We start from the raw sequence: 119,923 nt of genomic DNA on the forward strand, positions 1-119,923 counted from the left end.
ATTTCGAAGCAGAGTTCAAAACGCCCCCTCCATCCCTCTTGTGCTACAGATTACTCCCCGAACATGATGTGGCCTCACCGGTCTCACAGCTTATTACTCACTACAAACTGAATTCTCGATGGTTTCCTTTGTCCAGCCCAAGTAAAGAACTCTGATGCAACCAAAAAAAGAACAACTAAATCACCCCATCACCTCTGCCACTCAATTTGGGTTATTAAAAAGCCTTGACTTAGTGGGTTAGGGATCACTAGCACACCCAGAATTACTCGCAGAGAGGAGCACAATGATGATTTGTACACCCCTGGTGTGTGGCAGGGGCAGCGATGCAGAACAGCAGCCACAGCACGGCCCCAAAATCAGACACTGCGGGAGCAAAGCGAGGGCCAAAACGTGCCCAGTGAATCATCCACTACAAGTTGGTTCAACCAGTCTGGAGCACCCCACACAAAAGCAAGGAGAACCCAGGACTGTGTCATCCCAGGCAAAGGAGTGGGGGGAAAAAAGGGAGAGAAACGTGCTGGGCAGGAGGGATGACTCTTCGATGTGGCCCTGGGGATGAGCTCGGAAAGGTGGCAAGTCCCAGCTTGCTCCCTCCTGCCAGAAACTCCCATTCCTGCCTCCCCTCCCACGCCCTGTGCTCCTGACGTGACCTTCCTCCCGGCTCAGCCACCGAGCAGCCGCTCCCAGGCAGGTCCCCCCGGGGAGCAGAGGTGCAGGGAATGAAGTGAATGAGACTGGGGAACGAGAAGGGCTCCAAGGGCTCGGGACTTGCCAAACTGAAGCATCCCTCAGAAGGGATGGGAGGAAAATCAACCTTCCCACAGTCCATGGGCTGCTCCTGGGGCATAGCAAATCCATGTGGCTCCAACTAACTTCATTTCATGCCTTGACCTGGGGCAGGGTCAGCGCTCGCCAAAGGTGAGGATGAAAAAGATGTAATTTAAAAATAAAGAGTAGTCCTCTCCAGAACATCCTAGCCTGGCTGGTGCTCACCGGGCCCAGAGCAGGCACAGTGGTTCCAGCCTGCCCAGCACCCCTGCCCAGGCAAAACCGGCTTTGGCACCAGCTCTGGGTGCCAGAACACGCCCAGCTGGCTGGGAAGGGCTCCCTGGGACAGTGGCACCAAGGGAAAACTGCAGCCTCAGGAACACTCACACACCGAGTCTGTTTTCTTGTGCTGCTTCAATGCTTTAAGTGAGAGCCATCGAGATTTAAACCTAAATTAAGATTTAAGATAAACAGCAGGAACAAACCCATTTGGCCCAGCTCCTTCCTCTTCAGCAGTCTTGCAATCCGTACCAGGCAAGCAGAGCCCAACCATTTCTGGTTATGGTGTCTGTTCTAAAGCAACTGATCTAAACTTTTTTCTACCAGCTTCAGTGAAACAGGCAAATTTGGCTCTGTTGTTCCAGAACACCCTGTGCCATCTGCAGATAATTCTCTACACAGAGAGAATGTGCCCTGACAAAAAGAGTTAAACAACCCAATAGCTTCGTGTAATACATAATTTATCACTCAGAGTAACCGTAAGAAAAGCACATTTAAAATATGTGGTGTTTGACTGTGGTTAACCCTGAAATTAGGGGCTTTCTTTTCCTGATTACTGCACTCCTCTTTTTGAAGTACAGCTAGCCCCAAAGCCGAGCTCAACTCTGCTGCTTTAAACCCAGCTCCTAATGCCTGTTCCTCACACAGCCTTCAGCACAAAACAGGTCCTGCACCTGTACCTGGGCCAGCAAAGGCAACACCTGCCATGGAGAAGAGGAGTTAAAAACACTTTGTAAAACGCTGCCTCCTTGTTAACCCAAGCCCTCACTCCTGGTTTGGTGTCTTGCACCACCCCGAGCAGCAGAATAATTTACCAACATATAAACAGAGGGCTTAGGGGCAGCTGCACCACATAAACAGTCACGGTGGGGCTCTGAAGTTTCTATCAGGATATGGGATATAAAGCTGGGTGAAAAACTGATTTTTCGGTTTGCTGGCAATCCTGAAAAAAGTTTCAAAAGAAAAAGAAATTCATTTGGGGTTGACTGAAACAAATGTTTCGCTTTGACTTCTCAGCCCCTCTTAACCAAAGTTAGCTCCGAAGATCATTCCAAATGAAAAGTTGCTTCTAAGAGGAAAATCTCAGAGCCTTTTATTCAGAAAAGGGCGAAACAAAATAGGTTTGTTTATTTTCTAGCTAGAAAAAAAAAAAAAGTGTGGCAAATCACAACAACTCATTTTTATTTTGCCAAGATTTGCCTTTTTTTTCCTCAAGATTTTACCCAGCTTCAGCACAACCAATTTACACATACAATAATTTAAAGAGAGACACTAGTAATCCTGATGGAATACAAGTTTGTTTTGTTTTTAAAAAAAACCCAAACAAAACAAACAACAACACTGCACAAATGTCCTGAAACTGAAACCCAACAGAAAGTAAGCTCAAAACCACTAAGCTTTTCTTGGCTCGGCTAGAGAATCTTATTAAGTCTCTGAATCACGGAGCCACAGATTTGGGATGTTGTGAAAATTAAATTAGTCTTACTTATTATTAGCAAGGCAAGAAAGGAACCAGGAGATTAGGATGCAGCAAGTGCTATTGTGAGCCAACTTTTCAGCATGTTTCTGCCTTTCTCCTGTAAACCCACAATTGGCGGCGCCCGTCCTGCTCCGTGGTGTTTTTAATCTCGAGATGCAGGTTCCTGACTCTCCACTCAACCTAATGCAAATCCAGGATTTAATGCCATGCCACAGTGAGATTCTCATTTCAGTTCCTGCCTTGCTCCATTTGAAGCCTCTGCTTGCCTGTGCTCTGTAGGTGCATCTTACCCTATAGCTGCAAATGTAAGATCCAGGGCAACCAGGAGTTAAACCTTGGGATAGAGGAGAAAAGGCACAAAGGCACCCATCCATACGGACTTCCAGAGAGTCCAAGTGGGACGGCCTCACCCCTCTCCTGTTTTGTCTTTTTTTCTTGGGAGTTCAATACTGGAGTTTGCTGGCTCCGATGCCTTGGGGGACAGAGGCTGGCCAGCTGGGACAGGAACACTGCCCTACACTATGGGACCACAGACAGAGATGGGATTTATCCAGATTTATCCACGCTTTCATCCAGAATACTTCACATGAATTGCTTCACATGCCAGGGAGGAAGTGGGAGCGAGGAAGCACCTTGTTTTTTCTAACTGCTGCACTTTTAAATTAAGCCAGGCTGTAGCACAGCTCGCCTTCGTAATTCACGGCTTCCAGACATCCCACCACACTCCTCAGCGGAAAGGAAGCAAAGAGCAGATATTCCAAATGTGTCACCCAAGCCTGGGTTTTAAACAGTAGAAAACAAAATAAAACTGGTTTTCATATGTCATAAAGAGACAAAGACAGGTAGTGACAGTTTGCTGGAAATGGTTTTAACAGATCACAACTGAAAGTGGCTTTAAACCCAGAGAAATCCTTGGAAGGTAAAAAAACCCCATCCAAAGAAGAATTTGGACCATCTCAAATCACTGCTACACTATGAAACCATAGCCTTCCTGAGGGCAAACTCCAAAGCAATATTTAATGAGCCAATACTTCCATTTATCATCAGCTCATTTGAATACCAGAGTCCCTACACAATAAATCAAACCTGCCTGCAGTGTTATTATTATTGTTTTGTTTAAATAGCTCCTTTAATCCCCAAACAGCTGGCTACCAGCACAGCAGGGCTAGGGGTGAGCAGCTGGGCAGCACAGCACCTCTGGTCCCTCAGGCCACTGGCTTCCAGCAGGTGAGGTGTGAAGGGCTGTCCTGCTTTTCCAGCCTCAGCTCTCCCAGGAAACAGCACTCACATCAGGGAGGAACCAGCTGTCTCCAACCCTGCTCCGAGCAAAAAGGAGCTGCAAACCTCCACGGTGGATGTGGCTTTTAGCCCTGCACACTTGGAGTGGGAGGCAAGGGAATTCCAGCACCGATTCACAGCTCCAGTTACCACTTCTGTCCTTCAGCCAAAGACAGCAGCTTGTCATCCCTTCCCCCTCCAGGTTACAGCACCCCACAAAACATGCAGGCTTTGTAGAGGGGCTTCCCAGCCTGCCTTAAACAATGAGCAAGGTTGGTTCTGTGCCGAAGAGCACGGAGAGCTGGAGTTCCTGCACCCAGGACCTCTGCAGTCCCTGGCCACCTCCCTGGAAGAGACAAGCTGCAGGGAGCTCCCGACACACACATTCCTGTCTCTTGCACTTACTCCTGGTTTTGCATCTCCTGTGGTGCACCAGATAAACATCCCCTTGCTCCAAATCTCCCCTCACAGCCTTTTGGGAGCAGAGCTTTTCCGTTGTCAGAGGTCTCTAGCCCAAGGCAAGCACATGCAGCGTACCATGATGGATCAGAGCCCAGAGACTCACTTATTCCTTAGAAAACTGCAGGCCCTCAGACTACCAGAGACCCCACACCACCAGGTGAAACCCACAGAAGATGGGATGTGGTGCCACTGGTTCTCCTTCCAGCAGAGGACAAAGAGCTGGGGTTTTGTAAGCACCCTGATCACCACTGCAGCACCAAAGATGAGCAGCTCCCATGTGCACTGTGCTCATGAGACACATCTGTACCAGCCCAAACAGCATCCAGTACCTCTCAGAACAATTCCAGCTGCAGGAAATGTCTCCCTGTATCAATCACTGCGTGTGTGTATAATCATATATAACTGTGTATGATAATTGTTCAAAATCAGCTCCTCACAGCAAACTCTGGACAGGGAAAATGGTCTGGGAAGCATTAATTACACAAAAAGCAAATGCAAATCCCTATTATTTGACACTTAAGTTGAAGTGTTTTGCTAGAGAGTGCAGCCTTGAGTTCATCAGCCCCTTCTGTGACCAGCTCCAAACAGGCACCAAACAATCACTCTGTGACTGTAGCATCTTTCCTGACCCTGGCATCTCTCTCTGCAGGGAAAAGACACCTGTAACTCTGCGGCTGCACTTCTGCAGCTCCAACTGCAGGAGAGCCTTAAAACTAACTTTTGTGAGTTATTTAGTTTCCCACATGCGAGTCTGTTTTGCAGGAGAAGAGCAAGGCCTACCTCTGTCTCGCCTTCCTCTTTTCCAGGGGCGGGTCCATTTTTGGGGAGCTCACAGCAGCAGTGGGGTCTGCAGCGCTCTGTCAGGCAGGAGGGAAAAGCAAGCCCTGTTGAAAGTGGAGCACCATCTCCCTTGTGGTCCTGCCATCGTTCCCTTGCCCGCCTCCCCCTGTTTGGGTTGCTGAGAAGAAACCAGAGCCTATTATCAGGCCGGCTGCTTTGTCAGGTGCTCCTTTGATGTAAATTCAGCCACGATAAGATGTGCTGATGGCAGCAAACAGCCAGAGAGAACCGAACGTGCCCTGCACGGCGACCTGCAGGGATTACAGTGATCTGGGGCTGTAGACAAATCACGGAGATTAAATGTGAACGAGCTGAGAAGTCTTGGGAGAAGCACCCAGGGAGGCAAAAATAAGCAATGCAGACAGAAAATAGATAAACAAGGCAGACCAAGGATTGACTAGACCCTACTAATGCATAAATCAAAGTCTTTCCCCACCTCTTGATGCTTTAGCTTTACCACAAGGCTCCTGCTCCACTTGCTGCTGGGCAGCCAGCTGAGAGAAACCCTTCGTGCACCTTTGCTGTATTCTGCCTGTCACAGTTGTCACTGCAGAACCAACTCAGCCCTTACAGGAGAGAAAAAAAACAGGCTTCCCCACCCACCCCTTTCTTTTATACTTTTTTCTTTTTCAAAAATTTGTGGAGAGCTGCTGACACAAGTTCCTTGAAATCAGAACTGTTCTGCTAATCCCAGTGTCTGCAGAGGCCCCTTCTGCTTCCATCCTGTAAATTCAAGGAAAGCCTACCTGGAGCTAAGGGCACTCCAGGTAGCTGACTTCCAGCAGCTGCCTTCTGCAAGGGTAGAGGACCAGGAGGCCTGCAAGGCCAGAAAAATCCCATGCCCACATCTAAGTTGAAGCAATCCCATGGCCATGCAGCTTTCCTTCCTGCAAATCTGTCCCTGCCTGCAGCTCAGCTGCATTTTGCAAGGTTTCTTGAAAATTTGGAGAGTGGGGCTCTGCTTTTGAAGGTGGAAACATTTAATTTGGGGCAGTATAGCACACCATTGCATTACTTCATGCTTTCATTTTTTAACTGTTGCTAGTGGCGATGTTCTGTCCCTGCAACCTCTCAGATTTGAGGACCACTACTGATTTACGGACCACTCAGCAGTGTGCCAGGTGACAGATGGTATTAAGACACCCAGATTCAGGGGGAAAACCAAAGAGCACCAGAGAAAAGTACTTTTTTCACTGATCAACCTTTCTGCAGCTAAAGGAGGCCTGATGCCTTTATTACAGGCACACACCTTTGGAATCCCAGTTGCAGACAGCATTTTCTGTATCCATCAAAAAGAGAAGTTCTCTAGCAACAACACCAGAAGAACTGCCAAATTCCTCCAGCAAACACCATAAAATCCCCCTTGCCACTGCACACCATGGCTCTTCTCACCAGGGCAGCCACACTGTGTTCACACTTGGAAACACAAGGGTGAATTGTCAACCCTGCTGACCAGAAGCGGCAGAGCAAGATGTCAGTGAGGCAGATTTCTGCACACCAGGCCTATTATTTGCTAATGAGATTTCAGTTGTGATCCTCCTGACTCAAAACACACTCCAGAGATCAGAACACTCAGAAATTTGTTGACAGCAAGTCCTGGACTCTCTCCCCTCATGCTGCGGTGCCAGGCTGGCCTGGGCAGTGCTGCACCTCACCAGGTATCTCCCTGCACCCACTCCCAGTGTCAGGGGTAAGTGGCTTTCACAAGGAGATGGAAATTCAAACTGCACATTTCAGCAGTGTCCTGAGCCAGGTTAACCTCCACAGTGCCACCACGGTCCTCCCGTGCACTGCAGGAACCAAACACAGGGAACAGGAGGAGCCTGTGCCAGCTGCAATGGTCCTACAAGCTGGAAAGGACCAACCTTCCTACCTGGTCAGTCCTGGACTGGGGAGAATTGGCTCAGGCCACCTCTGGAATGAAAGAACAGCTTTCCTAAGGACTGAGATCATACTGCCAGCTTGCTAAGGAGCTGCATTAATTGGAAACCTAAAGGACAGCTGTTTGTTCCTCCCTTTCCACCCTGCTTCCTCCTTCCCAGCCAAAGGAGAGGGCAAGCTGCCAGAGGAGACTTCATCTAGGTGGCCAAAGATAGAGACAAAGGGAGAGGACATCCCTTCAAAATGGAAAAGGGGGAGAAAATTGTACCCTTAAGTGCACAAAGCAGCCATACAACAGCTCCTTTTGCCATTGTCAGAGGGAGGCAGCTCAGTCCAAGGGACAGTGGAGTAACCTGCAAGAGTTTGAACAGCTGCAGAACACCCGTCGCCAGCTGCACGTTGATTCTTAACTCGCTTCAGCATTAACTAAGTGACAAAAGGCTTTAGTGCTCCTAATGAAAACACAGTCCCTGCACCAGTAAAATAACACAGCCTTGGAAAAAAACCCTTTTGGTAGCAGAATTCATGTGCAAACAGGTTTCAGGTCCAAGTTGTTGAGATCGGGACAAAATGTTTGATGATACTTGGGGCTGGAGACAGAGGGGAAAGAGAGGATTTGAAAGCATTAGGGGGACGATTCATGACTGCTTTTGATTTGTTTCCAAAATGTCCATGTTTTCTATTTGTGTTAAGGCTCCCTGTAGTTCAGAAGCCAAAATGTGATCCAAAAAGGCCTTATGGATCCTGAACCAGCCTTTGCATTTTTGAAAGTGCCTGTTAGGTACTTTCCACTCTGCTCTGAATTCCTGTGGAAGCTGCTCCCACATCTTTCTCCAAGACTGTTGTGAGCAACTGAAGGGCTTTAGGGAGAGATTCAGCAAATCTTGTCACCTTGTCTTCTGTAAACTCCTTGGACTGGTGAGCATAAAGGAGTAAGAAAAACCCAAACCAGCAGTCCAGCTACTCATGGAGTGTCTGCACACAGCTGGCAGTGTTCACTTGTTGTTCTTTGTGGACAGTCTCCTCACACACCTCTTTTCCTCAGCTGAAGAAGACCTGAAAAACCAGCTCCAACCACAGCAAAAATTACAATACAGACAGTATCACAGCTCTGCAGACCCGACTGACAGCCCAAGGGGACACTAGAATATAGACATTAGACAGAGACAGTTCTGCCATGACCACACACATGTCCTCTGCATGTCCCACTGTACCTCAATCTGCTCCTCTGACCACAGAGCTGTCCACTGGCTTTGGAAAGGCACGTTGGGACAAAGTTGTGTGGCAGGAGCAGCAGGACTGCCCTCCTTTCCTGTGTCACTGTGTGGTCTCTCAAGCAATAGGAGAGACCCTTACTAGCTGTTCTTGGCCCTATTTATACCAATAAGCTGCAGCTGATGATTAGAAATGTGGAACTAGCACGGAAGAAGCCAATTTGTCTGCTCCTTTTACTACTGCAGTTGGAGTCTGTGACAGACAAACTCCCCAAAGTGGCACAAGGTGCCGCATCCATGCCACCAAAAGTGCTTGGGGTGGGATGGGCTTTTTCCCCCAAGAAACAAGTCCAAAGGGTTTACCCCTGTGCAGAGCCAGCCCAGCTGTGACAGCATGGCTCACGAGGATGGAGCTGAACACCACAGAGGTCTTTGGGGTTCGTACCGTGGTGAGGTCTGGGGTGCTCACTGCATCACGGCACGAGACCACAGCTCCCTGAGGTACCCTGCACAACTCCTTTTCCTATGAGGTATCCTGCTGAGCAGCTGGAGGCCAGGCAACACAATAAGGTTTGATCCAAAGAACTTGCTTTTCTCCCCATGTGCAATGCCTCCTGAAGACCAGCTCAGGCAAGACAACACTTCCTGCTGTTTATAAGATGAAGACAGTCCTGAAAACTACACCTGGCCCTCAGCGAACTGCCCTCACTGCAGTTCTGTGCTGAGGGAAATGAACACCGAGTGTTTTATCACTTAAAGAGTCAAAACCAACCAAGACACGTTTCATTGGAAAAGCGAAAACAAAAGCACAGAGAACGCTGCTGAGCTGAACCTGCACCTCAGCTTCCCCCTCCCTCCCCAATTAACTTCATTGCTTTAAATAAGGAAGGCAAGGCTCACACCATGACAACAATCCCAGCAGAAAACCTACTTGTATCCCGAGCGGGTTTGCTTGCTGGACCTGGTGTGAACCATGCAAACGCAAGGACCTGCCCACGCAGGAGCACCAACAAACCCTGATGAGCAAGGATCACTCACAGCAGCTCCACTGACAGTAGGGGTAGCAAATGTCACCCTGGGCACACAACCAGTGAGGGCACAGGTGACAGCCCAGCAGAATCCCATAGGGAATACAGCCCAACCTGATGCCTCACATCAGTTTATTGCACACATATTCTAAACACACAAAACTATGCCAAAAGGATCATTAAGCATATGGAAAACCATGCCAGAAGAATCATTAAGGCTGTTTAGGCAAACATTAAAAAATATGTACAATACCTTAATTTGACTCTCCTTTGAATTATTTGTTTTCCACAGGACCCCAGTGTCTTTTAGTTCAATGAGAAGTTTGGTTTTTTTTTTTGCCCCTTTGTTGCTGCAGAAGTAGCCCCAAGCCTTACTTGAGGCACACAATCCAACTGCTGTATGGTGTACAGCACTAGGAACCCCTGCAGGTATGTGCCAGGTCAGCAGGGTCCTGACACAATCAGCGGATCTGCAGCAGATGACTCAGAGACCCTAAACTAGGAAAATACTTTTCTTTGGTGACCACGTAGTGAATCCAGACATGAGACAGTCAGAATTCCCCTCTGCCTTTGAGATGTGTGTGAGACCTGTGCCAGATGAGTCCTTCTCAGCTATTGCTGACACAGAGCAGGATGGCATTTCAAAGAGTCGATCTTCACAACCCATCTGTAACACAGGGTTAACAACATATATTACATTTTTAAGTACAGGTTGACAAGGTGAAAACAAGAGGTCCATCAGTTTTGGATGCATCACACGTGCACCTGACCCCCAGTGCCACAGAGCCACGACTGAGTATCAAACAAGCAAAGCTCCTAAATGCTTAAGCTACATCCCAGAGAAATTAGCATTACTGCACATCCCAATCAGGCAACTCATGCTGTGCACCAAATGACAGAAGTGCACAAGTGACCTGCAAAAAAAGCTGGCATGGCCAGCTGCTCCCAGCCAGGAGAGCATCACACTCCCCTGTGCCTTCTCAGCAATTTCCACATAAGGCCACCCCATCCCCTTCTACTGCAGGAAGCAGGGGCCCTTCAGAGAAGAGCTTCACTGCACTACGCTGATTCAGAGAATAAATCTGCACAGGACATGAGGCAAGGATCAGGCGAAAACAGGAGGATATGTAAGCAACAACTATCACATTGCAGACACACGACAGGACTGAAGCTGCAGTTCCAAATCCGTGGCACAGCTTTGCTTTGGAGGATTTGATTTTATACCTACAGCCTGGAATTATAATGTACCTCCTTATCTAAAAATAATTCTTCAAAAAGGCCTTCTAACATCTGGACTTGTATCGATGCTAAGACAGGCACCAGCAGCTGCATTTAAACCCCTTAGTCTGCAACCCAGCTCTCTACCAACAATAATTGACAGCAATAGCAGGGCTGCGGCGATGCAGCTCCCACTCACCCCACGGCTGTGACACATTTCCTCTGCAGAACAGCGACTCAGACCCTTGGGTCTCCGAGGCTCAGTTCCAGATTTTGGAGAAAAGCAGCCAGTGGGCACAGTGTGTGCACCTGTAATCCAGCCCAGGCTTTCCCTTCTCTCCAAATGCTCCTGCTCCTCATCCTTGTATCCCACTTTCTCTACCACCTGCTCTTCCTACAGCTATCCCAGCTGCCTATACTCTGAATCCTGCTTCACCTTCTTATTTCCCCTACTCAGAGCTTCTGCTGAGCTCTTGCTTTGTGTTTTCTTCCAGCTCCTCCTCCCCTTGTTTTCAGTCCTCTGAATTTGAATGTGTTGTTTCTTCCCATCTCCTTTCACGTTCCAGGCTCCCTGGAGGGAGCAGATTAGGTGCTTGCTGCCTTTAGTGCCTGTGCTCTTTGGCAGAGGCCGGAAGACAAAAAACTTCTGATTTTGTAGCAGACGCTCCTAGCAGGTACTATGCAATTATTAGATGACATACGCTTTTAAAAATTATATTCAAGTGTATTTTGCAACTATCCTGTATTTTCAAGATGCTCTGAAATTTAGAAGATAAATATGCAGAGTTGCAGAACTGGCACAAAATGTAAATGGTTGGACCAAGGGTGATGCATCTTACATGCACTGAGCTAAGTCTCCCTCACATCCTATAAAGCCCACCAGATATTCAGCTCAAGTGCAGCAGTCCAGCAACAAAACTTTCCACACAACAATTTCATTACCAGGCAAAATTCTGTACAACTCAACGTGACAAAGAGTTAACTTCAGTACCCACTCAATGCATTTAAGGACATGTACACACATTATTTGCAAGCTTTACTTTTGGCATCTCAAAATGAATTTGCTGAGCTAATGATATTCTGAGAAGGTGTCAACATTCCAGGTGCTGTGGGCAGTCCAGCACTGCCAGCACCTGCAGCAGGTGGTGGGGCTCTGGGTAAGGCAGAGCTGAACCCCCAAGTCTCACAGCACAGTCTTTCAGATAACACAAGCAGAGCCCAACCCTTCTTAGCAGTCACTCAGGAGCCTGCAGCTCCCTTCACAGTGGGATCTTTGGATTTTGCTTCATGGCCATGTGCCAACTCAGGGAATTGCATCTGAACCAGGTGTCCTCCGCTGCTTGTGCTGGACGGGCACATAAGCACTTGCTCCTCAATGGCACCAGTTCTGGGGTGAAAGTGATGCACCCTGACATGTCTGGTGACAATGCACAGCAACCCAAATGTGCACAAAGTATCTGTTGCCATCCTGCCCATAAGCCTATTGGCAAGATTAAACTAGACAAGGCATGTTGTGTCACTGGGAACAGCACGGAAGGACAACCCCGATGCAGCCGAATCTGTTAGCCAAAACTTTCTGCATATGAACAAAGCTGCCTGTACAAGACAGGAGAGAGGCAAGAGGATCCTGTCTGTCCATCCCACCATCAGCAACAAAAAAGGAGGCTTAAGCAAGGAGACAAAAAGCAGTGCTGTGTTTTAAGGCAGGCAGCATCCACCTCAAAAGGCTGAACTTCGATTGTAAGCTTTATGTCTTTCAGCAGTGTGAAGGTCTGTGGGATGCAGAAAGAACATAAACACCCCATAAACACACTCAGGTTTCACAAAGTTTCAGATTGGTACATCAGTCACAATAGAAATCTCCTTTTTCCCCTCCCCCATCCACGGTAGGCCACCAGAACTGCACTCGGAGACTGGAAGACAAATGGGCAGCTGCCTCTGGAGGCAATTGTGAGGAGACTAAAGATCAACTTGCAGCTGGCATTTCCACCCCCACCTCTCCTTAATACTTCAGTCCACTCGCTGCCAGACAAGGATCATGAGTCAGCTCCTAAACATATTCTCCCTGAAACAATAGCTATAGCTCTGTGCTGCAGCTATCCCACTGCTCCAGCTCCAAGGGACACGCCACAGTCACGGAAACAAAGGCACCAATTTTAACCTACAGCAGCCCAACACCAGAACTGAATGATATAATAAGCATGTACTAAAGAATACTATGCTAAACCTGGGAGATTAGCAAAGCTAATTTCAACATGTAACAGGCATGAAGTCAGTGCTGTAATGAAAACCTGCAGAAACAGCAAACAGACGTGGTTTTGGGGCTACACGGTAAAGCAGATGGCTTTTGCTTAAACCTTTTCTGCTACAACAGGGTGCAGTTTGATACCACATCACTGTACACTGCAATACTAATTAGAGGGCAAAGGAGACAATTTAGCATTTACAAATTAACTTTATCACAGCCATAGAAGCTGCTCTCTCAATTCTGAGCAGCCACCACTCACTGAAACTCCTGTATTCACAAAGATGGAACCCCAGCACTTGTCTCCCAAAGACATTTCAAGAAGTAAAAAGCTTCCTTTTGCAAGGACAACCTTTCAGCTTACCTAGCTAATGGCATCAAACTCAGGCTTTTCTGACCCAAGTGCTGTCAGACAATAAAGAACTCAAAGAATAGATAAAAAAACACACTAGAGATTTCTCAGAACTAGATGTTAAGTGATGAACTGGTGGTAACGACTGAGCACTTAAAGAGCTGTGCACATAGTAAAGGCATGGAAGAGTCTATGTCCATGCACCATCAAGAAATAGCAGCACCCAGAACATGCCTTACCTGCAGCCAGTCCACTGAGACCCTCTGATGATATGTTGCTCACAGAGCTACAGCGCAAGCTAACATGAGAGGAGACTTCAGTGACTGCTATGTTTCTTTTTTTTCTGTAGCTAAGAAATCAGCAAACCCAGTTGTCCTTTCTCGCCTCACCATAGCTGGTGTTGCTTACAGCTGAGTATTGCCAATTGCTTTGAAGAAGTCTCTAACCCCAAATATCATGAGCCACATTGCCCTGCAAGCCAGAAAGGAAACTGGAGACAGAAGTAAAAGACTGACTCCCAGAGACAGGAGGACTGAAGGAAAGTCCGCAAGACCCTGCCAGGAGTGGTTTGTGGGACTGAGCAACACAAATTAGAAGGTCTTACTGCTAACACAGTGAGCACATCAATTTTACCACCAACAGCAAGGTGAGGAATGCACACATTCTGTAAAAAAAGAGAGCAGGCTATATACATATGTATCTTTTAAATTATTTTATTTTGTGTAAGCTAAAAGGAAATTTACACACTTAAATCTCAAAAGACCTTGGGCATGCATATTGACCTTTTTAGAGGTTCTTCGACATAGCTCTCTTTTTTCCATAGGAATTTCCCCAGACATTTACAACCCATAGTTTTTTACTGTATATACAGCCTAAAACCATAGCAATCTATGATTATGTCATTTTACACTGTGCAAAATCAAACAGGAATAGTGGTACAACAGAACATAAAAATTTTTAACAGGTAAATTTCATTGTAAGACATTCATATTGTTTTGGTCCTTCTTTTCCAAATCAAACTGATTAAAAGCAGACAATCTTCTAATGATCAAAAAAAAAAAAAAAAAAAATCAAGTGTTTAGACAGTAATCCATAACTGGAACAAGAAGTTACTGACAGTATACCTTTCAAAAGGCCATACAGTGACAGAGCCATACTATTGAAGTTCAAGAACATAAAAACTGATCAGCCAACCAATCAAACAGGGGGAGGGGATGGGGGAAAAGAAAAGGAAAAACACATCTTAAGCTTGTTAAAACACAAAAGAAATTACTGGGTTTTAAAGAAACAATAACTGAAAAACCCACAAAAGGGACAACATAACCTTTTGATTTTTTTTTCCAGCAAGAAGTATTTTAATGTATGCAGGAAAGAAAAAGTTGCTCAATGCAATCAGAAAGTCTTAAGGGGGAGCTTCACAGATTGTGAAGATCAAAGTTTTCATTATGTGTTGATAGGATTTTTTTTTTTTTAACTTTTAAAAGTTTTTTAAGAAGGACACCACCAGTGTATTTCACAAAGACATAAATGTATACAGCCCAGCACAACAAAAAGAATAGATCTTCAAAAAGATTTACCCCCAATTATTTACATTTTTCTCTAATATAAATTTAGGACTCCAGTATGTAAATAAATATACATTACTATGTATACCTTTCTAGTGCTGCTTACCAACAAATCATCTGAACTTGATATTTTTTTAATTAAAGCAAGATTGCTTTTTACGACCCGCAGAGGGAAGAAAAAAAAAATCAATAGAAAACGTCCAATTCACATCACTTTAGTCTACCTTTTCTTGGCAGCTTGTTGAAGGTGTTAATGTGGCTGGGAACATCAACACCTTGGCATGCATGAAAGTTAAGTCAGGAAGGCTAGAAATCACCTTGGCAGCCTCTTCACTAAGATGTTCTTCCTTTTTAGGCTTCCTGTTGGAAAGAAAAGAACAAAGTGCATTAATCCAGTACCTGATATCCCTGGGATCACTGAAAGAATCACTGATTGAAGCAATGTTCTGTCAGCTTGTCTCCCACTGACAGGCACTTCTGTAAGCTACTTGAAGGTAGTCTAATGTTATAATACCTACCTGCCTACCAATAATGTGTTAACAGAGAGAGTCAGCAAAATGTTCCTGTGTATATTGTTGCAATAAGGAAAAGTCCTATTCAAATGGTAATTTTTACAGATTTTTTTTCTTTTTTTTAGCAGCTTCAAGAGTCAAGAGACTCACTTGAAGAGACAACCATGCCCATATTCTAGAGATAAAACAGTAGGAGCATTAGTTCTAAAGTACCTAAATCTGCTACAATCTTCAAAAATAAAATGGAAAAGATCTTAAAAGGACATTAAGAAACTCCTATGTTACTTCTCAAGAATTTAAAAATAAAAACACACTTATGCTGTGTTTTCAACATGATTGTTCTCAGACTGCACATCATGCTACTCTACATTGTGATCCCAAAATCTTTTTTCCCTTCAGGATTCAACAGTAGCAAAAGGTGCCTCACAAATAAGCGTATCTACTCAGTTTGAAGTGCAGGAGTATGAGTAGCCATGATACATTCAGCAGTTTGGGAATCACTAGGGTTTACTTTGCCTTTTGCATTATTCACAAGAATTACTGAGCACAAATGAATAAAGAAGTCTGAATCCCATGTCGCTTGGTTCTCACTATTATGCAAAACCTCACACTTCCCAAGTAAAATGAAGCCTGGCTCAGACTGCTATAGACCCCCCCTCCTTTGCCCAAGCATCCATACTTTACACACATCTGGCTTATCTTTGAAGAACACTGCTTACTACTAGAAATACTCAGTTTTCCATCAAACATTATTCCAGTTTCAAAAAGGCACCTGCTAAATCCTGTAATGATATAAGAAATTCCAACTGAATAAGCTCCCTCACGTTTGGGGGAAAAAAGCTGAGACAAAAGGCTTGAACCAAAGAAACTGCTTTCCCTAGAACACTTCAGAAATTTCCTTTCTGTATCTGGTCTTATAGATAAACTTTAAACCTAGCCCATGAGAGGGCAATGTCCACTCCAATCATGAAGCAGCATGTACTTATACTTTTTGTCAACCCCCATGAGGATTGTTTCCTCAGCTGAGCAGAGACCAGTGGAAAGCAAAGGGCTACATGTTTGCTTTCACAGCAGCCTCAGAATTCCTTAGCTAGAAGAAAAAAAGAGCTGGAGTCAAACGCATCCTTGACATCTGATGATAGTGTTGACCATCGTCACTGATCATTGTGCTGACACTGAACTATCACTTTTGTTTGCTACCTGAAATCTCCACTCGATGGAAGTTCTCTAGATGAGGCAGTCTAAACACTAAATCTGACTTACCTTCACAGAATAGCAGTATTTTTTTTTCTCTGCTGCAGTGGAATTTCACGAGCTACTGACTAGGCAGATTACCAAATTCTAGAGGATAAACAAAGCTGTGTGCTGGATTTACTGAAGGAAGAAGCAGAGAGCCAATATGTGCCTCCTCTAACAACTTCACAGTCAGCTCTGTTTGCACTCAAAGGACTATCTCTGAGCTGTTGAAATGTGGTTCTCACCCACCACTGTGTTATCAGTATCTGGTGCCACTATTAATAATCACTTACCACAAGCCCCTTAAAGGTACAAACTCCTGGTGATCAAGGACTTAGAGCTAACAAAGGAGTGTTTGACAGAGGAAGCCAAAGGAAGAGGGCTGCCTTGGAGATGTTCCTGTAATTGTTCATCAGGCGAGATGGAGCTCACACACTCCTTGCTATTTATATTTCTCTTCCTCCTCTGCTCAGCTGCAGCATGCTGAGAAGTGGCACTGCCGGGTCCCAGACGCAGCGCTGCGCTGTATTCCATGGTCACGTGCAGAACTTTTACCACAGGACAGTGCCACCACTCCTGCTGTACCAGCTGCTCTCACTGCACATCAGGCACACCAGCGAGCCCAGTCAGGTGTCCATCTCGCCCAGTTACCAAATGCTCCCCTTCTGGCTGGAGGCCCTTTGCAATAATTTATCTACTCCAAAGCAACGTAAAAAGTATCTCTAAAGCAGGACAAGCTAACACACTAACACAGCAACCACTGCTTAACTATGACCAAGACAGAGCTACAGATACAATCACTTGGTAATGAGACTCAAACCCCTTTTTGAAATCATCTCAGTGCAGAAAGGGGTGAGATGGCCAAAATTCTCCATGGAGAGAGGCAGGTTCCTCTGCATTACAATAAAACTAGACACTGCAAGTACCCTTTCTGGGTAACAATCAATGCTTTTGCTAGCAAATATCACCAGGGCAACCCTGAAGAATTACTCACTAACTCCCTAATTTTAAAAGACAAAGTAACATCATCACTGCAGACAGGTTTTACCCTTAAAACTTAGCAAACTGCCTCCTAACTGTGATGTCCTTTAATAGAGGCAAGAGAAATAACTATGCATTAATTTCAGGCACATCTTTTGCTGAAGATGTTCCTGTTGCCAAGAGCTTCTTTTGCTGAGCCCTGATGAGTGGAGGAGAGCCTTGCAGAGCTTCTCCTGCTCATGCTGTCCTCATTTCTGGGTACCATGGCTTAAAGAACAGACACCTGAGTGAGCAGACTGTCAGTGGCAGCTGTACTACTCATGTCTGCTTTGGAATCAGACCTTCTGATTACAAAACCATGAAAGGACCCATCCCTGGATCAAAACAAGGTCTCTGCCTCATTCAGGTTTCAAAATAATCCTCTACAGCACACTTTGTCCCCATCCATCTCTTCTCTTACACTAGGTTACATTCCTCCCAAGAAGGAGGACAGGAGGGATACCCCTACCCAAGCATTTGTACCAGCTCCTCTACCCCTGGGCACCACATTTCAAAGGCATGTTAACACTAAGCCACAAGAAACGAACCAGACTGACAGGCAGGAAAGGTGTTGGAGGAAAATTTAACAAGAAAGAGGGAATGCTTTGTCCATCCATCACTTGAATGTCACTGCTCTGTTTTGCATTCCAACCCCTTCCTGCAGCATTCAAGTCTTTCAGGGCTTCAGTCACCTCTCATGTTTGCAAAGGGTTTTGTGGATAGCATCAGCAAGGCCAGGCTTTATCAGCAACAATGAGCTGATTAGAGAAATGCACTTTAAAAACACTCTATAATTAAGAGTTAGCCTGCTCCATCCAACACCATTCCCAAGGAGTATTTCCAGTTTAAATGAAGGTTTCAGCCATTTCTTGGAAAGGTATCAGTGCTCTGCTTTCCTTCAAAAAGACAGCAGATAAACTTTTGATCTCTGCCAATTCTATGGAACGAGGCAAGGCTGGAGACTCTGGAATGCTGGATCCCTGACCTTCAACACTTACTGCTGCCGTCAAGGCTTCAGGCTTAAGCTGAGGGGGAAGTTTCCCCTCCTCTCCCAATACTTTCCTGCTGAGAAACCGACTTTCTGGTTCAAGAGGTGGCTTTGCAACCAAAGACAGGGCTATTTTAGACAAAGATGATTCTTCACGTGGCATCCCACAGCTGAACAAATGTATTTTCACTCTAAACTTTACCCTAAAGCTCCTGAGTTCAACCAAGTTACAGACACGGGATAGCCTCAGCACAACTGAAGCTGCCATCAAAGTGATCTTAATCCATTGTTTTTGTCTTCCTCAGTCAGTTATCATGGATGTCTAATAGTCCACATTTCCAGGCTGGTGCATGAACCTTTTCCTCATTGACCTGGCTGTACCCAGATACTCCTATTTTAAAGTCTCCAGTTCACTACAAAAGAATTTAAAAAATTGAAAAGAAAAACAAATTTATTACAAAAAGCTAACATTGTGCCACATTATTTGGCATATTGCTGAGGCTATACCTTTTTATTTCTCAGAAGGTTTCTAGCTTGAAAAAACAGACTGCTTTTCTTTTGGAGAGCATGAAGTCAAGCAGAGAAAGCACTTGATATTTTTTTAAAATTCAGAGTTGATAAAAACACACAAAATGTATTAAACAGTGAACACAGCTAATCCATGTGTGCGTCTGAACTTAGCCTCCAAGCCTGAGGTCCCCAGCCTGATATACTGCTACATCACAGATCTAGAACCAATTCCTGTTGGTAAGCAGTGCTCTCCAGGACAGAGGAAGAGCTCTGACATCTGGGTTAAGAGCTTTAAGAGCACAAGCAAGAGCTTTCAAGTGCATTGTGAAAGCACTGGAAAAAACCCCAAACTCCTCATATCAAAAAAGCAACAATACAGAAAAATGAGGGTCAACATTCATTTACTTCCCTGCTCCTTTGAAAACAAAAAGCTAAGACATCTTAAAGCAAGGTACAAATCTATGAGTGCAGGTACAATAAAGATACATTGGGAGTTTGCATGTCCCACTGTGGTTACTTTAAAATTAGGTTTAGAACATAATACAAAAATATTTCAACTGTAACTATGTTTTCTAATTAATGAAAGTCAGACTTCCACTACAATATCTCCAGGAAGAGTACGTGCACTCCATGGACAGAAAAAGGGAATCCAAAAGACCCAAAACTCAGCATCGAAGTGGGGAGTTCCCTCTACTGGTTCTCCCTTGAAATTTCATGGCTTGTTGATTTCGTGTTCACTTTCAAAGTTATCACTGCAGGAAAACTAGGAAGGTAGTTTTCTCAGTAAAAGAGCATGTTTTAAAAGAACTCTTGTAAATTACAAATTAGTCATTTTAAGCCAGCTAAGTCCCACCATTACTGTGCCTCCTCCTAAGGGCTGTTGCATGAAAACACATCTGGTTTTAGAGTGCTGACTAAAGCCCAAAGCTCACTTGGGAGTGAAGATGTTACCATCTACTTGTTGCACGTTGAGGCACACACTTCCAAAACCCCAATGTTTTACTTGGTAAAGATCCTTCAGCATTTATTTTAATGGACACAGACATTAATTATGTTAAGATAGTCCAGGATCCTACTGCTAAGATACACATTAAAAAAATAAACCCAAAGAATACAAGCTTATAAATGGAGACACTATTCTGTAGCCATTCAACAGGCCAGACTTCAAGAAAGCCATTTGATGCCTAAAGCCTTTCTAGAGATGCTACCTATTAAAAAAGCACAAAACTGCTTCACCTGTGCTCCACTAGAGCAGAAAGGACATCCTAAACCAACTACACACTCAATCCTTAACCTGCGACAGCAAAATTAAACTGATGTTTGGTCACCGAAGTTTTGACAGGTGTTAGAAATATTTGTGAAGGGACAAATAGAGTCATAATTATTAGTCTGTTATCATTTTACTTGCGGAACATTCTGTATTTATAAATTACACAGAGCCAAAGGAGAGTCTTCTGTCTCAGTCCTAAGTAACTGAGCTGATTCAGTTTACCCTGCTATTCTTAGGAACCAGCTCTGGTGCTAAGAAATTTGCTTCCTCCAGTTCAGTTTGGCTCTAGCTTTTCACCTTAGGTCCTGGTGATCCTCTTCCTTCAGCTCATAAACACTTTTCCATCTTATTTTAGAGTTCTACAATAATTTGAAATAAGAACTACAGTACAATGAACTTCAGATTTAAAATTTAAAGCCTTTTGACCATTCAGGAACTTCTGCCCTAAAACTGCACACGCTCACACCTCACATTTCACACCACCCTTAGAAGACAAATGTGCAATGAAGAGACTTTACCTTGTGGACGTGCTTGCCTTCTCCACTGTGGACATGAGCCTTGCAAATGCATCAGTCACTCTGTTGCTTGTGTTGGAAGTTTCCAGTTTTGAGGTTGTCAATTCATACAACTCAGGATCCACACCTTATAGTATAAAATAATAATCAGTGATGGTTGGAGGCACGTAGTCATAATTAGCCACAGACCAACTTGCTAGAGACTGTTTTCTGTAAACATCTGAATCATTTATAATTTCAAGATACATGAAGAGAACATGACAGAACATGTTTGCATTTCTGAAGCATCATCCTCTCTCCCCATCCTTTTTCAGCAGCTTTTTCAGTTGTAGTACAAAACACACATCTTGGATCAAGTCTGGCATACAAGGTCTCAGTCTATGAGTAAACGAAACCAATTTGATTGACTTTTTAGAGTGAAACCTCCATAAAAATGTCAGCTGTGTCAAAATGGATTGTTTCAATTACTTCAACTCAACTGCCTGTACTAAAAGAACACTGCATGTTAACAGGGACCAACTCTTCACCTAGAGATTACAAACAACACTGGCATGCAATAGAGTGCATTTAGTATCTGGCTTTTCACTAGGGGTCGTGTTGAAATTTGAAGTGAGGAAAAGCAGCTTTTATGAAACACAGAAGTGGAATGGCATTAAAAATATGCACAGCCCTACCAAAACTTTTAGTGTGTGCTCCCTTTTCACCTTCCAAGTATTTCTAAAGCATTAAGTATCTGAATGTTTCAGCCTTGAATTCCTAGCTTCAGGTATCTGAAATCAGATGCTGAATTTTGACATCCCATTTGTCGCAAATGGATTTCAGATTTTAGCAGCAGAGGTCATTCTGAAAACAGTGCAAACAATGGAAACCTGTATGCAAAAAATACATATGCATGAGTTAAATTCTACCTGTTTAGTACCAAGCATCACATCTCAGTAGGAAGCAGCTCTAGGATTTTTACATATTACATACTATTCCTTAAAAAAAAAAAATTCTCTAGGAAGTAGAATTATCAAAATAAATCATGAGGAAAGACTGTTACAGCAAATTTTGTTGCATTTTAAATTGCTGATACTTCCCTAGCTACAGTTTCAGATATTTTATGCTCCATGGATTCCATGAAGTGTGCATATATATGTGCCATTCACAAGGCATTTCTCAAAGACAGCACAGAATTTTTGTACATAAGCACTGTGTTTATTTACAGACACCTGTGTGCTAAACAGGTTGTGCCAGTTGGTGTGGACAACACCAAAGCATTTAATCCTACTGCAGAACAAACACTGCAAATACTGGGACCTGATGGTCCCATGCAGCTCCCTAATACAAAAGCAGCATTGATTAATGTTTGCTGGTGATTGTATCCAGCTTACAAGGATCAAGATGCTTTTAGAAGTGATCCTGAAACACCAAAAGATTACTAAAAATAAATGCCAGTGCCTATTGTCCTGCCTTTACCACCAGTAACTGCAGCACTGTGTGTGCTAATGGATGATGTTAATCATCCTCAAACCTGCTTTGCAGGAGCTCTCCCCAAGCAGTGTCTTGACCATTTATGCTTTTGGCACAAGTTAATTCTTCTTTTATTGTGAGGAAACTAAGCTGACCGAAATGTAAAATAAAGAAAATCATCAGGTTAAGCTGCAGGAGGTGCAAGATTTGTTCCATAAAATATGAGCTGATTAGAGATTAATCAACTGTCCTTTTAACATATATTTTTTTTAAAGTCTGGACTTTCACAATTGATTTGACCAGTTCCATGCAAAATATCAAAATATGTACTGTCCTGAGACCAGTATACCAAGACTTCTAGAAATGTCAGATGTTTACAGAAGTTAGAAATAGGAAAAATCCCAAATATTCCATAAAATATCCACTTTCAATCAGGGAGAGGAAGCCTTGAAGAAATACATTTTGACTTGCAGAAGCCTGTGAAATCCCATTAAGGTACACATTGGAAAGCTAATTGAAGGAAGGAGCCCTTTGACATGCAACTCTGCAACAAACATTAAATGCAACCTTGTAAGTTACATCATTTAGGTATTCCCATTTACAGTCCTGTATTGGGATGTCACTGCTCAATTTACTGTTCTTTAGGCACCTCTTACTCAGCTACATTTATGTTAAGCTATTAACATGAAAAATAAAACAATACAGTAAATCTGCGGGAACATACTAGAAATGAGTAACTCCCTGTTCATAATGTGGAATGAAAATTTTTATTAAAAAGTTATTTTGGGTACTGATGAAATCAGACTGAGAAGACTCCAGTGTCAATCTATAGCAAGTAAAATAAGTCTCCAAAGAAAGAATAAACTTCTACTGATAAAAGTTTCTTCTTTAAGCAAAAAAAAAATCTAGCAATTTGTCTTTCAATTATTTTATGTATTTTTTAAGAGTTGCATATTCTCCATTTTATTCAGATGATGATAGAATATTTAAGGAAAGCACTGCAAAACCTTAATGAGATATTGAAGGAAAGTTAGCCAACCAAACCCCACACAAAGCTCCTAAACACACACACAAACACACGAGCTGCAAGCCATGAAACAAATGACTTTCCCAGAAACAAGTCAGTAGGGAAAAAAAACCCAAAGCCAAAACAAAATAAAGAAAGAAACAATAGGGAAAAGAAAGGGGGGGTGGGGGGAGGGAAGCATTATAGGGCATACCAGAAAAGGTGATAATACCTGTAACTTGATGAAGCAACAACATAAAAAATAAAATGCAATAAAAGACTAACAGAGTATTCCTTCAGTAACCCCTTCCAGTGTGCACACCTTCTGCACAAGCAGTAAGACATGTACCCAACTACACAAGCAGTAATATATGTACTGGGCACTGGTGACTTGTGTCAGTTGACTTGCACACACTTACAAAGAATCTGTAGGACTCAAAGCACCTTGACTTTGCTAGCTGTCACTTCCATGACAAATCTGCCCTCTTTCATCTGATAATGGTATTTCTCAAGGGTGGAATAAAAAGTCATTTAGATTGCCATGCCGTGAAATTGCTTTCAGTGATTAGATTTTAAAACTAAAAAAGCGTGTTTCTAAAAACAAAAAATACCATAATAATTATAATCACTTATTTGAAATGTGGGAGGACCCCAAACATCTTATGAACCAATTTTAAAGATTAAAATCACTAAGAGGAAAAATATCTTTCCTATGAAAGAAATTGATTATCATGGCTTCAGGCACTGTATGGAAAGAGTACTTGCCTTAGCAACTTAACCTATGTACTGGAACAAATTCCCAAATTGTTCCCTGAAATTCCTGCAGAAATTTATTCAACGTGTAGGTTTTCACAAGCTTGTGCAAAATACTCAGAGCATGTAAAAACCACGTGACAAATGAATTTAATTACTTTCAAGCATTATTCAATGAGAGTGGTGTTTTCATCTTCTTTTTAAGGGAGTAAGTTGCAGATAAAGTGCTTTGGCTTCAAAATTAACATTCATGAACTTCTAATATCCCACAAACATGCAACTATCCTTCTTTTCTATCAAAAAGGCTGTTAAAACACTTCTTTCACTTTATTATTAGTAGTAGTAGTCCACGACCTCCTGGGCTGTGATACATCAAGCTCCATAAGTTTATATTCACATGTGGCTTCCAAATATCATCATAATCCTGTAATTTGGAGGCACTCAGAGAAGAGAGCAAGCCTCATATTTTAGCAATTGCCACATCTACACCATTTTTCAAATTTCCTTAAGTGCTTAGAAGAGTTAACTTCTGGAATTTCTCATTTGAAACAAGTGTTTTAACATCTTATTTGCAAGAGCATAGAAGACACTCATTCCTTCAGCAGGTGACAAAATACAGAGCTGACAGTACCTTTTAAATACTTCGTACTCGATACAAAACATCAGAAAACAGAACACAGATTAAAGGAAAAACGCAGTAGAGAGACATTTTAGAGAAACGCAATGTAAAACTTCTCCTTGTTTGTAGGAAAGTCAAGTGATGTGCTCATGCTTTTAGTAAGTCGTTATATTCTTACAGTTGTGGTTTTAACACTCTGCTGACCTGGGATTGTGGTGGTGCTGCTAGAGCTACTGTCATCCACGGGCCCAAAGAAATCAAGGTTCAGAAGAGTGGAACCTCCACTAGCTTGAAATTCAGTGACCGTGTTGGTAGGCAGCCATATAGAAGGTAAGCCAAGGGAGGGGTTTATGTGTAAAAAGGGGTAAGACACACACTTGAACATGCAAGTTATAATTAGTACTCAGTACGCAATTTAAAAAGTCGACATGAAAACAATGCTTACAGTATTAGTTTGTACCTTCTAAAATGTTAACAACTTAATTCAGTGCACATTTCCTCATGTACAATGTAGCAAGGAAATCAACACTAGTAACTTTAAAATAGAAATATTTATTTCAATCTAAAAATGAAAGAGAACCAGCACGACCCAGAGAGAGAGATGTGACCAGTTAAAGGGAAACAATATATAGGTCAATTGATAGTTAAAATATAATGGGCTTTTCCTCCCCTCACTGAAATTGAAAGCCATTCTTTCATTAGGAAAATTCTTCATTAGCAGATCCTCAAATAGCAAAGAACAAAAAGAAAAAAAAACATTCAAAATTTTATTTAGCAGCTTTAAGCTATTAATTATCATTATCTTAAAGCAGCGTGATCACTGCGTAACAAATGCCACTCATATGTTCAGTTCCTCACTGGTAAATTATACTGTTCCCCTTTAGTACTAAAACAGAAATCAAACCAAGATACATTTTAAAGTTGTTTGTTAAAAAGAAAGCATGATGATTGACTGAAGTAGTAAGACACCAGACAACAGCAAAAGGGTCCATCCAGGCTTTCCTTCAGCACCATGATATTGCTATCCAAACTCTTACACCCCACACGTTCTGCAACAACACAGTGTGGCAACACCTGTGCAGTAAGAGATGCACTTTATCTGAGCCTGCCTTTGAACTTGTCTGTCATCAGTCAGTTGCTGTAAGCAGGCCCCTTGTAAAGGAGTTTTTTGATAGGTTTCTAGTCTGTCAATCAAACAAGTTTCCAGAACTTGTTTTATTTCCTTTGCATGCACTTACATTTCTGACACTGGAGGCAGTGGCACAACTTACTTTGCTATTAAAATAGACATAGGCGAAGGGTTTTTTAGGTGATAACTATATACATTTACAGATACAAATGAGTTCGTAGCTACCTCTTTAATATATTAGCTGTAATTAGCTCTTAAGTGTAAGCAAAAGTGATAATGAATGAAGTCACATTTTTGAAATATAAAATTATCTTTAAATCTGAAAACTTTCAGCTCAGGAAGTGTATATTTTGCCAACAGTTTGTGGTTAAAATATTGTGCTTTGAAGTAGCCACTATACACAAGTTTGTCATTCAGAGGATGTCTAAAGAGATAGCTGACTGGTGAAAAATACTTTAAAGAAATAAAACTCATCAACCTACAACGCTCATTTGTTTAGAGTTCCATTATAATCTGCAGTTATACATAATGAAGCGTTAATATTGCCACTGTGTCACTAGCATATGGCAGTAATCTAAAATAATACTTAACTTAGTATTTTTCAAACTATGTAATACTTCACACAGGGGCACTGTTAATCAGAAAGAAAGCCTGAATTTCCAAAGTTAGGAGTAAGAAATAAGTATTATATATATTTTTATATATGTGTGTGTGTATATATTTTAAAAAAATAATCAGCAGATAGATGTTTGTCTGAACTTTGTAGCTTTCTTATCTCTAGCTCTGGTGCTAGAGGCTCTACGGAGAGACGTACCATCTAAAGGGTTAGTAAGGCCACTGCTACTCCAGTCAAACTGGACAGGTGGTAGAGATTCCTAGAGTTGAAAAGTCAGAAATCAGATTTTATAGTCAGTTCAGGTTACAACAATGCAAAGCAGTTCAAACAACAGATTCTTTAGTGTCTAAACACTAAAAAAGACAACTAAATGACCAAGCCCCAACTTTTGGGAGGTGTGTATTTTCATAATATGCAGTAGAGATTCAAAGTAGATCTGTTCTACCACAGGAAATCCATTAAATTCTGAACAGCACAGACTAGGCAATTTCTAATTCAAACAGGATTTGCAAATTAACTAAAACATATGAATTGAATAACAAACCTTAAGGCATTGTTGAAAATGAAACTACTACTTTCACGGAAGATGAGGCACTTATCATAAAAAAGTTATGTATACACAATTACAGGGCAAATTTAGAACAGTGAAAGCTATCTGTACATCCATGCTTTGTCTCGATCATATACGTTATTTATAATCAAACAATCCATTGTTCTTTTCTCTTAAGAAACATAATCGCCATATGTGAGGGACAAACTATCAACACCCTCTCCACTCCACCCCCTTTAAAAATAAAAGTCCGGTGACTTATTATCCTTTCACAGTTAACTCATCCTGATCTATATACAAACCATTGGCAGCAGTGCTTGAACAAGAGGAGTATGGAAACATTGACTCCTTCTGGGAGCCCATCCTTGCCTTTTGATTTCCCCTTGTTAAGCCTTTTGGACACAAGCAAGCAGCAGGGACCATGCTCTAAGGGAAGGTGTGCTCAGGTGCAGTGTAACTTGCAAGCACTGTCCTCCTGTACTCTCAGGACACAAACTGATGGGACAGCAGCAGAAATGTCTGAAAGAAGCTGAACCTTTCTACTTCTGTGCAGTACACTCTGCTCTCTCCCCAGTGAAGTCAACTGTTGTGAAGCACTGGGAAAGGATGTGCCCTCAACTTCTAACAAAACAATCACAGTATGGAAGACAAGCAATGGACGTTCTCAGCAACATTTTTCAAAATGCATCAGTACTTGTTAAACTTCCAGGGGCTGAGCCATATCTTCTCTTTGTTTTTGTAGAAAATCAGCCTTCATTTTTTAAATTTAAAATAACTTCCAACCATCTGACACTGAAGAAAAACGCAGATTCACTACTCGAGACTGTAGCAACCTGAGCTACACCTCTGTAGCACAATTAAGCTCACTGTAAAAGGCTTTTCCTCAGTGCTAGATGTTTACAGGAAGCAAAACAAAGGGAGCTGGAGATTTCTGTATTTACTTATAGGAAAGATTTTTCTAAGTAAGACATTTACTGTACATTTTTAGTACTGAGCACAGCTTGAAAAGTATTCTCTCCACGGAGGTTAAGAAGCTGATTCTTCACTTTTTACTTTGCTTTGGGAATGATATTACTAGTATTGAAATGATTTGCATGTAGATATAATGTCAGCGGTGTGGAAGCTCCACCTGATAAAGTAATGATCACTATCATCAGTAGCTTGTTTAAACTTTGTCACATGTAAAATATATTAACATTAAAAGGAATTTGTTGGAAAGAAAAGGGTAGTGAGTATGACAATTTAGTAGCTTTCTGCCCTGAGCAAAATGAACTCAAATTGAAACAAAGTGGCTTCCTACCAACTCTCTTACTGAGGAGAACACCCACTACATTTTGTTTCAAAGGCCTGAGTCAGGACTGATGAGTGTGACAGAGCTGTATGGAAAAAGTGGCACCAATGGCTTTCTAAGTGTTTGCCTTTAATGATGGCTTGACTCTCAGATTTAACAAGGAAAGGACAAAGGATGTGAGGAATTCTTCCTAAAATAGGAAAAAACGAGTCTGACTCCAAATCGGTAAGAATATACCAAGTATGTTAGTCTGCTCTGTGGGATGAGGCCACTCTGCTGACTTCAACTACTTTGCAAAAGAGAGGGTAAGTAAAGCAGTCCTCACCTATACAGGACGCTGGCAAGCCCCAGTCTATACAATAGCAAACAAAGTGAAAGGAGAAGGCAGAGGAAAAAGCAAATTAAACAGAAAGATTTCTGTTTCTAATTACCTCAGCCCTAAGAAAACTACACTGGGACACCTGAACACAGGTATTGAAACCTCAGCCAATGGGAACATACCCCGCAAATGGGAATATAATGTTTAGCCTTTCTGGAATTGTGAGCTTGTTAGACTACTGCAATTATTATTTTATTAATATGCTTTCAGGTAAAGTGCCCAATCTAGGAGAGTACTGAGAAATGGAGCACACTGCTTTCACTCCTCGAGGCCTCCATCTTAGATTACAGGACACAGTACAGAAATGAAAAAGCATACTCAGCTGTCAGAGTACTACTCTGAATGTTAAGGAAGTAAGAAAGAGGAAATTAAAATGCCTGCTGGTTTTACTGCATCATATTTCACTTTGATACGAGCAAGAGATGTTTTCACACAGTAATTTTAGAATGTATTATGTAAGAGCTCTTATAATCCAAAAGAGTAAAACGTAAATGTTTGTGTCTGTGCCAATAATTACCCAAGGAAAATGAAACAAAATAAAAAAACAAGGAAGCATTTTGCTGTCTTAAAGCTGGGAGAAAAGAATAAAAGGACTTGTAATACAAATATAATGTCAATATTTAGATGGATCCCACAAACGAGCATCATAAACATTCCAGCAAAAGCTTTACATGTAAGTAATTCATACATTTCATTGTGTGTATTCATTGGCAAAATTATATCAGTTCTGAAAACTGCTCTTTTCAGATAACCCCTTTACACAGATGTCACATCTGACAGAACAGCAAGTTCTGTAGCATCTCTTACCTGCAAATCTTTCTCTCTTACTCTGTCAACAAAGCTACACACTCTCACACTCTTGGATCTTTCTCACATGTATAACTGGAGAGCAGTTCCTGATGGAGCTTTTGGCTGGTGGCCAATAATATGGTAGTTTGCATCTGTCACTGTTAGAAGTCCTGATGGTCTCTTATGTAATTAAAAGTGTTTTTAGAGACTGTCACCCCATGGGGTTTAATTAAGGTTCAGTCCTTAATAGCCAGCAAGTGTAAGATGTATATTTCTATTATAACCTGATCCCTAATTCAGTGTCTTACATGCAAGCAGATGTGTTGTAATGGGCACCTGCAGAAAAGAATCACTAATAATTTTCTTCCAGAAAGGTCTGGATCACTGCAGATTTTTATTCCAATATAAAACTTATTAAGTAAAACTAGGCAGGTAACCCTACCAAAGAAACATAGTCCCAAATGGAGAGAAGAGAATGCTTTGAAGCAATAGCAGAAGATCAGAAATATCTGGACAACTTTTTTCAAAAAATCCAAAGAGAAAGCAGGTAAATAAACTTTAAAACATTAACCAGAAAACAGTATCAAACCAAGAGAAAGCACTCATCATTAAGTCCAGACAGCAATCCTTTAGACAAACACTGGAATGTATTTTGCATGCACTGCCTGAAGACTTGGCTGTGATGTAGAAGCCCACTAGAGCAGTATAAAAATGAAGAGAAAGGCACCTGTCTCAGGTCTAACAATCAAAGGGTACCTATTTCACCAGCCACTCATTACACCTGATGTGCCTTGACAGAGCCTTTACTTCAGCCCTGTGAAGTCTTTGAGATACCATGCTTGGATCAAGGCAACAGTAATCAGGGGATTATTTCATATTCTGTTTACTGCCTTATAGTCATGAGCACAGAGGAACAGAGAAATAAACCCCTCAATTGTCAAGATAAACAACAGATCAAAGAAGAATTTAGATGCTACCTTCAAATATAAAAGAGAATGACTCTACAAAAATCATATTTACACAATAAACTAATGTGACAAACCAGTCAGTAACTTGCTTGAGAACTCAATTTCAAAACCCTTGTTCTTACAGCTTAAATGGCTCAGATGGAAATTTGTCTACTCTATTTCCACAGCCTAACTCAGTGAGACCCTCTGCAGGGAATGAGGGCAAAACATTCAGAGTTTATATCATAACTAGGAAGAAACATTGCAGTTCATTTGCTGCTTTTTACCTCATTCTATTAGTTCTAAAGTTCTCCATTTTAAATCTCTGCATGCTTTTGTCTGTTTGCCTACAACAAAAACATTTATGAGGCATTTCTCTGTTTCTACAAATGTTCTTTTCACTTTTGCCTAATCAGTCTTTCTTCCAAAGTCTTATTCCCTTAGCAGGAAGTCCCACGCACACGTGCACAGACACTGATCTGCATACAAGTGCCATAAATGCCAGCCTTCGAACAGAGGAGAACTTTTCCTTGAGCAAAAAACACGAATCTATCAACCAGAGCCTCTCCTTCCAATAAGAATGTCAATATTCTGAAGTCTGAATATAGGGATAAATCATCATTCTGAAAATGGAGGCATTTAGAAGTTTAACTAAATAATTACACATTAACCAGGTACACTTAGGAGATACTTGAATTGTTGCAACTAAATTACTTGCATTTAGAATAAGAAGTTTCAGAGTCCACTAAAACTGCCTGTATTTCCACTGACTATTTAACAATGTTTGTAGCATAGCTCCTAATGAAATGTTTGGGCACATCATCTTATTACCACTACAATCTGGAATATTCCTAAAGAGCCATTTGCACAATGTGACATGAAGCTGGATTTTCCCGAAAGCAAACAGAAGCCACCAATCATTGACAGAAGATGAGGCCGAGAAAGAAAGGAGATCTCTGAGGTGGAGAACTGATCTTTCACTCCCTGAAACTTTTGGAATGTCATCTAACTGTGGCCTCCTAGAGCTCTGAATGGTTACAGTCTCTAACCCATCTCTTCCCCGAAAGCTTATTTTAGTATTTGTTTGTTACCTTTTCTTATATCCAGTTTAGCTGCTCAGTTCCACTACACATGAGGAGCAGCACAGGAAGCACCAAACACGTACCGCTGTGCAAACAATGCCAGCTCTGAGCCTACTGACAAACTGCTACTCAACAATTTAAAATAATTCTCCTCTGCTACAAGCATGTCGTACATAGAGCTCTGCACTGTGCCAGAGCAAGGACTGCAAGAACATCACTATAGTCACAAGCATCTACTGTTAAGGTTAGGTGTAGCCCAAGAACAAGTCTTTCTGGAATGCCTTCAGTCAGAAGTCACGAGCATATCAGGTAACTGGAGATGCTGGGTGGATTAAACAAGACCTGCACTAAAGAGGGACACAGCTGAGTCTCTGAATATGTACTGAGCATCACTGTAATGACACTGAAAATGAAGTATCTCTGCATATCCCATTAGCTTGTTGACAACCACGCACATTGCAACATGCATGGCATTTAAGTGCTCTTCTAATATCATCACATCAAAACAACAACAACAAAGAATTTGTGAAATTCAAAAGCTCACTCCTAAACTCCCCAGAATTCATTTTGTATCAGACTTTAAAGACAGAGAAGCCAGCAAAGCAACTCTGTGTAACTGATAATTCAATAAAATCTGGCACAAAGGGCCAAGAGAATTCATACAGTCAGGCACGTATGCTTGTAATGACCACACCCAAAATCCCTCTCCAGGCAGCTGAGCTGCTTTTCATGACACTCTGAAGAAGTAAGAAAGGGTAAAAGGAAATGAACATGAACAGTATAAATGTAAATAGGGTAATTCAGAAAATCAAGTGTGAACCAACACATAGAACAACCTCCAACAATAAGCTCCAGAACAAGCAAAGACAAAGAACCTTAGCCAGAGGTCAGATGAGTCTAACATTACATATAAAATTTGTCTAACTGCCCAGTGCCTTTGAGAGCAAACTGAGGTGTAACAGTAAGGATCATCAGGACTCTGAAATGCTGGCCACCAGCTGCCACAGCCTTACCACAGGGACTCCCTTCCAGTCACACACGAAAAACAGATCCAAGAGCAGGACTTCAGTCTGACACAAGCAACACCTGCCTTTTACATACAGGTGTCTTTGAATACACCACCTAGATATTTTAAATATAAAGGAAGAGACAAGGCATCCCATTATTCCCTCATTCTTTCTTTTCCTCTCCTCACCCTTCTCTCTCTGTTTTTTACCTGGAACTGATCAGATGCACATGTGTTCATCTCTGGTGATACAGGAGGTGTCTGTCCTATTGAAGCTATTTTTTCTGCTGCAGATATTGGTTTCAAAGGCTCCTTGGTAGGTTCTAACATACCCTGAATAAACAAATAAATAATCTAAATTAAAAAAAAAAAATCACTTGCACACACAGACACATGCATTTACAGACATTTCAAGGGCTGAAGATGCTGAAAACTAGAATACACTACTAGGTAGCACTACCCTCAAATAAAGGCTTGGGGGGTAACCATGTATCTCTGGGACACTTTCACTGTGTCGAGAGGGGCAGGAGTGGATGGAGCAGGGGAAAATCCTCCTGGGTCCCTAGGCCTAGGAAACATTTTAGAGACAGTAACAGAAACCCAAGTGTTGAGCTAGAGCTTGCTTTCAACTTTCAGTTATGTAATTTAAGCTGGAGAAAACAGTCACTTGATAAGGTGATGTTTTCTCCTCCCAATTGTGTGTAGACTATTCCAGAAATATCAAATGACCCATCACAAAAGTACATGTGCATTCATTCCATTTCAACAATTCAGTAATCCAGAAGAAACAAAATAAATTAGCAGTTTTCAGAATGATACCAAGAATGATAATTACTGAGATGGAAATAAGTGCATTAAGAAGCATTAAGAAAATAATTACATTCACATTTTTAATTTTAAGCAAACAGTTCAAGCATAGATAGGATTATGAAAAATGTCTGAAATGTGATCTTGAAGAAAATTGAGGGTGAGAAGATCTACAGAAAACCCAAAGTTTGCATTGAGACATGCCAATGACTCGAGAACTATGAGAAACCCCCAAATAAACACACAGGATGTGCAACTAGAGCATTTTAAACCACTTTCAGGAAGTCACTTGCCAAGATCAGCTGTCCCACAAATGTTTCTGCACCATATTAGGTGAGCTTTGAATTTACCCACCAGTTAAATCAATTCTTTTGGACAGCAGAGAAACACAGAAAGCAATGTGGCAACAGAGAACAACAATCCACTTAACTCCTACTATCACTGCTATCCAGCTTATTGTGTGCAAAAGTATTTATCTCCTAAATTTTTTATATAATCAGCAACAACAACAAACTTGCAAAAAACTAACTGCATGTGTTGCAAACATAGTCCTGCTCACAAACAGGACGAAAACAGCAATTGCTCTGAATTGTTTTAACTATCTGTATTTCAATACCATGTGTGCATCCAAAGAAGTACATGAGCAGACCTTGATGCATGAGAAAACTGTAGAAGTTGCACATTACGAAATTAAATCAGCCTAATATAAACCAAAGAAAACCATTTCTTTACTATTCCATTTGCAGATGATCATATGAAAACATAGGTGCTTTTGTATGTGCTTATATATACATGTGCACCATTTTTTGAGGAAAAAAAGAACACTTATTTTGTTCAGACCAGCAAAAATCACAAACCTTACCTTCTCACTATTTTTACTAAGTACTTCTTTTACTTAAAATCAAGTATCTGCTTGCACACATAATGAAAATTGTTTGGTAATTCTTTTCTAGATTTCTACTGATGCTTAAGCCGTAACTGTACTTACAAAAATATCTTTCTGCACCCTTGGTGTTTAATGTAATTTATTTCATTATATGATGTTGTTGGAACTATAACAAAAAAAGATACTAAAAAGGCTTACCAGTCCTGCTGCATACATGGGTACTATAACAGGCTGCTTCTTGTTGCCTGTAAAGAGCTGATAAAACAACAACAACAAAGAATTTACTTAAGAGTTTGTGTGTCAGTGATGGAAATGGTTTCCAATGCTACATAACTTGCATAAGGTTAGTATCACAGAATAAATACTATGTTAATTACAACACAATGGCTAAAAACTAATGTGACTTCTATATTAATAAGGCTTATAAAAGGTTGCCAGGTGGTCTGTCAAGAACAGCCATGTTCTGTCCAGCTATGCAATTAGGAGACAGGCATTCACACAAAACACTTCCACCTGATTCTACATTTAAAGCAGCTTCGTTACTTAGAAAGCCAGTTTTACTGAGAGACTCACAATATTTCTTGTGTCGATTCCCAAGGAGCACAAAAGCTTTTTGTTGCTGTGGGAGCCACCCCACTGGTATCTCAGTCCATATGCATCATGGATGTCCTGCAGCTCTGTCCACACGTCCATCAGTTCCCTGCACAACCCATCATAAATCAAGTTATCATTCAGAAAAACAGCTTAGCAGCCTTGAATATTCATTCTGTTTTATAATGCAAGTGACTTATTATACATTCCAATTAAACTTATGACCAAGCACAATACCCAGGGGCACTAAAACTGCACAGTGTACTCAGAACAATTATAGTTCAGACTTCTCACTGGAAAATGATGTCCACAGCAGACAGGGCAAAGCCTGCTTAGACTTCATCATCACATGAATAAATGCAGTAATTTATAGCAAGTGTAACTAATAAGACATATTCTGGTTAATTCAGAGACATCATTGAAAAGAAGATGATAGGCTACTGAGTTGCTAAGTGAAGTACTCCTGGCATATGTAGTCACTGAAAACAAGCATTCTGCTAGAGAGCTGATTTTCAATTGACAGCTTCTCAAAATGCTTGAAGCAAACACCTCACTTTGAATTACTGCTCTATGGGGTTCAAGTTCATTTTGAGTTTGTTGCATTGTGGTTTCTTACCCAGAACTTCCTAAACTCTCCTCAGCTGTTATTTGCTTTTTGTTATTTGCTTCCAACAAATGATTCAAGGAACTTATTTCTTCTTCAATTTCAGCAACAGGCATGGAAGGAAAACAGACTTCAAATATTCGTTCCAGACGACTTAGCAACGTTGTCTACACCAAAGAGAAAATAATTATGTCAAGTTCTGCTAACTGCTTTAAAGATAAGTCCAATATTACAGCAAGATGGAAAACAACTTACAGCTAATACAAGGTTTCACTTACCACAAAATATTAACTGTCAGATGACCATAAGATTCTTTAAACACCCAATACAGGCTTCTAGCTACTAAGAAACAGTAAGGATCTTGCCCTCTGCAAAGTGACTTCTTACGGAAGAGTTCAAAGCCACTCTGTTAGAAATTAGTAGAAAATGAATGCAACAAGATCTATGCTATATAAGGATAATGTCTCAGCAATATGAACAGCACATATTGGAACTAATGGTTTCCAGACATTTTAATTCCAAAGCAGGAACTGGGCCTTGGCAGATAAATCTAACATGAAAACCAAAACAAAACCCAAACAACCTCTTGCCCTGACAAAAACAACAAAAAAATCACCCCCCCCCTTTTTTTTGACAAGCATAGTGTGCTTTCTTCTTTTTAAGTTCTTCCCTTATGTTTCTCCTTTCTCTTCTGTATTTCCATATAGACAGGATTTCAACTTCTTGTACCTCTATTAACTAGTCTCAGACATCAGATGTACCACTGATATGGAATTTTTTTCCCAGTTCAACCCATTAAAAACAGGTAAGCATCAAACTTTTAATATTTGTTAAAATATCAATTGCAAGGTATGCTCATAAAAATGAGATTAAAGCCTTTTCTCATTTTTTCCAGGAACACCTGAATCTCTTTTCTTGCTACGGAAAGGAGGCACAAGCCTGGCATTAAGTGCAGCACTCCTATCTTCCTAGTTTAGTGTTCCTCAGCAACCACTTTCCCAGTGCTCTGCTGCAACACACACAGGGCAGCATCCAGCAGCTCCAGCACCTGCTTTTCTACTGGGGAAATGGAAAAGAAACAGAGTAGGCGGAAATCCCAGGAGCATCCCACGGTGTGTGCTGTTTTAGCTGTGCCAGCAGAGCCCTCCTGTGGAGATGCAGCATATTCCAGCAACAGTGTTGAATTTACACACATAAGCCTCAAAACAGAGGGGTTTTTGTTACAAACGAGATGATCTGAAGTTCAGAAAAGCAAGGCTGTAGGAGGAAGTTACTTATTTTAGTTAGGCCAATCGATACAACTGGGACAAACCCTCATGCAGCAAAATATCTGCTTCACAATTCCAAGAGTTATCTACAATATTTCTCATTTGAATTTTTAGCTGAAAATTTGCCTTGTCTCTCATCTCAACAAAGCAGCTCACTGACCATGAACATCAGCAAACGTAACAGAGGTAAATGCCACATTATCGGTATTGGAGTTCGGATGATGAGTCGGGAACTGGGAATGAGTCTGTCCAGACTGTTCTTTTTATTCTGCCACTAACTGCAAAAAACAGGAAAATGAATTGGCTTAGAGCATCAGCTCTTCAGTTTTACTACCTGTGAAAGAAATGTCTGACTGGGACAGCCACCAGGTACAGTCATTTGCAAAACATAATGTCGAAATGTGCAAAGATCTGCATTCAGAGCATACCTGACTCACCCTTTTTTTCTTCTTTTCTTCTCCATGACCTCTCTGGTAAATTCTAACCATAATGAGCCATGTTCTACAGTACACAATTTTCCTTTTAAACATCTCTTAATGCTCAGTCATTCTGGCCATACACTAAGTTGCAATACTTGCAGGCTGTTTTGTGTTTGTTGACCAGAACTAAGACACTAACTTACATTTTTAGGAAGTAAAACGAAACAGTATTCCCGATTCTAGCCTAATGCTTCAGCTCACAAAAGCATACTCTACTTCAATTTTAAACCTTAACTTTGCCTACAATATATCACTTGCCCTTATCTTAGATCAACAGGTGATGCTTACTTCATTTCTGTAACACAACAAGAGTACATACCCCCAGGGAAAAGCAAGAGGCAGATGAATGGCATTGGATTGTGGAAACAGCAAGGCATCATGTTTCTTGAAAAGGATCAACATTTGAGAACATGCTAGTGACTAAAAATATGCTTGCTTAGGTAATGAAAGAATTAACAGAACATCTCTAAGAACCAAGCAGCATCTCAGTCAGCGTCACACTTCAAATTTGAGTTTAAGAATTGTGCTAAAATTTCAGGAACAGTTTAACTATAGCATTCTTTACACTTCCTGTCATCTTTTCTAAATTTCCAGCAATACTTAGCCCTTATTTCTATACGACAAAGAATGGTTTCCATAGCAAACCAGAGTAATTAATTCTGTGTGTGCAGATACACAAAGGGAGGAGTGCACAAACACACATCTCCCGGCAGTGGCAATGGAAACAGCTGAACTTTTTCTTCTAACTGGGGATGAAATCCTGTGGTCACAGCTTTCAGGTGTAAAGGGCATTACCAAGATCTTAAAGCTGGTGTAAATGTCCACCTCCTACAAACTTTAATCTATTGTTGCATAAATCAGACTGCAAGAAAATACTCTGTATGACCAGAAGTAAAGTCATGTCTGTCTTTCTGACGGAAAAAAAAAAGAATAAAGGGGGGCAGAAACCAAGAATTTTTATCCACTTTTCATGTGGATAAAAGTCACTAGAAGTATCTGATACCTGAGTGTTCTCCACAGCCATTTGAAAAGAATATTCTTGAAGGCTCTTACAGAAGATGTAGAAAGGCTACAGCTGCCATTAAACATTAACTGTGATTCTCCAAACACTGATAAATTCAAAGTCCTATAGTTTCTGCAAATGCATAGAAGTTTTTGGTAGATACTTAAGATATGTGGTAATCACCACCAGAACCAAACAAAATATCACAGATGTAACAGACTTTCAAATAAGCATAACCACAGGATTAGAATTTACCTCCTTGGCAATTAAACAGGGGGCAACATCATCCCTCAGAGCTGAAAGCCTAAAGTACTTGGTTTACACAATTTGTTTTTTGCTGCTTCTCCACCACAAGGCCAGAGAATCAATTAATTCCTCCAACACAGCAGTTCTTCCCTAACCACCCAGCACACCAAATCCTCCCCAGCTGCCCCCACATGAACCCAACAGTGACAGGTCACTGCCTTTCTTCAGAGCTATGAAAAGAGGAGATAACAAAACTTGCCATAAAGACAACACAGCTGAGCCCCACTACAGAAGCAGTGGACACAGGGGACACAAATGGCAGTTTTCACCATATGACTGCTGTAATGCTTCTCTGGGTGAAGTTTTGGAGAACTCTGTGTGCAAGAATGGAAAAAAAAAAAAAACAGTCTTGCAGAATTCTCTCCATGGTTCCACATGAGATCACAGATCACACGAGCTGTGGAGCAGACACAAGAGCTCATCCAGGTGAACTCCACTTCGAAGAGTGGAGTGGCATTTTGTCCTTCCACCCTCTCCCCTTTCTACTGGAGGGCATAGCCCCATTTTTTAACACAAACTCTTATTTTCCCTTAGGAAATCTCTTACATCCCACAGCATCTCTTCTCTGGCAACCTCTAGAGGTGCTTTAAGAAGGGGAGAATCAAAAACAGAGCATGCCTTCAGCCCTCCTTATCCTGCTGCCAGGAAAAGAGGCCACAGAGGAAGCAACACAAACTCTGCGCTGTTTGCATCTACCAAACACAAAACTGGAGGACCTAAGAATAAACAAAACCAGTGTAATAGTTAAATTGTTGAACATGTTTAGATATTCAAGCTTATGTGAAATGTAATAAAAGAAAAAACATATTAAAGGAGATGGAAATGAGCCTATGAAAGATCCAAGATGCTAAACATATAATTTAGGAAAGGAATAAAGCCCATATGGACACAATTGGCTTCTAGTTAAAACTCAGAAGCTGAATGAAAGCTCTGAAAAAATGACAGAACAAAGCTCAGGGGCCAAGAAAAGAAAATGATTAACCACTGAGATTTTATTTAACTTAAATCACTAACTCACTATTCTGCAGAGTGCCTAGCACAGCTTTTTATGACTATTTAAATAAAATAGAGATTAAATGAGAAACTCTCTTTGCTGGGATTTTTAACAACCAAACCGCATTTTCCAGCAACACATTTGCCTGTGAAGAGCTAAGTCGCCATATACTCTTCTACCTTCACCATGTGTGTGCATGGGATGGGTGTATTTGGGGTTTTTGGTTGGTTGGTTTTATTGGTGTTCTTGTGGTATTTTTTTTGGGGGGGGGACACACCAATCAACTTCCATGGGTCTCAAGATTTTCTGGACTCAAGCATTAAACAAAGTTAAACAGTTAACTAAAAGCACACAAGCAAACAAACAAATCACTAAGTTCTTAGTTAAATGGGGACAGTTTTTTCTTTGAAACAGTTTCTGGATTGTTCCAACTATGAATCTATTTCCTTCTCACATAGCAACAATTTGTTTCTTTGTCTGAAGCACAGGCAACACCGCCTCACAATCAACGGGAGAACAGCTCCAGGCAGAAAAACTCCTGAGTAAAGAAGACAAGTGAAGCTTACAAAGAACACTAGTTTAACTTCTTGTGTCTCAAATGTGTTGTCTCCATCCCCACTTGAAAAGCAGGTAAATACAAGTTAATGACAAATTTCTTAGACATAAAAAATTGAATTGAAGGATGCATTTTTATTAACACGAGAAATTCATAACGAAAACACTTGTCCTAAACTGAGATATGCAAGCCAGGAAGAGGATGCCACAAGACCTAAAAAACCTTCATCAACATAAAATGAGGAATCTGATTTTTTTTAACAATAATTTAAAGAATCAAGGAAGGCAATGTTAGTCCTAAATATCCCAAACTCATTTTTAAAGAGTAACTATAAAAGTTTTGAGCTCAGCTGCAAAGCAAATCTGAAAATGTAGTCGGTTGAGGAGAAAGAAAAGGTTGAGACTCTTCTGCTCCTCTTACTGCTTGATCTGAGAGTTATAAACTGCAGGGAAGTTCAGGCTAGAAATGTGAAGCTGTCTCTCTCCTTCTTGCTGGAAGCTTCACCATTCATTCTCCCTCAGCTGAAGAATACATCAAGCATTGCATCTTCCATGCAGGTGAAGTACAGTTTAACAGTTCTTTATTGTGACTACCTAAAACTCACTGACCATTTCAGTTTGTCACATTGTTATTATCTACTGCTGTTGTACTAACTTTTCAGTCAGGGTCTGAGAGGAAGTACAGCAGATGACACTTATGTGTACAAAGTGGGAAATAATTTTGTCCTGTGATATATAAATAGAAATGCTAAAAGAACCCCCTCTCAAACTATTTTCTTTTGTAAGATTCCCCTTAGCCAGTCTGTTCTGAAAAACAGCAATTAAGGACTACTTGTAATAGTCCGATTTTCACTGTTATTCAGCTGCAAATACTTAAGACTTACAACCCCCAAACCTTTCCAAAAAGATATATTTACACTGCAAATTGTTACCCAACTGCCTGAACATAATTTAGCCAATACCATTTTAATTTACCTTAGTGAACTGGGAGGCTGAAGTCTTTATGGTCATAATTACTTTTTTCCAAAAGGATGATCATTGCCCAAGACAAAGTACACTCCAAATGACAGTGATCCAGGTTTCTCTTTGTCTTGGTGCATATTTGTGGCTTAGTAACTGTGCATCGCCCACACTGATTAATCTGACAAGGCAGAGCCTGCGAGCACAGGCTCTCTAATAAGTGGAGAACCTTAAAAGCCACTTGGAGGACTGTTCACATTTTCCTTCATCCCTTTCCAGGATTTGTTAACTCTCAGCTAAATCAGGTAAGATTTGGCCTTCCAACCAAGCCCTTCTTCAGCTCCTCTTCCTCTGGAGATGCCCATGCTCCTTGCACACAGGCAGGCACAGCCGTATTCCCCACCCACACGATTACCATGGATTATTACTGCTCTTGTGCTTCACTGCTGAATCCTATATATATATTCTTAATGCAACAGAGTAACCCCCTCAGCTGACTAATGTTCAGCACTAGCTCGTGGCAAAAGCTGTGCTACAAGCCTTATATTCATCATAAACATAACTTGGTGGCACGCAATGTGATTGCATAAAAGGGACTAATGCATGTGCAGGTTTGCTCAAGACTTGTTGGATCAACCAGTTCACCCACAACAACATTCTAAAGCTGTTAATGAACACAAAGGCACATCTCTAATGCAAACTGCAGCCATACTGAAACCAAGCTTTACATCTTTTCAGCTGAAGACAGACTCTGAATGGATTAAGGTATACGTAGTATTAATATGGGTTCAGATAGCAGTCTGTGTATGCCACACACCATGCCCTTTCTCCTCTCCCCTCTACACAGAGCTGCTGAATAGAAGAGGTCAGCACGTTACAAATCCTGCACTGCAAATTGTGTGCAAAATTCAGAGAGCCTGAGACCAAAGGCAAGGAAGAAAAGACCATGATCTTTTTGCCACTACACGTCACTATATAACGTCATTTAGGGGAACTCCCCTCCCCCTAGTTTCATCCTTTATATTCTATATTTTCTAATAAAAACTGGATTAAATAGTTGAAGCAAAGCCTATTTTTTAATTAAAGATCATACCAAACCCACAATCTTTAAACAGTTTGCCCAACATACATCATACAATCAAGATTGCATTCAGAAAGCACAAAATTTTACTGCCATCTCTACACTCAAAATATACAAACTAAGAAACAGAAAGGAAAATACACAGAGACCTTTTCAATGGAAACTTGAGCTACTGATAAATAACTTTGCTTTCATGCTGCATTCTGATGGATGAAAATTGCTGTATAAATAATATCCACATTTAAACAGCAATGCTGCTGGCTAAGTATCCTTTTCAATTTTCTGCTTTTGCAAAGAATTCCATTAGGATCATTCTATTTATAAACCATTCAGGATTATTTCACTACCACATTACAGTGACTCTCCCAGTCTCACCATCACTGCTCAAGTGTATTCAGGATCTTGTAAATGATCCCAGTTCACCTTTAGCCTAAGATGAGATCTCAATTTTCCCATCTATCTCAAGTGTCTAACACATGCAGTATTTCTTCTCCATTGTACACAGCCTGCTCCCTTTGGGTTGCTACAGCAAGTGCTTTTTAGACCTGCCAGCAATACATTGATGCAAGTGATCCCCTCCTCTCTATCCTTCTTTAGGCTGGGTAATAAAAAACTTTGTTCTCTCCCCTCTCACCAGATTTATCTTGTCTGCCAGTATTTCTGCTTTTGCATCAAACAGCTGCAGAACTAAGTTTAATACATGGCAAAGAGAAGATTGGCAACTACTTTAAAATGCCGTATTTTGTGTTTTGACCGAAGTGACACTCTCTTAAATGACAGCAAGGAAGCTGATCAAAACCTGAGTTTAATTTTACTAAGATTCTGCACTCAGAGTACTGTGACTATCTACTGGCTCATGTTGACTCATTAGTTAATCTCTGTTTCTAACAGCAATTTAGCAAACTGTGGCTCAATGGATTATAAAAAGAATTACTATTTAATCTTAAAACAAGTATTTTTTTAATATAAAAAAGTTTTAATAGATCCTTCCAAAGCTTAATGCACTTACAAAATAACTCTTTTAAGAGTTAACTGAAAAAATGTAGCAATTGACATTGGAAACTATTGCAACAGAGAAAACATGTCCAGCTCAACTTCCTCTCCAGTTTATTTGTTTAAAACATTCTCTCAGCTGTACTTCCTCACTGGCAGAGGAGGGAGAACATCACTTTAGATCCAGTCACAACTGACTGCAGCATAACAAGAAGGAATGAAAAAACACTGAAGGTCTTAAAATTTGCTTTACAATCTAATCAAACTACTGTATGACTTCATGGCAGACTTTAAGGAAAGAACTTTCAATTTAACTTGACTTCTTTTGCTAAGGCAGACTTACGGAGGGAAAAATTAATTACAGAGCCTCTGAAGGTTCTGTTTTTATAAACACCTACATTCAGAAGTGTTTTCTATTGAAAACCAATCATAAAATTACAGAAACCTTTAAGTGAAAATAAATGTTTGAAACCTGCAAACTATCCTTTAATATTAATTAATTACCAGAAAAAAGGGATGATTTACTAGAATCATCTCCCCACCCCATTTCTTTCTCAGCTTCTGGACAGTCTTTTGAGTGGCAAGAGAAACAATTGAGATTAATTGCACTAATGACCTCAGTACTCTCAAATTTTATGGGTGAATAGGAAACAATAGATTCATGCTTTGAACTTAAGAAATGGACCAACACATTCAGGTGATAAGCAAGGTTTTGCACAGACACAAAAATCTGCCTGCAGGTTCACTTGGGAGCCTTTTTTTGGCTTGTGCAATCGCTTTGAGGTTTGGAGTGTTAGTCACTGCATGGAACAGCAAGCAGGAAGAGTAAGGACCTGAGGCTCACAGCTTTTAACGTGACAAGAAATCAGTGCTAAGTCCCAAAAGCTCCATTCCATTTGCTGATGCTGGCAGAGCTCCAGCTGGCACAACCTTCTGAAAAGCCATTTCACCTGTCACTGGTAGGAAATGGGAAGAGGCAGGGCTGTCACCGAGCAAGGTCCTGAAAGAAAGGACTTACCTCATTTCCTTTTATTGCCAGAGAAGATCCAAACCCTTCAGACACATATTACTACTAACACCCTTTACTGCTGGTGTTGCTGCACGCTTCAAAAAGACAGAGCATCCACTAAACTATTCATATGGAATGACATGAATAAAAAGAAGCGTTGAAGAAAATTCTAAATTGAAATTGTTGTTCTGAATTTTGTAGAAGTAATATTAAATGCTTAGTAAAAAAAAAAAGTCTATGTATGAATAGCCACAGATCTCAAAATGACTGTTAAAAAGACTTAGGAAGTAACTAATTAGGAATTAATAAATACTTAGCAACTAAAGTAGAAAACATAGGACAGGTGGTAAGAAATAAACCTATTTACTTCCCCTCTTGGAAACTTCTAATCAGAAATAGCAGCTTTAATAAATCACCAGTCCTCTATTTGTGACGTTGCTATAATGTGCAGCTGCCCACAACTAATGCCTAACAGAGACTTAATTTTAAAGAACTTTTAAAGGGTTAACTTCCCAGGAGTTTGAATACCCAACATAGAACTCCACAGCTTGTGTTTTATCATGCTGTCTGCTCTAAGTGAATTAATGCAGCTATTTACAAATCAAGTCATCATTTTTAATCAGATTTTGAAAACGTGATAGAGAATGGTGATGGAAAATTTTGGGAACCAGTAATCCCAGCTTCCAGTCAAACCACTATTTTACAAAAAGGCAACAGAGTACCTCCCCAAAAGGCAGTAAACAACGAAGCAAAAGGAAAAACTATCGCAGGCTCTGAAATGCTCATGTTGGCTTATTCCTTTGATCAATTTATGTAAAGGATCACATATAATCACCAAAACAAATTCCTACAAGTTCCAGCACACCCTGTTTGTTTGTCCGTAGGAAGTAACAGTGCTGCAAAGATCTGCGAGATCCAAGCACAGCATAATGTTTCGTATCAGCCCGTCTCACGCAGCACATCAAATCTCTCCTAAAAGGCAAACAAGGACTATTCAAATATTTGTTGTACGCAGAAGCAGGATCCAGGAAGAACTATATGCATAAGAGCAGAACAAGACTGAGGAAAACCAAGCAAACCCTTACCTGAACTGAAGGTGATAGCTCTTGGGATTGCTTACTGATAGTCCCTTGGAGAGACGCTAAAGCAACACTGTCCGTCTTGTGTAACACTGGGCCATCACTCCTGGCAGATGCATCTGTCCTATGTGACTGCCACGTCTCTTTTCTGTGATGAGATTCACCAGCCTGCTCATCTCCAAAGGCAGCCCAAGAACAGCTGTCTTTTTGTTCATCTTCAAAAGCATTCCAGTCTGTAGCCTGGTTACAGCCTGCTGAACTGAAGTCCGCAAAGTCATCCGAGTCCTGGAAAGCAACACTCTCATCTTGAGGTTTTGGCACTGAATCAAAGTCTCCAAATTCAGTATCATCACCATTTTCTACCTCAGTAGTATGCTGGAAGTCTAGTCCAGAAGTTTTACTGGTAGTATCACATTCTAAAGTGTCAGCAGCCTGATTTAGTTCAGCTTGGTCCAAACTTGCTGGCTGCTGAGAAACAGTACTCGTGTCCCTAAATTCACCAAATTCCTCGTTAGGTTCACTAATATGTGCGGACTGTTCAGAAGTTCTTTCTGAATCTAGAGCGTTTATTGATTCTTGAGCATTCCTGAAGGTGGGAGACACACTGCTGACTGAACCAAAATCACCAAACACATCATCATGTTTGTCACTGCAAGCTAGAACTTCAGTGCTACTTCCACCGTTCTTGAGATCTTCAGAATCACCCAGGTTTTCTCCTGCAGGATCACAGCTTAGGCTTTGGATTTTATCAACCTTGATGTCTGCTGCTTTTGAAGAATCCTCAGGCCTACTAAAATCTTTGCCATTCTCTAAGTGATGCTGTCTTCTCCTCCCACTGCGCTCTCCATTTTCTGTAGTGCATATTGAACTTCCAGTTGTTTGAGACGTACTAGAAATTGCAAATTCATTATCTTCCAGTGCTGAGGGACCCCGTTCACAACTAATTTCTGTAATGCAAACCTCTTCTTCACTATGAGTTACTCTGTTTATTCTGTTGTTCTCCTGAATGCCCAGTGAGTCTCTTTCATTAAGAACACTGCATATTGTAGGCCCTATTCCCTCTATATGGGCCGGGGTTTTGTTTGAGAAGGTAGCAAAATCTGCAAAATCTTCACCTGAGCTAGGCATTGAGTCCAAATTTTGCTCAGTACTAGGGGTGCTAATAGTTTTCAGTCCCTTTGAGTCACCAATACTGTCTAGATCTTCTGTTCCCTGAGGATTTACAGGGTCTGATGCTGCAAATCCGTTTGTTAGAATCTCTAGACATGGAACTTTCTCACCATTACAAGCATCTATTTGCTCATCCTGGCTCTCAACAGTTATACCAGTTCTAACCACACGAGAAGAAAAACCCTCTGATTTTCCAGTGTTGTCTCTTTGTTCCCCCCCTCTGTTTACATCTTCTAAAGCAGTACCTGAAGTTCTAAACTTAGATTTTTCTTTGATAGTACTAGTAGCTGACATATCAGAAAGTTCCTTAGGATGAGTAGGAAGCTCTGCAATGCAGTCTTTATCTTTACCATTTTTAACAGATGTGAAAGTTGCAATGCTAGCTACATTGTCAGAATAATCATGGAGTGGGATGAAATGATTTGTGGGTATAAACTCTTCCTTTGGATGACTGTAGTCTGGTGTATCAAAATCAGCAAAAGCTACGCCAGCAGTGCTCACACCAGAAAATCCTCCAAACTCATCTTCATCATCGTCATCAGCTCCATTGTCGAGTGGTGGAGGGGATGAGGAGTACATTCGAATAATGTCTGGTTCCATTGTTTGGTTCTGCTTCAACATTAATGTATTTCTGTAAGAGGGAAAAACAGAGCTATGTTAGAACTTGGCGAGCTTTTGTGTCCTTATATATTTCATTTTTACAATTTCATCCCTCATTTTTCTAAGTGTGTATACAGGTCAATATCTGTATTAGATATCAGAAAGAAACATTCCCCAAACCCATTTGTTTTACAAGTCACAAAGAATCTGCTGGGACAGTTCAAATCTCTTGTAAACTAATACATGATCAAATTGTCAGCAGACAGTGATGAAATGACTGCCTTGAGCTGTTGTGCAATACACTGACACAACTACACTCAGTTTTAACTCATCAGTTCTCTACCTCCCATGACTGGCAGCTCACAAAACTGCCAGCGACCCTGGTCCATCTTTTGCCACACTCCTTTGTGCGCTCAGCTGTGTGACAGGAGTTAAGCCTCCACTCCATGGGCTATGCCGCAACAGCCATACACATAAGGGACCTTCACCAGCATCAAAGACTTTGAAAAGTGTTTCCATAAGCTCTGAAATTGTGAAGCAGTGGAGGAAGGAACTGCTGTTAAAAACACTAGCTATGATCTGCTGCACTACTCTTTAAGTCTCTTTCTACCAGCCCATGGGTTTCTGTTTGGTTGCTCTGTTCTCTGGATTTCCTACCCACAAGCCAATACTGCCTCCTCAGCTGCTGCCACCAGCCTGCTTCTGTCTTAGGAACCAGTTGAGAAATGCCATCATGATGCCACCAGTAAAGCCTAGAGCCAAACAAACTTCATCAAAACTTATTCTCAAAAGGAGAGCTGAGCACAACCATTCATAAAATATTTAAACACACATCACTAAATCACAGGGGGAAAAGAAAAAAGCAGAAAGTATTCCCATGGCCTAGATAGAAACAGATTAAAGACTCTGCCTTAACATTGCAAACCATTACAGGAAGAAGCCAGGTAAGGATGGAAAACTTTCTTTCCTAAAGAATGATCTTGACTTTTTCAATGTTGTGTTCAATTAATGAAACAATAACTACTAGTATGTATAGATTCACAGATGTACAGATCATTGGACTACTTCATACCTTAAAATCCTTAAAAGACGGGGTTAGACCAAGCTCTCTCCATTTCACTTGACAATTGTCATGAATGACCTGTAACAGCATTAAGCCTTATCTACAGAAAAAGGGTGAAAACAACCTATACATATTAGCAAATATTTGAACTTCTAACCACCACAGTAAGTGCAGACTTTACAATACTAGTTATGAAACACAGATAAAACATGATCCTCATGTCCAGTGCCTTTTGCAAACAACTTTGCACAAGCACCTTAAGAGCAGCACACAAAGGGCAAAACAGCAACAAATGAAGCTCTGCAGTTCTTCTCAAGCACAACATACTGAGCACTTCAGCCAAACAACTCTGGATATTTGCCAGGAAACTGGCATCTTTGAGGTGACTAACATACCTACAATTTCTTTTTAGAAGGGTAGTTTGCAGGTACAAAAGTACATCATGCTTATCAGATGAAATATTCAAGTAATTTGTAACATAACACACAAACTGAAGAGAACTGCAAAGGAATTTTGTTTAGAATAATGCCTAAGTTGTCAACAAGCTCCCACATAGGCTTACTCAGCACCAGCTGCTTAACAAGGTATTTGAGAGAAGAGCTCCACTTGCTCTAAACTTCTGAACTAACCCATTAAAAGAAAAATCTGTCTGTATGGTTCACCAAAAACCATGTGTTTTAAGTATTTTCAGATTTATCAGTTTGTATAAGATGGTTTTCACCTGAGTTCTTTGAAATATCCGGTTCAGCTCTGTATTAGTAACTACACCACCTTACATCAATGGCTCTCATTTCAGCAAGAAATGCCAAAAAAAAATTAATTCTTAACCTACGCTGGCCATACCTCCATATATTATCCATCATGTTGGGCATTTACTGTATGAGCATTTTAACCTCAGACAAAAATAAATCATAACAGAGTTGAGAACATCCTTAGAGGCAAGGATGATCTAAAATAACCCAAATACGCAGTTTCAGAAAACAAACTGAATAATGTGAGAGGAGCACGCATCACAATCCCAGGAAATTTACCCACAAGACTCCTTTTCTTTCCAGTTAACACAAAAAAAGGGGAGACAAGGAACAAGAATAATAGGGATAAGCACAGGAAAAAGATAACTGGATGGGAGCTGAAACAAACTGCCAAAGCCCAACTGAACATGTAGGAAGATGTCTGACCATTTAAAAATTTTCTCTCCTGCAATTTCTGACATAGAGCAGAAGAAACTTCCTTCAATTTTTCATTTCAAAGCACTTTTAAAACATCACAGGGATCATTTACACAGCAGCAGTCCAGCAACACAATGCTCCAGATAGGTTTCAATAACAGTTGCCAAAACAGGATCTGCAAGGAACATTAACTGTGCATTTAAAAATTTGATCACTGGTTTGATAGTCTACTATGTGTTTAATCAGTTTAACCCATAAGAACCCACTGCATAACCAGTTGTATGGATTTCTTGTACAATTATTTGTTAAATGTCAGGTATTTCCAGTTATGTTACTGCTGTATTTTAAAAGCCAAACATGAAGAGCTCTAAAAGGTATGAATCTGCATTAAAAATGAGCGTAAGGTTACGTTGACACAATTTAATTGTTGTTTACAGAACTCAAACCCTAAGAAAAGGAAAAAAGTCATACTAGTATTCCCCCTCCTCTTGACTAATTAGTGATTAATTTTTAAACTGGGCATAATCCCAATTCTCCTCACAACATAAAACAGCATGGGAATTTTATAGTCTTAATGTAGTTTTCTTCAGAAAGAATTTCATTATGGTCCCCTTTCACGACTTCCTAAAGTGTTCTATCTGCCAACTATAAACCAAATTAGTTATTGTCCATTGAAACCTGTGGTGAAAACCCACAGGTCTGACAGAGCAACTGCTTTGTTCCTTATTTCATTTAGTTAATCCCTGCTTTGTTTGGCATCTCAAATAGAGCAGGAACCGTGGCTTCATCTTTTGTAGTCCTTTTACCCAACTCAGACATATTCTTGGTCAAGACATTCAGCTACATTATTTTGTAAACCTGGTATTTCAAGTGATGTTTACAACGTGATTTAACCCAAAGTAGAATTTGAACAAGTTCTATGACTAGTAATATGGATTATTTATCATCTTATTTTTGAGGGAATTTGCTACCAAATCTAAAAGTATAAAGCTTTTTATATACATGCTCTGTTCACTTACACATTCTTTAAACATGTATTTCTTAAACAAAAAGAAATCACCCATTTTTCAGCACACTATATAATAAGGACTGTGATTTGAAGGAATTTATGACAGTTTTTACTTGTGTAACAGAGCATAACATGCTTAACTTCTAAACGTGATTTGTAATAAGCAACAACCCAGGTGTCTGGCATCAGACCTTACACCTTGAGGTGAAGAATCTGACACAGTTAAAGTATTCATGTTTAGTGGATTGCTTTTAGTCACAAATACAGATTTATGTTGACAAATGCCAGTAACTTCTGCAGATCTCAACAGTTCAATATTAGACTGAAGACAGATTTCCATCAATCGCTCATGGCATGCAGTTGTACCAATGTTTTCTAGAAGAAAAAAAAGAATTGTATCCTCTCACAGATGCCATTTTCTGCATTTCTGTCTTCTACCTATTTGCTCATTGGGTTTTTTTAAACTGGAAATGCTAGATCTTGCATCCACATGTTTCTTTATATTCACATTCTAATGTTCATTATCAAGGAATTTCTCAAACAAGTTTCAGTATCACAAACAAAAGACCACTGTTAAAGTCATACTATAAATGCAGTTCACCAATACGCTCACAAGTACATATTGACATTGTACTCTAAAGAAAAAACATGCTCATTAATTTATTAAGATTCAAGGTTCAAACCTTTTTTCTCAAGTCACAAGCAATTCAAGTTAACTTAAAACATTAAAAGAAGAGAGAAAACAGAAATCAGAAATGCTAGAAAAAGTAAGAGTAGTAGTTAAGTTTTGATAGGCAAGGAATTGGAAAGGGAAAATGCATCCCCTTCTTTTATGATCACTAACTAGGTTTTCAAAACATTTACAACAAGACCAAGGTATCTTATTATTTGTTTGCAGTAAATAGGGAACAATATGTGCTTTCCTCATACACAGATCACATCCTTGTTCACTACCTTTTGTGCAGTAATAGCAACAGTCTAACAAAGACTAGGCAGCAAAGAGAACAATGTAATTATGCTGCACAAAAGCAGGTATAAATAGTTCCTTCTCTGTGTATCTTCTAAGGCAAAACTTGAAACAGCCTGTTTGGCTCTTACATAAGACCTAAAAAATCAGGAGGCCACAAAGAATATCTCTAAAGAAATACTTGAGGCATGTAAATTCAAAAGAAACCCCTTGTAGAGCAGAATGTTTCCTTTAACTTTAGAGGAAGCAAAGCAATGAATAACCTCTCAGCTGTGGACTATTCTGAAGAAAAGCTGAGTTAAGCAAACCATCTCCTTAAAGCACACAGAAAACACAATAATCAGAAATGGCACAATCAAGATCTCTGTGACAGAAATTACAACGTTGCTGAGATACCCTACAGTAAAAGCCTTGCAATGGCAAGGAGATGGATTCAAGTCATTAGCTGCTAGCATTTGATCTTTCCAAGAACATTTAACTCTTAGTGCAAGGGAATTCCTCAAGCAGATGCCAAAAATACCACAGTAAGGGCCAGATTTAGAGTTTTTATTACAGCACCATGCTGGCTTCCAATAGGAAAAGCTGTCCTCTTCCATTATTCCTTTGCCTTTTCTCTGGCTTATGAACAATGGAAAGCAGATTCCCAGTCCTTCTGCACCTGGGAACCTATTTCTAGAATGGTGGTTGTAAATGAGGAGAGCCTGTGTGTTTAGAACAGCATTTCTACAACCCAAATTCACTCTAGAGAGAAAGTCTCTGTCCAGGCTGAAGTCAGTATGTTCTTAAATTGGTTTAATAAGCTTACTTTTATTTTTGGAAATAGTTACCAGCAAACAAGATACAGCAAGAAAATGTTTACTTCATAAAGCCTCCAAGAAATCAATGTTTTCGATTTTGAACTTAATGCTGTTATAGCCAGAAGGTCCATTACCCAAAGCAGGAGTTTCAGAGCACTTTTTCTTGGACATATATGAGTTGAGGAAAACAATGCTCTCCAGTTCCAGTAAGGCAAACATATCTAAGCCTTATTTCTCACTATCCAACATTGGAATTAATCAATACCAACGTACATTACTGTGATTTCAAACACTGAATTTGCTGAGCACCTTCAATTACAAAGTGTTGTATGTACAATGAATTAAAGTAACTGAACTCAGGAGACTGTCACCAGGAATCTGGCACTAGTCTCAGGCAGCTCATTCCTCCTGTTCTCCTGCGCTCCTCACGCTGGCATTAAACACCAGGCACCCGCAGACAATCCAGTCTATGCAATATTCAAACCTCTTTGATGGTGCTGCTCTTCCTCTCATCACTGACGATACAGAAAGACCAAGTTAGGTGGCACAAATGTGACATTTAAACAGACCTTGGATATAAGCATTTTCATTTTATATGTTGTTAAAAGAAGCAAATGTATTTTCAGTAGTTGCGCTTCTTCACATCTCCCTATTTCATTTTGGCTTAGTTGTGGAGTCAGAGGAGCTTTTGGAAAATACAAATCTAAATGTTCTTTTGGTTCATTAAACTTTTTAAACAAGAATAGCATTGCTTCCCAAACCTAAAAGACCAGGTTATCCTCAAAGTTACTATAAGCAAAAAAATGTTTCAACTCAATATCTACTGATGTGCTTTAACAGCTGCAGATGAAGCCACTGCCTGTACCTAAATCTGTAAACAGATAGTGGGGAGAATGTTGTAAGAACAAGCACATCTTAAATTCATATGGGCAGACACAACTGGCTGGGACAGTCCATCAGGTTACAATCTGACTCCGTGGAATGCAGTATTTGTGTTCAACATACAGCACACAGCCACACAATAAATAAAGACAGATGTCGTAAGTAACACATCACTGGGATGTTTTCATTCTTATGATTTCTTAAATTCCTTTTAAAACAGTGTTCGACTCAGTGAGAAATCTATTTCTGGATGTTACCCTCAAACATGCTAGCTGGGAATGTTCTAAATTAGGACAAAAAGATGCTAGATTAGGAAGTATTAGAACTAGATTACCCAGGGTCAACTGTTCTCAGAGACTTCCTCACAGAGCAGTATGCTCTCCATTGCATATAAACCCTTCCAACTTCACACAGGTTACAGCAAAAAGTAGATTAGAACTGCCCAGGGGTGCACTCTTCTGTGACAGGTTCTCTCTCAGCCTGGCAGAGGAAATACAGCTGCACAAGGAAAACAGCCATGGCTCTTCTTTCCGTTACTGCAAACGTACTTACTGCTTGTTTTTCAGTGAGCAGGCTTACATTACTCATCATTTATCCCACCTACAGACATTACCTCATATTAAAAACACAATACAGGAGGGACACCTAATACTCCAAACAACAAAACCTATTTTCCATCACTTTTCGATAGACATATGAACTTGAGGTTTCACACTTCCTTCACCCTGCTTCCAAACATACCAAAGCAAAGAGAGGATTTGCCCTTCCCTGTGGTTCTCCCAACACAGGACTCTCTGATTTGAAAAATCCAAATTACTTGCTTTAGAGAAGCAGATTTCTTAGACCACCATGCGAGTGGCACCAATACAGAAATATTCCTTGCAACTGAAAACTTTAATTGCTAAAGACATTAGCATGAATGAAAGTCTACTGAAAATGAGACTGTCAGTTTTCAAACAAGGCACATCTCAAGGCTTTTTTTTGGGGGGTGTGTGTGTGTGTGTGCAATAGCAGCAGCTTACTCAGTGTGGTTTTTTTGCACAAAGGAGAAAGTCTAACAGACAACATTTCTAACACCTAGGAATGAGTAGGATCTAAGACACTTCTCTGACTATCCAGAAAAATTATAAGTATTTTGAATCCCCATGAAAAGGCTAGCATGTCATTGCACTGAAATGTTCACAAAGAAGCAGTTTAAGTTGTCAAACAGCACAATAGCACAGAGAGGAATGAACATTCTGTCGAGAAAGATAATGGTATCTGCAAGAAGATTATGCTGCTGAGAGTAGTAAAAACAACTCGATCGAGCATCAGTTTCTTCACCGCTGGGTTTCCAACTGATACCACCACAGATCTGCAAGGACAGCTCGATGAATATTTCAAGAGGAAAAGGCAGAGTTGACTGAGGTCCATCTAAGCTGCTCTATTATTTCCACTGTGAAAGACAACTCTTTTCAAAGTATTGAAAGTTTTAGAATATTAAAAGATTTTGTGTAATTAAGGTCTTAAAAGGCTTCTGTTAGCTTAGAAAGTGGAATTAAGTAGAAGTATAGAGATCACACAGAGCCTTCCCCACCAGAAATACGTTACACAAATACGATTCACTGTAACTCCAAATTTTATAGTCTATTAAATCCTTTACTAAACAAAACCATGATCTGAGCAAATGTAAAGTACATAAAAAAAAAACAAAACCCTGAGGCTGTGATCCTTCAATTGCTTACTTATAAACAAATTAAGGAAGTAAAAACAAGAGGTCATACTTTCACATGACCTTAAAAGGTTATACGAAGTGTACTTCAGGCAAATATCATTCAGAATGAAAACACCAGAGCTACACTAGCAAGTCTCATTCTCACATTCATGCTATTTATTCTCACTGACATGACTGTTTAAAAAAAACCAAAACAAGCCCTCAGTAGTCACAGGTACTCAAACTCTTCCCCAGGCTCTCACAATTAATATTATATTCCTCCAGATATGGCTCCAATTTCAGGAGGAGAAACTGCTACCTGTGCATTGCATGAGCAAACCGCTGCCTTTGCTGACAATACAACAGAACATTTTTATTTTTAAAGTAGGCTAATTGGCTTTCCAAGTCTAGTTCATATGTCCAGAGAATAAAACAAGGAGGAAATACTTTTAATTTTGTTCAATCTCCAAGGACCAATCCAGTTAAAAAGCAGCATCCATCACTCACTTTGCCATGGACTCAACAGCTGAAAAACGAGTTCTAATGGAGCATGTTGGGCTCTAAACCATGCATGGAAACAAAACTCGTAAAACCAACGCAGTGCAGCTCCTGTCAACAATGTTTCTCTACTCACTCCAGTCACTTATGAACAGATGTTTGCTTATGGAGCATTAAGCTGCTGAAGGTTTCCATTTCTGTGCTGAAGCTGGAAGGAAGGGGCTGTCACCATTAAGAGGCCAATTTAGTGACACTTTGAAGGAATCCCAGGGTTTAATCGTTGGTTTTAAGGCACTGTCTTCTCTAAAGAAAAAATTGTATTTTGGTTCATCAAGTAGACACTTTTCATAGCAAACTGAAGTGTCAGGACCTAATAAGCACTTCAGCAATTTTGCCCCATTTTAGAATGACACTACTTCTTTTACAAAAGAAAAAAGATCATACTTAAATTATCGTAACTCTGTTCAGCCTGTCATCTCCAGATGCATTTAGCAACCGATACGCTTTACGCCCCTCGGAAGAGAAAGCTTGTCAAGAAAAGCCAAACACACAGGACAGCTTAACTTCTCGCACCACATCCTTGAGCCCTCTCCCTCTCCCAGCTGCGGCGCCGCTGAACCCCAGGAAGACGCCGGGCCCCTCGCCCGGAGCTGCCGGGCCCCGCCGCAGGACGAAGCCGAACCCCCGCTCCAGCCGCGGCGGGACGAGCCGGGAGAGCCGCGGGGCTTCACCCCTGCCCTGCCCTGCCCTGCCCCGCCCGGCCGAGCCCGGCCCCGCCGCCCTCCCCCGCGGGCCAAGGGGAAGGACGGCGCTGCCCCGACAGGCCCCGGCCGCCACCGCCCCCCGGGGGCAGCGCCGAGGGGTCCCCGGCGCCCTTCCGCGGCCAGGCCCGGCGGGAACGAGTCGCCCCCCGCCGTGTCTTACCTGCGGGCTGCGCGGGGGGCGGCGGGGCCCGGGCGGGCATGGCGGCGGGCGGGGAGGGGGAGGGAAGGAGGGGAGGAAGGGGAGAGGGGCCGCGGCCGGTTATCTGCGGCCTCCCGCGGCAAGCGCCATGGAGGGGAGCCCCTGTGGGCGACAGGAACCGCGTCGCTGCGGCCCGGCCCCCTCCGGCCGCCGCCTCCCGCCCGCCGCCGCCCACCGCGCTCCCGGCACGCACCGCGCCGCCGCCCCCGCCCGCGTCACGTCCGGCCCGGCCCGCGGCCCGCCGTAAACAGCCCTGCGAAGGAATGGAGCCGTCCTGTGGGCTGCTGTGCTGCGGGGCACGGCTCCTAGAACGGCTTGGGGTTGGAAAGGACCCTAAGTGTCAGCTAGTTCCAACCCCAAGAAAGCCTGTGTTAACATTTTAAAGAATAACGTTTAAAAGAACAGCCTTTAAGTAACGTGCAAAGCCTGCCACTCGTGCTGTGGCCGTGGTTCGCTGAAGTCCGTACAGCGGTCACAACGCGGTGGCAAATTGCATTAATAAAATAGCGAGCGAAGTGTAACATCAGAGCTCTGTTACAGAATCACAGAATGAATTAGGTTGGGAAAGGCCTCAGAGGTCATCGAGTCCAACCCGTGACCCAACACCGCGGTGTCAGTCAGACCGCGGCACTGAGTGAGTGCCACGTCCGGTCTTTCCTTAAACACCTCCAGGGACGGTGACTCCACCACCTCCCTGGGCAGCCCATTCCAATGTCTAATAACCCTTTCTGTGAAGAAATTCCACCTAATGTCTGACCTAAACCTTCTCTTGCTTAAGACTATGGCCTCTTGTCCTGTCACTGGTTGCCTGGGAGAAGAGGCCGACCCCACTTGGCTACAGCCTCCTGTCAGGGAGCTGTAGAGAGGGGTAAGGTCACCCCAGAACCTTTGTTCCTCCACAGGCTGTATATACATGCACACCGTATGTTTAAACACACAGTAGTTTGGCTGAGGGATGCTTAAAACGAGGCCATTCACAGAACTTTTCATGTTTCAGATAGGTTTGTGGAATAAAATGCCTCAAATGCATTTAAGGGTAATTATAATTAATCGGCTAATTTAATCAGCAGTAGAAGCTTTTTGGTAAGCGGGGGGAATTATATTGTTAGTGCAGTGTTTCTGTGACGTTCTGAATCCTGTTACAATAGCTGAAGGTAATAATGGATGACTGTTAATGAGGCTGTGTGACTATTAATGAGGCTCTGTTACTTCGCCTCCTGGTGGCTGTTCCCTTTTTTCAGCTCAGTGTCAGAAACGCAGTGTAGCTTGTGCTGACCCGGCAGGACAGAAGGAGAAGCCTGAGGGAACAGGAATATAGGGTAATTTGGCACTCAGTGCTCTTTGACCTTCACCCAGTGTACAACAATGTGATTTACAAATCGTAAGGGTCCAAGGAAGATCCTGTAAAAGCAGTGAAACGCTTCGTTATAAAGCAACAGAGAAACGAGATCTTCCCCCCGCCCCCCATATCTGGCAGTAGTCATTAAATTCCAGAGGCCCAAAGTATCCCTTTCTGTGTGGTGCTACTCCATGAGGAATCATTTTCCATTCCAGCTGTGTTTAACTGGTGGTCATTGGCTATGACTGTTAATCATCCTGTTGTAAATAATACAACTGGAGAAGATGAAATAATAATTACCTTCTCTTTTACATCTGCCTCATCAATCATTTGAATGACACATGAAAATAAAAATGCTGACTGTAAACTACCCAAACAGCAACATGAGCCCCAGTGTTGTCTGAAAAAATCAGATTCTTTACCCAGTGCAACAAGCCAATAATTACACACTCGAGAGAGACATTGATTATTTATTTCAGAGTTGCACAAGCCTGGGTCCTCTGTGGTATTCCACCAATCAAGAACACCAACTACCAAAACTTTTTACTATTTATACATTTCAGCAAACAAAGGAATTCGTGCTCATTGGCTACAAGTTACGTAGTTATCTTACTAATTAGTATTCTACTATTGCCTAATGGTTCTCTCTCTTCTCACTCTGTTAGTCTGCATGCTCAGGCTTTCTCTTGGTCTGAGGTGGGTTCTCAGCTGGAGGTTGTGATCTGCCCCTGCCAGAATTACCTTTTACCCAGGCAGAGCTGACTCAGCACAGTCACTGGGTGGTCTTTATTAGCCTCTGCCTTATCTTGGGACTTCTGCTGAATGTCCTTGGGGCCCATAAATTCTGCATTCTCTGTGTTCACCATCAGTGGTACATCCTTCTTCCCAGCCCTGGTTAACCTCCCCCTGGGTCTGAGGTCATTGAAGCATATCCAGCCCTAAACCTTAAGAAGGCAATTCTACTCACAAGTAATTTGTTTTTGTAACACCTGGACATCACTTAGAGCTTGTTAGCTGCTCTCTGTTTAACAGATTAAATCTCCCTTCTTGCTGATTAGGCTTGAAAGTATACAAAGACCAAACATTAAAGAACATCCTTTCTTAAGAAAATTTTACGTGTTCCACGTTTTGCAACACTAGCACCCTAAAGAAAAACAAAATAGTAAAGCCCTTCTTGTGCAAAAGCCCAAAGTCACAGCACAGTTATTTACCTCAGAAAAAGATCCAGAAAGATAAACAGTGTCAGTAATCAGGTTCTAGATTAGAAGAAAATTTGTTAAGTAAAATTTCCAGATGATTTGAAGAAGTGACTCATATCCTAAGCTACAAAGAAAGGCAGAGAATTCCCCCAAATAGTCCCTGCCAGTCTGACACGGTAAAAATTTCCTTCTCTTTCTTGGTGGCATTCAGAAGTTTACAGGACCAGAAGCGTTAATCAGCATGCAGTTGTGAGTCCATAAAATTCATTTAACTTGAATGCAAGATCAGATGAGAGGTAACTGTTTCACATTTAAAAAAATGAAGGTAATATTCACTTAAGCATAGTGTGAATGATTGACAAGATGTGTGGGATTTCTTCAGTCATTGCTGCATAAGTTTCGCTGGTTGAAGGAGATTACATTTGCTTGTGAAGGCAGACTGACTCTTCATAATAGCATTAGCCATATCACGTATTAGCTCTGTGAAATGGAATTCATGGGTTACAACACTAATTTCAAGGTTGTATTTTTAACATATGAAAGTTCCCTTTACAGAACTGCGTGGATTGTAAACACTATCTCTTATTTGGAGATGATTCTAGCATGGTGTTCTACCTGTTTTCAAATAAATGGTGAGGTGTTTTTAAAGCATATACTTTCAACCCATTTGTTTTCTTAAAGCATGGCGAAAAAAAGTTCCAATTTTGATATAGCCATCTCAACGGGAAGCCCTTCTGCGCCGTGCAATAGAGGTTTTAAGTCGAGATGGCCTGGTCTTGGTATCTCCGAGGCTGAGCTTTGACTTGCTGGGTGCAGCCAAGTGGCTTTATCAGTCACTGCTACCGAGTTCTGAACTGTCAGGAGAGGGCGCTGCCTTCCCAGAAGTCTCGGGTGGTGTGTCAGGAGGATTCAGAAAGGCTCTCCCAAAACCCTGCGTGGTCTGGAGGCTCAGACTCTCCTCCTGGTTTGGGAATTGAGGACGGCAGGAAGAACTTGCTATGGTCTACATCCATGCCCTCCGTAAAACTTAGTCATTCATAATTCTCAAAAGAATTGAGTATGTAGTATTTATAGAAAAAAAAAATTAGGTTTTATTTCTCAGTTTGAAGACTACAGACATGGCTCCTGAACGTAAATTTTAGCTACATATAAGCTGTACCATATATTGTGTAGTGTGGTGCAGAATATCTTCTGAAAGATGTTGTACTGCTGGTATGGATAGTGCAGTTCTTTTTCTTCTTTTCTTTTTCATTTCAAAAGTACATACAGTACAACATGGCTCCTGGCAGTGCAAGCTTTTTCTGGCTTCCCCACTGAGCGAGGAAGAAACTTGCTATAATCAAAGGCTAGATAAGTCTCCAAAATTCAGGCAGTTTTCTTCCCTCTCCGCTGTGTCTGGCAACACTGCTGATCAGAAACTGGATAGTCAGTGTCCTGAGAAATTATCATGCTTGGTTTTCCTTTTTCTTTTTTCTTTAATTCACAATCAAATCAGACATTTAAAGATTTTAAATTTTCCATAGAATGAATTTTAAATGGTCTTTTAACCTACAAAATCGTTTAATTTCATTAATGCCAGATGCTTTCATTTCTGCTATTGGCTCTATCCTTGGCCAAGTGCTCTTCAACATCTTTTTTAACACCTTGGGTGCAGGACTCAAAGGAATACCAAGTAAGTTTGCTGGTGTCACTAAATTGGGATGAGCTGTTGACTCCCTGGAGGCCAGAGAGGCCCTGCAGAAAGACCTTGACAAATTAGAGAGAAGGGCAATCACCAACCATATGAAATTTAAGAAGGGCAAACGCCAGATTCTGCACCTGGGATGGTGCAGCCCTGGATGTACAGACTGGGGAATGAGAGGCTGGGGAGCAGTGCCATGGAAAGGGACCTGGGGGTCCTGGTCCATGGCAAGTTGGATATGGGTCAGCAGTGCCCTGGAAGTCAGGAGGGCCACCCCTGTTCTGGGAGGCATCAGGCACAGCATTGCCAGCCGGGCAAGGGGGGGATTGTCCCTCTCTGCTCTGCCCTGGGGTGGCCTTGCCTTGAGTGCTGGGGGCAGTTTTGGGCACCACAAACATAAAAAAGACACTAATCTGTTAGAGAGCATCCAAAGGCGGCCACGAGCATGGTGAAGGGTCTGGAGGGGAAGCCATGTGAGGAGCAGCTGAGGTCACTTGATCTGATCAGCCTGGAGAAGAGGAGACTGAGGGGAGAGAGGAGACAGAGGTTGAGACCTCAGTGGGGTCTTCAACATCCTCACTGAGGGCAGAAGAGGGGCAGCACAAATCTCTGCTGGTGACCAGTGATAGGAGTTGAGGAAATGGCCCGAAGCTGAATTGGGGGAGGTTTAGATTGGGTGTTAGGAAAAGGTTTTTCACTCAGAGGGTGTTTTGGCACTGGAACAGGCTTCCCAGGGCAGTGGTCACAGCACCAAGCCTGGCAGAGTTCAAGAAACGTGTGGAAAACACTCTCAGGCACATGGTGTGATTGTTGGGATGTCATGTGCAGGGCCAGGAGCTGGAATTCAATGATCCTGACCTGTCCCTTCCAACTCAGCATATTCTATGATTATAATATTCTGTGAAATCATTGCAATTCATCTTCACATAGTGTTTTGACTTTTTCTCGTTCTGACATGAAACTGAATTGGCACATTTCTCTGAAATGTTTTAAATTCAGTAAAACTGCATCTATCTTAGACCCTTATAGCTGAAATAACCCCTACAACTACATTATCAAGCAGAAAGGTCTTTTCTGACTGAATTCACCAATCAACCTCAAACGCTTTATATGAAAGTTTTTTGTGGCTGTGGTTTCATAAGGTGGGCATTATGAAAGCTAGCTGAATGAATAATATGTGCTTTCTGCTGGCTTCTAAATGGGCATCAGTCAATAAAAGAAAAAATCTGCAGTTACTGTTAGCTGAGTTAAACAAAGCTGCAGCTGAGCAGAGAATGAACTGTTGCTAAAGCAGCCTGTTACTAAACCCCACTGTCCTTTGGCGTGGGAAGATGGTAAAACAGATCTATGAGCAGTGGATACATGTTTCTTTGGGGAGTGGTTGGTGCCTTTAGCTCCATCCCAAATCAGTGCAGTCTGTCTGGCTCCTCCCCAGGGCAGTGCAGGGCTCTCATCTGTGTTAGAGCTGAGGGAGCCAGGAGCGCCCCTCTTGGCCCCAGGGCATCATCCAGCCACATGAGAGCCCCCTTGTGAAGAGCCCATTCGGGTCTGCAAGCTGCCCACGTCTTCTGCATCACTGCTACTCCCTTTAGCACTGACCTCTGGGCATGCAGAATGACCAGGCACTGGTTTCTCTGGTTTTGGGGATCCAGCAAAGGTGGTTTAGCTTTTCCCAGCTCCTCAAGCAGGGGACTGTGTCCATTCTGTTCTAGTTGCAATGGCATAAAATATAAAACATTGTAACATATGTTTCAGGTGAAACATATAAGTGCTCTGTTTGGTGGAGTGCAAGTTTGTTATTATATTATTTTCACAAGTCTCCCTGGATATCTTCACCAGAATCATTGTACAAAAGTGAGAAGGCATTGCTGTATCAGCAGCCCATTCTCTTGTGATTATCAAGCCATTAAAAATTCCAGAATTGTCTTTATACTGAATGTATTAACTACAAAGAGCCCTGTGGAGTTAGAGAAGACAGATGTAGTGGCAGTTATTTTAGAAGTCTCCTACATCTGAATGTAGGTTCTTTGAGTTTTGGCTCAGGTTTATTTGGGCAAGAATACAGTTGTTGGCACTCAACAGTGTTTGTTGGGAGGGTTGGGGTGGGGGGGGTTGTTTCTGGGGTTTTTTGTTTTGGGGGACTTTTTTGTTTTGTTTTGTTGTTGTTGTGGGGTTTGTTTTGTTTTGTTTTGGACTGAGTTTTTTGTTTGGTTTGGTTGTATGTTTCTTTTAAATAACTCTTTTCTGAGTCTTGGCCATGTTTGCAGCTGATTTGGAGCATCTAATGAACATGAAGGGTCACATTCTTGCCATATGAGGGTTACCCAGTGGATGAACCAGATCGTGAATGTTTAAAGAGCCTCATTTTACCTGCTGTGGCCTAGACCACATCCTCCAAGTGGCACAAGTTAATGACTTCAGTGTAGCAATATTATGTGTACACCTGGCCTCAACACATTTGCATATATAACTCATCAGCAAGGTGTGCAAAGTGTATTTTAGTGCATGTACATACTAATAGTGGCAAGGCTTGTCAGCAGAGTCCATAACCAAACCAAGGTCTGACAATATTTACTTCTCCTAGTATCGTGTGAGTACCTCAGCTGTCAGCTGGAAAGCAAGATTTCTAGTGCCTGCAGTAGCAAAGCTTTCTAGTGCAACTAATTGGTTTGGTTTGGTTCCTGTTGGCTTTTGTTTTGTTTTTTTTTCTTAGTACAGGCTCTAAATGCAGAAAGCCCATAAGAAAAGAAATCAAAATTATTCATTTCAAGACAGTCCCTTGCCTTTAAGAGGCTTGGCTTGTGAGCTTTTTACATTTAAGATGAGAAGTGCTTAAAAGTGGTTAAGACCATTATTCTGTTTTAATGATCTCATTCATTTATTGGGCAAAGGTGAGTTGATTTTCGAAGTTGTCCTCTTCCCTGGTGTGTCAGCTCCTTTCTGTGAGGCAGGAGTCAAGAGCTTCCAACACCCTTGAAGATCAGCTGATAGGAAATTCCAAGGTACAAACTACTCACTCTGTGTATGTAATAGGCACTATGCCAGCAGCCTCTTGCATACCAACCTGTGCAGGGTAGTAGTATACATTCCTGTCTTCTCTATTAACGTCTATTTGAAGACATTTTCACTTCTAAGGCATTTTAGAGTCTGGCGGTATTTTGTTTGGTTGTGTTTTTTTGAGGTTTAGGAACACTGAAACTTACCTTTACAGCTGTTTGGGGTTTTTTTAACATATACTTAAGAAGATCTGCAATATCCTGTTTTAATCACACAAGTTCATTTCACTTATGTATGTCAACACAGTTGCTGAAATTCAGGTGTCAGGTTCAGATGTTTTGATTAAGTTTTCCTAACAAATCAATGTTGTGTGACTGGCAGTGATTCTTATCAATAAAAATAATTTTGAGATTTTTTTCGCAAAGGTCATGTCCTTTTATTTCTACCGTGAATGACAAAATGTCCATTAAACACAGGGGATAGTAGCATTCAGTTTCAGGTTTTAAAATGGAAATGGCAGAGGTTTTTCTGGGTTAATGACAACTTACGTCTCAAATGCAACTGCTATGCAAGGAAAGTGCTTTATTTCATAGGTATTTTTCAAAATCCTTCTCATTGTCTTTCAGACTCATATCTGTTGCCTTGTTTATTTGTCAAAATCTTTCTCATTGTCTTTCAGACTCATATCTGATGCCTTGTTTCAGAGCCATATATTCCAATTTTATCCTCTGTCATATTTTTCTGCAGTAGGTTTGCTTTCTTGATCTACATTCATTGAGATGCAAAGCATCTGGGATGTAGGCACATAAGGAGGCTAGATCTCAGAAAAAAAAGCACTGCTTCCTTGAAAGCTCTTGCACAAGAAATGTGTGAGATTGGCCGTATCTGACCCTAAACTACCTGACAGGGTTATTGTTATAAACAAGAATACAGAATCAGGAGAGGAAATACCATGTTCCAAGTAGCTAAAATGTGTTTGAATGCTGACAGAATGTCAGCCCCAGCTGCCCAAGTCCTTCATGCTACAACCTTTGGCTGCACCAGCAGTCAGGATGAGACCCTCAGATGGAGGAATCTGTTGGGGTGCCTGTGTCTTCCCGTTGTTGTCTCACAAGCAGAAAGAAGAGGCTCTCTCCTGACATTTGTACCGAGAACAGGCTGAGTGGTGGAAGGAGCAGGCAGAGAGGAGTGTGGAGAACGGGTCATGGAGGGAAACAGCAGGATGGCAAAGACAAGCACAGACAGTGGGGCAGATGAGATGAAAAGTCCAACCTTCACCCCTTCTATATCCAGCATCAGTCAGAGATCTCTGGAGAGCAGCTGAACCAGCTCTGTTTCCATGAAGAGAGCTAGGAAAGATGAGATTAGGTAAATCCAAGTACCTGAGCAATCTGTTTAAGTTCATTAGGCCCCTCTTTCTAAATCGTGGCTAACTGGGTTTCAGCACTGGGAAAAGGATGCCATCTCTGAGTCAGCCTCTTGCTTCTAGGAAGCAAATACGATCCCATCAGGCTTACATGGAGTCACTGATGTGGTCTGCAGGAGCCCTTGCCAGGATGTGTCTCCTCCTCACCATTCTCTGCATCTCTGTGCCAAACATGCAGTCTAAGAGCAGCCTGTGGCATTTCAAGGGAGCAGTGAGCTGCAGTCCCCCCATCTCTAAACTTACTGAACTCAAGGGGTGTGCATTAGCAGTGAATTTGGCTCACAGTTTTCAGTTTTTAACTACTGAGCTGAAAAAAATGTAATACATATAATAAATCTTTCAGTTTATAGGGTCTGGTGCTTCTTGCAAGGAGCCTCGATTTCCAGCACAAGCTGATCACCAAGCTGATGTTTTAAAGAAGAATCTTTTGTCTCGATTTCCCTGCATTTATCAAATTGCTTATAATGTAGGCCAAAGGGTTTTTTCTGTCTGTTTGGTCAGATGTAGGTCAGCAGTTCAGTGGATTTAAATGAATGACTGATGGCAACCCCCAGTTGGTTTGCATGGAAATGGCATTGGGCCAATTGTCCAGTTGTGGAATGTTGTAGGAGCAGAGGAAACATAATTATTTCCAAATTTGGCCATAATTCGTATTTTATCCATATTTATCCATATTTTGCTGCAAATGGCCTTGTCTGCTTTGGCAAGACATCCCGTGGGCAGAGAACATATCCTTAGTAACTCACTGTTCTTATACTGGGTATAAACCACCGTTTCGTACTGAGTGGAGTTTCCAACAAGTTCTCCCCTGTGGAGAGGCCAAGACTCATGACCCTTGCTAGTCATGCAGCTATCTCCCAGAATCAGGCCTTTGGCTCCTTGGTGGCCTGTCTCAAAAATCTGCAGTTTATGGGATCATTCACAGTTCTTTGAGCAGCAGTTAATTCTTGGTACAAAACCTGTTGGCAACAGCCTGGGTTTTTCGAGGAGCAAAGACTCCTGTGCATATCCTCATGTGGAGCAGGAAGGAGTCTCAGGAGCACCGCAGAGATCTCCCACCAGTCAAATGCTTGGTCCTCTTATTCAAAGAAGCAGTGGGATGTGAACCAGCTTTTGTTCAAAAATAACCCTGGCATTTTAGCACATGACTGCTCCCCACAACTATGCCCTCTTGTACCTTCTGGGATCATTTTGTGTGAATTGTGCTGATGAAACCCAATTGCTATCAGATGGCCCTTTGCAGAGTTACTTCAGGGGTGAAGAAGATGTAGACTGAACGTGCTGGGGTAGCTGTCACAAACTGGCCTATTCTTCTCTTGTTCCTGGCCAGCCAGTCAGGGATGGTTGGTGTATCCACTTCGTGGCTGCTGAGCCATGAGTCTTCTGATCTTATTTCTGCATAAATGTCTTCAGATGCAATTTGACAGCAGGTTACACTCAGAAGACTTTTCCATTCTGTAGTTCTACACTATCAAGACAGGCTTAAATTATCCTACAGGCTGTGCCTTCAGAGAGGCCTGGGTTAGTTACACATCTGTGGTTTTGGCTGACAATTTATACACCCTTACTAGCTAGGCCACTTCTCTGGAGAGTCCCCTTTTCTTGATCTGACAGAGATGCAGGCAGACAGAGCTACAGTCCTGTGCTATATAGAAGAAAACCAGAGTGATAACCCCTAAAAGCATGACAGAGTCACTGCATGCTCGGGTTTGCCTTGGAGCTGCTTTGCTTCTACAGAGCCAGACCAGTTTCTCCTGAGTCAGATTCTGTTATATGCACACTATTGTGGTGCCTTTAATTCAGTTTAAGAGTGGAACAGATAGGTTTCTTCCCCTTTCACAATTGTTACTGCTCTGCTTTCTGAAGCGTTCTGGTTGCATCGCACAGCTGCAAGCGTGCCCCAGGGCCCGGTGCAGTTAAGTGTCTGTGGTGTGTTTTGCTCTCTTGATTGTATAGAAGGAGTCATCACTGCATTATAAACTTACCTCTATAGCTTTTCAAGGCTCATTCTTGCCTGTGGGAAAGCTTTGTGTGTGAAAAGTGTCAGGTTCTTTGTGGGATAGGCTGGACTGTTACACCCTGAGCTGCATCTTGCCATTTCTTTTTCTGCACTGGAACTGATAAGAGGGAACAGATAGGAGCAGTTCAGAGCTGTATGAGGCCCCAGTCTAATGCTGGGCCTAGGTAAGCCTCTGTAGGGGTCTCCAATTTTCTCTTGGAAGTCAAAAATTATGATACTGAATGAGTGAGTTCCATGAAGAACAGGAAATAATCTCTGCAGTTGTGGCAGCTAGTGGGAAAGATGCAGCATTTGTGTGAACTTTCCAGTACCAGTTGTATTCCTGTGAATTCTTTTAGGCTGATCTAACACCTTGATGTTGAATTCAACCATTTCACCTCCCAGGAAGCAAGCACGACCACTGCAGGACTTTCACTGGTGCACAAAGATGCTCATTGTGTTTCCCATTGCACTGGTATTGCTCAGCTATGGAAAACCAGAATCACTGTTTTTAACAAGAAAATAGTTGCTAGAAGAGAGGGGTCTCCCAAAAGATTGTAGGTGGTAAGTTGGTTTGTTGGTAGAAAGCAACAAGCTGTAGTGATATCTACCTAAAACACATACAGGCTTTGGACTCGTTGGTGTTAAAATAATTTTGAAGATCAGGAATAAATCTGTGTGACTGGCTGTATGTATTTACACTCTTCTTGCAAAGGACAAAAAGAACAGAGAGTCTGCTTCTTTGATGATTAATATTGTTTGTCTGCATGAAGATTGTTTTCTCTGAGGCTTTGATGCATGGTCTTTTACAGCTGCTTCCCTGTAAGGTTCTTCTGGAGGATACTGCAGAGCAGCCAGCTGCAATTAGAAGTGAGAAGACTGTGTCCAAGTCCTTTGACTTCTAATTCTTTGACTTCCATTATCTTTAAATTACATCTTTAGTGCTGTCACTCTGTCAGAGTGGGATCACCCCTGCCTAGATCTTTGCCTGTGGTTTAGTATAGTCTTAACCTGATTAGGAATCTGAGGGTTTTCTCCTCATTTCACTGGGGAGTATTAAAATGAATTATCCTGATACAGAGACTATAAAATAGGTAGAAGTAAAAAAAAAAAAAATTCAAACACTGATTCTCTATGCTCCAAAGACCTCACCATCCCGAGCCCCACTAGCATTAAAAAATATTTGTCAATTCAAAGTGTTGCACGTCTGAAGTCTGCAGGTTTAACAAAATGTCATTGTCCCTCTGTTGAGAGTCCATAGTCCCAAATCTTTGCTCAGTCTTCAGCTGGACAAAGTGGACAAGGAACTTAGAGTGACTTAGAACACATCAGGACTCCCGAGTTTAGCTAAGACTGCATATAAAAATAATATTGTCTTAGAAAGTAAAAAGGCTCTGTCCTGCATCTGCTGAGCAAGGGGTTTCAAGCCCACAGATTTTTCCTGTGTGCTGGCAGATGCACGAAATAGGATGCATTCTGACTACAGCTAAATAAACAGCTGGAGGGGTGTTGTCTTTGTGCAGAGCCACAGGCCTGTCCCTTTCTGTTTGCAGGCGCTCTGCCCATTCCCCATCCTTTGTAAAGGCTCCAGCCTTACAGGAGGGTGAGCACGCTCACACACAACATTGGTGTGATCTGAGCCCATTCCCCCGAGCTCATCACTTAATAAGTAATACCTGATGTATGTATATTTTGGCAAAGCACTCTGAAACGCCTGTCAGGCTGAATCAGACTTTGTGGAGGTAATGATCATTTGCCCATCCCTGGCATTCGGCCCTTTTGGAGTCAAGGGAGTGGATTGTCCAGCTCTGCCCTGCACTGGTGCAGCCTCACTTCCAGCCCTGTGTGCAATTTGGGGCACCACAGTATGAAAAAGACATTAATCTATTACAGTGTGACCAAAGGAGGGCTATGAAGATGATGAAGGGTCTGGAGGGGAAGCCTTATGAGGAAGGGCTGAGGTCACTTGGTCTGTTCAGCCCGGAGGAGACTGAGGGGAGACCTCATTGGGGTCTTCAACATCCTCATTGGAGTGAGTGGAGGGGCAAGCACTGATCTCTTCACTCTCATGACCAGTGGCAGGACTTGGGGAAATGGCATGAAGCTGGGTTGGGAGAGGTTTAGCTTGGATATCAGGAAAAGGTTCTTCACCCAGAGGGTGGCTGGGCACTGAAGAGGCTTCCCAGGGAAGTGGTCACAGCACCAAGCCTGACAGAGTTCAAGAAGTATTTGTACAACGCTCTCAAGCACAGGGTGTGACTCTTGGAGTGTCCTCTGCAGGGCCAGGAGTTGGACTCAGTGATACTGATGTGTCCCTTCCAACTCAGCATATTCTATGATTCTATGAAAAAATGTTAAGCTACACACAAAACTGACAACCCAAAGCAGCTCAGGTCAGATTTGTTTGCTGCTGTAACCTCCTTAACATCTGTGGAGTACCAGCATTGTTTCCTCTACATTCACGTGTAGGAGACCACCAAGGAACGAAGGTTCAATACTGAGACATTTGGCATTTCTGGTGCTGTTTGTAAATAAACTCCCAGCCAAGAGCTATTGCATATTTTGAATTCCAAGAAGGCACTGTTCTGTGTCCTCCTATATGTGCCAGTGCTGAACAATTCAAAAAGGACAGTAAGAAAAAATATGCCCTGTTCAGTCTAAGAAAAGTGATAAATCTGCTCTCTGGAAACACAGTTCTGCTTTATCTGGCTTTACTTTCAGTGGAAGGGGAGACACATAGTGCTTTCCTATTGCCACCGTTTCTGGCCATGCAGGACCTGCTTGTAAGCCACTTGAAGTTCCTGTAACCAATAATTACTTTGGCTCTCACTAATAGGAAACTCTGCTCTCAGCAATATGGAAAGGAATTAAAAGTAAGCAAAGGTCACGTGTTTATAGAGCCCTTCCCACATCATTAGCATTTCTAGTTGATAGAGTGTATTGTTTCTTACTCCCATGTGTAGAAGATGCTTGCATTGACTGTGGAATGCTGAAGAGGGATGTTGTGCAGGCACTCCCTAAGCGCCTTGGCTTCTTCCAGCACTTTTTATTCAGATCTTTTTCCAAGCCTGGCAGGAGAGGTGAACCCCTGTGGAAGCAAAATTGCAAGTGTCTTCTTTATTGTGTTAGTTACACATAACCCTCTGCCTTCAGCACTGAAAGCTTTTGCTGGTTTTCACTTTCTTAGGATGGTAGTTTCTTTCCTATTAAGTACTTAAGGAAACACCTGGAGCCACCTATCTCTGGTCTACTGTTTCCATATGTGGTTTATTTGGTTTTTTAATTTCAAACACAGGATGTATATGTGTGTGAAAAGGAGACCAGGCATCTACATTTAGGTGTTTGGTAGGACGTGAGTGTCTTCAAGGTTCCTTTATAATCATTGGACCTAAGGCCTCTGGAAAATCAGGGCACCAAAATCATCCCTGCTAAATCATCCTCTGGAGAAGCATCTCTCTTTCCACTGCCTGTATAGGGAACCCACAGAGACCAGACCAAATTACCATAGCTGAAATTAGATTCTGCAGAAGGTGGCATAAATACCTCACCCACTGAAAGGCTTGAACGGCTTCCAGTTTTCCCATTAATGTAGTCACTCTGCTCACCTAAGCAAAAAATTTTAAAAAAAGGCATCTTTGCAGAAAATTGTGTATTAAGCACCAGCCTTTATTGCACCAAATAGCACTTTTAAATCCTCACCCCAGGAAGCTGTTGACACATGTTGGAGTCACTCTACCACCTTCTCCCAATAAATGTGTGTGTAATTGTATTTGTGTGTATGGTTACACGTTGCTGTGGAGGTGTTGGCATGCTGATCTAGACCTGCAAGCCAGCCAGGACAGCCTGTGGCTTCATGGCCCTAAATGGCAGTTAACCTGTGAAGGCAACCAGGATCTGCCTCTGAATCTCTTTGAGGTCTAAACTAAGCAGCTTAGAAGATGGCAAATGGAGCTGCTACATGCCTGAGATGGGTGGCAGCCTCTGGCAGTGAAAGCTGTGACCTCCTATTTGAAACCTGGCTCACATCACCCTGAATGTTATGAAGGATATTTTTTCCTGCCATGCCCTCTCCAGAACAAGATCTTCTCTCTGAAGCAGTATGCTCTGAGAGGCCAGGTCTGGCTACTCCCTTCCAGCACTGCAGGTAGAAGAAGATGCCTATAACATAAAGGAAGACACAAAAATTATCTGGAGGCTAGCCAGAGACAGGTGGGAACAGGCTGAGAAGGTGGAGGTCTGTTTGGTCTGGTGACGTGGCTATGTAGATTCACTGTCTAAATTCCCTTGTGGGGAGAGAAAGACATGGAAGGAGTCACTGGCTGCAGTCAGTTTGGGGTGGGGGGAGTTTCCTTAAGGCCAGGTGTAGGAAAGCTTGAAAGCACACATTTCAGCATAATTACAGGCTTTTCTGACATGAAGATAAAACTTGATATGCAAAGTCTGTACATTTGGATTTCGTGCTGCGCTACACCCCCAGATTTGGCCTTTATCTAACTTCTACATCAGGATGTTAGGCAATTCACCACCACCTGCAATTTACTTTGACTCTGGTGACTGTTAATTCTTACAGCGTGGATTGAAGACATCTTTTAGAAAAGTTTCCTGTGTGTTATTTGGTCATTAAGTTGAAAAGGTCTGTGTACCTTGAAAAAGGTGGTAATAAACATGATGAAAGTGTAAAGAAAGCTAAGTGGTACTAAGAAGTTAGGTTATGGTCTTCTCTTTATTCATCCATTAAAGGATGAAAGGGCATATAATGAGACAGAAGAGTGGTACATTGAGGGCAGACAGGGGTTTTCTTTGCATGTAGTATGTTGCCACTCATGAACAATATCCACATGTATAGAAGTAACAGGATCCTGCAAAAGGTCAGGCATTAAATAGCCTCCAACACCAATTGTAATCGCTGCAGTAACAGTGGTAAAAACATAAATTTCAAGATTATTGACTGGGTTTCTGAGGTAGCTACGCTAAAGCTGTGATGCCTATGTGTGTTAAAACCTAAGGCATCAGCTGTCTGTCACAGCATCCCTTGTGCTGTCCTCCAAAACACATTCCAGTTAACACGACCAAGCCTGGGAGCTATTTGCACTGCCAGTTTTATCAAGTATAATGGTCACCATGCTCCTGTGATGGTCTGTGACCATCAGTTTATTTATATTGGATACAATAACAGTCTACTGGGATTCTGGCATTCTGACACTACCTGAGTGACTGCTGAATGCTTCAAGTGTACTTTAGTTATTTCTTCCACAAGTGAACTCATATTCCGCTCTACTTACAGACTCTTAGGTCGGCTCTTAGTGGAAAGTTTCAGACCTCTGCTGGTCCTGTAAAAGTCCTGTCTAAACCAGCACAATGGCAGGACTGTTAACCTGGCTGATTAATTCCCAGAGAGTCTGGAACAGCTTCTCTGACATGAGACAAATAAATGCTTTATGAGACCTGTAAGTTCCCAGCAGATGCTGCTACACTTCGGCCCTGCACAGACAGCCCCTGGTTGCCTCACAACCAAGTTTGCTTACAAGCAACTTGGCCCTCCCAGCTGTCTGCCCACATCTGTATAGTTTTGTTCCCAGGAATCAGCCTTACACTTCTGCAGTCCTGGTGAGGTTTGGTGAGGTTTAGTGAGCCAGGGACCTCTGCACCATGCTTGGCTGTGCAACACGGGCACCCCAAACACTGCCCGCTGGTAGCTGAGACCCAGGACTGAGCCCTTGAAGGATGCCGAGAGATGGCCATCAGTTCACTGTACTGCTACAGAGATAATCTCATGTGTAATGGGACCAGGTAGGACAGGAGACATATGGGCCCTCTGACCTCATATCTTTTCATCCTAGAGAGGAAAAGATTCTGCCTTTTCACAGCTTCCCTTTCAGACTGTGAGCCACACAGCCCTCAGAGGACACTCTCAGAGGTAAAACCTCTGTGCTTGCAGTTGTTGAATTCCTGAGCTGTGCATTCTTGCCCTTTCCTCTTACCCCAAACAGTGAAATGTTTGCTGGTACTGTCCAGGAATTCATCTGTTGGTATTTTAATATGCATGTATATGATCACCCAGTTGCTACAATTACACTGCAGGAATCTTGTTTCTAAAAATACACCCATCTCTGCTGCTCTCCAACACTAGCATGAGGTAATGGATCATGTTCCCTAGTTGCCAGTCACATACAGGAAGAAGGTAATCAATACAGCTGGCAATATATAAAGACTACAACAATTATAATTGCAACTAATTTCCCTTTCACTTAAAAACATAATCTTCTAGCCTGCATTATCACAGCTTCAGCTTTACATTTCATTAAAACAATCATGTGCTTGCCTTTGCTTAATGAAATCCTGTTATTTTGCTTGAGAGCATCTTTGGAGTAGCTCAAAGTGGTAAGGTTTATTATGGGAACCTTAAACCAGCTCCTACTCCAGCAGGTGCTCTGTTGCTATCCGTGTACTTCCACCAAAATCAAGAGAGATTTTGCATCACTCTGGTTATGATTGCTGTATTTTGTCTAGGGAAACGTGTGCACATCATCTTCTAAATTTAAGGTGCAGCAAACTCCCTGATCTTGTTCTATCTCCTCTTCTGCATTATTTAAATGGCAGTTGAAAGCACTGTGAGTCAGTGAAGGCTGTGAAAAAAATTGATGGAATGCCATTCATTTTTACTATTATAAAAAGTCATATTTTGGAAGGATTTTGCATTACAAATAGTGCCTCTGATCCCAGAGGAGCTACACAGTGTATAGCTGTACTCAACCTCGCCATTGTATATTTTGTCCAAATAATGTCTGCCTGGTGAGCAAAGGGGGGGAGGGGGCTTGGGAGCCTGAACTTCAATGTTGTAGCCCAAAGTCTCAGTGATGGAGCACTGTGTGGAAATCAGTGTATTCCAAATTACAGCACTGACTGCTGAGTAATGGCTGTTGCATTTCTGCTCTTCCCTCTCCCTGCCCATAGAATAACAGCAATAATGTTAGAAATGGCAAGGGCCATTCATGACTTAATGCTAATTTTAGATTTTGTCAGTGCTTTGAAGTTCTTCAGTGAGCGGTACTAAAAGAAGTACACCTTGGCTGGTGTCTGTTAGAAGACACATAAAGCTCTGAAGCCACAGTAGAGTTCCCCTGGCAGTGGGGTTTCCAGCCATGGTTCTCTCACAGGGAGAGGACTGGCCACCCCTGAGGAAAGGCAGTGGAAATGGAGGGGAATGGATGTGGAAGCTGTGTTCTGCACTCACACAGTAATCCAATGCTGCTCCCGGTTTTGTCCCTCAGAGTCTGTTTAATAGCCACTGTAGCTCATTGCATCTTTCTTCCAAAATGAGGTGTAAAAGGAGCCCCTCTATCCTTGCTGCAGGCTTTGTACTTTTATATTAAAATACTTTGTTTTCCCCTGGAGGCTGTAGTCAATCTGTTACTTTCCAAAGTGTTTTTTCTACCTAGAGCCATATTCTGTCCTTAGTTCTGGTCTGGATCTCTCTTAGACAGCCATTATCTTTCCCATTGAACAGAAAATTTCTTAGAGAGCAGCCAGGAAAGAATCCTCTCTGCCTCTTGGAGCATGCAGTGCTGGAGCTGCTACTGGAGCTTGTCATACATTACAATACTGTCAGCGCTGGCTTTTCGCCCATCAAAGGGTTTTTTTGGAGCCAAGCGAAGGCAGAGCCACTGAGCACTGTCAGAAACCTCCAGCATCTCCATCCATGCTTGACAAGAGGCTGCTCCACCAGAATGGAGCTTTGCTTCTCTGCTCCAATGAAGCAAGTCCAGCCCGTGGCTCTGCTGTTAGTATCAGATTGCTTAGTACTGAAACCCTCCTTTTCTCTGCTGCTTAGATCTGCTGTTCAGCTTCAGTGCAGTTTTTCTGATTAACCAGGCTTTTGTTCCTGCCTTTCAGAGTCACAAGGAAGCCCTGCTCTGCCAACCAGAAGTCAGCATTACTCTGGTTTGTTCTTGCTTCTTACTCCTGGGAAGAGAGCTGCTGAAAGACACCTCCTCCTTGGGGTCTTTCACAGAATGACCCCTCCTGGCATCACAGCCCTGGTCTAGCAAGGCACCAGTGAGGAAACTGAAGCCTCAAAACCTCAACAGGATAAGAAATGTGTAACTTTTGAAGAATGCTGGAGCCGATGTGGCATTTCAGAGCCAGCCTCTATTCTTAGAAAAGTGGTGAAAGTCATAATTTAAAAATAAAATCAAGTGCAGCGCTAGCAAAGAGTCATATTCATGGTATTCCTGTGGGTAAATCCCTCAACATGAATTGGCTTCACTTGAAGCTCAGAAACACTCCACCAAAATAAGGCCCAGCTGTGAGGTGTCTGTAGTACTGATCTGAATGGGAGAGAAGTACACATGGCTCTTGCCACATTAGGTGTCCTGCTGACCCCTTCCCTTCCCCCCAAAACATGCCTGTAGTTTACTTTGGTACTAGAGGTCACACGAGAGCCTTCCAAGGGCCTCTGTAGGAGTTAGCCCATGCAAGTGGTGAAATTTAATGTATATTCCCCCTTCTGAATATCCCCCCAGGCACTTCTGCAGGTGCTGTGTGGTTCTGCTGTCTGGTGGGGACTAGATGATGCTTTTATACCATTCACAGACATTTCTGGTTTGCACTGAGGTTACCAAATGCTGTGTTTTATCTCAGAATCTCCAAATGTCAACATATTCCTTCTTAGGGTTGTGTGCAGTAAACTAAGGCCCAGTCTCTGGCCAGCTTTGAGCAGGGATGGCCACAGATTAATACTCATGGCTTAGAGCTAGGATGAACTTCCCGTGCAGCATATGAATCAGTCATTTTATTGGGAAAAAAACACAGAACTAGCTGTATTCAAAACCTGTTCATCGACTGCTTTAGTACCGTTTGAATTTTGAGGTTTTCCTCAGAAAACCTCTTCTGTGTTTTACAGCCACAACAGGATGTAGGGCATAACCCTTACCCACTTGGGTCACGCAGAATTTTTCAATAACTTTAACCGAGAGAAGCTGAGACCTTAAAGTTTCCTCTTGCACTCAGTCAGGCCAATGTGAACTTTAGTTAAGGTAACACCAAAAAGTGAAACACTGGATCTCATGATAATGTGCCCTTGGAGCTGATCTGGTGGTTTTACTCATCCTGTAACACTCACCTATGAATCCAGCCCCACCGGAGTGAGCTGAAGCACACGTGTGACTTACACTGCTGTTTTATCCTGTGCAGAAGTGATCAGTGACCTGTGTCTCATAGCCTGGCTCTGAGGTCTGAGTCGTGCCTGTTAACTCCTGAGGCTTACACTGCCCAGTGATGTCAGCAGGAGTCTTGCAAGAGTCAGCAAGCTTTTCTTTCCTCTAATGAAGTTATTTCGTTGTTCTGTACGGTGCATTTAAACTGTAAGGCAGTTCTACACATGCTGCTACCAAAGCTGCACATCTCATTCTAAAGTTTCACACTACAGTTTAATGAGGGAAAGAGACTGAAAAACAGGAGATAAAAATGCCAGAAGTTAAAGAAGTCAAGAGGATATGTAATGAGCATTGATAGTTCAGATAAAAGACAGAACAACCTAGTGAAGATTTCATGTTTTATTGTTATTAAAAGTTCATTATGAAATCAACACAACACATAAAAATAGATCTGTGGTGAGTGATACATATTACTGTTATTGCCCGGTCGTTTTGTGCACACTCTCACTTTTTAAAATCAGAAGGTAAGGAATACAAGACATTTCACCAGCAAACTGTGAAACCAGTGTTCCTGCAGCAGAGAGAGGCTGTGCTTCCTGTTGACTCTATCCAATGTATAATGCAGTCAGAAATAGTCCTCTATTCACACTTAAAAATAAACTCAGTTTTAGAGTATGCCCCAGCTGAAAATAACTGGAGAGTGAGAGCTAGAAATAACTCTTTTCTTAGGGACCTATTTCCATGAAAGTCAAAGGGATTTTTGACATGGATTTTAAAAGCAGAAGGACATAGTTATTTGTTGACAGACAGATGGAGAGGCCTAGCAACAGGAGCTAGGGAGGACTTGTGGAAGAGTAGGAGTTTATTATTTTGATGTTGCACATGCTGCTGAATCTCCTTGTTGTAGTAATTGTCTATGTTCATAACAGCAGTGATTGCTGGGAGGAGCTGGGAGGGTGTATCAAAGCCAGATAGGGCGTCTGCAGCTCAATATTTTTTTTCTGCCTGTTTGGGTTGGCCTTGGTTCTAACCCTGCACACCATTCATTGCAAAGTGACTTTCACGTGTGCTTTCTGGTCCACGTGAGAAAATCAGAACAATACCACAATTACAAAAACCCTCACCAGCTCACTTACCGTTCCTACACTGGCGTAAGCTTTTCTTCCTTACTTCTGTGCTTATCACAGAGGGCATTTGGGGCTGCCTCAGCCCCTAACTCTTGCTCCTTACATTGTCACATCAGCTCCAGGGGTGCTGGGAGGTTGCTAACTGGCTCAGCAGAACTGTGGTTCTGCTGTTTTCTGCATGGAAGTGTCTCTGTGTAGCCTCAGTGCAGAAAACAGTGCTGAGGTATTCTGGGGGGAACATTTCCTGTGGATAGGAGGCAAAATGAGCCTCAAATTGGATATAACGCTTGAATGTCAGCGTGGAAAAAAATACCTCAGTGGCATGGCTACTCCTATATTCTCCTGTTATTTATTTGGGAGCCTCTTTCACATCAGGCAAGTAGGAACATGAACCAATCCATGCTGTCCAAGCTTGTAAGCAATGCTGGTTTTTGCCACATGTCCTGCTAGGGGGTTGCAGAAGGTACCAGCCAAAAACGTGGGAAAAACCCATCCCTGGGAAGCTGCCCTGTATCTCCACAGCCTGTGCTCTTGTCTGGCTCTGAAATGCCCACTAATGCCCTCTGAACTCCTGCTCTGTTAGGACTACAGTGCATCATGCTACCCCAACCTCACTACCAAGCTGATGGGCGCTGTGGCTACTCTGGCCTTGTTTCCTCCACAGTGAATAGTTTCAAAGCCAAAGCTAAAAATCTCAGTGCTGTTCCCTGCGTGAAAATCTCTGGGCTTCACTCTCAGCCTCACAGCAGGAGAGTGACAAGGGTGGAAAGCTGGCATAGCAGAATGGTGATTCAGGCTCTCCCTTTGGTTTTCAGGCTGTTTACTCAAAACAGCCCTTGAGAAAGATGCTAGGCCTCAAGCACATGTCACAGTCAACCGGTTTAGCAATATTACACCTATTTCTGCTTAAACTAGCCAGGGAGGGGAGGGAGAATATAATATGTTAGTGCAAGTTCTCATAGACAACATATGAATATTTAGTACAAAATGTTCTTTCAAGGTGGGGCAAACATTTCTAATCGTGACACAAAAAGAAGGTATTTTGTAAGAGTTTTAGCAAGTTGTCTGTGAAAAAGCGTTTGTGTGAAATGTGTTTAGACAGACTACCTCACATGACACTGAAATATTTCAACGCTCTTTCTGAACAGGCAATAACCTAGTTTTGTTTTATTTAAATCAAATCAGATTTATCACAGCCAATCCCAAACATAACTAAATAATTTGGTTGTGATTTTTTTTGGTTAGTTGCGGTTTTTTTTCTTTTTCCTCTTTGGAAAAATAAAGCTATGCTAAGTTGAGTGATTCTGCACATGGGTTTTACCCATTGAAGACTTCTTTCTCTGCAGAATCAACTTCCTCATTCAGAGGAAACCACGGAAATATTCAGCTAATAAATTTTAGCATAAGATTTCAAAGGCTGGTTCATTCACTCCTGAAGTCCTGAAGAACTGCAGTTTCCAAGAAGCTCACAGACTACTTGTCCCTACTGAAAAACATTTTATAAACCTGGCCTATTTTGGAAACAGTCTTTATTTCATGTCTATTAGGGCTTATATCCAAAATGAAGATACGAATAGTCCTTAAATTGTGGAGACTGAAAAATTCAGGTATAAATTTTGCAGTGCAGTCTCCCATTTGAAACATTTGGATTTGACCCAAAGTCCAACTGAGTAGAAACAATTAAGGCCTCAGTTTTCTCTGACTTACACTGCACGTGCAAGTGTTCTCAGTTGCTTCTTAACATGATCAGCCTGTGTAAGTCAAGCACGAGGGGAACAGCCCTTGGTTACACAGACATCATCCTTTTTTCGCCTGCCATCGCCTGGTAGTGCCAAGAGCAAAAGAAAAATAAAAAGGCTTCCAATCAGGTGATAGACAGATAGATGTGGAAGCTTTCTTTAACTGCGACTTTCTGCCCTTTCTTGAGCTCTCAGCCAAGCCATAACCCATCAGAAGAGGATTCACAGCCTTTCTTGCCTCAAAGCCTGGCTCAGAAACCACAACAGGGCAGGATCAGGTGGCAGAGTTATGCAAAGGCAAAAGCAGAATCAGGGTCAAAAGAGCATTTTCCCCAGACAGCAAACTCCTGGAGCAGGAACAAATGGGAGTGCCCAGCACAGCGGGTGGGAACAGGAGCAAGGCAGGATCACCGGGCCCTGGCTCCACCCAGAGATGCCCCTGACACTGCACTGAGTTCACCTTGGCATCCCTGGTGTAGGCACTGTGCTGTGCCGGGCCCCTGCAGGAGAGAAAACATGTGGGGGCTGTGAAAATCCAAGGCAGCCAAAATGCTTTTTCTGGGATGCAGTAAAGACATGGAGGGGGAATCTCTACTGGTGGGCTGTCAGGGAGATTCCCTTTGGGTTTGTGCTACTGTAGGGTCATGGTGCTACTTACACTTCCCACTGGCCCAGCAGGCCAGGCCCAGGCACTCAGCAAACCTGGCTTCGGATGTCCAGCTGGAAAAAGCACTAGGCACATTTAGGTGCTAAATTTCTCTCCAAACACAATTCATCTTCTGCCTGCATCAGCTTTGGAACCATAGGGAATTTCCAAGCTGGAGAAAAATCCAAAATACCTCATGTAGAAGCACCTTTCCCTTGGATTTTTATTACCATAATTTTTAAGAATATATTTTGTACCGAAACACTGTCAGCATTCTTTATACAATGGAAAATGACACAGTCATTATGTATCATGTAAAAGAGTAAAAACAGAGCAAGACGGGAACATTTCAGTTCAATGTGGAGTACAAATAGAATCTGATGTACAGCTTAAAAGCCACACACCAGATAAAAAGATCATCTGGAAAACAACAGGTTCTCTTTTATTTTGGAAGTAGGAAGAAAAGTCAGGGAACGTCAAATGTTAAGGCTAAAAATTAAATTTTTAACTTGTATTTTATAGGTGGCAGCCTGATTCTTAATTCATCTGCAGCAGCAGCAACAACCCCCGGGCTTTACAAAGAGATTTGCACTTGCATGAAATAAGAATCAGGCTTCTATGCTCAGAGCACTCTGATTGACCTCAACAGGCTTTGGACTAGAGCCACAGTTGGAATTTCAGCCTGCAGTCTAAGGCTTCTTAACTGCAGGCCAAATTAGCACAAAATGAGGCTTTGCATTGGCATTCTACCCTTAACTTTGGATATTCCAGTTCTGGTTGCTTTAAACCCCACTTTTATTGCAGGTTTAATATAGTTCCATTTGTGAGATTCTTCTCTTTTTGTTGGCTTTTTTTTTTTTTTCCTTAAATACTGTGCTACAAAGGATGTTTTTATAGTCTGTGTTTTAGTCCCTATATTATGTGTTTTCAAAATTGCCTAAATGTATGTTTATATCATGATTATAACTACTCAGAAAGACCCACTAAAGTCCACTGTGAGCAGCCAAGGAAAAAAAGTGTATTTAGTCCTAAAGAAGTCAAGAAAAGTGGCTGTGTTCACTTATAGTGTAGCGCAATGACTGTGTTTATACAGCTATACCTACTATTTAAAAAGCTACTTTTAAAGTTATTATTCATGTGCCGTAGCTGATTTTCAAGCATTAATAACTTGGCTGTCTAGACAAGTTTTAATTGTCATATCAAAGGCCAAATATGTTCTCAAACAAGTGTAAAAAATCGCCCATCTCCCTTGGAAAGAGGCCGGTTCTCTTTCTGAACTAAGAGATTGCCAAATTTAACTTTTTCTCAGGTTGTGAAAGCACAGTAAAACCCACAAATTTGCTGTTTAAATTTTTAAAATGGATCGACTTCAACTCAAACCTATCCTGTGCAGCAAAGTTAGTAAGCCCTGAAAAACAGATTTTAGTGAATATGCAGAGTTCCCCTCACCAACTACCATGCCCACATTTTCCCAGGGCCTAGAGGGCTCCATTAAAATGTAACTAAATGAGCGATAGGAAACATGGTTTTTCAAGAACGATATGTAAAGTTTACCCAAAGAACCTAAGACATTTTGTACATTCAAAATGTTTACACTTTGCTGTTCTTAACCGTCAGTAAGATTGTTCATTTTTACTAATAATACATACAATGAGTATAAATAAATAAACTACAGATAAGTTTTAAAAATTGTATTAACAATACGTTGTGCAAAAACTCATAACGATCTACATTCTATGCAAATTCCCTGACTAAAATACACAGGCTGTGTCCACACACCCTCAGTCAGTTTTTGCACAGTCCTTGGGGCAAACCAGCAGCTGAGGGCAATCAGCAAAATTCCATTACAAGCTATGGAGTTAATGCTGATTTACACCAGCAGAAGGGCAGGCCCCAAGGCGTGTGCAAAAATGCCATAGAAATCAGTGGGAATTGTGCTTGACTAAGGACTAGACAGTTTGATTGTACCCCATTAAAGTGAGTGGGAGTTTTGCCATTGATTTCCATGGAACCAGGCTCAGGCCCTGGGTAAGGACATCAGCACGTGGCCCTATGTTGTGCTACACTACTCCACTTCAGTGCAGAAACAGTATTTGCAAAAGAAAAACTTGTTTTTGTTGTCACTACTGTTCAGCAACCGGTTTTAGCGCTGCATTTCAGAGACTGCCTTTTCTGTGAGATTTGAAACAAGACTGCAAGTCTTTCTGAATCCATTCCAATTTGATTATCCAGCACAGGTGGGCTATTTTGATCCAAGAAAAACGGCTCAATGTCTATTAACCAACAGTGCTCTTCATTAGGATAAAAAACAGCCCGGTTCATCGGCACAGGAGTGAAGAACTGCATGCGGAAAAGGAACAGGGCAGCCTTCCTACCATAGCTGTGTCCAGAGCCGGCTGTCACTGCTCCCAACAGACGATGGCACCTGAGCTGGTTTGGAATCTGCAGTCCTAACAAGCTCAGCCCAGTTTTGTAAGCTGAAGATCTCCATTTATCTTTATTGTGTCAATTGCTGAGAGTGTTTCAATACGGTGGTAAAAATCAAAGAGCTGATGTCCATCCACAAATATTCTAAAACGGGGATGCTCACAAAGTATCTCAACCTGTAAAAGATAAAACATGGAAGCACGTTGTTCACAGTGTAACTGGGAAGTTACTTCACAGCACACAAAGAACACTTCAAATAGTGTTGGTGCAGCTGCACACTGTGCTACTTACGTGCCATGCAAGAGGCAAGGCTGAGACCAGTTTGTGCCTTTGACACCAGTTACACTATGATGGATCTGCTCTTGCTGAACAGGGACATTAATCCAATCTCACGTTGCCGTAGCAGTAAGCACGCTGGAACCCAGTCCACTGGCTACTGGGAGGTTTTGTGTCTTGAAGTAATGCCAGAAACAGACTCAAACTGCTAATCACAGGAGGAGGAAATTTTATCTCCAACCCAAACTTTACATTCCTTGCTACAAAGTTGTTGGTTTTGGTGGGGGGTTTTTTTGCTGCATAACTGGGCAGTTCCCTCAGCAATGCTTTCCACACTGCTTTTAATTTACTGGAAGGGAGTAAACACGGAAGGGGGATGTAAGTTTGTCCTCCCCTCCCACACATACACAGCTGCTGCAGAACTGGAAACCCTTCACTCCCGGGGCTGCAGACAGTCCCTGTCAGACTAGACCCCATCCTGGGGCTGCAGTGAAGGAAATGCAGTGCAGGATTGCTGGAATTCAGCTAGACTGTTCGCAGGATGCACAAACAGGATCAGGGAGGGACACAGCTCATCCCTCCTGCTGAGAGACCTGCAGAAATACTCTGGAAAAGCAACAAAGTCTGGAGCTGAACAAGCTTGGACACGTTGAGAGTTTCCTGATGTTAGGGGTGGCTTGAGAGGGTGCCCTGTTGTTAAGCTTTGCTGGAAGTGCCCCGGCAGGAAGCTGGGACACGAGAGCACAGAATGTGCACTTTTACAGGCCCTTGGAGACCTCTAGATCTAGACACACTACGGAGAAAATCTTCAGGGAAGCCACATGTAAATCCTGGGTCATTTCCAGAGGCTGGAAGTCCGGAGTGAAATGCTGCTACCAGACACTTGACTCTGCTGCTATTACAGTGTATAAAAATGGGAACAGGGCCCATGACAAACTGACTGAGCCAAAGCCCAAGTGACTTAGAGTACATTGCAATGGGAGAAATGGCAGCAGGCAGTCCAGGAGAGCTGGAACTCCTGGATCCCTGGTAGTGCACCAGGTACCAGGGAAGCGGCTGTGCTGCCACGGAGCTCCTGTGTCACTGCGGCAGTGCCTGCCTGAGGCCTTGTTATGTAAAAGATATGGTTAACACTGCTCACGGTCCGCTTTTCACATCACCCGCGGCCACGCCACAGTGCTAATTGGACTGGATCACAAGTAGCTGGCAAGAACACTTAATAGTTTAATTTATTCACTGAGAGGGAGACCATCAAAGGTACAAAGTCAATTGGGAGCCTCAATTCCATTTGGGCATTTGGGAAAAAAGAAGGAAAAAAAGGCAAAAGAACAACTCCCTTTCTACAGTCTCCCATGCTAAATGTGCGCTATTGCTGTCCTGTAACTTCAACTGTCATTAGTGGGACATGCACAAAACTTGCTCTGGGTAATTTGTCTGGCTTGTCTGAGGGCCCAGGCACCACCCAGTGCAGGAGGCAGTGGAACCCTCTCAGATGGAGCAGGACCCAGCCTCCAAGCCTTTTCAAGTGCATTTCCCACACCAGCAAAGGGTGTTGCCAGTTCTGATGGGAGGGTGAGTTTGTAGAAGCAAGTAGAGCGCAACCAATTTGCAGCAAAACCAGTCATAAACACCCTCTTAAACACCAAGCATCTGGGGAGATGGTGAGCTTTTGGGGTTGGGGGAGATTATCTTGGGGGCAAGAAGGATTAAGAGTTTGGCAGCTGGTCACAGCACTGGCATTTAGCAGAGGGGCCAGTAAGGTTTTTTAAGAGGGACAGGGAGGAGGAGGGGTTTTCTGGGTCAGCTGCATGGAAAAGGCATGCAGCCTTTTTTCCTCAATGTAGTGAGAGAGAAGCAGCCCTCTGCAGCTGCATACTTTGTTAGTCCTGATTTGCAAAGACATCTTCACATAACCATAAACATTACAGATGGGAATCCGCTTCTAGGTCATCCCAGTCCATCCACAGCACCACAGCACTTTCCATATACACCAGTTTCAAGTGACTACAGATTTAAATTTGACGGAAGGTTTAATCCCAGGGTTCAGAGAAGAATACCACTATTGCTTAGCTGTTTAATCTGCTAATACGAAGACCTACGGTCAACCTGAACGTAACATCCCTGGAGACAAAGGATGAACACGATCCTTATTAGCTGCACTAAATTGCAAATGGTATGTCCATTAAAAAAACCATCAAAATATACAGCAGTCCCACTGAATATTAACATTCTCCAGTAATAACTTGTAATGCACTGCCTGTAATAACATAGAGGTATTTCTTAATTTATGGGTATAAAACTAAGCTCAGGAAATTGTGCTTCATCACACAGTATTACAACCTCTGACTTGTCATAGCACCCAGGTGAGGTGTTCACAGCCCCATCTGAACTGCCTGCAGCTGCACGTAGCAGTGGGATCTCCATGCAACTCGATGGATACAAACAAACCAGCAACTGGTGTCTCAACTGGAGCAGTGCAGGCTACACTGATTTCATGAAAGGCACATCAGGTTCTGCTGCAACTCGTATCAAATGACACTTTATCAGACACGGTGTAAGCCACTGCCATCCCGGTACTCACCCTAAAAGGCTGGTCCGGTATAAATGGAAAGTAAGGAATAGACGACTGCTCTTCCCCCCATTCTCCGGCTACACAAGAGTTTCTGACAAACTGTCTCTCTGTAAACACGGCTTTCAGTTCTATGGCTACATCTGCAGGAGGATCTTCTGACTCTCCACAAGTCAGACTGATGCCAAAGCTGCAACACAAACAGAACAGTTCTCATTCAGCCAGAAAAAAATCAAATAAGCCCCAAATGCCGCCAGTCTTATTTCTCAGCTTATTGAAGCCATATAGCAGCTCAGGGTGGAAGACAGATCAGCTTGTTCAAAGCTCTCTGAAAGCTCAGCAGAGACAAGGACATGGTTATGGCATATATATGTGTGTGTGTGCATGGCGTTGTGCATATATGTGTACATATATGCAGACAGATATGCTTGATATGCTTCTTCACTCCCAAGTGAAAACGGAATCCCTTGAAGAAATGCCCCCTCTATGGGTCAAAGGAGAAATCAGCATGCTATATTTAAAATGATAAAAATAATCCTTTCCAGAAAGGAGGGATCCGTGTGGATGTGTGTGTGTGTACGTGAGGGTGGTCGCCCCCTTCGCCCCCTCCCCGGGCCCGGTGCCTCCGGTGCGGGCAGCCCTGCCCAGGTGTTACCTCTCGGGGTTGAGGTCCACTATGCCCATAACTAAGATCTTCTTCCCCGGCCTCATTCCTCCTTTGATGTGCCCACAGAAGGGAACGATCTGGAAAGGACAGGGGGAAGGTGGCGAGGGTCAGCTCGGCATCAGCAGCGGCCGCCCTTGTGCAGCCGGAGCTGAGCGGGGGCGGGGGGGGAGTAAAGGGGTTGACAAAATAAAATACACCACCACCCCCACCCTAAAAAAAAAAAAAAAATTAAACAAAGGTGATTTACCAGGCGAGGGAAGTACACATCAGCTTGCACCGGAGATCCCAGGGAGTTGTTTAAATGTCCGTCCTCTATTTTCTGCAGGTAAAAAGGGGACCGCTGAGGCAGGGCCAGGTGGAGCCCCCCAGCCCGCCCCGCTCCGCAGGTGCCCTGCCCGGCCCCCAGCCCCGTCCCGGTGCCCACAGCCGCACTCACCAGCGCGTCCCGCTCGGCCACGGTCCCCGCCATCTTGTGGAAGCGGCGGCGGCGCTGGGGACAGGGCGGAGGGCGGGGGAGAGGGCGGGAGGGATGGAGGGAGGGGGGTCTGTGGCAGCCCCGGCGGCGGAGGGGTAGCGGCGGAGCCGGAGCGGAGCCGGTGCAGAAGTAGGAAGGCGAGGAGGAGGAGGAGGAGGAGGAAGAGGAGGAGGGGAGGTGGCCGGCTGGCACTGCCTCGCCCGGCGGGGAGCCCAGCCCTTGGCCCGAGGGGGAGCCGGGCAGGGCGGGGCGGGGGCTGCTGCCGCTTCCTCCGCTCCGCAGCCCCGCGGCGGGGCCGTCCCTCGGCGTACGGGGAGAGCGCGGCTCCGCTGGGCTGGGGGGACGGCGGTGAGCCCGGGCCCCGCCAGTCCGGGCCCCTCACCTGGCGCCTGCAGGTGATGGGTGCCTGGGGAGGGGCCGCAGGAGCCCCGCGCTCATCATGTCAGGGATCACCTTTATGTCCGAGCTTGGACACCCCGGCAACGAGGATGTGCCGAGCCGGGCGTCCTGGGTGACTCCCCTCCTCCAGAGGTGGGGACACGGCTCGGGCCTTTGGAAATGAACCTCCACCCCGCTCCCGTCCGTGCCTCGTGGCGGGGACCCTCAGGGGTCTGAGACCCCGAGCGGGGTCGGTGGGCAGAGCTCCGGCCGGAGGGTGAGGGCAGTCTCCCGGCCGAGTGCGGCCGCAGCTCCCCTGGGCCCGCCGTCCCTGCAGCCTCCGGCGAGGTGCGGTAATTGCATAAGCCGGCCCGTGCCGGTGAGCTCCCATTGACATGCAGTGGCCGTCGTTATGCAACGCGGCGGCGTCTGCGGGTGTCCCGCTCTGCGGGAGTACGGCGACCTCCGCCCGAAGCCGCCGGCCCTGCTCGTGCCACGCCAGGAATCCCTCGCCTGTACCACAGCAGGAGTGACTCAACCCGCCAAACATGCTGTCGTGGTCCTTTTGATGAGTTCAGGGTCTTGGGTGGGGGGAATTGAGGAAGGCTTTCTTATCACTTCCTCACCACTGGGATTTGGTGGCGTGAGCATCCCTTTAGAAACGTGACACAGCAACTGGACTTGGCACGTGCTCTGCAGGACCTCGCACAGGTCCCTTGGCTTTTCGTGCCTCTCGCTTGCACACTGGGCTGGGTTGGTGAATGTCCCTGTCCTTCCTCCTCTGAGGCGCTGTGAGGATTAATTACATTGAGTAAAGTGGAGTGGGAGAAGCAAAGTCACTGCAATATTTAGGGTTTCAATATGATGGTGTCCGTTGGGAAACACTTGCAATCAGTAGGTGATGCCATTTGAGAAATCAAGAGGTACTGAGTGTAAGTACAGATTGTGCAAGTGTTTAGAGGCTTGGCTACTTTTTCAGTAGTGCCCACTAATTTGGGCATGTTTTCCTCTCTGGGTGCCCAGCTGGGGATGGCTCATAGAAGCTCATGTTTGGAAGTCACGTACTGAAGTCATGGCTTCTTTAGGGTGTACCAGCACAGCTGGGCACAAAGGCAGTGAGCATCCCTGTGGCCCAGGTCTTGGCATGGGAAAACCACTGGACTGTTTCCTTCCTGCCAAAACACTGGATGTCTCATCACCACACGGAAAAGCTGGAGACTGAATTTGTAAATAGAGCAGTAACACGAACCCATCACACATCAGAAACAGATGGCTTTACAGTGGTCAGGTGAGTGCATTCACAAGTTTACCACAAAGTGGAACCGGAATTAGTTTGATGGGTTTCAGCTCCTGTGTGCTGCTCACCTCACCACGATGCTGATGCCAACTGCATTATGTTTTCTTTTTTGTTGGCCTAAGAGAAAACAGAAATCATCCTAAGTTGGTTTTTTTTTTCATTTAGTTGTATGGTGTTGCACATTGTCCAAAGAGCTCTTTTAAGAACCCTTTGTCTTCTCTGCTGTACAGAGAGCCACTTTGTTGGATAAGATTAAATTCATTGGACATAAAATCAGGCCAGCCAGTCGTTTGTGCCAAAGCATGATGTTTTATGAAGGGAGAGGCCGTCATTATGTATTTGTTTTGTAGCTGGTTTAAAATGAACTTTGTCATTTCAAAATAATTAAATAGCAAGACTTGTCCATTTGGCTAGCTGCTTTGCCTTGTGCTTGTCTTTTTGGCATGTTTTCCCCAAACTAGCACAAGTGCAGCATTTGTTTTGTTGGCCGTGGATTGACTGGAACAACCTACACTATGGAATTTTGATGGAAAAGGACATTCATGAGTTTTTAAAGCTGTGGTGATCTGTGCCTTTCTGTTTTTGTGCTGTGTTATCCTCTTAACCTTTAACAGCCCAGGATGACACTGAAAATCCTGTGTACACCACGAACAATGTGAGGCAGCCAGAGAGGAGCTCTGCCTCTGTGTGCTGCTGTCCTGCCTGCATGATCGTCACTCCTGTAGTTTCTCTGAGGGAGGTGTTCTCCAGGAGATTACCTGCATTGCCCAGCAGTCCATGGAGCAGGGTTCCATTTCTGGGCAGCACTGTGCCTCTCACCCATGGAGGGGCTTCCTTGGGACCCAGCTTCCCAGCAGGTTCCCCTCTGCAAAGAGCTGCAGGGTGAGTGCTTCACCTAAGCTCCTGTGCTTGTTCTTCTGAGAAAGGAGAGGTCTGATCCAAATCTGTTCCCTCACCCATGTAGTGCTTGTTAAATCATCTGTACAAAATAGCCCCCATTCAGTATTTTTAACAGCTTTCTTGGCAGGGAAGCTCTTGAGTTATCATGCTTGAGGGCCTGAGCTTGCAGACCTTGTGGTAGTAGCTGGAGCAACATGATAAATATTTGTGCACCACCAAAATGGTGCTGAGGTTCAAGTTACCAAACTTGTCTGGTTGACCAAGTGCAAAAAACCTTGTGGATAGGTATTGTCTTCCATTTCTGGGTTTGTACAGCCTTTTGCTCAGTGGGAGCCTGGGACTCTTGAAATGCAGAGAATCATATAAAGATTAAAAAGAAGTGGCATGGCGTGAACACCATTTGGGAGTAGTTAATGACATGCCCAGCCCAGCCACCAAAGCCATTGCTGAGAACTGGCAAACCCAGAACTTCATCTTAATCCCAGCACCTTATATCTTGCAGCCACTCCCTTTGATGATTTAAAAAGGTGTATCTAATTCTTAGCTGGCCTTCACTGGCAAGGAATGCAGCATGATTGCAAATTTGGTGCGGTATAATTACCCTGCCTTTCTTGCCCCATTACCACTGACATTACTCTCCTCATGCCTGGGTTTATAGGCTGACTTGTAGAACCTCTCTGGTTTGTTTTGCTTTTTTAATGACAATGTTGAGAGGATGGGAGGTGTTTGCTGGTTTCATGGAAGCTTCCTTTGGTTTCTGGGTGGCAAGGCACCTAAGTCCTGTTTTTTGTAAGACTCGGAAAAAGCTGAGTAATACAGTAAAGGAGAATGTCTGGGAATAAATTTGATTCAGTGGTTGGAGCCAAGTGTTTAATTGTTCAGAGGAATTGCTCCTTTTCAAAATTATACTCAAATGCCAGTGCTGATAAACAATTATTTGGGTTTTATGGTGGGGGGTTTTTTACCTTTATAGCTTTGCCACGGCAAATCCTCAGTTAGAGGGGTTTTTTTCAGGCATAAATTTACCCTGCGTGGGTATCTTGGGAGGACTTGGGAGAGGATGGTACTGACAATTACAGGGGTTTGGAAGGGGCAGGGGGCTGCAGAGCGGAGCAGGAGATGCTGTACATGCCCCCTTGCTGTGTGGCTTCACAGTGTTCCAAGGACAGATTCCTCTGGCACTGTGCACCGGGGCTAAATCACGGGGTGCTGTGTTCTGGTGGAGATGTTCCTGAGCCTGCCCTCCCACGCTCACCCGTGGGAAAGACGAGTGACAGTTATCGGTACGGACAGCGTGGAGCGAGTGTTTAGCAGCCTGTGTGCTTTCACAGGCTTGTGCTGTCACATCCCCACGGATGGAGGAGGCAACCCAGGGCTGGGAGCAGCACCTCTCTCTTGACATTTATTTCATGTGGCTTCACTGCTTCTTGTTGCCCCCTGAATTATTACGGTCAAGGGTTTTGCCCTTAGGGGTCAAGCTCTGGCTGTGTGTGAACCCGCTGGAGAAGCTGGTTTTCTGGGGCTCTCAGTAACAGATTGTGTAAACTGGTGTTTAAGGGGATGGTCCTGGTGGCTGAGTCACTTGGTCGCACACAGAACTGCTGCACATCTGGAGCAGAGCATGTGTGTGTCGGAAATATCTGTCTTGCAGATTATTTACTGCAGTTTCCCCAGGATCCGAGGGCACATACATAAATGCGTGTCAGACTCAGTGGAAGCCACCTCCAGCTCACTGCTTGCCTCTCGATGTAGCAAACAGGACACCAACCTCCACCCACAGCTCCTTCTGTCCCCTGGACCAGCTGTGGGTGCTGAGTGGGGGGAAGGAGCTGGCTGGGGAAGAAGAACAGGAAGGTCACCATGAGGACATGACATCCCTCATCTGCCTCTGCCCCACTGGCTCCTGCATTGCCAATTTCGGATGAGTTGTGGTTCCCACATACAAGAGGCAGGCAGGAGATTCCCAACTGTGCCCATGCCACAGAGAGGGCAGAGGGAGCCAGAGCTTGGGCAGCACCTCTGTTCTGCCCCCATGCCCTTCCCCACGAGTGCAAAGACCCATCTCTGCTCTCCTTCTGGGGGGCAGCAGGGCCTGAGGCTGTTTCTGCTCTCTTTCTGCAGCTGAAGGAGTTGTGGGGGGACACACTGCTGGGTTAGCTGGGGGATGCTCCAGGCACAGCTGGTTAGGGGAACACAGCTCCCCAGCTGGGCAGAGGTGTCCCTGTGGCTGCGGGCAGCTCTTGGGCAGAGCTGCCTGACAAGAGAGAAGAGGTGGCTTGGAGCTCAGCTCACTCCCTGTCCGTTCCTGCTGCACAGGACACCACAGGGAGCCAAGAGAGCCCTGGTGATCCACCTGGAGTTGAGCTGCCTCCATGTCATCGAGTGTCTCTCTTCTCTGGGCTCAGTCCCTGAGTGCTGGTGCTCCAGCCGAGCAGTAGAGGCATTACTACATGCCTTCTCCCACTCCTCTCTTTCCCTGTGGAGTCTGGCCAATGCTGGGAGCCTGGAGAGGCTGGTGGAGGGCAGCAGAAATGACAGTGGGAGACTTCCGGCTGCTTCTGGCTGTGCTGTGGTGCAGGGACGTGCAGCCACTGGAGGGAGCTTGCGTGGGAGGGAGGGAAGGGGAGTCCCACGGTGCCAGTCAGGGAGATGGAGAGTGTTGGGGAGCCACCAGGAGCGCTGGTATGTCCTTGCTGGCAGTACTGGGAGAAAACCTGTCATGCAGGACAGGGAGCCTGGGAGCACAGAGAGTCCCGGCTCTGCTGTCCTCAGTCTGCTGGTGCCAGGTGACAACTCAACAGTGGCCCTTTCTGCTGAGGGGCTGTTCTCCCAAAGGGAACAAAATCCTGCCTCCTTCTGCCTTTCTGGTTTTCTCAGAGCTCTGTGACTCTGTTGCTGCAGGTGCTGATTTGTGTTCATCAGCTGAAGCGCTGTGACTCCTGGGCCCCCCCAGCTGATGTCCACAATAAAATGGTCTTTCCACTCTTCTGACTGTGTTACCACTGGATATTCTGGAGTGGGGAGCTGTTGCATGGGGAAGAATCCTGAGGGAGGATTGAGTTTGGGATCATTCCTTGTCCCAGCATCCTTCCTAGCGGGCAGCAGGTCTGAGTTGAGGTGTTTTAGGAGACAAATGAAAGCAGAGTATCCCACCCAAATGTAGAGGTTGTAAGGGACCTGTGGAGGTCTTCTGGTCCAACATCTGCCCCAGCAGGATTCCCTAAAGCAGTCTGGCCAGGACCATGTCCTGGTGAGTTTAGGGGATCTCCTTAGATCAGGGCCACTTGGCTTGAGTGAGGGCAAGACATGGTGCCAGGAAGGGCTGTTATGGATTAGAGAACCTGGGTGTTCTAAACCTAATGAATTAGGTGGTGAAAGAGTGAAATGACATGTTAGATTCCTATGTTGAGAGGGGGTTGAGCCTTTATTTGCCAGAGTTTTCTGTTTGCTTTCCTAATGAGCTCATAAAATATGGTTGAATTTATGAAGTACTTTGTACAGTAAATATGATGTATCCAAACATACCATGACACTGCTCAATCCAGAAGAGGCTTCCTGTGTCTGCAGGACAGGGTGGGGGCTGTTCACTATTTTGAAAAGCTCTACAGGTAATATTCTTCACCTGTAATTTAAAAAACCTGCCTTAATATTCCTGCTTTTAAAGTACTTTCTGCAAATGAAATGTGGAACATGGGAATCTCATCTTTACATTTAAATTGTGGGCCCCAGCAGTTCAAGTTATATGCAGAGCAAATTCCGCACTTAGTCATATGTGGGCAGTGCAGTCCCTGCATGGATTTCCTGGACACCACTGCTTTGTCCAGAGTGGTTTGTTGGTTTTGGTGCATTAGGAGCAGAGCCAGCATCTGACTGAGTCCTGAATATCTGCAGGTACAGTATGAGACTCACAACTTCTCTTTATCATCCAACAGTGCCTTCAGAAGACCCCATTCAGTCAGCACATCTGCCCAGGCTGGGCATGAGGCTGTTCCTGTGAGGAAAAGGAGAGATGGGAACTGTGCTGAGTGGCTGATCCAGCCACGTTTCCTGGCCTGTGCACACGGGTTTCAGGTGCTGTGTTCCCACCCAGCACTTGTTGCAGTCTGAACTCCTCTTCCCGTCTGGGTCATGTGAGGTACCCTCCATGAGCAGTGCTTTGCTCTTACAGGCATCCTGCTGTGCATTGCAGCAGTTCAGAGCTAAATAATTTATCTAGGAAGAATGTTTTCTACATGACTTAGAAAATGGAAGAGAAAAGGAATATTGCAACAGCAAACTGCGGGGTGGACAAATACATTCTGCCTCAGTTTCTAAACATTGCACTTCGCCACTTTTTTTTCAAAATTGCTTTCTCTCCCATAATTATCTTCAAAAGAGAAAGCTGATCCAAAATGTTTCCTATATCTATATATCTATCTATGTATATATATATATATTTCAGGGTGGTTAATTTATTTCCATTTTTAATAATAAATGTGAATAAACAAAAGAAAAAAGCCCCACAGCAATGTATTACCTAGTATTTAAAATAGAGAGAATGCTCATATGTGCTGCAGCACACTTTATCTGTGGGTATCAAAGTGTCTCATAGAGGTCGTAATTCTCATTTCAAAGATGAGGAAACAGAGGTGATGAGAGAGAAAGTGGCTTAGCAGGACAGTGGCAAAGCAGGGCAAGAGTCTCCTGAGCCTGTACTGCAGGCAGAGGTGAGGGAGCAGAGGAGAACAAACCTGTCCTCACCTAATCAGGACAGCTGTGTCCCAAGTGCAGTGGAAGCACAGCAACACTGCAGGGAGAGCACCAAATCATGCCACAAGCCATAGAGCCAGCAAAGCCTGGTTTCTTCCAGTTTGTGTCTAGTCCAGTAGTCCAGGGTTGTCTGCTGTTGGCCTTTGATGTAACAATAATGGGGTTCCACTTGTCTTTCTCTCACCAACAACACTGTGGGAGTCTGGCTTCTCAGCTTTGTTGTCTGTTTTCCCAAAACTTTGGGGTACTTGAGAATTTTTGAGCCTTCCTGTTGTCTGTGGTCACTGTGAGGCAGTGGGGTCACAAAGAACACATCCTTGCGTGTACACACAGGCGTGTTTGTCTTGGCATTGCAATTGGGGGTTGCCTTATCCTATGGAACTGCTCAATCAGTCAGCACTTTCTTGCTGCAGATCTGTGGGTTTGAACATTTTCTATTCTGTAACAGAGTTCTGAAAGTGGATAAAGGGTGGCACAGTAAGGATGTTCACAATGTTGGTTCAGTAACCACTTAAGGGAAGATGTTTCCCAAGGGGAGAGACAAAATCGGACTTCCAGCTCTGTAGATTCAAATTCTTTGAGTCCTGAGAGGCTCACAACACAGTGAGACTCATTCATGTTATTCATTTGATGAATAACTTGAGTGAGAAGGCTTCTTCATGCCTGCAGCCATGCCCCCTTGGGTCATGGTCCTGTCACATCTTGTTACCCAGAGAGGGAGAGGTTCAATGGGAATTTTGATGGGAAGATCTAACATAGCGGATTGTAAGCCATCTTGGTTTGTAAACTCTGAAAATGCTCTGGGGGGGCTGTTCAGTTTCCTTGATGGTAAATTGAAACCTGCTGATAAGAGGTTGGTTTTCTTTGACAGACCTTTTAAAGGTAGGCCATGGGTGCCACAGGTGTGCTGGCCAAAAACTGAAGGCACTTCCTCTAAAGAACCCCCCCGGTACTTTAAGACTGCTTCTAATGGCTCAGAAGAGAGCATCTTGCTCTCTGAGGACTAGAAGACAGCTGCTGGATGAGTGGCATGAGTTTCATGGTGTGATATGGCCATAAATTAATTAGAGGTCTTAGAGTCTTTTTCATAAAGGGATTTGCCTCTGAAACTCTACTCATATTGTAGGAAGCAGCAAAATCAATGGGAGTTTGCAAGTAAAAGTAAGTTTGCTAAACAGAATTTTTTCTCCTTCCAGGTGCTGTGAGTGACACTTCCAGTGGGTGCTGCAGTGGGTGGGATCCCTGTGTGTCTGGTTACTCCTGGCAGGATAGTTTATCTGGAGGGGAAGCCCCTCACCCATTAGCATCTAGTCCACTGGTTGGCTACTGAATGTTTTACATCCCCAGGTGCTTCAGTAATCTTCTTCCCGTAATACCAAGACTTTTTGCTGATTACCAATATATTCCTTGGACTAGTGAGGCTTTACTGGCTGTTGTTCAAAAACAATTATTTTGGACAACATACACAAATGGTGGTCAAGGAGGGATACCTGAAGATCCCTCTTCTTCACACCTTACCAGAAGAATATTCTTTTTACTGGGCTAGGTGGTCTTGGTCCTCCATCTCTTCTGTGTCATGAACCTAACATTCCTCATTGGCTGCCCAGTGGTCTGATGTCAAGACAAGCCACGACATCTTTCCTTTCCTCCAGCCAGTGTGGGTGCTTTGACAGGATGTGCTGGATTGATCTCAGACTGAAGGTGACATTTCCATGTCTGCCTTGCCTTTGGTGAGTGTCACAGTCCCTTTGGTTGATGCACCGAATCTGGGCATGACAACATGAGAGGTGAAGCAAGGAGCAATCCTCCTTTGTTCCCATGTGCCAGTGGGATTCAAAATCCACCTTGAGGAGGTAGGGGATGCATTTTCTTAGTGTTTTGTGTTGACCATTTTAGGTGTTAATTGCAATTACTGAGCAATTATGGTACCTCATATTGGAGGTGTAGGTGAGTAGATGGGGTTTAGGTATTTCCCTGCTGGATCCAGGCACACGGAAGGGAGGTGTAGGAGTTTCTGTCACCACGCCTAAACCCTTTCAGTCTTAGGCCAGAGCGCCCAGGGTGATTAATTGTTAATGATGGAGGAGCAGCATTGTTTGTCCACTGAATAAATAAAGCATATTTTGCATCTGTTTCCTCCTCCAAGTCTCTCCCAGCTCCTTCCAACTTCCCCACATCACTCTCTTTCCCTAATCTCCCCATCATTTCTGTGACTTTATTCTGCTGTTTCAGCTCTGGTGGGCAATTCCCAGGGTGACAGAGGTCTTTCCAAGAGCAACCTGAATGTCCCAAATGTCCCTGTACAACCCCCTTCGCAAATCTGTGTCAAAAAGTGATGGTTTTGCCTTTTTGCAATGATCACATTTAATTATTAGTTAAATATTGAGGTCAGCAGCCACTCCTATCCCTAAAGAAGTGCTATGCCTTTTAAACAAGTGGAGCTGGAGGGCAAGGGCATTTAATGATCAAACCATCTGCAGACGAATTGACCTTTCCATTTGTCCTTGAAAGCCAAGGTTACTGTATTTTCCCAGAACCCGTGACCTGTATAGCAAGTTGGTGTCCTGTTAGGATGGCTGGTCCTAAGGTGTCCATGTTTCCTGCCACCTGTTTCAGAAACTGCCATGGTTTCAGCATCCTTGTGGAAAACAATTCAGTCACTCCATCAGGTCTTTCCAAAAGCAGGAATGCAGCATGATGGGACACACCATAACCCATTCTGAAAGTAGTACACCAGCTAAATGGACAGCCCCTGAGGACACTGAATCAATATGTAATAACAGTGGTACTGTATGAAGCTTCCATTCCATCAGAGCAGCTCTGTGACATTGATTTGTGTCAGAGAATAACTGAGAAGCTTTTCTCTCTGTAAATCCACTTCCTAACCCAGCAGACTTTTACAGCATGAAAGCGTCTGTGTGATATTAGTTCTAGTTTCTTCCATGTGTTCTGACAGGGATATGTATCTAGTCCTCTTTGCTGAGAGTACATCTCATTTAGAAATGGGGTTTTTTTCTGGAAGAGTTTTACATGGAAAAAAGTTAATTTTTATGAGAGTTTTATGATGTTCAAATATTAGAGTCTTTTCATAGCAAAGGTACGTATGTTTTTTCTAGCATAAAAATGCGTGTGTGTGCAGGGTTCTGGGAATCAGTAGAAATTATGTTAGCAAGAACATGGTTTTTGTTCATATGTTGGGAAAGCCAGTGCTGTAATTGAATATAACTCTAAACAAAAATAAGCTGGGTAGTGTTTTTCACTCACAGGCCACCCTACTGAAAAATGTTTTCACCCTCACCATATTAACAAGGACAACTGTGAGAAGTCAAATGAGTTGGAGTCAGACTCATCTCACCATCTTCAGCTGTCCAAGTTCAGTACCATCAGCTTGACACTGGTGACTCTCTGTATAAAGGAATTTAGGATGGAATGAACTGTCACGGTTTGCGTGGAAACATGAGGTCTACAATTATCTATTTCCATCCACAGGGTTTTAGGGAAGCCTAGAACTGCCACTTACAGTGTGAATATCCAGTATCAGCTAGATAAATCCTGTGTTTGACCCCTGAGATACTCAGTAGGTCTCCAGACTCCAAGTCTTACCTCCCACTCACCTGGGCGCAGTGCTCACTCTATATATACAGCACTAGTCCCTGCTCAGCCTGTCTTAATTAATAACAGCTTTATTATCTGATAGGTACCAACAGAATATAACCTGTGACACAGAAGGCTCCTGCCCTGAGGATGCTTCTCTGTGGACAGATGGCAAGCAGGAAGTATGCCAGAAATGCTCTGCCTCGGAAGGTTCCCTTTCAGACATTGCTCGCTGCTGTGGGCGCCAGCTACAGAAGAGGTCTTCAGGGCTAAGGCAGCATGGAACACCTGCAAGGGAAAAACATGAAAGCAGACAAGGGAAAAAGACCCAAGCAATTAGTGCTCTCCAGTGGGGGTTTTATTTCAGCCCATCGCTCTCCCTCTTCGCTTAGCACCGTACATATACACCACGTAGGAGAGCAGCTCTGCCCAGTGAGATGTAGCATCCACACAGGCAGGAGAAGAGGTGGGAAACAGCACGTCCTCAGCTTAATTTTACAGACTCGAAGCAGATTTCAGCAGCTGACGTCATGACTGGTATGAGGTTGGTGGGGACCTCGGCGGCAGAGGCAGTAATTAAACCCCTGGCATTCTGGCCGGAGGCACAGTCATGTCCTGCTTCATCTGAAGCAGAGTTGGTCTGACACAGCAGAAGCCTTTACGTAACCAGGCCAGATTTTCATTTTTGGAGCAACAGTTTCAGAAGAACTCCAGAAACTGCAGACAGGATTTGTAGCTATTTATGAGCAGGGGGGTGAGCGCACTTCTGTCGCCTCCTGTCTCGCACCTCCTTGGGTGACAAGTACGTCAGGGAGTGAGGGCTGGTCTTGCAGCTGACTACCAGGCTTCCGTTTGCATTCCCATTTCCTCTGTGTTTTCTGTTGGGATAGCAGAGGTTTGCACTGGCATGTGAGACATTTTCTTATTGCTCTCTACAACCACAGTCACATTTCAGAAGTGTTTTGGCACACTGCCCTGCTGGCAGCCCACGATCGCAGTAGCAGCTTCTCAGGCTGAAATGTTTTTGTTGCAATGCATTAGCCCATCTCTATTACCACACAAGCTTTTGCCTTCCCCCTCATCTGCTCTGGCTGTATCAGGAGGTATGAACCTTCTTCAGGGAATCTTTAATCTTTTTCAGCATTTGGAGTGAACCTGAATAAACACTTGTTAGGAAAAAAGCTTAATTGGAAAGACTTAGTGTGTTTCTTGGCTTGTTATTCTGGCTGACACCATCTCTTGCAGATGCAGTATTACAACAGCAGAAGTGCAGCAATACACTTACAATGTGTTGGTGCATGTAAACATGATTGTTTGAAGGGGGAAGAATCATACTGACATGCCTTCCAACTCCTGATGTGGTCATTGCCTATCCCATGAGTGTGCTTTCCTTGTAGACATACTCACCCAGTGGTTTCCTGGAGAATAGAGGCTTAAAACTGATAGGCATTTTCTAACAACACCTGAAACTGGGGGATAATTAAAGTCAAATGCTTTAATCCATCGGTTCCCTTTTCTAGTAAAACCATTGTGCCAGGGTAAGAACAATAGATGACTCCCCGTGAGTTCATCAGCTGTAAATCCAGGGTGTAAAGTAAAACAAACACATCATAAAACTTCTGCCCGGTTTTTTCCCCGCCTGTTCTTTAGATTATTCATCTCTTTTGGAAAGCTTATTAGTTCAAGACTTTAAAATCATGGGCTATAGGTGAGTAGCAAGTATGATATGCCCACTGAGGTCTTGGTTTGAGGCAGGGGTGCGAAATGCTGGCATCCTTGGTGAGGAATGAAGGGAGCCAGAGAGAGGTAGGCTGGGTGGGGGGGAGGGGCGTGTGTGATTTGGGGATCACTGCCCAGGTTCAAAGCACTTCTGCAGACACTTGCCTGTAATTATGTGTTTAAACACAGACCCGAAGATCTTAAATACCTGCGCAAACCTAAAACTCCAAACCTGTCACCTAAACAAGTGCTTTGCTGAGTCAAAGCCTGCACAGTGAGGTGGGTTTGGCAAGAGCATTGGTGGGATACAGGCTCATACTTACTGGGACCAGCAGGGCAGAGCTGGAGTCCTTTGTAGGAGCTCAGCTGCCACTGTTAGAGTCTGTAGGAGCCGCAGTCTCCAATTAACATCTTTAATCTTATTATCTCAAGCCTTTTATCTTCACATTTTCTTGTCTGTTTGTTTGTTTTCTTTAAATTTGTTTATATATACTGAACTGAAAGTTTTTCTGGAAATGCTGGTATGGCTTTTAATTGCAAGAATGATTCACTGAGAATAATTAATTCAAAGATCTTGGCATCTCTTTTCCTTGTAAAAAAGGTGGTGGATATTCTGTGATTTTCTTGAAAGATTTATCCCCCTGAATGTGCATGTTTACACTCACACCCACACAGACTCACACACATTTGCAAATGCAGACACTTCCCTCTTCTTTTGGAGCTTTTAAGTTCTGGAGCAGCACATCTGACCTGTACAATTAACCCTTTCTGCTATGTATCTCCTTTATTTATGTCTAAAAGCAAGACAGAGCTTTTGAGGTTGGTGGGGCTTGTCCTATAGGTTTTTGTCCACACCTTAAACCTCCTGAGCTTCCTGCACCAAGCAGGCACATGCAAACAGCAAGAAAGATCTGTGTCCCATGCCAACTCCTGCAGGAGTGCTAATTTCAGGCTTCATCCGGGAGTCTGCTGGTTGGCCTGGGTCAAACCAGGCATTTTTCTGCGGAATTAAACAGCACTGATGAGCTCCCAGTGCCCAGGATTCTTCCCTAGTGTTGTTTAATTTATTAAATATTGCTGCTGATATAAAGGTTGTTGCTTGCTCTCATTTTACTATCTATTAGCAGCAAAAGGAGTGAGTTCTGCCTCAGACTTTGTAAGCCCTCAGGAGTATTCTTAGGCAATAAATTAAGCCTGGACCTTGCAAGTCTGGAAAACAAGCTCATACAGAGCATAAGGGGTAGAATTTCCCCATTGGCACCATAAATGAAGTCTCTCATGAAACTTGGAGTGGCTCCTCACCATAAGCATCAGCAATACTTGAACTATTTGCTTATTAGAGCTCACAATTTCATTTGAAATTTAGGCACCTAAAGAAAACAACAAGGTGCTGAACACCTTTGAAGAGTACGATCTTATTTTTGCCCTTGTTCTGAAAAAAGGTCACTTATGCAATGCCAGAATTCATGTAGCTTAGTACTCTCCACTGTTATTTCAGAAGTTAAAAGCTATGATGCTGCTTTTTAATCACCATCACAGCATGACAAAAATGCTACTTACTTTGCAGTGATGGTCATATCATTGCAATACTGACAGCTCCCTTGGGACCTGTGCAAGGTAACAAGAAGGCTGGAGGTGAGCTGGGTTCAGCCAAATAAACACAAGGAGTCCACAGCTGAGTACGGAGTCGCTCTGTAATTATACTCCTGTTTTTTCTGCCTTGTCTATGAAGCAGAGTCACTGGAACAGGAGAACTTTTGAAAATTCAGGGAGGACCAAGATTATTATAACAAACTATAACAACTCTTGGCTCTTTGAGGGCATTTATTCAAATGTCTCCAAGCCGTTGCTCTTCACAAAGAGAGATAAATGTAATTATCACAGTTCTAAAGTGGGGAAAGATGAGGCTTAATTAACTGCTTGTGGATATACAGCAAATGAGTAGCAGAGATGGGAACAGAAACCAGTTTTCCTGGCTTCCAGTGGCACCTGAATCCTGGTGCCATCTCTATTAGGTATACACCACAGTGGGATAAGCAAGACAAAAGTACCAATGGGGCAAAGTCGAGACCACAGACGGTCCCATGTTCAGCTGAAGTGTCTCTGGCTACACCTATTGCCTATGATCTGGCGTTTAGTGAATGCAGCCTGGCATGAGGAACCTGCATGTTGTACGTGTGAGAGACCAGTTTGATTGTCATAGTTTTGTGCTCCCAATAATCCTAAAGTTTACTTGTGCGAAAGAGTTACTTGGTGAGGTAACTCATCACCCACCTGGCTGCTGTTTGCTGCTCCACCACTCCAGCTGTGCTAACCTGGGACTCCTGGCTTTGTCCAAGTCAGGAAAGACAGTGATTTAGGATGCAGCCACAGTGATATACACCCTACGCCATCCACTGAAGGTTCTTGCTTTCCAACCTCTGTCTCTTTTGTTCCAATGGCAGGAATGTTCATGCAGGCTCAGACAGGACCTGTGGCCACTGAGCCATGTGCTGGGACACTCCTTGTTCCAGAAAACTGAGCCACATGCCTGGAAGAAGAGGCTGTGCTAGGAGGTGCAGAGATGAGATAAGCCAGGCACTGATTCCTCAAAGGCAGCATTTAGCCGTTGTTTTCCCAAAAGGCTGATGACGGAGAAGGATAACTTTAAAGTGTTCTGTTCTGAATAAACAGTGCCAAAGCAGAGAAAGGGATCTCTCTTTCACCCCTCTTGCTGACTTTGGGGCAGGAATATTCAAACTCTCTTTTTCCTCAGTGCCTACACAGCCTGGCTGCTGTGTCTTCCTTAGGCACCGCCAGCTGTCGTAACAGCTCTGGAAGTCAAGGTGCTCACGGCATCTCCACAGGCTCTCTGGAGGTTTATCCACCTGTTTGTCTTAGGTATTTTTTTTCCTATGGTTGTGATAGATGTTGTCTCAGCAAATGAGGAGAATTCATTGCTACACAACTGAGATCACTTTCCTGTTTGGGTCAAAATGTAACCTTGAGCTTTCAGACTCATTTCCCTGTGGCTCTCTGAGCACACTCGTGTGTGTCTGCAGCAATTTATCCAACTCCAGGAGGCAAGTCAAGTTAAAATGCCCAGAACAAGATTTTTCTGGCTTTTAGTCATGACTTATTACGCTGCAGCAGTGAGGCTTTCAAGAGAAGAAGGTATTGATACTCCAGGGTGAAATAACAGGGTTTAGCACAGCCAGCAGGTGTCTTGCTGCTCACAGCCTGGGCAATACTTGTTTTGCTGAGAGTGGAAGTAGGTACAGTTGTGGCACGAGGTGACTTTGATGGCAGAGAGAAACCTGTAAATAGGAATCATAGCTTTTGCTTCCAGCCGCAATCAGAAGACCTATTTAGCATTTGCTCAGCTTCCTACAGGACAATGTTATTTTTATCCTACTAAAGCTTAAGGGTGAGCAAAAAACCTTTGAAAACTTGCTGTCTTAACTAGGTTGAGTCAAAGTGGTCATTGACCACTGGATGCTACATACAAATGCTTGCATGTACATGCATGTATCTTCTATTGAAGGTTCTCCAGTGTGACTTTATATTCAGGGCTTTCAGGTCAGATGGCGCTCAGAGATACTCAAGTGCTTGAAGAGAGCAGTGGAGACTCTGACTCAGTGTTCTAGTGACAGCCTGATCCATCACCCATCTCCTTCTCTTCCAGGAGCAATTTAAAAATAGATGTCATTGAAGTCCTTATTCATGAGAAACAACCTGAAGATGGGAGGGATGGAGAAGGGAGGGAGAGAGGGAGGGAGGAAGACAGCAGCCACCACCTGAAGGTGCTGTGGGTGGAGATGCTGCTGCAGCTCTCCTGCATCCCCTGCCACTGTGCAGATGCCAACAGCTGTAAGAGGAGCCCTGGATGTAACTCAGGTTTTGCTGTCATCACAGATTCCAGAAGCTATTCTGGAATGCCACTTGCTGGCATTTTTCCTATTAACTACCCTAGAGATGAACTGTTGCGTGGTTGCACCCCAAGCCTGGAGGCAAAGAGAAAAACTTGACCTTTTCACACCTTTTCAGTGAATGTCCTTCTTCTTTTTTTGGAGAGAGGTTGCCCTGAGGCCTTGTGAAAAGTCCAATTATGTAAGGGAGGGACTTGTTATGTGGGACCAGGAAAGGGGATGCCGATGCCAAAGGAAGCGATGAGAATGGATGTGGGTGAAGGAAACAAGGAAAAAAGCAAAACAAGTCAGAAAAAGGTCTGCAGGCACTAGTGAGGGATATACTGGAGGTCTTCCCTACCACATCTCTGGCTGTGGGCATTTTATACTCATCAAACACCAGTTTAGATGGCCCTTAAAAAGGAGCATTTAAGTCCATGATTTTTCTTTTTCCATCAAAGTTTGTATGGCACTGATTGGAAAAAAAAAAAAAAAAACACATCTTTTTGGTTTTTGGCTGCGGCACTTTAAATTGGAAAGGAAGAGGAGGCACAGCTTCTGGCTGCTCTGCCTTTTGGCACCAACACCAAAATCTGCAGTGCTGATGTTTATAATCCCTGACAGTCCCGACAGCCAGACCAAAGCAAAGAACAAAGGCTCATAGTGATCAGTCACCCTCACTCACCCGGCAGGCAGAGCTCTGCATGCTGCTGCTGCATGCAGTGGGAATAAACCTCCCAGCTGCCATTCTCTTCATGGAGACACTGTCCTGCTGCTCCTCCAGCTTCCTGGCTGTGATCTGCTGCAGCTTTGAGGTTCCAGTGAAAAATCCCCAACCAACTCCCAAAACACCCAGAGGGTCCCGACTGCTCTGAGCAGCCTCAGTGGGGACCTCCACCCAATCCTCTGCCCAGCAGCTTTATTTGAGCCCAGCCCTGGGCTGCCTCACAGGTGGGTTGGTCTCTGGTTTTGCTCTCTGGATGGGCCCTTGAGGGGATGTCTTGTAGCTTGTCTCCAGCCCCCTTCAATGACTGCACCCCCGGGTGACCCCTGGGCTTGGGCCACCCTTTGCTGTGTCTGGGGCTGTTGATGGAAACTGCTACCAGCACCCAGCTCTGCTCAGGGACCGTGCTGTGGGTGAGAGCACAGCCTGTGCTGGGTCTCCTTTGTGGGACAATGCTGCTCCCTGACATAGATGAATGCTACTGATACAATTCCATTTCTTGTCCCTCAGGTAACTATCTCCTCCAGGGTTTTTCCAAAAGAAGGGCCTCCTATTACATGGTTGGGTTTTTTTTAAATATATATTTCTGTAGTCCTCTTCTGTTCTCAAGATGGTCTCACAAATTTTCTTTTTGTAAGTGCTGTGAATGAAATGGTTTCTCTGAAACATCCCTGCAAACTGTGTTGGCTGACGGTGAAATCTTGCTGTCTGTGACTGCCATGAGTGAGTAGTTTTGAGCAACAACCTCAAATAAATCTTTGAGCCTTATCCAAGACAAGAAGATCCCTAGATAATCTAGTTGGGAGGCCTTGGCTTAGCACTCATCCTTCTGGAATGGCCTGAGCTCTTTTCCAAGCTTTTATTTTAAGAGACCAGTAACTTCTGGGCATAAGTCTGATTCTCACTGATGGTTGGGAGGACAAAAATGTAACTGAACAGGACTGTTCTGCTGCTGTGCATCCAATGGTCTGAGTAAACCATCCATACCTGTAGAGATCCTGCTGGCATCTCTGGATAGCCTCCTGCTCATGGTCAGGTAGGAGAGGCTACTGGGACTTTGAGGGGTTTTGTTGGGTTTTGCATATTTGTTTCCTTTTATGTTGGGTGTAGAAGTTAATGTATAAAAGATTTATCTGGCATGTGGAATAGCCTTTGGAAGTGGAACTTCTGCAGTATGGTGTGAGCACAGTGTAATGGCTTTTAATATTTGGAGTTTTATGAAGTGGTCATGATGCCTCTTCCCCCAATAAAGCTGAAATTCTCTTCTTTCAGACACTTTCACTTTCTTTGTATGGCATGTTGCAAAAAAACCCTTTCACTTCTGTGCCGTATCACCCAGGGCTCTCCTTTCAGGTGAACACCGCCAAGTGACAGATGTGTTCCTGCAGAACACTCACATGCCTTGAGAGCATATCTCTGGCTCAGCAGCTTTCTTGGATTGGGAAAGTGCTCTTTTCGTGGGGAGTAAAATAAGAGGAGATTTATAGCCTCCATTGATATAATGTGATCCAGCCATGACAGTCCTTTCATCATAATGAATGATGGATCTAGTTGTTATTACTCTGTTTTACTACTGCAACAGGTAGGTTTGATCTACACTTGGCACAAAGGATGAATGCGTTAGGAAGGATACCATTGGAGTTGTTGTGGTTCAAACCCACCTAAGAAAAACTGCCCTGCATGTCAGGTGTAGACTGTTTTATGTTGGTGGAAAAAAGCCAAAACAAAACCCCCAAACCTTTGCTGTTTGAGTTTGCTCTTTTCAGTGTGTATTTCCTAATTTTTGAAAGTGGAATTCCTATGTTCTGCTTCTCACATTGTTGGTGAGTTCTGTGTGGAAGTATCTGTGGTCAGAGCAAGTCTTAGCAACTGGCACGAGTCCTGATTCTCCTTGATTCCCAGCAGGTAAGTTTTTCAAAGTGGGTCTTAGGTCTGCTGGTGTTTTAACATAGGAGTTTTGCAGGGCCATGTGGCAGACTGGCAGATTATGTAGCCTATAAATAACCTCTTTTGCAGTAATAACCACTCAGAGTCTTTAAAAGAAAATACACTTGGTGAGAATGATCCTGTGTTTATCTGTAGGACCTGACTCTGTCACTTCTACAAACTTTCAAACAAAATGAGTCATGATATGCCTCAACTTGTGTCTGAGCTTCTAAAGCTGATGAGAGAGGGGTGGGGACTGACTGGCCACTCATCTGTGTCTTGCACAGCCCACTTTGCGTGCCAGTAAGGTGCCTTAGTCTGTGAGACTGCGAAAGCCCTGTGCTGATGGCACTTTCACACGTTTGGAAGCTGTAATGCAGGAGAAAAGGATGTTGTCCTATCATGTGGAGAGCTGCTAGTTCAGCTGACTTCCCGGGCATGACAGCAAGCTCGCAGCGATGGCACTACTGAGGCTTTGTGGAGTCTGACTGCAGACAAGCCTCAACAGAATAACCAGATCAAAACTGCTAGCACCATAAGTTTTGCTTAAAAATTAATTAGTCGGAAGGAGGAAAAGGAGGAAGGGCGGACACTGCTTTGATGATTGAATTGCAAAAAGTAGCATCATGATAACCCTGAAGGGTGTTTGGACTAAGACAACACAAAGTTTTGGTGTTCAGTGGAAAATATATTAAGAGGCACCTCTCCAATATGCACAAGGTTTGGACTCTTACTGACTTTTTTGGACACTTGTGGGAATTCAGTGCTCATCAATCTGATGCTAATCATTTTCAAAAGAGGTGGCTGATCATGCTGCTGACCTTTCTGGATGCTTCTGATGTTCTGAGGTTTAGATTAGATATTAGGAAGCATTTCTTCACTGAAAGCATTGTCCAGCCCTGGCATAGCCTGCCCAGAGAAGTGGTGAAGTCACCATCCCTGGATGTGTTTAAAAGATGTGTAGATGTGGCACTTAGAGACATGGTTTAGTGCTGGGTGAACTTTTGGACTTGATGATCTTACAAGTCTTTTCCAGCCTAAACAATTCTATGATTCTACATTGCCCAAGGAAAGTATTCCAGTCCCTCCAAAGAACAAGCCAAAGGACAAGATAAGGCATCTCAGGTCCAAAACACAGGTTAGCCCAAATCACCAGCTGCACTGGGAGTGCACTAGGGGTTGGTCCTCATCTGCATCTGCAGAAGCAGACAGGCCTCCAGTGGTGGGTGGCAGGGCCTGGGAACATTTGTGTGTTGAAAAAGGCTTCTGTGAGAAACTGCATTTCACCTCCTTGAGATGTAAAGCCCTTGTGTTCAGCTGGCTTTCCATGGACATACCTGGTCTCCAGCTTGAAAGAATAAAAACACCTACAGCATGACTCTGGGGAGGCTGCAAAGTGAGGATCTGGGTATATGGGTGTGCGTGCACACATCTTCAGTAACACGTGCATTTACTCTAGGCAAAAATTACAGTATTGTTTGCAGTTATGGCTTCCTTATGCTTCCTGCTAGAGCTCCCTTTTTTCTCTTCTGACTTCACCAAAATTCCCTCTTTGGCTGCAGCTTTCCCTTGTTGCTGCAATTTTCTATTGTTTCTTTCTTGCCTCAGGCTTAGTTTGTTTCTGCGAAGTTACAGTACAAGAGGTCTTGATGGTTTTGACTAAGTTTAGAAGGAAACTGATGTTTTGTCTTAAATTACTGACTGAAATAATTTTTTCATTATTTGAACTCTTCCGTGTTCTGAAAGGCAGCCTGGAAATTTGTCTGGAAGATGAACATGGAGTAAAGGATTGCTTTTTTGCCTTCAGGAAGTAGCCAAATGATTCTGTTGAGTTATAGGTCTGAAAATCCTTTTGCACATCCTTGTGGGAGAGGAGAAGGTAGACATTGGCAGAAACCAGCCTTTGGAAGTGTTATTTCCCCTGAGGGAAAGGGGATGGGAGCAATTGTGTGGAATAGTGAGAATGAGACAGGTGAGCAGATGGAGAAACAAGGATGAGGCATGTGGGAAGGAGGGTGAATGAATCTTGTGTGGTAACATATAAACAAGAAAATCACTTAAAGGGACTGCTGTCTAAAATTTGCCACAACACACAGACATTTTCAACCTCTGCATTTCTGTATGGCCAGCCAAAAGCTGTGTGATTTGTTGCCAGGGTTGTTCCCTGCGCTGGTTCACAGGAAGTTAACAGCTTCCAAATTGTGCCAGGATCTCACGTGGTTAAGACCTGCCTGATGTGGAGGTTTTTGGCAGACATACCAATACTGATGTGAATGGAAATGCCTGGCTGAAGACAACAGAAAAACAGCAGTTGAAGAGTTAAAGGAGTGGCATGTATTAATTGCTGCAGAACCACCCCATGTGTTTCATGCAAATAAATAACCAGAGGACAAAATCCAAACTGGAGCCTTAGAGATAAGGAGACAAGATGATGACCCACAGTACAGAAACTGTGAAATGCCCAGTTAAGGGTAACAAAAGGCTCGGTTTTGCCTGAAACTCTTGAAGGGTGAGACACAAAATCATTGTATGCACTGCTGAAGGGCATAAAAGATGCATACAGAAATAAAGAAAAGCCCATCCCAGAGACACAGTGGAGTGGTGGTGTTATCCCATGTGCTTCCTGCTGTACTTGGCTGATCCAGAGCAGATTGACGCATGCAGTCCTGTGCACGTGAGTATGTTGATGGGAGAGTGGGAGTGAGTAGGACCAACTTACTGGAATCTTTTTAATAAAGTATCACCTTCCGTACCTCTAAGGTCTTGCAATGAGTTTTGTTCCACTAATTTCCCACAGTAATGAGACTAAATGTTCTAGTTCTGCTAATAGTTCATGTAGGAGGTGATATATATCCATATGATGGCATTTTATATAAACCACAGTTGCCTTTTAAAAATACCTAGATAATTAGATTGCAAAGTTGCTATGTTAAAGGAGTATTCCTACTAAAGTGAGGCACTCAGCTGCTGTGAATGGAAGTCATCTGTTTAATCTTCATGCTGTCCTCTTGTAGGAAAGCTGCTGCCATCCAAATGTTCCTCATTTTCTAAATGCTCAGCTTGAGAGAGGCATTGAATGCTGCCAATTATAGGTGACACTACTGCATTGAAGCATATAAAGTGCCACAAAAAAAGCACCATAGAGAAAATCAGACCACCCGAGTTACCTCTCAGGCAGGCTTTCTGCATGAGAGGTTCTTGCTGACCTGGATGCTGCAGCTATAAATGAAGGCAGCTCTCTGCTCCCACAGAAGTCAGAAAAACTTGTGCTCTGACCACCATCCAGGTGCCTTTTCTCCCTTCATATCTGTCTCTATTCCTGGCCACGCTGCTGGCCATGTGGGCTCTGCAAAACAGCGACCTCTACCAAATGAAGGCTTAGAGACAACTCCACTGCTGTCAGTGCTTGTTCCCTGGCTGGCTTTTGCTCTTTCTCATGGAATTGTGGGGAGAGAAGCAATTAAATGCTTGTGAAGCATTCCAGGGTGATAGTGATGAGGTATCCAGGAGAGTAATACGTCTGTATTCTTACAATCAATAAGGATAGAGAAGTGACACACTGAGCAAACAGAGTGCTGAATGAATGCTCTTGGTTTTATCATTCCTTCAGTGGTGGAGGAGGACATGGGAGAGTCCTGTGAGCAGCAGTAATGCCATGGGATTGAATAAAGTAACCTTTATGCAATGAAGAAGTTTATAAATTGAAGATATCCAGCCATATAAATGTGTCTTTGTTCATTGCTGCTCAACTCTGCTATTTTCCTCATCTCTTCACAGCCATCCTGTTTGAAGGAGTGGGTTGTGCAGGTGAGTTTCTGGTTCCTTGTGCCTTCCTGCCGCCATGCTCCTGATCTGATGCTGTGGATCCTGCCTGCCAGATGCTGGACACTGCTGCAGGCAGACTCTTGGGCTGCCCTTGAAGAAGGCAAAGTTCCCAGTCCTTAACCAGTAAGTGAGAACATCTGGGAATGATATTTTTTGTTACTTCTTAGAAGTTCAGTTTAGAGACAGAAGTGCATTGTCTTTGTCCCTCTTTCTCTCACAAGAGCTGGCAGGGGTTAGTCTGAGTTACTTAAACGCTTACAATAATGTCCTTAATCTAGAGTTCAATGAAAAGATTTGGAGATCAGTCAATGATTTTTAGCATGGCAGCTTGAAGTCTGGTTGAAAATACAAGGGTAGTGAGTTCCTTACTCTTCTTGCTCCGTCAAACCTAGGGATATTTCCCTGCTGCCAAAGGGTGGATCTGTTCTATTCTCCAACAATAAAAAGCAGATGATTTTCCTTCTTAAAATACCCGAAGGGGATTGCTAACACAGATCCTCTTCCCTGTGTGCCCATCCTGATGTGCACAGCCAAATCCCATCCCTTCTAGCAGCAAGGAAAGGCAAATCCCTGGCATTGAAGGCACCCAGATTAACCCACTGCAGGATTAGGATGCTTGAGCTGTTAGAAGATTAGTATATTTGGTTGTCAACACTTGCTGAACTTGGCCTGAAAGTGATTTCCAACGAGGTCACTGACTCTTGGGTGCCAGTTTGACCAGCACATTGGGAAAGCCTGGAGTTAAAGCAAGTGGCTATAAGGATTAAACTGGAGCACTGAGTGTGCAGAATATCTTTAGGATTTAACCCGTCATTGCTGCTGATGGGGACAAAAGGCTCTGGCAGACTGAATGGAGTTGCTGAGCTCCTGCCTTGCTGGGAAGGTGTTTCTGGGGCTTTGCTTTCTGGAGTTTCCTGCTGATGACAGTGTGTGCCATTAGGTGGGTGAGCTGTCCACAGATGAACTTGTCTCGGTTCCTGCACAGTGCAAAATGAGTTTATTTTGAGGACAGGACCTCCAGAGGGGCGCCTCTAGGTGGAAAGCAATTGGCTTCCATGTTCTGTTCTGGAACTCAAACTGTTTGTGCTCATAATGTCTTATTTCACCTACTAGCTGGAGGATTCATGTTAAGGGGGTTTTTAAAATATAGGATCTTCCTCTTGTCATCAGGGCATTAATACCAGCACAAAGTCTGCTCATGCTAGCTCATCACCTTGTAAATGCTTACATGGCTTTCCAGTGCATGGGGGAGTGACAGTGGAGCTGTGGTCCCAGTGCAACCAGTCCTGCTCTGGTGTGTGAGCTGGTGTCTGAGGTGCCCTGATGCTGGTGGAGCACATCATGGTGCTGCAGGGAGCATGCATGGGGAGCAATGGGCACAGTAGGTCTTTCCTCCTTGAAAAGCAGCTTTTTTCCTGTTCGTTTTCTTCCTCTCTTAAAGCAAATGAGGGCTCTAAAGAGTCTAAAGATAGACCCTTTAAAGATTTTTGGTAATACAGGAGGAGCCTGTATTTTCCTCTGTTTATCAGTGGAAAACTGCTCTGATGGTAAAATAACTTTTAGTCGGTAACTGTTTTCCTCTGTCATGAGCCGGTTGAATACAAACTTATATTTGATTCAAAGCAACTTATCTTGAAAAGCACCAACCACTGTCTGTGTCATGGAATTGGTTCCAGTGATTTAATTCAGCAGCATATCTGGATTTCAAGACACATCCCCCTGTAAACATGGATTGTATCATGCTTCTCTTTGTGCATACAAGCATTAGCAGCCATTTCATGTCTAAAATTATATAACTGCATTTGCCACTCCTTTGACAATATAATTTTATTTCCTCAACAGGCCAGCAAAGAGATTCAAACCCATGTCGAAGAAATAAACCTAAAAGTTCTTTCAGAGAAGATACACTGTAGAAAGGTAGGGGCTTTCCATAAAAGGTTCCTTTGAGTTTGGTATGTTAAAACTATAGCTGTCCTGAGCATTCCCACTTTTGGGAATGCTGTACAGCCTAGTGAAGCAAGAGACATTCAATTTTAATAACTTTATAAGCACTAAGTACATTGCTCTGTACTTTACCAACGTACTTGAGGGGATTTTTGTAGAGCTGCATGATAAAACAATTTTGAATATTTTATCCAAGACCTGTGTTGTGATTTATTCTGAAAAAGAACCCCTTCTGAAACCCAGAATGTGGGCTTTAAGGTTCTGCATGGATTACTGAGTGCGGCCAGAGGAGAAGGCTACCACTGTATTGGCAATGTTTCCAGTTGTCTCACTGCAACAAAAGATGCATTATGGAATAACCAGCAAGAACATGGGACAGCAAGGGGTGTGTGGAGTGTGTGTGTTTTGGTTCTTCCACTTGTCCAATGTTTCCTGCATGCAGAACTTTCCCTAGGTTTAGATCAGTATGGACCTGGCTGACCAGCTGTGTCTGACAGGCACATGGATGATAAAGTGGCCTGTATTCAGTGAAGAATTTCAGGCCAGCCATTTGTCGGACGGAAATGTAATGTCTGACATCATGCTGAGGTCATTTGGACTATCTGATCAATAAAGACATATATGTGCCTATACACACTAGATGTATAAGAGGGCCATAAATAAGACATGGTCCAGTGTGGAAAAAGGTGCATTGTGGATTTTGATCTACTAGGAGGGGAGGCCATACAGTGTTGGTCATGGTTATGCTTGTATTTCAGCCCATGCTTGCTGCAACAAGTGCTTATAAACTTGTGACTTGAAGGCGGTTTCTAGGACATGGGCAGAGTCAATGTATACATATCTGGGGGATTCACAGAGTGAAAAAAGGAGGGAAAAATGCCAATGCCACCATGCTGCAAGCTCAGGCCTTTGTCTTCTTCAATGAACATGCTATGCACAAGCAGCTCAAGCAGCTCTTGTTTTTGAGCCATGTGTAGAGCACAACATGTTGTCTGGCTAATAAGAAATAATCATACTTAAACCACTGGTTTCCACATCAGAATACCTCCAAAGGGTGGACCTCAGGATGCCTTCAAAGGGTGGACCTCACACCCACACTGATAAATAGACAGCACAGTGCTGGCTGGATGCCTTGCACTTCCCACGGCTGGCAAATCCATGTTCATGTAGGCTTTCCACCCCTATCTCAGTGGCCAAGGAAGCTCCAGCTGGGTTAATTCCCAGTCCCATGATGTTGTTTCCAATAGGTGAGGATAGGTGCTAGTTAATTCACTGCCTTTATATTTGACATGGGGCAGTTCCCAGCCAGACTGTCTGCTTGGTAAGCACTGTGGCTGCACAAGGTAAATAACATTTTGATGCTGAAGAATATTTTAATTGGCTATAAAAGTTTAAATTTGAGAGGAAACAAGCAGAAATATAAAATGAAAGGAGTGGATGTGGTGAGACTGTGGTTCGGTAGCAGACAGATGCAGGCAGAGACTGATCAGCTTGCATGGCTTGCACTGCTTCTGTGGGATGGGCTTGCATTGTGGGGCAGGAGCCTTTCCTATATCAAAGAACAAAAATTTACACATGAACCAATCTCCATCTGGGGCTATAGGAAGATCTGTAGCTGCTTACAGGATCCAGACTATGGATCTATGTTGTTAATGGTTACACTGGATTTTAGAGGTCTTTTCCAACCTAAACTTTTCTGTGGTTCTGTGTGTTCATCCCTGGAAATGTTTAAGGCCAGGCTGGATGGGGCTTTGAGTAACCTGGTCTAGTGGAAGGTGTCCCTACCCACAGCAGGGAGGTTATTGGAGCCACATGGTCTTTCAGCTCCCTTCCAACTCAAATAACTTTTTATCCCCATCTTTCCCAAACCCCAAATCTGTGCTGTTTCTCCAGCACTCCCTGCCAGCATCTCCCACTCAGGAGTGCTAAGATTTTGAGACGCAATATTTTGATTAAGTGCTCAGTTTCCCTCCTCCTGGCAGGGATGGGGAAGGACAAAGCAGGCAAGAGCCCAGAGCATGCACTCATTAGCTTCCGTCTGCCAACAAGTTGGGAGCGTGCAATGTTATACGAAATGTCTGGCTGTTATAAAAGGCTTTGGTTAAGTAATCACATTTCTCTTGCATAAGTGCTTGTTTTTGGGAGGCTTTAGCCAATTGGAGGCTGCAGCAGCATGCAGACAGAAAGCATGTCTAACTGCTATGATTTTTTATTTTTCTTTTAATAATACATGATTATTAGTCTGTTGAGAGTTGTATGAAATCTCTTTAGATAAGGTTAGGCGGCGGAGACTCCCCAGCGCTGCTTGTAGCTGAACCACAGCTGTAAAACACTGCCAAAAAGCCTGTGTGGATCCCTGTGAGTAATATTTCTGATTCTTCTAATGGGTGTTTGTGACTGGAGACTGCAGGCAGGAAATGTTGCAGACATTTATTGCAAGCAGTAAGTTAGAGGGAGGCAGGAGGTGAGAGACAGTAGTGAAACTATTGACCTGTTTAATAAGGCTTTCCTCCTAGACTTCCGTAAGCAAACATGGGTTTCTCTGAAGCTGTGCAATCAAGGTTCTTCCAAATATGCTAATGAAAAAGAAATGTGATGCTGAAGTCAATTACAGGACTATGGGAGGACAGAGATTTGGCCTGACAGGGAGATCACAGGACCATCTAGTTCTGTGTACTGGTTTGGAGCAGCCAAATATCCTGTTCTTATATTCTTTCCTTGATCATTGACAAGTGTACAGTGGTATTTTTCTCCTACATTTTCATGGCTTTCAGAAATCTGCATGTGAGTTATTTCCTGAGCCAGAAACGATGTGTCTAATAGTACAAGTGGATTTTTCTTTCCAGAATTTGCTAATCCAGTGTATCTGTTGAAGACAACATGTTGTTCTGTGATTTGACTGACATAAATCTAGTTGGAATTTCATATCTTGCATTCTTCCACATAGGATTTTAATTTTCATTTTTTTGAAGGGTGTTTTTTCCATTAAGATAGAACTGAAAAGGGAAAAACACGTATGGATTCGCAGAAAACAGAATTTCCCTTCCCACTTCCTTGTGACGTGTCTGGATGCTGCGTGTTCCATGAACAAAGCCTGGAACTATAAAACAATCCTCTGAAGTGGGAACTGGAATTTATTGTTCAAGACTGAGCAATGTGAAACAACTCAGTTGTTACTCCTGCCAGCCCTGGAAAGCAGGGAAGTGCCACTGTACAGAGAAAGCAGCTCAAGTGCTGAGCTGTGAGGAGAAATAAAGCTGTTGCCTATAGCTGAGTGCATGTGTGCTTACTCTTAGAGGTGGCACTGAACTTTTCTGGGATAGAATTAATGCTGGACTAATGGAAATCATTTGGGAAAGCTCAAGTCACTACTTACTAACCTTGAAAAATTGTACAATGTGGATTTTATAGCCTATGAAGTTCTTGAGATGTGCTAAAGCATTAAAAGCTTATTTGCAGCCAGTAGGTGAGGAGGTAATACCACCATGAAAGGAAGTTAATTTATTGGAGTTATAGGATTAGAGAGGTAAATGTGAGAAGTTATGTTGAACTAAAAGGCACTTGGCTGCGAAGAGAAGACTTCAACATTTTCGTATTTGCTTCCTTTGATAAGCCTGTTTGCTTCAGTAAAATGCAATGGTGATGCCAGATAAGCTAATTTTGTGGGCTAATTATTTAGGTCTTTGTGCAAACCTTAGGCAAACCTGAGCTGTGGCTCTTGCATCGTGCTGGTAAGTGATGGAGGGTGGCAGAGCAGGCGCCTCTCCCAAAGCTTCCCATTTCCATTCTGCAATCTCACGAGGTCTCTTCAAATGGAGATGCTCCTAGCCCATGCAAGGCCTCTTTTAGTTCTAATGAAAAATCCACAAATAAAAGTTGGCAGTTAAAATTTGTGAATTTACAACATTATTTCTGAAGCAGTCTCTGGGATGTGGAACAAATCCAGGCATCCTTTAGGATAAGCCAACAATATGTCCAATGTGTTTCAGAGTAAGATGGATGCTCTACATAAGTTGAAGGTTTTGGTGATGTTCCTGTCTCTGGCTACTTTCACAGTCATGGTGATAATGAATGCTGGAAATGCCACTGGGACTTTCAAAGGTAATGCAAGCAAATTTTCTTTGTTCAGAGGTGGGTTTCATGCTTAATATCACATAATGATACAAGGTGGCTTAGATGGGATAGATCTGTTACCTCATCAACTCTCCAAATACATCTTGTTCTGTGAAATGGGGAGGTAGCTAGTGCATCCTCCAGGTGTTACAGCCAGATGCCTGAACCCTATCCAGACCCTTGAAACCCAAGTGAATATCCCCACTGAACCTGAATCCAATGGTAGTAGAAAGGCAGTCTTTGCATTCCTTTGTATCCCTGGTGGAAGAAGTTCAGGCTGCTGCTGGGGGTTTGTAGACAACAGTGGTGCTGCATTTGAACACTACCCAGCTGAATCTACCAGGAACTGCCATCGTGCTTTCCCCTGGATTTCATACTCAGCTGGCTTTTCTGGCTCTGTGTAAGAGGGAAGGTGCTCAGTGTTCCCAATAAGGGACAATGACCCCATAATGGGTGTCTAAACCAACCGCAGCACGTGGTTGGTTTGCACCAAGCTTGTGCTCTCATCATCCCTGAACCCGCTGAGGTAGGGAGGAAGATTGAAGGTTGAGGAAAATCAGCAGTCCTTCCCCATCCTCTGGATGTAATAACACTTTTGCCTGCAACATTCACTACTGCAGGTCTGTTCAGGACAACCCCTGGAAACATCTCGGCCAAGTACAGCACTGATTTCACACCAGCTGGCTGGACTTTCCTCATCTGGAATGTCATCTATGCCTGGCAGCTTGCCTGGCTTCTCTATGCCTTGTCAGGGATCTGTCGAAGGTATTTTCCCTATTTACTGTTTACAGTTTTCCCTATTTACAGTATAAATGAGAAAGGACAGTGACTCTTCCCTTTTGGAGTAGCTCAGTCTCTTACCCCCCTTTTAGGGGTTTCTGGTAAGAGCAAACCCATTACCATTTATCCTGACTTGATATGTTCAAGCTCTGTGGCTGGAGCATCTCTTATGTCCAGCATCCAAAGCTGGGAAGAAGTTTGGAGGTGTACATGAACTGCTCTAACATGTGGACAGGTATCAAAGTGTGTAAACTTCCCTGTGAGGCCTCGTTTCCAGCAATTCAGGGGGTCAGACAGATTTACCCAGAACCTGCACTTACCCACTGCTAGAGGCTGAGAATCCACAGGGGCAAAATTAATGGATTATGGAGATAATGCCTTGAGTTTACTTTCTGTTAGAGATCAAACAACCAGCACTGGGGAGTCTCTTGGTTTGTTGGACTGGACTTGAAACTTTTCCTGGGGCTATGAGATCAATAACTGCTTGATAGGGAAAGCCACAGGTATTTCTGTATTGTATCAAAGAAGGACAGACAGGAGAAATAGTCTGATGTAAGCTGAAATGTTGAATTCAAATGTAAAATCCCTCATAATATAAAGAAAACTAGGCCAGAAAGGTTTGTCTGGTCAATGCAGGAATTTTTTTCCTTTCTTCATGGCCACTTTTTCCTGGCAGGAATGAACTTGGATATGTCTTCATAAAGCCAGACTTGCTGCCAATACCTTTTTATGTGGTGTGGTGTCTGAATAATGGCCTGAATGTTGGATGGCTCTTTCTGTGGGACCGAGAGTAAGTTGTCTTTTGTGAGAAATACTTTCTAATGCTCTTGATGGGATTGCCCCAGTACTTTCTCTTTCTCTATGGTTTTTTTTCCCCCTCTATGTGTGAACACTTAATCCCACCTGTGAAACTCTATACCAGGCTTTCACAAAATGTAGCCTTCATAAAAGTTTGGGGGTTTTGCATTACGTTGTCATCTTGCCCATGAAACAGATTGGTCATTGATGTCTAAGATCTCCTCAAAGCTGCTATTCTACATTTTCACCTCCACAGGTGAGACAGGAGCTGTGCCTCTCTTCATTAATGCAGTTAAGCTCCTTGCCTTGGATTGTTTCCATAATGATGGTCACATTAAGGGCTTATGAGAGCACCACTGTCAAGAGGTGAAGAAATCACTTGCAGTCAGGAAAACAACTTCATGATTAACAGAGTAAAACAGCAGCAGCAATATGTCAAAATGAGGGCTACGTGTAGCGATTACCTTTATTAAAGGCTGATCAACTTAAAGCCAGTAAAGGCCAAATACTAAAGCTACAAATTAGGGCATTGTGACACCACTGAGAAAAATGTGATGTCTATTGTGTGTGTATGTGTTCTTTGTCCTAGATACCTCCTTCCAGCCCTGGTGTTCCTGGCAGTCCTCTCTCTTACCACATGTGCCTCCCTCTTCATTTCCCACCGAGCCTTGAGCATCCATTCCTCATGGTTTGTGAAGGGTCACAAAGCTGAGCTCTGGCTCATCCGCATTCTGGTAGGTGGCTTTTGAGAAGCTGTGCTGTGGGTAAATGGTAAAAAAACCCCAACTTCTGTGCAGTGCTGGAGGTATCAGAGTGAAAGATTCAGTGGCAGATCATAGCTCAGGAAAGATTTCTGCACTGCACAGAGAAGTTCCTACCAACCCTTCTGGAAATGCATCTACATCTCTCGGCACAAACTGGGAGTGGGCTCAGCTCTTTTTATTGCACTTCCTGAAACACCAGTATAACACACCGCTGGGCTGGATCTCTGGAGCCCTTCAGGACTCCAAAGCTTCACCTTTTCTCCATGATGAGGGACCTTTCCTGCAGCTAGGTCCAGAAGGCTCGCTTAAGTGCACCAGGGCCTATGGGCCACCAAAGACAAACAGAGATTACCTGTATGTCACCCCTGTCCTCTTGCTGTGCTGTGTGGCAGGTCCAGAATGGGCTGGCGCTGTATGTGACATGGACCAGCATCGCCACGCTGCTGAATTTCGCCGTCGTGCTGATCTACAAGTGGAATGTCCCCAATGAGAAAGCAACCACTGCTTCCCTGAGCATCCTGGCTCTCGGCCTGGTCATATGGTAAGCGACCCCACGGGTCCCCACCAAGCCTCAAAGACCCCTTCCACCTCTCACCAGTGGTGACCATCTGTTCCACTTCACTCATCGCTTGTCCTTCTCCCAACACCGAGTACAGACTGGGAGTCTGGCAGAGCTTTTCTTCCCTGATCTCAGCAATGCCAATAAGCACATGTTGTGGGCCAGGAACATGTTTTTGTGACTTGCATGAGCCCAACCTGCCTTAGGTTTACAGGTGAAGGTGTGATACAGAAACCATCTGAAACACGGCTTTATTTTTCCCTAAACCTACATAAAATAAATTATTTATGCATTTTTTGAATATTAGTAAATGAAAAATTTTGGACTCTCATCCAAACTGGTCCACAAAACCCCCCATTCTCTGTCTAATTCCTTTCTTAGGGAATGGAAATGAAATACAGAGAAAATTCTTACTTTGGTCACTCTTTTTCTTCACAGGTTTTACCTAGAAAATTACTTTCTTGACAAGTATGTCCGCTATAACCTCACAGTCTACCCAGTGGTCATAGCAGCTCTGACCGGCAGCGCCTGCAAGAACGGCTCGTTTTCATCCCCACTGACCAACAACGTTTTTATAGGTGAGTCTTTCTAATTCCTGTAAAAGAAGGCCAGTAAACTTCACACCCTTCCTCTGAGCCGAGGGCAGAAAGCCTTTCCACTTGAAAAGCATTATTTGTTAAAAGCAGAACTAGTGACATACTTGAAAGTATTCATTTTGCTAAGGAAAGAGTAGAGCAGAAATCATTGCCCATGAGCCTCGGGGCTGAATCCAAACCTTGTGTTGTCTCAAGTTCACTTCCCAGTGCAATATGTTTGTCCTGCAGTCCTCCAGCACCCACTTGGCTCCTCCAGCAGCTCCATCTGACGTAGGGCAGGCCAAAGGAGAAGCCGGGCTGGGATGAAGGCTGTGGGCTTCCATTTGCCCTGTACTGTTGGGCATATAGGAGCAGTGCATAAGCTTCTGACCCACGGAGGACTTCACAGTGCAAACCTCTGCACATGCTCCTCTCTGATGCAGAGCTCAGGCTAGCCTTAACAGGTTTTCCTGGGATTATCTGGTTGCTGCCAGCCACTGTAGCAAAGTTGAGTGTAGTCATCCGTGGTAAAAGGGCTTAAGCTATCCAAATTCTGTACAATTGCAGTCTGGCAGAAGCTGTACCATTATGAGCAGTTTTATGCTGACACAAAAGGGACTGAGCTGTGTGAACTCTGAATCCTGCTGTAGCAGCTTGAGATGCCTATTCCCACCACGGGGTCAGCAGAAGGCAGCATATTCCCACCCTTCAGCCTTCCCACTGCCACATACCAGTGGCTAAAGCTAAATTCTGGACTGGCATCACCATTGGAGCCACTCCAGTACAGCTCTCTTTGCTGTAAGCGCAGCTGGAGCCTTGTCATGTCTGAAAGCACCCAGCAGGACTTGGCAAAGCTTGTCTTCCACAGCCATGGGGACACTGCAGGCTCGTCTCCTGATGGTTGTAGCCACTGGGAATGTGGAGGTGCGCATGGTCTCTGGCAGGCAGCTCTGTTCCTGCAGTAGGTACATCTCTACCAGCAAAACTTCATTCTTAGTGTTCAGCTTGTTTGGCTGGTAGGACAAGAATGTGCTTTTCCCAAACTAGCACGTTTCTTTATATAGTTCAACTATTCTTGGAGTATTTTGTTAATGTAATGTATTTTAATTCCTGTGTCCAGGAAGCCTCCCCCTTTTTAGACATGCCTTGACCTGCAAGCATTGGGTGAGTTTGACTGTATAGCAGTAAAACTCAGAGAGATACAGCTCTGGGGGTAATGGATCCTATACAGGCAGTTGTGGTTTTTTTCTCTTTCCCTGAATAGCCCCTCTTCTGGGAGCTGGGGTATGACAAGAGGCACTGCCTTTCTTTTATGCTCTAATGTGCTTCTGTGCTTTTCCCCCAGTTGTTCTGCTGGCACTGACGTGCTTGATCTTTGCTGTTCGGCTGGGACTAGTCACATGGAGACACTGGAAGAGACCACTGGAAGCATCAGGAACCCCAGGTCGATCAGGCACAGTGGCCTGAGACCTCTGGCACATTGTGGCTGATACCTGAAAGAGAGAAAAAAGAACTGGGCGTCTGCTGGTCCTTGCTTCCTGTATCAATTGCCTTGTGCTCTTCTCTCTTACTCTCCATTCCATATGCAGATGTCTTGTGTCTGCAAACGCATCTTGCTCCCACGTTCTCTCAGATCAGCTACTCACAACCCTGTCTTGAATTCCTTTGGTTTTACCCTGGAAAAGTTTAGGAAAAGGTCTTGAGCAACCCTGTGCACCTTTGTGATGCCTGGGCTGTGGCTCTCTTCTCCTGCCAGTGTAAGGAGGGCTGCCAACAGGCACTCAGCAGGCTTGCACACACAGTTCTTGTTCTTTCCTTGGTAGCTCACTTCCTTTGAAGTGCAGATCCGAGTGAACTGTCCCTGGGATTCCAGGGGAGCAGTGGGAGGTCTGTCATTCCCTTGGCCATCAGTGCTCAGCATCCTCAAGCCCTGGCACTGTCAGCAGATCTCCTGCAGGCAGCC

The 119,923-nt window shown here is 43.3% G+C and overlaps 3 protein-coding genes across 7 annotated transcripts; 1 reads left to right on the forward strand and 2 right to left on the reverse strand.

The window, feature by feature from the left end:
• Positions 1-13,742: 13,742 nt before the first annotated feature.
• On the reverse strand, positions 13,743-55,870 carry AFTPH (aftiphilin). 3 transcript variants are annotated; one of them, XM_039568573.1, is made up of 10 exons: positions 55,668-55,869; positions 44,902-46,696; positions 35,181-35,335; positions 34,547-34,673; positions 34,172-34,228; positions 32,491-32,613; positions 26,435-26,495; positions 24,696-24,779; positions 20,665-20,788; positions 13,743-14,970 (listed from the first exon to the last, which is right to left on the reverse strand). In XM_039568573.1, exons 2-10 carry the CDS (start codon positions 46,684-46,686, stop codon positions 14,826-14,828), a joined length of 2,661 nt encoding a protein of 886 aa, XP_039424507.1. In that variant the 5' UTR covers positions 46,687-46,696; positions 55,668-55,869; the 3' UTR covers positions 13,743-14,825. The 3 variants fall into 3 exon arrangements, 2 of the variants coding, with proteins under 2 accessions (XP_039424507.1, XP_039424509.1); XM_039568575.1 differs by lacking the exon at positions 24,696-24,779; XR_005604095.1 differs by lacking the exons at positions 24,696-24,779; positions 26,435-26,495 and having other exon boundaries at positions 14,847-14,970; positions 55,668-55,870.
• Positions 55,871-75,886: 20,016 nt separating this feature from the next.
• Positions 75,887-85,624, reverse strand: LGALSL (galectin like). The gene is made up of 5 exons (XM_039568704.1): positions 85,390-85,624; positions 85,201-85,272; positions 84,942-85,030; positions 84,299-84,476; positions 75,887-81,617 (listed from the first exon to the last, which is right to left on the reverse strand). Exons 1-5 carry the CDS (start codon positions 85,420-85,422, stop codon positions 81,474-81,476), a joined length of 516 nt encoding a protein of 171 aa, XP_039424638.1. The 5' UTR covers positions 85,423-85,624; the 3' UTR covers positions 75,887-81,473.
• A 21,386-nt stretch (positions 85,625-107,010) lies between these two features.
• On the forward strand, positions 107,011-119,605 carry LOC104696597. 3 transcript variants are annotated; one of them, XM_010410982.4, is made up of 11 exons: positions 107,012-107,276; positions 108,380-108,550; positions 110,270-110,344; positions 112,643-112,729; positions 114,361-114,472; positions 115,105-115,249; positions 115,941-116,054; positions 116,652-116,796; positions 117,219-117,367; positions 117,824-117,963; positions 119,306-119,605. In XM_010410982.4, exons 5-11 carry the CDS (start codon positions 114,367-114,369, stop codon positions 119,425-119,427), a joined length of 921 nt encoding a protein of 306 aa, XP_010409284.2. In that variant the 5' UTR covers positions 107,012-107,276; positions 108,380-108,550; positions 110,270-110,344; positions 112,643-112,729; positions 114,361-114,366; the 3' UTR covers positions 119,428-119,605. The 3 variants fall into 3 exon arrangements, with proteins under 3 accessions (XP_010409285.2, XP_010409284.2, XP_019148313.2); XM_010410983.4 differs by lacking the exon at positions 112,643-112,729 and having other exon boundaries at positions 107,011-107,276; XM_019292768.3 differs by lacking the exons at positions 107,012-107,276; positions 108,380-108,550; positions 110,270-110,344 and adding an exon at positions 111,620-111,714.
• Positions 119,606-119,923: the final 318 nt, after the last annotated feature.

The sequence above is a fragment of the Corvus cornix genome, chromosome 3, assembly GCF_000738735.6.
Source record: "Corvus cornix cornix isolate S_Up_H32 chromosome 3, ASM73873v5, whole genome shotgun sequence".
In the NCBI taxonomy this organism is placed as follows: domain Eukaryota; kingdom Metazoa; phylum Chordata; class Aves; order Passeriformes; family Corvidae; genus Corvus; species Corvus cornix.

Coding starts and splice junctions, on each gene's coding strand:
- AFTPH (XM_039568573.1), bottom strand. CDS start 46,686: ATGTTGAAGCAGAACCAAACAATGGAACCAGACATTATTCGAATGTAC. Junction 35,336..44,901: donor AGCTATCACCTTCAGTTCAG/GTAAGGGTTTGC, acceptor TCTTTGGTGTAG/ACAACGTTGCTAAGTCGTCT. Junction 34,229..34,546: donor GAATCGACACAAGAAATATT/GTGAGTCTCTCA, acceptor TTGTTTTATCAG/CTCTTTACAGGCAACAAGAA.
- LGALSL (XM_039568704.1), bottom strand. CDS start 85,422: ATGGCGGGGACCGTGGCCGAGCGGGACGCGCTG. Junction 85,031..85,200: donor ATGTGTACTTCCCTCGCCTG/GTAAATCACCTT, acceptor TGTCCTTTCCAG/ATCGTTCCCTTCTGTGGGCA. Junction 84,477..84,941: donor GTGGACCTCAACCCCGAGAG/GTAACACCTGGG, acceptor TTTGTGTTGCAG/CTTTGGCATCAGTCTGACTT.
- LOC104696597 (XM_010410983.4), top strand. CDS start 114,367: ATGGATGCTCTACATAAGTTGAAGGTTTTGGTGATGTTCCTGTCTCTG. Junction 115,250..115,940: donor TTGTCAGGGATCTGTCGAAG/GTATTTTCCCTA, acceptor TTTTCCTGGCAG/GAATGAACTTGGATATGTCT. Junction 117,368..117,823: donor GCTCTCGGCCTGGTCATATG/GTAAGCGACCCC, acceptor TTTTCTTCACAG/GTTTTACCTAGAAAATTACT.